A 144,179-nucleotide genomic window follows, 5' to 3' on the forward strand; every position below is an offset into this window, starting at 1 on the left:
GCAACTGTAGACTTGGGGTATTATGTTTCTGGTATTATGTTTATCTTAGTTTAGTATTTAGAGTTTATTATCATTGGTAGATTTGTTTATTCATTTGGTTGCTCTCTTCCTCCTTTTTTTTATATATAGATATATATATTTTTTTCCTATTTCTCTTTTTGTGAGTGTGTATGTGTATGCTTCTTTGTGTGATTTTGTCAGTATAGCTTTGCTTTTACCATTTGTCCTAGGGTTCTGTCTGTCTGTTTTTTGTTTGTTTTTTTTTGTTTGTTTTGTTTTTAGTATAGTTTTTAGCGCTTGTTATCATTGGTGGATTTGTCTTTTGGTTTGGTTGCTCTCTTCTTTCTTTTCTTTTTTTTATTACTTTTAAAATTTTTAAAAATTTTTAAAAATTATTTTTATTTTAATAACTTTATTATATGTTTTTCTTTCTTTCCTCCTTTTTTTCTCCCTTTTCTTCTGAGCCATGTGGCTGACAGGGTCTTGGTGCTCTGGCCAGGTGTCAGGCCTGCGCCTCTGTGGTGGGAGATTTGAGTTCAGGACATTGGTCCACCAGGGACCTCCCGGCTCCATGTAATATCAAACGGTGAAAGCACTCCCATATATCTCCATCTCAACGCTAAGACCCAGCTCCACTCAACGATCAGCAAGCTACAGTGCTGGACACCCTATGCCAAACAACCAGCAAGACAGGAACACAAACCCATCCATTAACAGAGAGGCTGCCTAAAATCATAATAAGGTTGCAGGCACCCCCAAAACACACCACCGGACGCAGTCCTGCCCACCAGAAAGACAAGATCCAGCCTCATCCACCAGAACACAGGCACCAGTCCCCTGCACCAGGAAGCCTACACAACCCACCGAACCAACTTTAGCCACTAGGGGCAGACACCAAAAACAATGGGAACTATGAACCTGCAGCCTGCGAAAAGCAGACCCCAAACACGGTAAGTTAAGCAAAATGAGAAGACAGATAAACACAGAGCAGATGAAGGAGCAAGGTAAAAACCCACCAGACCAAACAAATGGAGAAGAAATAGGCAGTCTACCTGAAAAAGAATTCAGAGTAACGATAGTAAAGATGATCCAAAATCTGGGATATAGAATGGAGAAAATACAAGAAACGTTTAACAAGGACCTAGAAAAACGAAAGAGCAAACAAACAATGATGAACAACACTATAAAAGAAATAAAAAATTGTCTAGAAGGAATCAATAGCAGAATAACTGAGGCAGAAGAACGGATAAGTGACCTGGAAGGTAAAATAGTGGGAATAATGACTGCAGAGCAGAATAAAGAATAGAATTGAGGACAGTCTTAGAGACTTCTGGGACAACATTAAATGCACCAACGTTCAAATTATAGGGGCCCCAGAGGAAGAAGAGAAAAAGAAAGGGACTAAGAAAATATTTGAAGAGATTACAGTTGAAAACGTCCCTAATATGGGACAGGAAATAGTCAATCAAGTCCAGGAAGCTCAGAGAGTCCCATACAGCACAGGAGAAATCCAAGGAGAAACACACCAAGACACATATTAATGAAACTATAAAAAATTAAATACAAAGAAAAAATTATTAAAAACAGCAAGGGAAAACAACAAATAACACAGAAGGGAATCCCCATAAAGTTAACAGCTGATCTTTCAGCAGAAACTCTGCAAGCCAGAAGGGAGTGGCAGGACATATTTAAAGTGATGAAAGGGAAAAATCGACAACCAAGATTACTCTACCCAGCAAGGATCTCATTCAGCTTCAACGGAGAAATTAAAACCTTTACAGACAAGCAAAAGCTAAGAGAATTCAGCACCACAAAACCAGCTTTACAACAAATGCTAAAGGAACTTATCTAGGCGGAAACACAAGAGAAGGAAAAGACCTTCACTAAGAAACCCAAAACAATGGAGAAAATGGTAATAGGAACATACATATCGATAATTACCTTAAATGTAAATGGATTAAATGCTAAAACCAAAAGACATAGACTGGCTGAACAGATACAAAAACAGGACTCATATATATGCTGTCTCCAAGAGACCTACTTCAGGCCTAGGAACACATACAGACTGAAAGTGAGGGGATGGAAAAAGATATTCCATGCAAATGGAAATCAAAAGAAAGCTGGAGTAACAATTCTCATATCAGACAAAATAGACTTTAAAATAAAGACTATTACAAGAGACAAAGAAGGACACTACATAATGATCAAGGGATCGATCCAAGAAGAAGAAATAACAATTGTAAATATTTTTGCACCCAACATAGGAGCACCTCAATACATAAGGCAAATGTTAACAGCCATAAAAGGGGAAATCAACAGTAACACAATCGTAGTAGGGGACTTCAACACCCTACTTGCACCAATGGACAGATCATCCAAAATGAAAATAAATAAGGAAACACAAGCTTTAAATGATACATTAAACAAGATGGACTTAATTGATATTTATAGGACATTCCATCCAAAAACAACAGAATACACTTTCTTCTCAAGTGCTCACGGAGCATTTTCCAGGATAGATCATATCTTGGGTCATAAAATCAAGCCTTGGTAAATTTAAGAAAATTGAAATCGTGTCAAGTATCTTTTCCGACTACAACGCTATGAGACTAGATATCAATTACAGGAAAAAAAATCTGTAAACAATACAAACACATGGAGGCTAAACAATACACTACTAAATAACCAAGAGATCACTGAAGAAATCAAAGAGGAAATCAAAAAATACCTACACACACATGACAATGGAAACACGACGACCCAAAACCTATGGGATGCAGCAAAAGCACTTCTAAGAGGGAAGTTTATAGCAATACAATCCTACCTCAAGAAACAAGAAACATCGCAAATAAACAACCTAACCTTACACCTAAATCAATTAGAGAAAGAAGAACAAAAAAGCCCCAAACTTAGCAGAAGAAAGAAGTCATAAAGATCAGATCAGAAATAAATGAAAAATAAATGGATACAATAGCAAAGATCAATAAAGCTAAAAGCTGGTTCTTTGAGAAGATAAAAAAAAATGATAAACCATTAGCCAGACTCATCAAGAAAAAATGGGAGAAGACTCAAATCAATAGAATTAGAAATGAAAAAGGAGAAGTAACAACTGACACTGCAGAAATACAACGGATCATGAGAGATTACTACAAGCAACTCTATGCCAATAAAATGGACAACCTGGAAGAAATGGACAAATTCTTAGAAAAGCACAGCCTTCCCAGACTGAATCAGGAAGAAATAGAAAATATAAACAGACCAATGAGAAGCACTGAAATTGAGACTGTGATTACAAATCTTCCAACAAACAAAAGCCCAGGACCAGATGGCTTCACAGGCAAATTCTATCAAACATTTAGTGAAGAGCTAACACCTATCCTTCTCAAACTCTTCCAAAACATAGCAGAGGGAGGAACACTCTCAAACTCATTCTACAAGACCACCATCACCCTGATACCAAGACCAGACAAAGATGTCACAAAGAAAGAACACTACAGACCAATATCACTGATGAACATAGATGCAAAAATCCTCAACAAAATACTAGCAAACAGAATCCAACAGCACATTAAAAGGTTCATACACCATGATCAAGTGGGGTTTATCCCAGGAATGCAAGGATTCTTCAATATACGCAAATCAGTCAACGTGATAAACCGTATTAACAAATTGAAGGAGAAAAACCATATGATCATCTCAATAGATGCAGAAAAAGCTTTTGATAAAATTCAAAACCCATTTATGATAAAAAGCCTCCAGAAAGTAGGCATAGAGGGAACTTACCTCAACATAATAAAGGCCATATATGACAAACCCAGAGCCAACATCATTCTCAATGGTGAAAAACTGAAACCATTTCCACTAAGTTCAGGAACAAGACAAGGTTGTCCACTCTCACCACTATTATTCAACATAGTTTTGGAAGTTTTAGCCACAGCAATCAGAGAAGAAAAAGAAATAAAAGGAATCCAAATCAGAAAAAAAGAAGTAAAGCTGTCACTGTTTGCAGATGACATGATACTATACATAGAGAATCCTAAAGATGCTACCAGAGTTAATCAGTGAATTTGGTAAAGTAGCAGGATACAAAATTAATACACAGAAATCTCTTGCATTCCTATACACTAATGATGAAAAATCTGGAAGTGAAATTAAGGAAACACTCCCATTTACCACTGCAAAAAAAAGAATAAAATACCTAGGAATAAACCTACCTAAGGAGACAAAAGACCTGTATGCAGAAAACTATAAGACACTGATGAAAGAAATTAAAGATGATACCAACAGATGGAGGGATATACCATGTTCGTGGATTGCAAGAATCAACATTGTGAAAATGACTATACTACCCAAAGCAATCTACAGATTCAATGCAATCCCTATCAGTGGCATTGCAATTGGCATCAATGGCTTCCCTGGTGGCATAGTGGTAAAAATCCGCCTGCCAATGCAGGGAACATGGGTTCGAGCCCTGGTCTGGGAAGATGCCACATGCTGCAGAGCAACTAAGCCTGTGCACCACAACTACTAAGCCTGCTCTCTAGACCCTGTGAGCCAGAACTACTGAGCCCGTGTGCCACAACTACTGAAGCCCGCATGCCTAGAGTCCATGCTCTGCAACAAGAGAAGCCACCACAATGAGAAGCCCGTGGACTGCAACGAAGAGTAGCCCCCGCTCTCCACAGCTAGAGAAAGCCCACACACAGCAACGAACACCGAGCGCAGCCAAAAATAAATAAATAAATAAATTTATAAAAAAGAAACAAAAACTGCCAATGGCATTTTTCACAGAACTAGAACAAAAAATTTCACAATTTGTATGGAAACACAAAAGACCCCAAATAGCCAAAGCAATCTTGAGAAAGGAAAACGGAGCTGGAGGAATCAGACTCCCGGACTTCACACTATACTACAAAGCTACAGTAATCAAGACAGTGTGGTACTGGCACAAAAACAGAAATATAGATCAATGGAACAGGATAGAAAGCCCAGAGATAAACCCACTCACATATGGTCACCTTATTTTTGATAAAGGGGGCAAGAATATACAATGGAGAAAAGATGGCCTCTTCAATAAGTGGTGTTGGGAAAATTGGACAGCTACATGTAAAAGAATGAAATTAGAACACTCCCTAATACCATACACAAAAATAAACTCAAAATCGATCAAATACCTAAATGTAAGGCCAGACACTATAAAACTGTTAGAGGAGAACATAGGCAGCACACTCTATGACATAAATCACAGCAAGATCCTTTTTGACCCACCTCCTAGAGAAATGGAAATAAAAACAAAAATAAACAAATGGGACCTAATGAAACTTAAAGGCTTTTGCACAGCAAAGGAAAACCTAAACAAGACAAAAAGACAACCCTCAGAATGGGAGAAAATATTTGCAAATGAAACAACTGGCGAAGGATTAATCTCCAAAATTTACAAGAAGCTCATGCAGCTCAATAACAAAAAAACAAACAACCCAAAACAAAAATGGGCAGAAGACCTAAACAGACATTTCTCCACAGAAGATATACAGATTGCCAACAAACACATGAAAGGATGCTCAACATCACTAACCGTTGGAGAAATGCAAATGAAAACTGCAATGAAGAATCACCTCACACCAGTCAGAGTGGCCATCATCAAAAAATCTACAAACAATAAATGCTGGAGAGGGTGTGGAGAAAAGGGAACCCTCTTGCACTGTTGGTGGGAATGTAAATTGATACAGCCACTATGGAGAACAGTATGGAGGTTCCTTAGAAATCTAAAAACAGAACTACCATATGACCCAGCAATCCCACTACTGGGCATATACCCTGAGAAAACCATAACTCAAAAAGAGTCTTCTACCACAATGTTCATTGCAGCTCTATTTACAATAGCCAGGACATGGAAGCAACCTAAGTGTCCATTGATAGATGAATGGATAAAGAAGATGTGGCACATATATACAACGCAATATTATTCAGCCATAAAAAGAAATGAAACTGAGTTATTTGTAGTGAGGTGGATGGACCTAGAGTCTGTCATACAGAGTGAAGTAAGTCAGAAAGAGAAAATCAAATACCGTATGCTAACACATATATATGGAATCTAAAAGAAAAAAAAAAAGGGTTCTGAAGAACCTAGGGACAGGACAGGAATAAAGATGCAGACGTAGAGAATGGACTTGAGGACATGGGGAGGGGTTAGGGTAAGCTGGGATGAAGTGAGAGAGTGGCATGCACTTATGTATACTACCAAGTGTCAAATAGATAGCTAGTGGGAAGCAGCCGCATAGCACAGGGAGATCAGCTTGGTGCTTTGTGACCACCTAGAGGGGTGGGATAGGGAGGGTGGGAGGGAGACGCAAGAGGGAGGAGATACGGGGATATATGTATATGTATAGCTTATTCACTTTGTTATAAAGCGGAAACTAACACACCATTGTAAAGCAATTATACTCCAATAAAGATGTTAAAAAAATGATACTTTGTATAAAATAGATAACTAACAAGGACCTACTATGTAGCACAGGGAACTAGACGTGATACTTTGTAATAACTTATAAGGGAAAAGAATCTGAAAAAAATAGATATACATGTATGTCAAACTGAATCACTTTGCTTACACCTACAACTAATGCAACATGGTAAAGCAACTATACTTCAATGAAAAAGAGATTTGAAAAAGAAAAGCAGACAATGAAAAAAAAGGATTTTTTATCTTTGGTTTTCAGGAATTTTAGTATAATGTACTGTGTGATTTTCTTTTTCTTTATCCCGCTTGGGGTTGAGCTTCTTGAAACTGTGGGTTTATATTGTTTAACAGTTTTGGAAAATTCTTGGCCAATATACCTTATTATATGGCTTTTCTGTCATCTCTCTTTCTTTCTGGGACTGTGATGATACGTATGTTAGACATTGTAAGCATGTACCAGAAGTCTCTTTCACTTTATTATATGTATGTTCTTCCTATTCTTTGTTCTCTTTGTGCTTCCTTTTGAGTATTTTCTATTAATCTCTCTTCAGGTTTTTCAGTCCTGTGTTCTGCTGTGTCTAATTTTCTGTCAACTCCATTCACTGAGTTCATATTTTAAGATATTAATATTTTTTTAGTATTAGAATAAACTTTTGATTCTTTTTTTAAAAATATTTACTTTATATTGAAATATAGTTGATTTACAATGTTGTGTTAGTTTCAGGTGTACAGCAAAGTGATTTAGTTATATATATACGTATATCTATTCTTTTTCAGATTCTTTGCCCATGTAGGTTATTACAGTGTATTGAGTAGAGTTCCCTGTGCTATACAGTAGGTTCTTGTTGATTATCTATTTTATGTATAGTAGTATATATATTTTAATCCCAACCTCCTAATTTATCCCTCCCCCCAAACTTTTCCCTTTGGTAACCATAGTTTATTTATTTTTTAGAACATTTTAATTTTTTATTTATTTATTTTTTGGGCCGTGCTGTGCAGCATGCAGGATCTTAGTTCCCCTACCAGGGATCGAACCCATGCCCCCTGCAGTGGAAGCGCAGAGCCCTAACCACTGGACAGCCAGGGAATTCCTGGTAAGCATAAATTTAAAAAAATAGATTCTAGTACTTTGGTGAAATTCTCCATCCTTTCATTTATTTTGTTCACTTTTCCTATATTTTATTTAACATATTGATCATAGTCATTTGTTTGCTAACTCAAAAATCTGGATCAATAGAAGGTCAATTTCTATTGTCTTTTATTCTATTGGTTATAAAGCATATGGCGCTGTATTCTTCTCAAGCCTAGGAATTTTTGACTGAATGCACTGTTTTGTGTATTAAATAATGTACTGTAGTGACTGGATATAATTTTATCTTCCATTAGAGCAGGTTTCCTCTTTTTCTGTTATGCAGATAGAATGCGGAGGTGACTATTTCAATTCAATATGGACCGAGCTTGGCTGGGGTCCGTCTTCCTAGGGCAGGCCTTCCTAGGCTTTTAGCTGAGACTCTGCTCTTTGTCTCCTCGGCCCTGAAGTCCAAAGAAAATTCAGCTTTTCCCTTTAGCAGTTTTCAACTTAACTCTTTATCCTCCCCACTCATACAATTTTAAAATTTGCAAACGTCTGAAGGGGGTGGGCAGTCATGTATTTGAAGCAGTTCTCTTCACCTGGCAAGTCTTGAATTCCTAAGCGCTGTGAGATTGTGGGAACTATTTCCTGTTTTCTAGAAGTTTTGACCTAGTCCCCCATCCTCCTGTACAACACCAGAACTCCAGAAATTTCCCTCCAGGGAAAGTTGGCTGTGTGTTTAGGGCTCCTCAAATTTTCATTGTATCACCCCAGGTCTTTGTGACAGCTAAAGTTAGCTGGCTTCTCTTTCCCACGGGATTGGTCCTCTGCCTGGGCCAAGGTTGATCAACGCGTGGCCAGGACTTGAAAATGTCCCCAGAGAAAAAAAATACTGGCCATCATCAGCTCACCTTAGAACGCTGCTTCCTTCTCTAGATCTTTAGTTCACCTAGTCCTAATTGCTTTTATAGCTCTCTAACACCTTGAAAAATATGGAAGTCTTGGCCTGCGGTGGATTAAGTCATTCTCTGTAAACATATAAAGTCCTTGCCCTCACACTTTTTCATTTTCTTCATCAATTATACCACCATTCAATACACTAATCTAGAGATGATTATAAAATCTTTTATCTAGTAGTTTTCCATATGAAATTGGCTTAGTTGTTATTTACTGCATTTTCAAGGATTATCTTACAAACATTAATTGAAAAAAAAATCCATTTATTTTCTACTTATTCTTCAGGACTGACTTTATGCACTTCCTCTGCCGCAGTCTGACTCCCTGATTCCCCTAGTTGGACATAAATTCTTCCTTTCTGGAGTTCCCACATCACCTTATTTGTATGTCATTATTGTACTTCTACCTTGCATTATAGTTACTTGCATATATCTATATTCTTCACAGGGAACATCATAGAGCTTTGTCCACAGTGGAAGGAATAAATGAACAAAAAACTGATAGTGTAAAACGTAATAACGCTCTGGGGATACCAAGAGAGTTCTTACATACTCATCCTTGTTGCTTGTGAAGAGATCACCCAGGAAGCAATATTTGTGTATGTTTTCTGAGCTGGGGGCCAGAATTACACCAGTACTATCCCATTTGTGTAATGGGGCAAAGAATTTCATAATAGTGAGGTCTTTATACAAAGAAACAAGGGTTTCTGCATACAAATTCTTGCTTTCACAGTCATTAAATAGGGGAAACATGGTTAACATGACAAAGACAACTAGCTTGCACACACAGTCAAAGGTTATTTGCAGGGTTTGTCATATTGGCAGCGGTCAGAGTAGTCTTTGAGAAAATCCATGTGCAGCTTACATTTTCAAGATTATGAGCATAAAATTCCTGAGTCAGAAATGACTCTGCTACTCCAGGGGTTCTAATACTTCTAAAATCAACCACTACTCATTTACTGAGCTCCACAGTGGGCAAACCATTGTGGGGAAACATCCCATTTCAGGCATGGTCTATTCTATACCAAGGGGATTATTTAAAACTATCCATAAATATATTATAAAACATCATCAATATAATAAAATATGTGATAGGTGCTATGTGAACAGTATAGATAGTAAAAATTCTAAGGATTTAGAAAAGATGATCACCCTAGGGATAGTCTAGGGAGACTTGGATTACATTTACTTATCAGACACATAGCCTCAAGGGCCTTTGGCTTTAAAGTTCTTTCTTTCCTTTTCTTTCTTTCCTAAGAGTTGGTTTAACGTGGCCAATCATGTTGGAAAATAAATGAATAAATTTAATATGGCGTCCAACCCCAGCTGGTTTTAATAGTCTGAATTGCTTTTAAGACAAACTTGTAAGAACAAGTAAAGAACTTCCTGCCAAACTATATGAATGCCATCTGGCCTGAAGTGAGATCTTGGTGGTGGTCTAAGTCCTTTCACAAGGAGAGTACAATGTACCACAACTATTCTGGCAGAGCTTGGAGGTCGGTGGGGGGGGGAGTTGCAGAAATCTCACTAGAAATGTTAAATGAGGAAAAGGACCAGAGATGACTGAATAAACAATATCTCTGGAGAGCCAGGAGCTTTCATGTATTTCAAAGAGTTTGCTATGGTGAAACCATATTAATAGTTGAGTAGAACACGAACTATGGAGTGAAATTAGTGGGAGGGAATCAGAAAGAAAACAGAAGAATGCTATCTGAGGATTGTATGTGACACCAGTACATAAATCAAAATTTGCCAATCTTTGAATGTTTGTTTAGCATACTATGAAGTTATTAAAATTAACCATAGAGACTACCTAGTCACATGGAAATATGTTCATGAAATGCTAAAAATTTAAGAGATAAAGATATAAGTTCAGCTGTACAGAATGCAAAAGTGCAAGTGAAAAAGACTGGGAAGAGTTTGGACCCCAAAAGACAAGTTATTGTGTTGCATGATGGAGTAAAGGTAATTTTCTTTCATCCCCTTGTATTTCCTAAAATGTCCATAACTTGATTATATTATTTCCGTAATTTAAAAACATAGTACCTTTATTCAAGAAATATTTCATGACTTCATGGTTTTTTCAAAGACATATTGTTTATTATCTCTACCCTCAAGGAATGCTGAATCTAGTAAGGGGGTAAGACATAAAATCTTACCAGTAGTGTGGAATACATAAAATAGGAGAGCCATAGGAAGTCAGAAGAAAAACATCACGTAGGACTGTCGTGATCATGAAGGCTTAATGAAGGCAGTGAAGTTTGAACGTGACCTTGAAGGACAGGATTTTAATAGATTGTGTTGAGCATGAAATGGCATTCTCTGTGGAGAAATTGTGCAAGCAAGAGGGCAAAGATGGAAAAGCATAGCTGTTTTTGTGGAAAAGCAAAGATTCACATTGCTCAATGAACAGAGTAGCAAAGAAAAATGTGACTTGAAAGTGAGGCTGAGGCCAGATTTTAATGTATCTTTGCCAGGCTAGATGTTGGATTTACTCATTTCATCATAATAGCTGAATGTGTATTTTACTTCAGGGTTTACAAGGTGCAAAGTGTTTCCACATTCTATTTTTTTTTAAACATCTTTATTCTAGTATAATTGCTTTACAATGGTGTGTTATTTTCTGCTTTATAACAAAGTGAATCAGCTATACATATACATATATCCCCATATCTCCTCCCTCTTGCGTCTCCCTCCCACCCTCCTTATCCCACCCCTCTAGGTGGTCACAAAGCACCAAGCTGATCTCCCTGTGCTATGCAGCTGCTTCCCACTAGCTATCTACTTTACACGTGGTAGTATACATAAGTGCATGCCACTCTCTCACTTCATCCCAGCTTACCCTTCCCCCTCCCCATGTCCTCAAGTCCATTCTCTACGTCTGCATCTTTATTCCTGTCCTGCCCCTAGGTTCTTCAGAACCCCCCCTTTTTTTTTTTTAAGAATCCATATATATGTGTTAGCATACTGTATTTGTTTTTCTCTTTCTGACTTACTTCACTCTGTATGAGAGACTCTAGGTCCATCCACCTCACTACAAATAACTCAATTTCGTTTCTTTTTATGGCTGAATAATATTGCATTGTATATATGTGCCACATCTTATTTATCTGTTCATCTATCGATGGACACTTAGGTTGCTTCCATGTCCTGGCTATTGTAAATAGAGCTGCAATGAACATTGTGGTACAAGACTCTTTTTGAATTATGGTTTTCTCAGGGTATATGCCCAGTAGTACGATTGCTGGGTCGTATGGTAGTTCTATTTTTAGTTTTTTAAGGAACCTCCATACTGTTCTCCATAGTGGCTGTATCAATTTACACTCCCACCAACAGTGCAAGAGGGTTCCCTTTTCTCCACACCCTCTCCAGCATTTATTATTTGTAGATTTTTTCATGATGGCCATTCTGACTGGTGTGAGGTGATACCTCATTGTAGTTTTGATTTGCATTTCTACAATGATTAGTGATGTTGAGCAACCTTTGATGTGTTTGTTGGCAATCTGTATATCTTCTGTGGAGAAATGTCTGTTTAGGTCTTCTGCCCATTTTTGGATTGGGTTGTTTGTTTTTTTGATATTGAGCTGCATGAGCTTCATGTAAATTTTGGAGATTAATCCTTCGCCAGTTGTTTCATTTGCAAATATTTTCTCCCATTCTGAGGGTTGTCTTTTTGTCTTGTTTAGGTTTTCCTTTGCTGTGCAAAAGCCTTTAAGTTTCATTAGGTCCCATTTGTTTATTTTTGTTTTTATTTCCATTTCTCTAGGAGGTGGGTCAAAAAGGATCTTGCTGTGATTTATGTCATAGAGTGTGCTGCCTATGTTCTCCTCTAAGAGTTTTATAGTGTCTGGCCTTACATTTAGGTCTTTGATGGATTTTGAGTTTATTTTTGTGTATGGTATTAGGGAGTGTTCTAATTTCATTCTTTTACATGTAGCTGTCCAGTTTTCCCAGCACCACTTATTGAAGAGGCTGTCTTTTCTCCATTGTATATTCTTGCCTCCTTTATCAAAAATAAGGTGACCATATGTGCGTGGGTTTATCTCTGGGCTTTCTATCCTGTTCCATTGATCTATATTTCTGTTTTTGTGCCAGTACCACACTGTCTTGATTACTGTAGCTTTGTAGTATAGTCTGAAGTCTGGGAGCCTGATTCCTCCACCTCTGTTTTCCTTTCTCAAGATTGCCTTGGCTATTTGGGGTGTTTTGTGTTTCCATACAAATTGTGAAATTTTTTTCTAATTCTGTGAAAAATGCCATTGGCAGTTTTTTTTTCTTTTTTATAAATTTATTTATTTATTTATTTTTGGCTGCGCTGGGTCTTCGTTGCTGTGTGCGGGCTTTCTCTAGCTGTGGAGAGCGGGGGCTACTCTTCGTTGCAGTCCACGGGCTTCTCATTGTGGTGGCTTCTCTTGTTGCAGAGCATGGACTCCAGGAATCCTGGCTTCAGTAGTTGTGGCACATGGGCTCAGTAGTTCTGGCTCGCAGGCTCTAGAGAGCAGGCTTAGTATTTGTGGTGCACAGGCTTAGTTGCTCTGCAGCATGTGGCATCTTCCCAGACCAGGGCTCGAACACGTGTTCCCTGCATTGGCAGGCAGATTTTTACCACTATACCACCAGGGAAGCCATTGATGCCAATTGCAATGCTACTGATAGGGACTGCATTGAATCTGTAGATTGCTTTGGGTAGTATAGTCATTTTCACAATGTTGATTCTTGCAATCCACGAACATGGTATATCTCTCCAACTGTTGGTATCATCTTTAATTTCTTTCATCAGTATCTTATAGTTTTCTGCATACAGGTCTTTTGTCTCCTTAGGTAGGTTTATTCCTAGGTATTTTATTCTTTTTTTTGCAGTGGTAAATGGGAGTGTTTCCTTAATTTCTCTTTCAGATTTTTCATCATTAGTGTAAAGGAATGCAAGAGATTTCTGTGCATTAATTTTGTATCCTGCTACTTTACCAAATTCGTTGATTAGCTCTGGTAACATCTTTAGGATTCTCTATGTATAGTATCATGTCATCTGCAAACAGTGACAGCTTTACTTCTTCTTTTTCGGATTTGGATTCCTTTTATTTCTTTTTCTTCTCTGATTGCTGTGGCTAAAACTTCCAAAACTATGTTGAATAATAGTGGTGAGAGTGGACAGCCTTGTCTTGTTCCTGAACTTAGTGGAAATGGTTTCAGTTTTTCACCATTGAGAATGATGTTGGCTCTGGGTTTGTCATATATGGCCTTTATTATGTTGAGGTAAGTTCCCTCTATGCCTACTTTCTGGAGGCTTTTTATCATTAATCGGTGTTGAATTTTGTCAAACGCTTTTTCTGCATCTATTGAGATGATCATATGGTTTTTCTCCTTCAATTTGTTAATATGGTTTATCACGTTGACTGATTTGCGTATATTGAAGAATCCTTGCATTCCTGGGATAAACCCCACTTGATCATGGTGTATGATCCTTTTAATGTGCTGTTGGATTCTGTTTGCTAGTATTTTGTTGAGGATTATTTGCATCTATGTTCATCAGTGATATTGGTCTGTAGTGTTCTTTCTTTGTGACATCTTTGTCTGGTCTTGGTATCAGGGTGATGGTGGTCTTGTAGAATGAGTTTGAGAGTGTTCCTCCCTCTGCTATGTTTTGGAAGAGTTTGAGAAGGATAGGTGTTAGCTCTTCTCTAAATGTTTGATAGAATTTGCCTGTGAAGCCATCTGGTCCTGGGCTTTTGTTTGTTGGAAGATTTGTAATCACAGTCTCAATTTCAGTGCTTCTCATTGGTCTGTTTATATTTTCTATTTCTTCCTGATTCAGTCTGGGAAGGCTGTGCTTTTCTAAGAATTTGTCCATTTCTTCCAGGTTGTCCATTTTATTGGCATAGAGTTGTTTGTAGTAATCTCTCATGATCCTTTGTATTTCTGCGGTGTCAGTTGTTACTTCTTTTTCATTTCTAGTTCTATTGATTTGAGTCTTCTCCCATTTTTTCTTGATGAGTCTGGCTAATGGCTTATCAATTTTGTTTATCTTCTCAAAGAACTTTTAGTTTTATTGATCTTTGCTATTGTTTCCTTCATTTCTTTTTCATTTATTTCTGATCTGATCTTTATGATATCTTTCCTTATGCTAACTTTGGGGCTTTTTTGTTCTTCTTTCTCTAATTGCTTTAGGTGTAAGGTTAGGTTGTTTATTTGTGATGTTTCTTGTTTCTTGAGGCAGGCTTGTATTGCTATAAACTTCCCTCTTAGAACTGCTTTTGCTGCATCCCATAGGTTTTGGGTCGTCGTGTTTCCATTGTCATGTGTGTGTAGGTATTTTTTGATTTCCTCTTTGATTTCTTCAGTGATCTCTTGGTTATTTAGTAGTGTATTCTTTAGCCTCCGTTTGATTGTATTGTTTACAGATTTTTTCCTGTAGCTGATATCTAGTCTCATAGCGTTGTGGTCGGAAAAGATATTTGATACGATTTCAATTTTCTTAAATTTACCAAGGCTTGATTTTATGACCCAAGATATGATCTATCCTGGAAAATGCTCCGTGAGCACTTGAGAAGAAAGTGTATTCTGTTGTTTTTGGATGGAATGTCCTATAAATATCAATTAAGTCCATCTTGTTTAATGTATCATTTAAAGCTTGTGTTTCCTTATTTATTTTCATTTTGGCTGATCTGTCCATTGGTGCAAGTAGGGTGTTAAAGTCCCCTACTATGATTGTGTTACTGTCGATTTCCCCTTTTATGGCTGTTAGCATTTACCTTATATATTGAGGTGCTCCTATGTTGGGTGCATAAATATTTACAAGTGTTATATCTTCTTCATGGATTGATCCCTTGATCATTATGTAGTGTCCTTCTTTGTCTCTTGTAATAGTCTTTATTTTAAAATCTATTTTGTCTGATATGAGAAGTGCTACTCCAGCTTTCTTTTGATTTCCATTTGCATGGAATATCTTTTCCCATGCCCTCACTTTCAGTCTGTATGTGTCCCTAGGTCTGAAGTGGGTCTCTTGGAGAGAGCATATATATGCGTCTTGTTTTTGTATCCATTCAGCCAGTCTATGTCTTTTGGTTTTAGCATTTAATCCATTTACATTTAAGGTAATTATTGATATGTATGTTCCTATTACCATTTTCTTCATTGTTTTGCATTTGTTACTGTAGGTCTTTTCCTTCTCTTGTATTTCTTGCCTAGAGAAGTTCCTTTAGCATTTGTTGTAAAGCTGGTTTTGTGGTGCTGAATTCTCTTAGCTTTTGCTTGTCTGCAAAGGTTTTAATTTCTCTGCTGAATCTGAATGAGATCCTTGCTGGGTAGAGTAATCTAGGTTGTAGATTTTTCCCTTTCATCACTTTCAATATGTCCTGCCACTCCCTTCTGTCTTGCAGGGTTTCTGCTGAAAGATCAGCTGTTAACCTTATGGGGATTCCCTTGTGTGTTATTTGTTGTTTTCCCTTGCTGCTTTTAATAATTTTTTCTCTGTATTTACTTTCTGATAGTTTCATTAATATGCGTCTTGGCATGCTTCTCCTTGGAGTTCGCCTGTGCTGTATGGGACTCTCTGCACTTCCCAGACTTGATTGACTATTTCCTGTCCCAGATTATGGAAGTTTTCAACTATAATCTCTTCAAATATTTTCTCAGTCCCTTTCTTTTTCTCTTCTTCTTGTGGGGCCCCTATAATTCGAATGTTGGTGCATTTAATGTTGTCCCAGAGGTCTCTAAGACTGTCCTCAATTCTTTTCATTCTTTTTTCTTTATTCTTCTCTGCAGTCATTATTCCCACTATTTTATCTTCCAGGTCACTTATCCGTTCTTCTGCCTCAGTTATTCTGCTATTGATTCCTTCTGGACAATTTTTTTTTCATTTATAGTGTTGTTCATCATTGTTTGTTTGCTCTTTAGTTTTTCTAGGTCCTTGTTAAACGTTTCTTGTATTTTCTCCGTTCTATTTCCAAGATTTTGGATCATCTTTACTATCGTTACTCTGAATTCTTTTTCAGGTAGACTGTCTATTTCCTCTCCATTTGTTTGGTCTGGTGGGTTTTTACCTTGCTCCTTCATCTGCTCTGTGTTTCTCTGTCTTCTCATTTTGCTTAACTTACTGTGTTTGGGGTCTCCTTTTTGCAGGCTGCAGGTTCATAGTTCCCATTGTTTTTGGTGTCTGCCCCCAGTGGCTAAAGTTGGTTCGGTGGGTTGTGTAGGCTTCCTGGTGCAGGGGACTGGTGCCTGTGTTCTGGTGGATGAGGCTGGATCTTGTCTTTCTGGTGGGCAGGACTACGTCCGGTGTGTGTTTTGGGGGTGTCTGCGACCTTATTATGATTTTAGGCAGCCTCTCTGTTAATGGATGGGTTTGTGTTCCTGTCTTGCTAGTTGTTTGGCATAGGGTGTCCAGCACTGTAGCTTGCTGGTCGTTGAGTGGAGCTGGGTCTTAGCATTGAGATGGAGATCTCTGGGAGAGCTTTCACCATTTGTTATGATGTGGAGCCAGGAGATCTCTGGTGGACCAATGTCCTGAACTCGGATCTCCCATGTCAGAGGCACAGGCCTGACACCCAGCCAGAGCGCGAATACCCTGTCAGCCACACGGCTCAGTAGAAAAGGGAGAAAAATAGAAAGAAAGAAAGAAAAAAATAAAATAAAGTTATTGAAATAAAATATAATTATTAAAAATTTTTAAAAATTTAAAAAGTAATAAAAAAAGAAAAGGAAGAAGAGAGCAACCAAACCAAAAAACAAATCCACCAATGATAACAAGTGCTAAAAACTATACTAAAAACAAAACAAACAAACAAAAACCAGACAGACAGAACCCTAGGACAAATGGTAAAAGCAAAGCTATACAGACAAAATCACACAAAGAAGCATACACATACACACTCACAAAAAGAGAAAAAGGAAAAAAATATATATATCTATATATAAAGAAAAGGAGGAAGAGAGCAACCAAATGAATAAACAAATCTACCAATGATAATAAACTCTAAATACTAAACTACGGTAAACATAACACCAGAAACAAATTAGATGCAGAAAGCAAACCCCAAGTCTACAGTTGCTCTCAAAGTCCACTACCTCAATTTTGGGATGATTCGTTGTGTATTCAGGTACTCCACAGATTCAGGGTACATCAATTTGATTGTGGGGATTTAATCTGCTGCTCCTGATGCTGCTGGGAGAGATTTCTCTTTCTCTTCTTTGTTGGCACAGCTCCTGGGGTTCAGCTTTGGATTTGGCCCTGCCTTTGCGTGTAGCTTGCCTGAGGGTGTCTTTTCCCCACCCAGACAGGATGGGGTTAAATTGGCAGCTGATTAGGGGGCTCTGGTTCACTGAGGCAGGGGGAGGGAGGAGTACAGAATGCAGGGTGAGCCTGTGGGCAGCAGAGGCTGGCATGACGTTGCACCAGCCTGAGGCATGCTGTGTGTTCTCCCGGGGAACCCTGGAAGTGGCATCCTGGGACCCTGGATCCCGAGACTCTGGAAGTGGTGGGCTGCATAGGCTCCCGGGAGGGGAGGTGTGGATAGTGACCTGTGCTTGCACACAGGCTTCATGGTGGCTGCAGCAGTAGCCTTAGCATCTCATGACCGTCTCTGGTGTCCACGCTGATAGCCGTGGCTTGCTCCCGTCTCTGGAGCTCGTTTAGGCGGTGCTCTGAATCCCCTCTCCTCATGCACCCCGAAACAATGGTCTTTTGCCTCTTCAGCAGTTCCAGACTTTTTCCCGGACTCTCTCCCGGCTAGCTGTGGCACGCTTGCCCCCATCAGGCTGTCTTCACGCAGCCAACCCCAGTCCTCTCCCTGGGATCTGACCTCCAAAGCCCGAGACTCAGCTCCCAGCCCCCGCCCGCCCCGGCAGGTGAGCAGACAAGCCTCTCAGCCTGGTGAGTCCTGGTTGGCACCGATCCTCTGTGCGGGAATCTCTCCCCTTTGCCCTCTGCACCCCTCTGGCTGCACTCTCCTCCATGGCTCTGAAGCTTCCCCCTCCGCCACCCGCAGTCTCTGCCCGCGAAGGGGCTTCGTAGTGTGTGGGAACTTTTCCTCCTTCACAGCTCCCTCCCAGAGGTGCAGGTCCCATCCCTATTCTTTTGTCTCTGATTTTTCTTATTTCTTTTGCCCTACCCAGGTACGTGGGGAGTTTCTTGCCTTTTGGAAAGTCTGAGGTCTTCTGCCATCATTCAGTAGGTGTTCTGTAGGAGTTGTTCCACATGTAGATGTATTTCTGATGTATTTGTGGGGAGGAAGGTGATCTCCACGTCTTACTCCTCCGCCATCTTGAAGGTCTTGTCTCCACATTCTTTACATGATTTTCCCAGTAATGTTTTGAAGATGAGATTATCACTCCATATACAGATGACAAAACTGAAGTTGGAGAGACTAACTGATTCCCCAACGTCACAGAGTAAGTTCCTTCCCCTGCTTACTCTTCCCAGTGGTTCATTCAGAACAACAATATAGCATTTGCCATAATGCACCATCATTAATTGTTCACTTTCCCCTCCAACACATCCTATTTGCATTTGGAAAAAGCAGTCAATCCACCAGGAATTCCTATGAGACTTCAAATGATTAAGAAATTTATTTTGTGAGCAGGAGAGTATGGTGGTTTGAGGTGGCCTAAGATTAAAGTCTTAGTTTGAATCCTTGCTCTGCTACCTATGAGCTGTGTAACTTTATCAAATAGTTTACCCTTTCTGAGCATGTGTCCTTACCTTTCACATACAACTAACATTTACTTTATAGAGCTGTTTAGAGGAGAAAATAAGAAAACATGTATAAAATGCCTAGTAGAGTGCCTGGCCCATAACAAACGTGCAGTTAGTGGAAGTGTTATGTTGTTTGTTATAATATTGCTGATATAACTTTGAATTCATAACTAAACCCTATTCCTTTTCCCTAATTTAGTTCATTCAGTTCCCAAATGGCCCAGATTTGAGGGACTTGATGGGAAGCCAGGAGCCTGCCTTCTCTGTAAGTGTAGGATGCCTTGGTCCTGCAGCCAAATGTTCACCTTCCCTCCTGCCTAGTCCCATATGTCATTTTTTTGTACGTAGGGGATTTGGAAGGTCACAGAGGAAGAGTCCACTTAATAAGTGAAAAAAATGGAAGGAGAGGTCACAATCAAGGATCACTTTGCCTGAAGTGATATAATTCCCCTGTGCCTGAATAGACAGTCTTAAATGTCAACTCACTCCAGCCATCTTGTTTTGTACATCTTCAGTGAGCTGAAAACACTAAGGTAATGCTGCTACTCCTGCTAGTGTTAAGAACTGACATTTACCAAGTCCTTAATATATGCTAGGCAACAGCCTGGAATAGAATGGAATAAGCCACTCAAGCTTCAATTTGTAGAAGACTTTTTCCTTAGTCCTATCCCATTGTGCTGCATTCTTGAAGCACATTATTAGGACCTATCTCTAGAACTGAACTGTGTTTTTGCACCAAACCTATAGAGCCAGCCAATAACGCCATTAAGAAACCCCACCCAATATGTGACCCATATTTAATGCTTGATGCAGAGCAGCACTTTACAGCTGTACAAATCAAACAGACTAACTATTTGGATATTTTCTTCTTTTTTTTTAATGAATTTATTTATTTATTTTTGGCTGCATTGGGTCTTCGTTGCTGCGTATGGGCTTTTCTCTAGTTGTGGTGAGCGGGGGCTACTCTGTTGCGGTGCACGGGCTTCTCATTGCGGTGGCTTCTCTTGTTGTGGAGCATAGGCTCTAGGTGCGTGGGCTTCAGTAGTTGTGGCACGCAGGCTCAGTAGTTGTGGCTTGAGGGCTCTAGAGCGCAGGATCAGTAGTTGTGGTGCACAGGCTTAGTTGCTCCACGGCATGTGGGATCTTCCCTGACCAGGGCTCGAACCCGTGTCCCCTTCATTGGCAGGTGGATTCTTAACCACTGTGCCACCAGGGAAGTCCTATTTTCTTCTTATATTGACCTTTCTGCTGCTTCTTATTGCCATTTTATTTTCCACCAAAGTTCCAACATCCTCTAGGTCTGGCGCTTCTAGAAAGTCAGGCTTGATCAGTCATGGTCTTCCTCCTACCTCATCTACGGGAACTCAGTCTGTTAAGATACCCAGCAGTGTGTATTAATTGGCTTTGGTATGCTTTACCAATCTTATTTTGGCTGGTTTGCTTGCTCATTTTAAAATATTTTAACCTAGGGAACCAGGTTTAATCAGAAGCCTGGCATTTACAGTGATGCCTTTTGGGATATGTTCAATAAATACTTGGTATTACAATGTTGATAATGATGAGTTTGTCAAGTGATGTAAGTGTCAAGCAGCTGGGAAAATAGAAATTTGGTCCTCACAGGGGAGAACAAACACAGGTACTAATTTTAAGACCACAGACACAGCCTAAGTAATTAAAAAATCTGGTCCTATACTCACTCCTCCAGGTTTAGCCAGTTTTAGTTTAGTTATGGACTTAAAATAGGTGGTCCCTTGGGATTAGGAAAAAAGCCAAGTATATTTGCTTAACTGATCATGATAACTGGTCAGCACTAGAGCTTTTGGGGCTTCAGAGTATATGAAAGAAGTTCTGCAACAACTAGCCATTGGCTCAGGATAAGAAGCTACTATAGAGAAGGGCCTTTTCTGCTATGCTACACTAGCATGGAGAACTGAAGATTCAGTGGGCAAAAGAAACTCTATTTCTCTTGCTTCTGTAGAATACCACAGAGGGTCAAATGACCCTCTAATTATCAGTTTAATCATTAATAATGGAATATTTGGCTGGGAAGCGTTAAATTCTTTCTAGCTTGCAGCCTCTTTACCTGGAAGCTTGCCCAAACCTGCAGCCACGTGCCTCAGTTACTCCTACTGTCTTCCATAGCCCAGTCCTTCCCTTGCCCTGCACAGCTTCTTTTTCAGATTTCTAAAAAGAAAATAAAATGGAACACTATATATTTATATAATTGCCCTAATTAAATATGTGATTCATTTATCCTAAGTGTGCAAGTATTGTTTAATGAGTATGGTGCTTCTAACAATTTCTATAAATACTTGGTTATCAGATCTTGGATAAGTATGCCTTATTGCAACACTCTTACAGCGGAAAAACCAGATTCAATTCATGATTTTTAACTCACAACACTTTTCTCTGAAACATTCCGTAATTTTTAACATTGTTCGTACTACATACATACTACATGTTGCCAGGAAGCTAAATAAACTTGTAAAGTATATCTGCAGAATAAACATATTTATGCATTTACCTATTACAAACCTTCAAACAATTTAATGTGTAGATTTATACATATGCTTTATAAGTCAGAATAGGAGAGACAGTTGAATTAGTACATAAAGTTTTTATTTAAAGTTTTCCCCTTCCAAGCAAGCTTCATTTACACATTCTAATACTGTACAAAATTTACATTCTCTGTGACTTATTTATTCACTTTTAACTTTCTAATAGTTTGTGCCTTTCTGAAATACAGAAAGCTTTACTTATAGTTCTCGTAAATGCTTTTATTTATTTTGGCTAGAAATAAAAAATAAATGAACAACAAGTCCAAGGAAAGCAAATACCCTTGTAGAAATGGTGACTTTCAGAAGAAATGGGGACAGTTGACGATAAAAGGTTTTGAAGGAGACCTTGTATTCTTCATGACGTCAGATGGGATTTTCTCACAAAGTACTGTAACTTTTCTTTTTTTCTATATACTCATATGCGATCAAGGAAAAAAGAAATGAAAGTTGATTGCACTGGATATATATATATTTATATATATATTTTTACAACGGATCCTTTGGATCTGAACATACAAATAAATACAAAAACAACAAAGATTGCACTTTACTGTAGAAACGGCATTGGATTCTAGTACACCCATCCATCTGGACATGCTCCGCAGTGAAAACTTATCACCAAGGCATTTTTAATCTGTGGCTTCCCTGTGCGGTTGTTTTTGAAAGACACACTTGTTGAGGGATTCAACAACATCTCTGGGTGATTCACAAAATATTTTAGGCTTTGATTTATTCCTAACTATTGTTGTGCCAGCTCTGAAGGGCTTGAAAAGCAAATCCGCGTTCCTGCTAGCTTTTCTCTTTTGATGGGCCGCATTGACACTGTCTCATGCTCTCCTGACCTTCTGCTTCTAAATTCCTCATGCTTCTCAAGACAGCTAGCTATTGCTCACTTAACTGAGCCCAGGCATCTCTGGTGACAACAAAGAAATGTGATGAGTTGGGGGGAAGAAGGAGGGTCCGTCATGGGCTTTTCTAGAGCCACATCTAGAGCTTTTTTTAGAGCCGAAGGTGAGGAAGAGGGGGAGGTATTTTGTGGACAGAGAGAAAAGGGGACAGTTCTTAAGAGAAATCTGTCTTTTCGTCCCTGAATTTCCGAAAGCAATCTCTCAGTTTTCATTAGGGGTTAAGTTTGGGTCAGATGTGCTATTTACAGAATATTCAATATTGCATGACTGTCTTTGTCAGTCTTATATGTTTGAAGCAAAGACCAGGTGTATTCACGACTTATATGCTGCTCCAAATGAGAAAGCGTGAGCCTCTATAAACTGAATAGTGACACAGCGTGTTTTGTCTTAATCTTTCAGATAAAACTGAGGACACAGAAATTATGACTCTGGCTAGCCTGGAACGTACAGGGCAGAAAGCAATTGCTACAAGAGCCAATATCTTTCTCTTCTACATTCCCACGAGGGGCAGAAGGTATATGAAATGAAGTTATACGGAAACAAAAATGTTCCTCTTTAATCTTATATGATTTTCTATAACTGTGTTGCCTACGGAATCTGTGAAGTAGCCACAGGTTAGGAATATAGAATCAAGTGGCAATTTCTGTAATGTGGTGTGAGTATTTTGATGGGTCAAATATTGAATCATTCATGAACACAATATCCCCAAAACTTCAACATAGATCACATGCAGGTAGACTACAATGCACAATACTGATCTTAGGTCTCTCTGGGGGGCACTCTCCTGTATTTTATCTTTCTCCTTTTGAAAGTTGAGATCCATGTGAGGAGTTTTTGTAAAGCTGGGACAAGTTAAAACCAGTCTGAAATGGAAGAGTCTGTCACCACAGGAAGTTCGGTGTAATCCGAGTTACAGACAGCGTACCTGTTCAAGAACAGGTCTTTTCCTTTTGTAGCTTCTTGTAAATCATCAGAAACCAAGAATGGGGTTTCGGCAGTTGTACCATTAGGATGTATTGTTCCTATTGTAATAGGGATGTCACCTGTCATTGCTTCCTAGAATGTGATACTGTTCATTCCAGGGTTTCCTGGTGTTATTTGTTGTAAGGTACACAGGCAGGCAGGATAACTGTTGCACAGGCTGGGCCCGCCAGGGGTTCTGCTACGTCTCCTTCAAGTTCTGTCCAGCTGCCTTTTTCTGGACAATAGCATATTGTAGATGACTTGTAGGCTCCCTGGAATGGCAGAGCAGAGAGCCTTTAGAGAATTGCCACAGCAAGCTTATTTATCACATTTACATTAGGAAGACAATATTTTTTCTCTGCTCTTGCTAAAAAAATTCCAAATGAAAGCAATGGATTTTAAACCATTGTACTCTAAGGGAAAATTTGGGATTGGCAAGATTTCAAAATCTGGGTTTTTGTATGTGTGTGTGACTAATAATAAAAGTCAAGCACCTACAACACCTTAGATGATTTATAAATCCCTTATGATAACTTACCTCAAGTTGGAAATTATCCCTCTGGTTTAAGTTTAACAAAAAGAGAAATTTATCTTAAATATTCAAATAAAAGAAGTAAATTGGATCTTAGATTGTCACCTCACTTTTCCATTTTTATCTTACTACTATAGAGAATCAGAGATGGGGTTCAAAACCAGTTTAAAATAAACTGGAAATGAAGACGTGTCAACTTCTTCACACACTGACTTATTTATTTTGAAAAGGCCACATGAGAAATAAAAAATGTCTTTAATCTTGTTTCCTTTGTCAACCTCTGAGGCTAGTGCTTGTATAATATTTCCCTTCCTAAACCAAAGCAGCTTTGTTTTTACCATAGGCAAGAAACAAACAAAAATCCCAACCAACATAATCGTTTTCTGAAAGTGTATTCCTGGTGTCTGATTCCAAACATACATACTCTTGCAGCTATCAATTTCCACTAGCGAAAGAGCACATGTACCAATATCTAGTGATATATGTCAATACACATTCACTTCCATATAACTAATAGCTTTTTAATGCTCCTCCAAACTTTATATAACAACCTTGTTGGATGCAAAAGAAATAAAACTAATTAATATTATTAAAATCCCAAATTAATCTTATAAAACCAACACATATAAATAGGAAAATATAGGAACGGTCATCATTTTAAAAGTGACTGTGTAGACCATTAGACCCGATGTGTCTTCTGATGTGATGTTATTTGAATTACACAGCCACCTCCTTACGTGTTTTCGCTAAAATAAATAAATAAATAAATAGATAGACAAATAAATAAATAGATAAATAAATAAATGGTACATAAATAACAAAAAAATTTAAAACAGAGAAAAGCTGAACTTAAGTCCTTATCTCTAGCTTCCAGTCTATAGGAAATAGGGAGACAGAGGACTATTTTTAAATGACAACATAGGAAATCATTAGGCAATTCGAGAGTATCAGATATTCTATAAGATAACTGACCTTGCTTTTTCAACATGACAATGGCATGGGACAGGAAGAGGGGCAGTAGTAATTCTCCAGATTGTAAGAGATGTATGAGATATAATAACCAAATACAAGTGAGACTTTTTGGATCCTGATTTGAACATACCAATTTGAAAAATACACTTTTATTCAAGTCAATGGGATAAACTTGAAAATGGATTGCATATAAAGGAATTATTGTTAATTTTATTGAGTGTGATAATGATAGTGTGTTTACATAAGCAAGTGATTTTTTTTTAGAGGAATACTGGAGCATTTAGGGTGAAATAACATGTCTAGAATTTGCTTCAAATTGCTTCAACCAGAATTTTTTAAAGGGAGGATAGATGCAGTTAAGTACTGCAAAGCACTGATGGATGTCAAAGTTGGATGGTGCATTAACAAGGGCCCATTGAACCCTCAGTTTTTGTGTATGTTTAGAAATTCTCATTGTAAAGAGAGGGGAAAGTGGAAAGCAATGGCAAATTACATAATCCTAAATAGAATTTGTGGGTAAGTAAACAATTAATTTCCATTTTTTATGCTTAGCTGGTCAGAAACTTTTCAGACTCTCCCAAACAGTTTTAATAGAACATTTGTAAAAACCACTTCTGTCTGACTTTTAGTTGGAAAGCATGGGGGTGGGAGGGAAGCAGAGACCTACCGCATTTTGCGATACAATTGACCAGATAGCAAGACAGCTCTACAGCGACCACACTGATTCTATTTTATGGCTTAAAGCAATTTACTGCATGCACATAAACATGTTACTCTTAAAAGGTACTTGTGTGGGTGGTAACACATTTGGAGAGAAGCAAAAAGGAAGCACAAATAAAAAGGAGGAGGAGGTAAATGTGGACACATACCATACTCCAGCTGTAACCTCCCACAAGGTAGATGCTGTCATCTAGCACTGCACAGCCAGGACCACTGCGACCCTCCAAAATGGGAGTCTGGAGAATATTCCACTGGTCACCTTTTGGGTCATAGCATTCCACGAGCATCACATCAAGGTGGGAGAAACCTAAGTGACATAGCAAAATGGAATCACCAAAGAATAAACTCTCAGGGTCCCAGTTTAAGGCTGAGGCTTCTTTCTGCAAAAGGACTAGGGCCAAGAAGTAGATGATTGTGTCTTTGAAGACACATGGATAAGCTGACTGGTGAAATTGGGAGACATGTCAGAAAGACCTAAGAAACAAACAGACAAACAAACAACCCTCCCCCACCTCCACCTCGCCACCGAAACTCCAACCCTGGATGCTTTGGATTACTTTAAAGCAAAAATGCCTGGCTAGATGTCATTGGTAAAAGCTGATTTACCTTGGAGTATCAGTAAAGGTTTACTTAAACCTTATTAAAACAGGTTTAAAATAGTAATAGCTAAAGCAAGCATTTTATAGACTGCTTACAATAAGCTGGTTGTTTTCTAAGTGCTTTGTATAAAGGAGCTCATTTAACCCCCTCAAGCATCCTATAGATACCATTATGTTCATTTTATAGAGGAGAAACTGAGGAACAGAGGGAGTTAATGACCTGAGTTAGTCATACAGCCATTAGATAGGCTGAGATTTGAATCTGGGTGAACAGGCTTCAAAGGTCACACTTTCACAGACTAAGCTTTATTGCTTTTCTTAAGTGAATATTCACTTAAGTGAATATTCAAATATTCATTTGAGTTCTCTCAAAATCTTTTACTTTTTTCTTTTTTTTTTTTACAGTCTGACTATATGTATAAACAGCTGTGATGATGTGAATGGTTTCCAGTATCTACTAAGGATCAAGGTTTAGAGCAGGGGGCTATCTTCCGCTGAAACACTTTTCCCACTTTTGATAAAATTTCTCAGTGGCTGGAGCAGTTACTAGGTTGTAGAGAACAACTCATTTCCCCAGACTCCACCGAAGCCCTGTCTTTCATTTAGAGAGTGAAAAATCCTTAATGGGAGCTTCAGGGTCACCAGGCAGACCAAACCTTCAAGGATTTTTTTTTTTTTTAACGGTTAAACACATGCTATGGATGTTTGCTAGCTGACAGTCACAACACATATGGTAAATTAGTCAACATACTGGTGTCTTCAAAGTAATTAAAGAGGTAGACCAAAAATCAGAAAAATTTTCACTCTTGAAGTGGTGGACAGACTATTTCAGGCCACTGACTTTTTACATAAAATAAATCACATAAGGGAGGAACACATTTGGGATAAATCACATTTGGCAGCAAGAGAGCAATGTGCTTACTGCGACCCTATGATGCAATCCTTTCCTTTAACATTAAGAGTTTGATGATAATTGTTGAAGCGTTTATATGAAATGGGGATTTGGGCAAGTTTCCCTATCTATCTATGAGGATATGTGTGCCTTCTCTGTACTGAGTACATACGTTGACTATAACCCTCACAATTACCAAGGAAAGGGTAATTACCCCTTTCTTACAGACATGAGGTAAATGTCTAGAGTAAGATCACACAACTCTAAGTACATAACTGGGATTCAGACCCAGGCTTAGATGCAAAATCCATACTCTTTCCTCCTTTCACAATGTCTTCCTGAGCTAACCTAATTCTGATGTGCATGTGCTATTTTTCATTTAGGTTGTCATTACCCAAGCCTTTTCTGTTCAAGTATAACCTTAAATACTGAAAGTTCCTAAAATATTAAGCATTCTTGTGCAAAAGAAATTAGTAGGAGTCATGTTTTAATGCAGAAAGCTACAAAGTTAATATAAAATACGTTGATGTAAAGGAATGAATGGTGTATGGATTGAAATGAAAGAGCACCAGTGAAAGCAAAAAAGAATGAAAAGGGAAGAGTTTGAAGCAGTAAAGATAAATTCCCTTCCACTGAGGAGATCTCTAAGGTGAGAAGCAGATCTAGCCCAGAATATTGACATTTCTGATTGAATATGAACTTGGAAATACTCACTTAAAAATTACACTTGTCCAGTATTTATTACATTTAGGGATAATATATATTATGAAAAATAGAAAAAATGTCTATATCTAACTCATGGTTTAAGATGGGTGTATGATTGGAAAATAAATGCACAGAATCGCCTTATGTGCCATACCCAGATGGCCTGTTTCTCATTTTGTTCAATTTCAAAGATCATGGATGGTCAGAGCTGGAAGAGATTTTAGAGAACAACTTGACCACCTTCTTCATTTTCAGATGAGAAAACTGAAGCTCAAAGCAGTTCAATAATGTTCTCAATATCACAGGTCTCTCCGCTTTCCTGTCAAATTCAGTGTTATACACATGCACACAAACTACAAAAAAGTTGCAGTCACATACATACACGAGGAGGGAAACAAGCCAAAATATGGCTCTAAAAAGACTATGCTTTAAATGTCACTGATTAAAAAAGCAAATGGAAAGAATTTGAGAATCATAGATGGTTCGATATTCAACTATTCAAAGAAATAATTCTAAATTTAGACATGAAATTCTACTGTTTTCTTTAAGAAAAATCACATACACGCTTCTTTGTGCTTCTCTGACTAAAGTTCTTTATGATTATTACAAAAACAATTTTCTGGAAAAAATCCATTACTATAATTTTGGTGATAAGGAATCATTTATTTTACTGAATGCATTGTTACAACAAATTGTTTGTGCTTTTCAGTTATTAATGTTCTAGTTTTTAAATTTTTCTGTAGACATCATTATTCATTTCTTTAATGTATGTGGTAACTTCAAAATAATCCTATCTGCAGGAGAGCCAAAATAAGTGCTTGCCCAAGCCAAGGGTACTGCTAATTTGCAAAGAGTAGATTTTATTTGGTCAACCTGTTTTTTTAGTTGGTTAACTATGATTATCTAACAAGAAACCCCCTTAGCAAGAAACATGAGATGCAAATGTTATTGTGATTAAAAAAAAAAGACCTTTCAAATGATTTCCTCCAATTGCATACAAGCGATCATTCATTACAGCCAAAGTGTGGATGGCGCGTTTTGTGTTCATATCTTGTTTTCGAGCCCAGACATCCATGACGGGGTCATAGCAATACAGCCATGGGACATATTCTCCATTGTGTACACCCCCTGTGAATTAAGCATAGACACACAAGTCAAGAAAATGCCTTGAAACTGCACTTAGTAACACAAAGTGGACGAATGACTTGCCTGAAATGTATATTTTCCCATTGTGCACTGCTCCCGCATGAGCTGCCAGAGGCTGTGGCAAAGGGGACACATAACGCCATTCATTTGTTTCTAGGTTATAGCACTCCACGCTGGACAAGTAGCCAGTTTCATTCCGTCCACCAATAACGTATAAATGTTTGTCCAACCGACACGCATAGAAACTGGCTCTTCTACAATGAAAAAAACCAAAAAACAAAACAACCCAATGTAAATCACAAAAGGAGTCCAGTTAGTCACGGGAAGGGGGGACATCCTGCTTCAGAAAGGGGTGCAGACCTTTGGAAATTACACATATAGCTCCCTTCTAAATCTGAGACCTTGTACAGCAACCATCTGCAGTGCCCATGTTGGTTAAGATTATCGATACTAAAGTCACAGTAGAGGAGAAATTCACAAACTCTTTGTTTCAGCTCTTTTTATCTTGCTTTTTATACACTGTTAAAGTGTGCACTAATGTTTGGGATATTTGGTACCTTGTAAGGATATCACAGCTCAGTAAGACAAAGTGAAAAATGAGGTAGATAATGCAACAATAATAAATTATCTTGACATTCACTCTCTTTATGGTCCTTCAAGGGTCATTGTTCCCAATTTATAAGAGAACTACATCATCAAAATTTTTCTTCAATTATCATTTTTTTCTTTTTTCCTCCCAGGACGACTGCAAATAGAGAAACTTTTTCAACTGAATATAGTGTTGAAATCTTGCTCTTATATAACCCATATTAGGAATTTCATCTATGTAGCTTTTGGTGTTGATTCTTACGAACCTGTAAGGATATTTTAAAGTCTCTTTTCAAGAGAGACTATTTATTAAATTATCCCACCTGCCATCAAAGGCAAAAGACATGCAAGCTGTGTTGAAAGGACTGGAGACAGGGAGGCCAGTTCTGAGGGAGAATATAATCTAGGAGTGAGAGATTGAGGACCTGAATTAGAGTTTTAGTAGAAGACATGAAAAGAGGTGATGCAAGATATTTTAAAGGAGGATGTAAGGCTTAGTTACTAATAATATATGAGAGCTGAGGGAGAAAAGAGGTTGGAAGAGGACTCAAAGATTTGGAGTTAGGATGACTAGGTTGAAATCTTAAGCAAGTCCTTGACCTTTTGCTTCTTTTTTTCTCATTCATGCTACAGGAATAATATACTTCATAAGGATAACGTATGGTTCAATACTGAAAAAGTACAATCGTGAAGTGCCAAGCCCCTCAGAGAACATAATTTATGTTTGTTGAATTAATGGTCTTTATAAAAATTGATGCCAAGACTTTTGGGCAATGTCAACCGCAAAATGAGGAGCCCTAGAGCTTTTAAATCAGGTAAACCTATATTGTTTGGAGATTCTCCAAGTTGTGTTTACTAAGTGTCAAAACCTCTGGGAAGCAGTATATAGCATCTTGATGAACAGTTTGTTCTCTGGAATCAGATTGCCTGGCTATATGACTTATTGGGTGTGTGGGCTTTGACATGTTACTTAACCCCCTCAGCCTCAGATTGCTCATCTGTAACATAGAGATTATGATGGTACCTTCCTCATGGGGTTGTTTGTGAACACATGCGTAAAGTGCTTGTCATAGTGTCCAACATTTTGTTCATGCTCAGGAACTATCAGTTGATATTATTTGGATAAAAAGGTTTTAAAAATCAGCTATCAAGATGTTTGCATATAAAATTTTCTGAATAGTATTTTAAGTGATGACTAAATTCTTTAGTGTTTTTATATAATTTATACCATAAATGTATGGCATATGTTATGGATGGTGATATATGCAGTTTTATTTTATTTTTTCCAGCTTTATTGAGGTATAATTGACAAAACTGTAATACACGTAAAGGGTACAATGGGATGATTTGATATGTGCATCCACTGTAAAATGATTTTCACAATCAAATTAATTAACACATCCACCAGCTCATGTAGTAACTTTTTTTCGTGTGAGAACACTTAAGATCTACTCTCTCAGCAAATTTAAAGTAAACAATACAGTATTATTAACTATAGTTACCATGCTGTACATTAGATCCTCAGAATTTACTTATCTTATAATTGAAAGTTTGTACCCTTTGACCAATCTCTCCCCATTTTCCCCACCCTTATCCCCTGGCAACCACCATTCTAATCTGTTTCTTTAAGTTTGACTTTTAAAATAAGATTCCACATATAAGTGATATCATACAGTATTTGTCTTTCTCAGTCTGGCATTTCACTTAGCATAATCACCTTCAGTTTCATCCATGTTTGTCATGCAAATGGCAGGGTTTCCTTCTTTTCTATGGCAGAATAATATTCCATTATATATATTCACCACATTTTCTTATCTATGTATCTGTCAACAGACACTTAGGTTGTTTCCATATCTTGGCTCTTGTGAATAATGCTTCAGTGAACATGGGAGTGCAGATATCTCTTCAAGATACTGATTTTGGTTCCTTTGGATACAGTGTATGCGAAAGTGGGATTGCTAGATCGTAAGGTTCAGATAGTCCTGAAGTCTGAAGTCCTGAAGTCTGAAGTTCAGATAGAACCTTTTCTGGATAGTCCTAGAATTGTTCACACCATTGATAATTTGAGAGTAATATTTTGGCTATGATTTTTTTCCCTATATTTTCTTGATGGTTTTGAAAGAAATATGTGCTGTGTAAAACACAGAAAGATGATGAAAGGAAAAAGAGAGAAGGATAAGAATAGGAAGGAGGATAAAGAGCAAGTGAGATAGATTTCATTAAATAAGGGTTGTTGTTATCTTGGGCCCGTGTCTTCTGAGGCATATATGAAGCTCCGAAATTGTTAAAAGAATTTTTTAATAAAATGTCATGTATTTTATATATATTTATGTATATAGGTGCATTTTTTGGAATATGTTTGGAGAAAGATTTTGGGGAGAAGTTTTTAATCAGATTATCAAGGGGATTAATAACCTAAAAAATTTGGGATTTCCTGGTATAAAGAAGTAAAAACTCATCTAAATATAAAATTAGGTTTAAAAACAATAGCAAAATTAAGTGCACACAGATGGACCACTGGTTCCTTCCATTTCTCTAACCAGATTTCAATTGCTCTCTTATTGAATATGATAGGTCAAGGTTATTTTACTAGCGCTTTTACCTTCCCAAGTTAAAATATTTGATTGAAAAGACCGACTCACGTCTACAAAAATCTGTACTAAAGTAACACAGATATTTCTTTGCATCGTTGACACCAGGGTAGGTCATTGTCCCTCTTTCATATGATTCTATGACAGGTTTTGGGGCGTCTGAAATCATTAATTTACTAATTTTACTAATAGGCCATCTTTAGTGGGCCAATCCCATCGTTTGGACCATGTGGGTAATGTACTATATTCTGAGTTCTTCTGTGTATTATGTACTATATTCTGGTTTAGAAAAATGTTAGTCATGACAAGTACTAAAATCTTCTATTTAATGAAGTTTAGATAGTGGAGAATAAGAGAAAGATCTTCTTTTGGCAGTGTGAACTCCTTTTATCTTGTCTAAAGTTCAGTTTTCTCACTCTTTCTGTTCTGGCTCCTTCGTTCCTCTCTTAACCCGAGGGAGCCTGTCGGAACTCTCTATTCTTAGCCCAGGCGTTCCTAATCTGAGGCTCCGTGTACTCCTAGCTTTATCCACACAGTGTCACTGTTAGGTTCTGAACGGGAAAAAAAAAAAAAAAAAAAAATCAGTAGGTTTCACTTCCTGACTAAAAGTGCATTTTTATGCAGAAATTTTAATAGCGAAGGTTCTGAGTCTCTGACTTATTCCCTTGCATGCCCAAAGTGAGAATTCACGAAATGCATTATAGAAACACTGGACAGTTAATGGTCTATCAGCAACTGTGAACATTTGCTCGAGGCTAAAATTTTACCGTACCAGGTCTCTCCTGGGAATGCTCCCTGCCCCACCTACCCACATGAAGAGCACACCTGATTAGGCTGTTTTATTTTGGGGAAAAAGGAAGCTCAAGATTATTGAAGATTTTTTAATGGAATTACACTATTTGTATTTCAAATTGTTCTTCTCTCTCTCCTCCTCCCCTCCATCCCCTGTCCCAATGCCAGAGAGGATATTCAATGAATTGAGATAAGTTTAAAAAGACTACCAATGACGTCGACAAATATACTTTGAACCTGTGTATTGTACAGATCTTTACAAGTTCTTTCTGACCCTTAGGTCAGAAAACTGAGATTGTATCTCAGTTTCAACTTTTGACTTTTACCATCAGGTTAAAAACAACAGATTTTTTAAACACAATATTGTCTCCCATTGTTTCTTGTAAGGCTGCTAGAAACATAGTATTTAAATTTGGAAACATCTTTGTTGTATTTGCTTCCAGCTTTTCACTTAGTCTGTGAAACTTAAACTTTGTTACTGGTGCTCTCCAAATGGCTTTCTCTCTCCCTCCCTCCCTTCTTTTTCTTTTCTGTTTCCAAGACTACCTAGGGGGTAATATCTCCACAAGAATAATACCTAAAATGTCTACTTTTTTGGAAAACAATATTAAAGTCACCAAAGCATTTTTATTGATCCAAGCGTTCATTTTTGCCCTCTTCTTACTGAAGAATCAAATCCTAAATCTGAGACCAAAACAACTCAACAGCTTTACACTTATCTTTGTACTTTTGTCTAATTACTTCTGTCCGTAACCTCATAGGCAGCAGGCATACAATTCATGAGTTGACCTATGGTTGAGTAAGCCTGGAGGTCACGTGCCCATTTCTCTGCCAAACTGCGAGGGTGTTCTGCACTTTTTATAAATTTATTTATTTATTTTTATTTTTGGCTGTGTTGGGTCTTCGTTTCTGTGTGAGGGCTTTCTCTAGTTGCGGCGAGCAGGGGCCACTCTTCATCGCGGTGCGCGGGCCTCTCACTGTCGCGGCCTCTCTTGTTGCGGAGCACAGGCTCCAGACGCACAGGCTCAGTAGTTGTGGCTCACGGGCCCGGTTGCTCCGCGGCATGTGGGATCTTCCCAGACCAGGGCTCGAACCCATGTCCCTTGCATTGGCAGGCAGATTCTCAACCACTGCACCACCAGGGAAGCCCCTGCACTTTTATTATATTCTTTTGGACGCTCTGATTAGGTAAGATAATCCTAGGAATTTGCCCAGCCCGCTCTGTAAGAGTGGGTGACCCCAGAGGTGGCTTTCAATGTGTTTCTATTATTCTCAATCAGTTTGGTAACTTCTCAGCATAATAACAACTCCTCAGCAGTTAGGCAGCAGCTAATGGAAGGAGGGAGGTGGGGAACTTCTGGTGAGTTATAGTCTCATGATCTATACAATGCAAAATTAACTCAAATGTCTCAAGAAACCTCTTTTCTGATCTGAAGAGTATCTCATATATTTTAGATTTTCTTCCCTTCTTTGTTTAATCACCAATTAAACCATGCTGGTAGCTGACTGTACTTGCTATGTTGAACGGAAGCTCGGCAATGACAGAGAAATTTCATTTTAAGTTATGGATTGCTGCCTGGGTCAACCAACCCATAGGAGCTATGGAGCTAGAAGATTGACTGGGCATTTGTGAGATCTGCCTTTTCCCATTCAGCTCTGGAAGGAGCTCTTTATTTGGTCTATCGAGTTGATTGTTCTAAATCTAAAAAAAAACTTCTTTTACTAGGGACCTGACATGATATACCATAATGACTTCGAAAGAAACGTTAAACAGTCCATCCTGTCAACGGTGGCTGCCGGGTGCCGACAGACCATGGCAGGTCTTTTTATCAGGTCAATGAGCTGCTAAAAATTGTCTAAGTAGGACCCTGCCATGATAGGCCATAGCGCCTCAGAGGAAGTCATTATAGAATATCAAGTAAACAATACACATTTAAAAAAATTACTAATTAGGTTTTGCAGCAATACTTCTCATCCTTAGGGGCTCTACAGTGAGATAATTGACCGCGACGTGAGTTATGCCTCCCAAACCCAAGGCGTGAAGGTTAATTATCGTGGTGAACAGCCCCCAGCAAAGGCGACCATAGTGATGAGATGCTGACATTTCAAACATGTTATTGATGTGTATTTTTAAAATGTTTTTTTTAATAAAATTTTTTGGAATGGTTTTGATTAAAGGGTAAAGTGATGCAGCTACAATAACAGCAACCAGAAAATAACCCCAAAAGAAGAGAAACAAGGTACTTTGGAGAAAGACATCAGGAGAGGCTTTTATATATACATGTATACACAACAGGAGGATTGAGAAGTTTGTCAGGATATTAACTGACTCAGAATAATTTCTTGAGGTACCTTACAACTAGACATTCCCTACCAGTGTCTGTGGTCCTTAGACTATATTGTGCCTCATCATTTTCAATGTATAGCTTTTAGTCTCCTGAAAGAGAGTTTTAATATGCTTATATGGAATGGGAAGTTAGATATTGTTTCTTTATAGCAGAGATTCATACTCTCTTTCTGTAGTAATGTACCTTTTTGAGGAATGGTATGATCTGAAAATTTCTTTTTAACTTTGAATTTATGATTAAGGATTTAACTTGATCTCAGTGCAATCTGATTGAATGTTTAAAGAAGGAGATGTTAAGGTTATGAAGGAAATAAGAAAGAAAATTATTTCTTAGTCCAATCGAGAAGAGGATATAGGTTGCAGCTTATCGTTACTATTATATTGGAAAATTTGCTCAAGAGGATGTTGAGCTATTATTTGAAAAGAACCAAGTGTTCAAACTTTAGTGTGTGAATTTACATGTGCATATTAAGACATGGTGTCCTGCCTAAGTAACAGTCAGGAGAACTGAATATGTATAAACATAGTTGCCTTATTGTCCTCTGATGCTAGGAGAACGGGGTGAGATAAACACTGCATACATTAAAAATGAGAGGACACTTTGCAAAACTGTTTTCTTTGTAAGCTAACAAATCACCTGTTTTTGAATGTACGATGGGGAGATATCTGAGGAGGTAAATGTAATGAATTTGAGACTGTGAGACCTGAAAACTTCAATATTAAAATTTCTGCATCAAAGTATATACATATCATTGTGAGAATGGTGTTTTATATTTCAATGGTAAGATTTAAATATATTATAACTAAGAAGAGTGGAACAGCCAGTGAAATTGTAGCTCTGCTTGTCAAAAAAAAAAAAAAAAAACCAATTCAATGTGGAAAAGGAAGACAAGTCATGGAGGGCATTATGCTAAGTGAAATAAGTCAGACGGAGAAAGACAAATACTGTATGCTATCACGTGTATGTGGAATCCAAAAAAATATAACAAACTATTGAATATAACAAACAAGCAGCAGACTCACAGATATAGAGAACAAACTAGTGGTTACCAATTGGGAGAGGGAAGTGGGGAGGGGCAAGATAGGGGTAGGGGATTAAGAGGTACAAACTATTAGGTATAAAATAAGTTACAAGAATATATTGTACAACACGGGGAATATAGCCAATATTTTATAACTATAAATGGAGTATAACCTTTAAAAATTGTGAATCATTATATTGTACACTTATATTGTATAGCAACCATACTTCAATAAAAAAGTGAACTTTAGTAACAAAAAAAAGAAGACAAGTCATACAAATTTTTTCTTCCTCCATTGGGACAAATAATTGACTTATTTGATTATTTTTTCCATTGAGTTAATAAGGCAGTTAGTCTAAGTTGGCCAGGCCAGGTTTTGTATTTGACTCCCGTGTCTTTCATTGGCTCTGTTTAGCGTACCTTATCATGGAAAACCATTCAGCATCCTTGCTTCCAGTAAAGCAGCCACAAATGTCTCAGACCTAAGAAATAGACACTTACCTTTCTTGCATGGGCGGAAGTTGTATCCAGCTATTAAATCGGGGATCATATCTGCTGACAAAATTTGTACTGTGTTTTCCTGTAAAAATATATTTGAGACACTTAAAACTTAAATTCCTTTGTTGTTTTGCACATTTAAAAGTATTTTGTAAGATGCCTCTGTTCTCAGGTTTAACAAACAGATGAATTAAGTAGAGGGACTATCTAACACAGTATGAGAAGTGATAAGTCAAAAGAAAAACTTATGTGCCCCTTCGAACGTTTTTCCTTTTTTTCTTCTTTTCTCCTACACTTTTTCTGGGGGGAGGATGAGTTGGAATAAAAATAAATCAACCATAATAATAAAAGCAAGTATGTTTACCAGACTAGTTTTATCCCAAAGTTAGGGTAAAATTTCTGTATTTTGGTGTTTATAGGTTTTAAAAACATGAAGTTATTGTCTATACATAATCAGTTCCAGAGACTAACTTGTGTGATATCTCTGGATAGAACCTTTTTCTAAATGATCCAAGAATTCTAGCAGTGGAAGAGTCCACTCTGTCTCCAGGAAAACAATAGCAATCACTACAATAAGAGTTTGCATTAGGAAATCAGTTGTAGGCTATGACTGTCATGCAAGTTCTGTTTGTGCATTTGGGGAAAGCACAGTTGCTGGGATGTATCACAGGTACATTTACGGAAATGGGAAACATGAGTCCTCAGAGCTGGTTAACAAGCTTATCTCCTCTGTTGAGCCTAAGAAACACAGTAATGCCTCCAAGGTATTAAAATGAATCCTGTTTTACATACAGATTGACACCAAAGCAAGAAATAGATGCAAAAGAGTGTATTCCATTTTCTGTGTAGCAACTGAGATGACAATCATCTAAAGCACCTGAAGTCTTAGCTCTAAAAGTCTGTTTTTCAGTAACGTATGTGTAACTAACCATTGAAATATAGGTACCAAACTTCACCACAGGAATAAACAGATAGGATTGTGTGTGTGTGTGTGTACACGCACTCACACGGGCATGTATACACAACACAATTATTAATTGCAAGAGTATATATTGAGCGCTCACTATGTGTCTTATGCGTTCTAGGTTCTGGGAATATGTTGGTAAATGAGAAAGACAAAGTCCTCGTTCTTGCAAATAAATAAACACAGACTTGTAAATAAATACATATATAATAATGCTATATTTTCTTTACCAAATGCCGGAAAGAAAAATAAAGCAGGGATTGATAGAGGGGAAGCCAATTTCAGTAGGATGGTCACCTGCTCACAGATATCTTCTGCAAGCCATGCAAATATCTACAGAATTAGCATCTCAGGCAGTGGGGAAGGTGAGTATAAAGTCCCTGGGCTGGCCATGCATTCAAAACCAGCAAGAATTCTGGGGTGACTTGGACAGAAGTCGGAGTATATCAAGGTCCAGACACGGTGTGTCTTATGGACTGGTGTCAAGTTTCGTCTTTTGTCATAAGAACATCAGGAAGTCACTGGAAGGTTCTGAGCAAATGAGAAACATGGCCTAATTTACCTCTTATCATGATCACTCTGGCTGTTGTGTAAAAAACTAGACCGTACAAGGGCTGCTCTGGAAGTGGGGGACCTGTCATGAGGCCATCGCAACGGTCAAGGCAAGAGCTGGCTTGAGTGGAGGTGGAGGCAATATATGGTCAAGTTTGGGATCTATTCTATGGGCGCAGCCAATAAAATTTTATGATAGATTGAGCATTGGTATAAGAAAAAGTGAGTAATTAAAGACGACTGCTAGGTTTTTAGCCAGCAGAACTGGATGGAAGGTCATGCAATTTGCCAAGGTGGGGAAGACCAGGCAGGGGTAGTTGGGGGGTTAGGGAGAGAAGCCATGAGTTCTGTTTTGGACTTAACCTTGAGAGGCCTATCGGATCTCAAAGCATAATTGGCTGGTAGGCCACTGGCTAAATGAGGCTGCAGGTGCAAATTTTGGAGTCATTAGTCAAGAGATATTGTTTAAAATCAAAGAACAAGATGAAACTCTTTAGGGAAAGGGTATGGAAATGGAAGATAATGAGTGCTGGAAATGAGCCCTGGGGGGGAAGAAGAAAAACTAGCAAAGAAAAGGAATTGTCAGAAGCAGGAGGAAAAGTATGGTGGTATTTTAGAAGCCACGTCAAATAGTGTTTCAAAAAGAGGAGTGAGCAACGGAGAACTGACCATAGGATTTGGAAACATGGGGGTTGGTGGTGACCATGACACGCATTGTTTCAGTGGATAGGAGGGCATGAAAGCCTGAGTGGGGACTCCTCAGGGGAGATGAAGATGTAAGAAAGCAGAGGCAAGAGGATAAGCAATGCTTCTTAGGACTTTTGACACAAAAAGAAGATTATAGCAGGAAGATGCAGCATCGAGAGAAAATTTTATTTAGTTCTTGGTTGTGTTTTTCAATTCAGAAGTACTCCAAAGTCCTTGAATAGGCAAAAGGGAATGAGGAATAGGCTTTAAGTTGGAGCAGAAACAGTAATAAGAGAGATATGTTTTATCTAAAATATACGGGTAGCAATGGATTTGGTGGTAGCAAGATGCAGATTTTATCTTTTGATTGCTTCTGTCCTCATTGGACAAAGAAGCAAGGCTATCAGCTGAGAGTGAGGAGGGAGGTTTTGGAGAAAGGTATTTGAGGAGAGAGAAGGTGTGAAATAATTAACTCAGAGGGTGGAAGAGTGCCATTGACCAGGGAAACTTAGTGGAGTTGGCTAGTAGCCAGCATGGTTCATTAGTAGCCAGCATGGCCGTATGGTTTTCTATGTCCACATTTAGTTGCTCAGGGGGAGGGGAGAGGTGGAAGAGAGTTGGGTTTAACCAGCACCAGGGCTTTACCAGGCAAGTATAATAGGAGAGAAGGACACAAGGGCTGCAGGTGTATGCACTAATGTGATTATAAAGATGAGCAATAGAATATAAGCTCAGTAAGGAGGGAAGTAAGGGCATGAGGGGATGATGGACAATGAAAAAGTGGTAGGGTAGAGTGAAGGAGGTGGCATTTCCAGGAAAACAGTGGGTAGCTGCCATATAAAGGGGCAGCAGGTGGTAAAATCTGAAGACATCCTTTAAAGTGGTGAGTTTTAAGGATGTGGGAGTGGCAATGAAGAAGAAGTAGAAAAGCTATCGGCCTCCAATAATGTGAAATATAAGGGCAGGGGTGGGGAACAGAACATAGTCCCCATTGAAGAGGGTGGCTGGGAAAACAGTCCTCTCAGAGAATAGCCAGGCTTTGATTAGAAAAGAAGCTGAAGGGACCATTTAGGGAAGAGCTTAAGGATTATAGGGATCTTGTTGATGTGAGATCATGAGTTCCAAGGATTGCATGGGAGGGTTTGGATGGCCTGGTTGGGTGGTAAGTCAAGTTTTATTTGGGGATCACAGAAAGAGTTGGGGATTGCAGAAAGAGTTAAGAGTGCCAGGAGTGAGTATGACCCAAAAGACTTGGATCCCACAAAGGGAGGCTCCAACCCAAGGAAGGATTATGTCTAGAGCTGGTTTATAAGAAAGTTTTTGTAGAATTTGCAATCATCTCCCTGTAGAAAAAAAGCCATTCTTGATAGTCAGGTTTCAAGATTAATTCCCAAATGTATCTGAAGATCAGGGTTGTTAAGAGGAATGTAGAATGTACACACCATGTATAAGAGTGTTTCTCTGTGAAGTTTGGTTTAGAATTTCCATTTGGAGGAAGACATCTGCCTCCTTTCAGCAATGGGACAGATGCCTTCACATGCTGAGCACTGGTGGTGGAAATCAGCTATTTGCTTTGCTTATTGGTGGTAATGGCAGTGGCCTTCACTCAGAGAAAAGGCTAAGCAGGGACTGGTGTGATTTCAATGGAAGATGAAGAAAGAGTCTCCAGAGGCAGAGTCGATGGTGTGAAAAAAGGGCAAGGATGTTGGATGGGAAGATAAAAAGAAGAAAGATGTTCTAAAGTTGGCAAAGGATGTGCAGAGGGGATAATAAATCTCAGAAGGAATGAGTGTGGTAGAGTGAGGCAAGTGAGATAAAATGGGGACATTCATCTCTTCCTTGTGGCTTTCATTGACACTGCTTAGAAGCTTGAGAGGGGTAGCCACATGCAATGGAATTTTGGAATACTCTTCACTCCTTTAGTTTCTTCTCATCTTTTCCATTTTCTTCTAACCCTTCCTCCACTTCTTCCCTCTTTTGATGATATCCTGTCACCAGACCCTGTTGTTGACTATCCTTTGGGAGATAGGTAAAATGGGACAGGGGCGGCAGTTTTCAGCCAGTGGTGGAGGGGAAGGAAGCAGGAAGACAAGGAAATCCCCCGCGGGCAGTTTTTTTGGGAGTCAATCATCAGTAAGTGACAAATGTAAATTGGTTCTCTGTTAGTTGGGGCACTGAAGGAATATATGCATGTATATTAGCATATTACAATGCAGTCTATCACTAATGACATGAAGGGAGTTAATAGGAGTTAATATGTATAGCTGAGTAGAGAAAAAATGTATGTATCCTGCTTATATTTCCAGTAACTCATATGTTTTATGATTTCAAATTTTGGTTCTGTAATCAAGGTAATCAGTAAATAAAATTATATTTGTATTTTATGTGTACCTATTTGTGTTTTATGAGCATGTATTGAAATGTACTTTTTTGTATTTCATTCAAAGACATGCATCTCAGGCACCATTTTCATAAGGACTAAAGTTTAACTTAGATTTCATCTTTGGAACTGATGTATACATAACATTTAAACTCATGGATTTTTAATTTTTCCTCCCTGTCAGTAGTGAAATTAAAGCATGTTGTATATTATTATAGCATTGCTGTTCTTTATAAGTTTGGGTATTAACTGCTTCCTTTTTAGTTGTATGAGGTATTATAAAATGAAAATCCTATATCTTTGAGATGATGGTGTCCCTTCATGGTTTTCTAAATGGGGAATAATGAAGAGCTCTTTGGGAGCCAGTAAGAGCCGCTGTCCATGGTGATACAATACTGATTTAATTTCACAAGATCAAAGGCAAATGCACAATTGTTGTTTAATATCTAATTAAATACATATGTTAATGTGAGGTGGGGAGTGTGATACACTGGTTAAAGGCTGAGGCTCTGGAGTCAGACAGACCTACGTTGGAATCACTCATCTTCTTGCAAGCTGTGTGTCCTGGCAAGTTGTTTAAACTCTTAGGGCTTAGACTCCTCATAGTAAAACTAGAGCAATCATGCAACAGGCCTCATGGGATGGTCGTGAGGATTAAGTGAAATGATGCAGATGAGTGCTTAGCAAAGTTCCTGGGAAATAATGAGTACTCAATAAATACTACGACTAATACCAAAACGGTCAGCTGTGGTTGACCAGATGGATGGAATATGAAGCTCCATGGAAACCATTTAAGGGATGGTGGTGGATGTGTGTTTTGGTACCTAGCTGAGATACTTTTACCAGATTGGTACACCTGTTCCCTAGCTGCTGGTTGTTGGTTGTTCATGGTCACAGCTGCTCCCTCTCTAGAGAACTGCCCTCAGCTGAACAGGCCACTTCACTGCCCACCCTCACCCCCACCTGGGGGAAGGCCTCAGCCAATGACTGATTGGTTGACATGAGGTACAAAAGACTGGCCTGCTTGCCTCACAGTGTGACCAATTATCCTCTGCTTAGGAGATGCTAATCAGTGGCTCATCAGCATTTACCCAGATCTGTACTAAATGACCTCAAAGGCGAAACAAGTCAGGAACAGAATGACTCAGATTTGCAGGTGGAACTCCCAAAGTTCTAAATAAGGGTCTTACAGAAAGAGAGTTGTGAGCTGCTAGGCCCATATGGAGACTAAAAGTAAGCAAAATATAGTAATTAAAGTTTTACTGAAGTTCAATTTTGAGCCTCCTGGCGGCTAAAGCAAAAGAGACACATTAAATCATATGATTGGCGTTAGAAGTAATTGTTCAAAGCACACCATGCCTCAGTACTTTGGTTTGACAAGGACTTGTCACGCAGGTCTTCACATAGAGCACGCTGAGTGGTGGCAGTGAAAGGTGCCCCCACAGGAAATGCAATGCTGTGCTTTCTGTAGTCTTTTCTCACAGCATATTTGTTGAGGGCTTTAAACTGAATCACGGTTCCTCTCAGGGGTCGGGGGGAGGCAAATCAGTGAGGTCCAATGGCATAGTTTTATGGGAATCTGAATTAGCTCAACGATAAAATCTCGATTCTCTAGACTAGAGGAAGGAATATGTCCCTTATACTCGCCCCTAAACCCCCCACCCATCCTCTCAGTTGTGTGTCTGATAGAAGTTGAACGGTAAGCAGCGGCAGGTTATTTTGGGCCGGGGGGTCAGGGGTAAACCCAGGGAGCGGGTTTTCTGTGTTGCTGATTAAGGTCTGTCTCACAGGAATGGGAGGTTCATAGTGATTTGTGAAAACTGAGTTGTCGCCCCAAGACTGGTCTTTTAGCAGAGGCTTATCCCACGTGGGAACGGAGGTGGGCTGAGAAAGCACCATCATTAGAAACAGGACTTTCCATGGGACTTCCCTGGCGGTCCAGTGGTTAAGACTCTGCGCTTCCACTGCAAGGGGTGTGGGTTCTATCCCTGGACGGGGAACTAAAATCCCATATGCCGCGCGGTGCGACCAAAAAGAAAAAAACGGGGGAAAGAAACAGGACTTTCCAGCCTTCTCTTGTTATGTGTTAGTTTTCATCTGGCCTTCAAGAAAACAAACAAAAAAAACCCCCAAAAATGAAGTTCTGCAGATTCTTTTTTAGATAAACCTGCTGGCTGTGTACTGTTTCCTTACAAATGCTCCATTCTGTTCAAATCACTTCCTCGGAAGAAGAGGTTAAACAGGAAATGGAGAGTTTACAGTGGATTGTATATTGGCCAGGGTTTTTGTTTTGTTTTGTTTTAACATATCAAATCAGTCATTGCAAAGATAAGTTAGAGGAGAGATATTAAATATTTTTGTTCCTGATCCAAATCTGTTTCTCCCAAAGCCCTGGAACCATCTTTCCCAAACTGAAAGATATGAACCAACAAAGCTGATCTTGAGAAAGAATGTCCCCTTCTCGTCAAAGAAATGTTCTTGGAGGGTGGCCTGGGTTGTTTTCCTTTAAGATTTTCTAGAGTGAACAGATGTAACAATTTTCTATAATTTGCCTTTGTGCAGATGCTGAAAGAGAACATTCATCATAAAATATATGCAGTATATGTAATTTCACCTGGCTGTTCTGGGGTTTTAAAGCAAAAATGTGTACCTGTAAGCTGTTTTATGGTTTCTCACTCATAATGATCTCTGTTACACAGAAGGCTACAACTGCAACCCCTCCTTCACGTGCAACATTTCCAAAAATATCTTGATAATTTTGCGTGTTTTGCAAGGCGCAGTGTTCTCCCTACATTAGGCTTGGGAAGTGTATTCAAATGTTTACTTTCTCTTTGTGATACAATTATGAAGTAATCGCATCAACAGGGAAGATGGTGGATAATCTGTGGACGAAGCCCTTGCAGAAGATGCAGCAGCCGGAACAGGTGTCAAGTAATGAACGCTGCAAAGGAACTTCAGCTCAGGTCATGTACAGTGCGACAGCAGATAACGCTTATTTATTGAAACTGCATATTATTATCCTGATAAAATGGGAGAAAAGTGGTGGAGAAGGTGGTGAGAATTCTTAATAGTTGCCGCTTGCTACCTCCCTTGAGGGAGTCTGGGCTTACGCTGGTGGCATTCCTCAGGGGATGGATCAGGAGAGGGGCTGGGCATCACGGTGAAGCCAAATCCCCAGACAGTCCATGAGTGAATGCACTGCTGCGTGTGTCCTCTGCCAGCTCAACGGTGGACCCTCCCTCCAATTGTCAGCCCAATTCACCGACTACTTCGTTTGTCCCTGCTGCACAGAAATATGTTTTCCACGGTAATTACAAAATGGACTGCCGCTGGCACCTCTCATCACACACAGGCTTGTTGAGCACCTACTGTTAAGTGGTTCAATAGTTACCGTTAGGGTTCCATTGGTCCTCTCCGCCCAACACAAACAGGAAGTTTTCCACCTCCACAACGCAGTGATGGGCACTGTTGTATGGCATAACTGGAATTGAGAAAAAAAAAAAAAGACGTATAAAATTTTCCATCTTAGGACTTGATACCTTGGCTCACTAGTTCTGTGCTTTCACCAAAATGTACAAAACGTGAGACTAAGTCAGAAGGAAGAAAAGCACATAGACAAGCAGAGTGGGGCACCCACCAATCCACAGTGGCTCAGCGGTGTGTTCCCAGCAATTGCCAACCCCACCCCTTTTGATTAATTTTACATAATGTTATTCTGCAAATTAGTCAAGAACAACCTGTCGGGCTGCTTTCAATACTTAAGTCCTCCTCACCTGCCTGATGATGGGGATCGTGCAGTCTACAACCATGACTGACACTCCCAAATGGTCAGGGCTGGGGCTTACTTCTTGGAAGAAATAACCCAGCATCCACTTGGAGCCATTAAGCTGCTCTGCCCAAACTTGGCTTGCTGGCAATCTTTCCATAAACAGACTCAGGGTGCTTGGTTGCTTTCTATTCCACAGCAATGAGCAAGCTGAATTTCCATACAGTTTTAAGTTTTTAAATTAAGGTCCTGCTGATTTAATGCCTTCTCCAAATGTATACGCTTAATTTCCTGTACAATGTCATTAGCAGCACAATCACACATTTTCTATCTATCTGCTTAAGAGCTCTTCTGGAACAAAGATAAAAACCGTCAGGAACATCATAAATATCCATTCCCCTCGTCTTGCCCTGCTCTGCCCCAAATGTGGTGGCTGTGAGGAGGGAAGAGTGATTCAGAAACCCACCAAAGGTTTCGCTGGATCTGTTCTCATTTACATTTTCTTTGGGGAGACACACACAACAAGAATAGGACGCCCCTGTCACCCCATGTGCAGTGCAGTGTTAGTCTCTGCTATTATTATGTCATATGGTGAATGTAAACTTAACACAGCATTAGTTATCATATCACAGGCAGTGGTTTGGGCCCAGTGACACCAGTAGGAAAAATGATGTCCTTGTTCAGCTCATCATATGGGCACCTTAAATCTAGGTGAGGACAAATGGGGAGGTGATATGCATGTTCAGGCAGGGAACTTATTGCTTGACACGGATCAGCAGAGCACTTAAGAAACCAGTGCAGTGGGAAATCAATATGAGTCAGGGCCAGCTCGTACTCTGTACTCTTTTGCCAATGGAGAGAGAGAGAGAGAGAGAGAGAGAGAGAGAGAGAGAACAAGCCTATCTTATACCCAATTTACTTTGGATGATATATATCTCATTTCACTTTGTTTTTATTATCTTTTTTCTCAGAATGCACTTATGCTGGCTAAGATATGTAAACAAAAATAAGGAGAAACAGGCATAGCTTTGAAACCTGTAACACAGCCTCTGAAAGAGCAAATCAGATCATTTACGCTTCATATGAAAAGATTTAAGGAATTTTCATTATTCTATTATGTATTCACTTTTACTGTGAATATTCACTATTTTCGAACTTATAGCCACAAGGGAGAAGACATTGGTATGGAAACCCTGGATTTCTGGGATCATGAAGAAATTGGGTGTGCCAGGGATTTGTGTGGCCCATGAATTAGGTCAATTGATTTAGGGAGTCACTTCAGCAATGTCCTTCTGCCCCTCAACCCTTAGTTCTGTCTTTGGAAAATGCTTTTAACCATATAGCTTCTGCAGGCTTCACTTCTCAGAGCCCATTGGGGCAGAGTATATGTTGAGTTCATGCAGCAACTAAAATTGGGTGACTGGATACGTTTTGAACATCTTTTTTTCTTTTTTTTTAATTAACTCATCATTGTTTGGATTATGATGCTGGTTGCAAAATACCAAACACAAAACTATGCTACCCATATATTATGTATATTGTGTATTTTGTGAACAGCCTGGTGCTACTCTGGTTTATCACAATGCCATCTGGGCAGTAAACTTACAGCATTGTCACCTGTAAGCATATACTCATTTGAGACATGCGTGTAAGAACAGCGGCAACTGATACAACCAACTTACTGTATGACTACCAGTCTTCCAATATTTATTTAAAATTTTTGGTCAGTTCAATGCCCACATTTTATAAGTACTAAAAAATCGTATTATCTTCTTTTTAACCGGAAGTCCAGCTTTATAATAAAGCACAGACTCTGAAAATAGAACAACAGTTGTGTTTTGTTCTTGCCATTTACTTGCTCCCATTCAGGCAGAAATTAAGTGAAGGAAAGAATACATGATTTATTCTTAAGCCTCTTTCTCATTTGATTACCCCTATTGTTATGCTTTATGCAAACAAATGAAACTATTGCACTAAACTAACTATTGAAACCTTCAAAATACGAGAAGGTCTTTGAAATGCTAATATAAAGGTTGCTTGAAGATATTCTCATTTACCTACCCATTTTTACTCTTGTTTTAAAACCTTGTATGCTATATTTCTTGGCTCTTTCAGCATTTTCATTCCTGAATTGTTGTCTTTGCTGATTTATTACTGTGAATTGAGAGGCTATAAATACACACAAATAACTCTTTGGGATTATTCTGAATGTAAAACGCTCCAAATCTATTAGAAAAAAATCGATATGAAATCAATGTTTGAGTTTTGCAAAAGACCTCATTTCTTTGACTTCTGATTAAACCTGAACGAAAGCAAAATAAAGAGGGCAGTGATCAAGAGAAAACATCTGCTTAAAATGGCACTGGGTACCGCAATTATTGATTATCTTTTAAATAACAAGGAAGACATGCCCTCTCCCTTCCAGATTTCTCTAGGGATGCACGCCAGACTCGCCCTCACAAGCAGGTACCGGAGGAGGAGTTTGTACTCCCTGTTCATATACAGCCCGGTGTGAGTTTTTAGCGTGTCAGTCAGTGAGTTAGAGGGAAAGGGTAAAGAGAAGCTAATCAGGATGAAATGAGATTAAAGGCTGTCTAATTTTACAGCAATTGTGATCCATCAGCCACTGTGAAAGTGACAGTGGAAATGAATGATGGAGGCAGACAGGTGGGGCTGTACATTTCACTGATTTATCCTCAAATGCACTGGGCCTTATTTTATTGAGTGAACGTGACCGCATTTATCATGACTGTCATCTAAACCCACTTCCCTCCGTTTAAAAAGGTCACTTTACTCACAGGGAGTAGGAGAGAGGCACTTTCAAATCAGATTTAAAATCTAATAACACGTGTTCATAAGGCCCTTTGTGAAAATTCTCAACTTTATTAAACAAACTCGAAGTGCTAGAAGGAAAGGGGAAAAAAAGCCAGAAAACTGAAAAGGAAGAAACCTTTGGTCATCCGAGGGAGCACATTCATTTAGTCTCTAAGTTTGAAGCAATTTGTACCATTTTTGCCTTTCCCACTCCAAATACCTGCTATTCTATTCTAGTCTGGGAAATTCAATAAAACATTTACATTTAATATTTTTAATTAAGAAAGTAGGAAGCAGGCCATCCTTGGAGAGGCTATTAAGTCACAGTATTTACTCTGCAGGATGACTAATCACCATGCACTCAATAGACGTTAGCCATTGTTACAAGTTGAATCTCTGCCACAATTCACTTACATACCTGTTAATTGTTTTCCCATAATTTTAAGGCCACAAAAATCTCAGTGACACAAATTCTTTTACCCCTCCCTGTACAGTGAAATGAAATGTACTGGCATGTTGTGCACAAAATTGGTCTTTGTGGATATGAAAATGAAGAGTCAAACTCTCAAGAGTATTTTGTGTTACTTTTCACAATAGGAACCACCCTTTACCAAACATTTACTCTGTGCCAGGCATTGTGCAGGTGCTATATACATATGCGTATATGTAATTATATTTATATATAGTTACCTATATTATATCTCTGAAAATATAACAGCACTTATGATGCATTCTTACTTGCTCCTAATCAGGCAGAAATTACATGAAGGAAGTAATATATGATAAAATATAATACATGATAAAATATATCTATATTTTATTTGCCTATATCTTTCATTTAATATAACTAACTATTAGGGAGGCACTGGTCATTCATTTTATTTCTGTAAGAAACACTGAGGCCTTGAGAGGTTAAGTCACTTGTTGAAGGTCAGACTCAGCTAATGAATGGCAGAGATAGAATCCAAACACAGGGATATCTGGATCCCAACCCATGCTCTCATCCATTTCACTCTACTGATTTTCAATAGGTATGTTCATCCAACCAGCAAGTAATTACCAAGTACCTGTGTGTTCAATGATGGTGTTCCTGAAATTTCTGTATAATTTTTTGGTATTGAATCACATTTTAAATGTTTCTTATTTTCATATTTAAAAGAATCCGTGATTAAAGCAAGTGGACATTCCTTTACATTTTTTTCTATAAATCCACATATTCAAATAGTGGATTTTCTTAAAGTGAGACACATTTACATGTATTTGATGGAGCCAGAAAAACACTGACCAAATCAGCTAGTTAAGGATGGGTAGAGTCTATTGGCAGAGGGTTTTTATTTATTTTTCAAACAGCGAGGGCATATTTCAACCTCGCGAGCAGATTCAAAGTATCTTGGGCACAGAGGCCCTTTTCCTGGCATATAAAATGTGCAGGGGTCTTGCTGCATTTACGAAGGCCTTGTTCTACTTAAGATCCACATTCCTGTTTCCTCCCATATTTTATAGCTAAGGAATATATATACCTCTTCCAACAGAAAGTATAGGTATCCTTTGCAACCACAGATTTGCATGAACATCCAAACAAGATTGCATAGGGCTATGACAAGTTTATAGGATTGCTAAATACATGGCTGTTGAATGTTTATCATCTCAAGTAACATTTATGAGGGTCTTGATTTCCTTTTGGCTTCAAATACATAAACTTGCAAAACTGTCAAATATGACATAATTTTTTGGAAAAAGTAATTAATGCCCATGTTTTGTAAAAATACAGTCTTATAAAAAATAATGATATACAGGAACAATAAGTTTTCCTCTTATGCCTCTCAGGCTTTCAGTTCCCTACTGCAGAAGCCATCCCTGTTATTGTGTTCTTGGATTTTTCTTCCAGAGAGATTATATATACGGGTCATTTTTTTTTAATACAATTGACACAGCATTCTATGGGCACACTGTTTAGTACCTTGCTTTTTTGCACTCAAGAATACATTCATTTATTCATTCCTCACCAATCAAAGACCTGTTCAGCTGCTACTGTATGCCAGGCAAGGTTCTACCTGCTGGGGAGGTCATGACAGCATCAAGGAACGTTCGAGTCAGGGGAAGCATGTAATAAACATGGACACAAATAAATAGGCACTTTTGTTTCAAATGATAAGTGCAATGAAGAAAAGTAAAGCTGGGTCCAAGGAGGGGAAGGGACAGGGTGAGGAATTTTGGGAGTAGTCAGGGAGGGCTTTCTGAACAGATGACTTTTGAGCAGAGAATTGACAGAAGTGAGCAAGGGAGCCATGCAGGGGTAGAGGTAGGCGTAGATGCAGGAATAGCAAGTGCCAAGGCCCTGGGGCACAGGTGTGGAGTGTAGCAAGAACAGCAAGAAGACCAAGAACAGAAGGATCTGAGAGGAGGCCTGGGAGGGAGACCGAGGCCAGATCTGTGCGACGGTGCAGTCTTGGTCGGAGGACGACACTTGGATTGCCTACCAGCCCATTCTTTTCAACAGCCATACTGTGTTTCATCTGATGGGTGTCCTATAACGTGTCCTATCCCCTTCTGATGGCCATTTATTAATTCACTCAGCAAACATTTACTAAACAATCATTATGTGCAGATACTTTTCTGGTTGCTGGTAATAAAGCAACGAATGAAACTGACAGCATCCCTGCTCTCCGAGACCTAAATGACAGGGAAAAGAAGAACGTAAACAAATACACAGTGGAATGCACAGGAACACAGCCAGGCGACGACAGACAGTAAAAAGGGAAAAACAAGACAGTGTGTTAGAGAGTGAGTGCCTGGCTAGCTGAGGTGGTCAGGGAAGGCCTCTCTGGGGACTGGCGTTGAAGGTAAATTTTGAAGGGTGAGAAAGGGCCATTGCGAGAAAATAAGGGGAAGGGATCCTTGCAGAGACCCTGGAGCACGAATGAGCTGGACGTGCCTGAGCAGCCCAGAGAAAGCCTCTGTGTCTAGAGCACCGAGGGTGAGGGCTAGAGAGGCATGAGAGAAGTCAGGAGGCAGGCAGAGGTTGGGTAGATGGGTCTTTAGAAGCCAGGATAAGTGGTGTCGATTTTATTCTTAGCATGACGGAAAGGCATTGGAGGGGTTTTAGCAGCAGCAGGACATGATCTGATTTATGTTTTAAAAATATCACTCTGGCTCCTAGGGATGTTGTAGGAGTGAAAGAGGGAAAAGAGGAAGATCAAGCAGGGCGCCCCTCCTGTGGTCCAGATAAGGGATGATGGAGGCTGGATGAGGTAGGGGCGCTGGGGCTGGAGGGAAGGGGATGTGTTGGAGGTTGCTGCTATTACAAACAGTGCTCTGCCGAGTGTCCTCGTGGGTCCACAACATGCATACACGAGCATTTATCTGTAGGATTAATTCCTCCAAGTGAAATTTCTGGGCCAAAGAATGGGTGCGTTTTACATTTTAATGGATACCATCACATCATACCCCCTTTTATATCTGTACCTTTGCCAACACGGTAGGTGAACAATTGGTGTCTAGTTAAACTTTAAATCTCCATTCATTTGTGATAGAGGTTGAGCATCTTTCCATATGTTTCAAATCCATTTGTATGGTATACATTTTTCTGTTGGTTTTTGACTTCTTGATATCGTAAGTTGCCTATGGTTACGTGATTTCTGTTCTTTAAGTGTTCTTTTCTATGGAATTATCTATACTGGCAAAATAAATGATATTTTGGAAGCATGGTACTGCTAGAATATGTATTTGTGCAATATTTACTCATTAAAGCAAATTCAAATAGTAATTACATGCTGTTGAAAACAAATATAACCTGAAAGAAAGGTGCCTCAGTCTAATGACATTGAAAGAGTATTTCTTGCCATAGGATTGTAGAGAAATTTTTTTCTTACATTTTCTTCAATTTTATAGTAAGTATAATTGAGAAACATAAATGTTTAAAAATTTACTAGTTTAATCCTACCATCCTGTCTTTCTGCAAAGATCTAGAAATTTGGCCAGTGCTTCTCTGGAGGTAGAAACAGACACATAGTCAAACATCTTACATGACGCACGTGCTTGATACATATTATTGAATAAATAATGCACAGAAAAGGTTCTGTTACTTTTTTTTCTGTTGTATATGGATGGTTACTATCCCTGTAAGCTGCAAATAAGTGGAAATGTTTTGTGTATTTGAGGATGACTTGATCATTATAGATAGTGAGTCTGGAAAATTTAATCCCGTAAGAAATTCACATGGTCTGAATCCAGTGATGAGTTGGTGAAGGTTCTGAATTAACCCAAAGATGGCCAACACGTTCTCCTCACTCCCAACTTATTCTGCACACACAGAGCTGGGATCCCACAGTCCCACTGGAGACAAAGTTGTTGAAGTGCGTTCGAAATGTATAAATCTGAAAAAGAGTGCCCATGAGTTAGGTTTTGGAGGCTATGCAAGAACAAGAGAGTTTGCTTCTCTTTCATAATTCAAAATTGTATCCAAGGGAGAGTTTTCCTGACAATGAGTATTGCTTTGTGACTCTCTCCTCTGTGCCACTATTGTAGTAAATGCATGCCTTTACCCTATACTTGCCAAGTCATGATACAGTGTATTAAAATCATCTGTCTTTTGTGTGTCACCCCCCAAAGGATCTGTAAGCTCCTTGAGGCCAGACTGTGTCATTTCTACAGCTTTATGCCCACCACAATGCCCAGTACATAGGATAGTACAGCCTTAGGCATCGCTACAGCTTTTATACCTAATACAGTAATTAGAAATATTAGTGAATCAATAAATGTTAGTAGCATGAATGAGTGAATGCTAACTAAGAGAGACTGTGGCATTTACTTCTTTGGAAGGTGTAAAAAATGTATGGGTACCAGAAGATGCGAAGGAGGGAAGAAGTGAAAGAAAGGGAAGAAAGGGAAGAAAGGAAGAAAGATATATGCCTTAGATCAGGATTCTATGGCATCTAGGATGGATGTCACCCTATATGCAATAACATGTGTTAAACAAAGGAGGTCTGTAAGTTCTTCAAAGACTGTGACGTATTTCTTTAGGATCTATCATAGGCCTAATTGTGCCAAGGTCAAAGGTTTTCAATAAATCCTTGTTGATTTACAGTTTTAGCTCTGAGCACTTAAATGGAGGGAAATGCTAACAACCAGAGGAGGCTGAGGGGACTTAAAATAAGACTTCTATTAGCTATTCAAGCAAAACTCACTTTTCAGATTACGACTCTATTATTACCATGCGGTGTACCAACTATTTTGTATTGTTTAGTTCTTGATATGTTAGTTAGAATTTTAAAATAGTTTTATTTTCACTTTTGGAAAGTAAAACATCTTTGGGAATGAACACTGCAATTTCTTCCAAATGCTAGGGTTTTGTTTTGTTTTTTTCCTGTTTTAAAGTGTGTTTTCAGAGACACATTGATGAAACATGCTAGTGCTTTGATGTTTGTCCTTTCCTAAGTGCCAATACAGTGTCTTCCTGATCATGTGTTTCTGGGGGAGTGAGAAGTTGCACTTTTCATGGTTCTACACCTAAAAAGCCTCAGTAAAAAAAAACAGTCAACTCTGTAAATGAATTAAAGTAGTAGAGCAACTCATATTATTTAAACGTGTGAAAATAAGATCCTTGACAAAGGTCAAAGGAGCCAGGGCTATTTATACTGTGAATGATGTGGCAACAGGATAGCAAAAATGATTGTGAAACAGCTTAAATTCTCTTAGGTGATGGCCCCATCGTTACTGCTGGCGGGAAGAAGGAAATGGGTATGGTTCATAGAATGAGGATTTGTAAAGAAGCATTTTCTGATGTAGATCACACATACTCAGTATTGGAAAGTGAACTCCATTGGTTCACTTTAAAATCCAGGAGACAGCAAAAGAATCTATCAACCTCTTCATTCATTTTTTCATTCAAAAATTCGTACTGAGGAATTAGTTATTGTGCTAAACTCTGGGACACCATTCCTGTATTTCAGAGCTCACAGTGCAGAGAGAAAGAGAATGTGTAAACAGAGAAATAGAATACACAGTGTTCTAGAAGAAGAACAATGGAAGCCCCAGGGAGGAAGTGCCCGTAACTTCAGGGAGGAAGCGACCGTAACTTCAGGGAGAAAGTGAGACTTAAGATAAATCATAAAACCAAGACGGGATTTTCCAGGTTGTCACAGCAGCAAAAGTCATTATCAGTAACCAGAAGGATTTGTTGTATACTCCTCCATGGTCATTTCATGGTGTGTGCGTGTGTGCCTTCCCATGAGCCCATGTGTATGTGTTGGATCTGGGAAGCACGAGGGCAGGCGGGCTGGGCAATGAAGACTGTACTGAGTCAGTAGCTTATAACACACAGGGGAAATGAAAGTGCCATCCATGATCTTAGGAGATGAGCCCCTGGTCTTGGCCATGACAAGGCACCTAGAGCCATCTCTTGAGAAAGTTCTGAAATCTGTATTGCTGGAAAAAGTAGACAACTTTTTGGAGCTGTGCAGATCCAAACAGGGAAACGTGTAGGCAATATGATGAATAGTGAAGTTCCATTTTCTCCTTTTTTGGCACCATTTTTTACTGGTAAAGCTAGAGAGTCATTGAATGTTAAGTGATATTTACTTAGGAATATATTTATGAACGTGCATGACTATTTGTCACTTTTCTTGTCTTAGAATTTAGGTTGAGACCCTAAGGCTGAAGCTAATCTAAAGAGTTGTGTCGGGCCTTTTGGCGGGTAAGTGCTGCATGAACCAGCCTCTGGGAGACTTGACCATCTAAGTTCTTGTTACTCAAAGTATGTTGCACGGACCTGCAGCAACCTCAACCGGGGGATAATGAGCAATGCAGAATCTCCAGGACCCCCCTGGACATCCTGACTCAGACTGCATGTTACAGACCCCACAGTACTCTAGAGTCTGAGCATTCCTGAGCTACGACAGGCTGGTCCAGACCACCTGCACTGGAATCACCCGGGCCCCATCCCAGACTCCTGGGTCCTAGGCCTGACCTTCTGAATCTGAATTTCTAAGGTTAGGTCCAGGAACCTGAAATTTCAGTATGCTTCTGAGATTGTTCTTAGGCACATCGACAGTCACACTAATCCCGAAAAGACTTGGTCCAAACAGTCATGTTTAAATTGGGTCAGAAAAACTGAACTCAAACTGTTTTGGTAAATTACTTCCTTCCGCTTCTATGGAAAGCAGCACTTTGTAAGTCAATGTCTGGCAGATAGTTGGTGCTCAATAAATGTAGCTTTGTTTAAAAAAAAAAAAAAAAGGTCTGTGCCAGGCCATTGATGCCAGACTTTCTAAAAGTGGTTCCTAATCTGTGTCTCACTGGTCATGTAATTGTGCACACACACACGCACGCACACACACACACATTTTGCCTACATATACAATGATGTGGAAGACTATTAGTGGGTAGGGATTTTTTTTTTTTTTTTTAAGAGAGTGGTTGTGGGAGACTGTGGAATCACTGGGCATTTTCCATCCACGGGGGAACAGAATTCTCCTCCCATCCTCCACCCCAAAAACAAAAGCAAAGGCTGGTGGAAGAATCTTGGGCCAGATGTTTCCGTGCTGCCTGGGGCTTGGCCAGCAAAAGGAGAAGTCTGAAGACAAGAGGCTGGTGGGAGCCGTCTGTGATGGGAGTGTGCAGGGAGAGAGCGGGGGCAGACGTGGCCTGCATTTCTGGGTTTGGTGGAACAATAGCACCCAGTACCTCCCTGTGGGCTGAGCTGTGGGTCCGTTTGGTTAGAACTGCCATGAAAGGACCCCCCCCCATCCAAGAAGATTAATTGCTAGTTCAAGATGACCTTAACAGAAGCTATGTGGTAGACAGTGGGAAGTCTTCAGAAAAAGGTTCACAGCAGAGCCCATAAAGACAGCTCATGAGAAAACCAAGTCAGCTTTATCGCATTTACCTCCTGCAAGCCAGGTTCTAAAAACACCAGGCAAATAAGAGCTTTTCTCCCTTTGCCTTCCCCTCCTCCAGCTCTATCTCTGGTTGAACCAGACTACTTGCATGGCTGATTTCCATCCAAGGGTGGGTCAGCCTTTCTCACCCTCATGTCAACCTCAGTGTGCAGGAAAGATTTAACACAGCAGGCCTGAAACCGTTATCCTTAGAAAGGCCTGGCCTTTCCTAGAAAGGTTGGACTTTGGCTGATGTTAGGGAACTTAGATTTCAAGAGTGTTGCCACAACCTTAACTAAGAGTGGCTGTCTGTGCCCAAGTTGTACAAAAAATGGGATTTATGCTGAGCGCCTGCTTTTCTTCTGGGAGTATGGAGTTTTGGTATGTGCTAGGCAGATGTCTACCTAACCAGCCCTCAATAAAATCTTTGGGTACTCAGCCTCGGATGATCTTCTCTGGTAGACAACATTTCACAGGTGTTGTCACAATCGGACACTGGAGGAAATAAATGCATCCTGCGTGACGCCACTGGGAGAAGACCCTTGGAAGCTTGAGCCTGGTTTCCTCTGGACTTTGCCCCATGCACCCTTTCCCTTTGCTGATTTGCCTTATACTTCCCCCCTGTAATAACTCATAGCTGTGAGTATGACTACATGCTGGTCCTGTCGGTTCTCCTAGTAAATCACTGAACTTGGGGGTCAATAGGAGACAGAGAAACTTCAAGTGTATTTAGAGAACAAGGTTTCTATTGAACATCCCAAGACACCTGGGGCTGCTTTAAGAACTTCCTGAGGTGTAGCCACAGGGAGAGACGAGACATCCAATAGAGAGGTTTTGGAAAATCTGAAAAAAATGAAGTTGTTTTCGGTTGGCCCCATACGTGAAGTTCTTTCAATAAACCGGTTGATTGTGGATATACGTATGTAAGACATGACTGCTTCTGGACTCTGCGTAAGCATGGGCTCCACATTTCCTCTGGTTGGAATCAATGTGCAAATCACCTGAGAATCCGCTAGCGCTCAACACTGTCTCATCATAGGTACTAGAGGCTTTATTGGATTATTTGACACTATGGCCCTTTTTATTTTCTTGGGAAATGTGCAGTCACTATATTAGTTGAAACACTAATACAGACACATAGGACACCATCTGTCAGGAGTATACAGTGGTCCAGGAGCTTTGTGGCAGAGAAATTCAGAGAAAGGAGCAGTCACTGGGCCTTGGCTCCGTCAGGTATCGATGCACAATCTTCAATCTCTCCCCAGCCATTACATCCTTCTGCTGTCTTCACAGGGTGCTTTGTTGTATCTCTTTTTTTTTTTAAAAAAAAAAAGACCCCAAACACAGAAAATGCAAACTTCTTTATCCCGCTGTTCCTTCCAGGTATCCTTAGAGCACCCCATCCCCTGGACCATAAATCTGGGCTCAAAATCACAGTGCTGGACACAGTGAGCGATTGGTCTTGAGATGGTCCCATGACCCAGCCAGGCCCTTCAGAGGGGGTTGCACCCTGGCGCTGACAAGAGGAAACCTTTCCTTTCTGACCACAGATCCTGGAGCTGCTTGGGGCAATGGAGAAGCAGGTCTGAGCAAGGAGAAATGAGGAGAAATAAAAGGAGAGGAGGAGTGAGGAGAAATGAGACCACAGTTCTGAAATTTTGTTTCTGCATCGTCCATAAGGCTGGTCCCTGCCCTCCTGGTTATGTGGCCCATGGATCCGTTTCCCCACTGGACTTTTATGAAAGCCTCCAAACAGTCTCCTTGCTTTCATTCTTGTCCCCTTTTGGATCAATCTTCACAGAGCTCTCAGATGATCCTTTAAAAACCAAATCAGATGAGGACATTCACTTCTTGTCAGTCCTTTCCTTACTTGCCATCTACCTTAAATAAACGTTAAAGTTTTCAGAATGGCCTACGAGGACCATATGGCATGGCTGCTGGCCACCTTTCCAACCGCCTTTCCTACCACTGTCCCCTCCCCAATGGTGCTTCGGCCATATTAGCTTCCTTGGGAATCTCCCCAACGTCCCAAACACATCCCTGGTTGAGGGACTTTGCACTTGCTATCCTCTGCCTCATGTGTTCTTCCTTTGTGTATTCCTATGGCTCACTCCTTCACTTTACTCAGTGTCTGCTAGAAAGGGAGATCTTCTCTGACAATCCCATTTAAAAAGCATCCCTTGTACAGCAAAGTAAATCAGGTATACGTATACATATATCCACTCTTTTTTAGATTTCCTTCCCACTTAGGTCACCACAGATCATGGAGTAGAGTTCGCTGTGCTATACAGTAGGTTCTCATTAGTTATCTATTTTATACATAGTAGTGCACATATGTCAATCCCAATCTCCCACTTCATCCAACCGTCCCTTCCCCCCTTGGTAACCGTAAGTTTGTTCTTTACATCTGTGACTCTATTTCTGCTTTACCAGTAAGTTCATCTGTACCATTTTTTTCTAGATTCCACATATAAGCGAAATAGTTAAGCAAGTATACTCCAATAAAAATTAATAAAAAAGAAAAATAAATAAATAAATAACCCCCTAACTCAAAGACCAAGTTGGAGTGGATCTGAGATTTGTCTCCCACTCCCTTGCTTGGTGACCTGCAAATAAATTCTGACTTTGCCACAAAAAAATAAAAAAATAAAAAAATAAAAGCCTGCCCTTTCATTCACCATTCCTTCACCCTGCTGTACTGTTCTTAACAGGTCTTAACTGTTCGACAGATCTTTTGTTTATAAAATATTTTCATACTAATATATTAGCTGCATAGGTAGGCAATATACTAATATATTAGCCATGTGGCTGCATGATTGTCTTGCTCACCACTGAATCCCTAGTGCCTAGAAAAATGTATTGCACACAGAAAGCTCCTGATAAATATTTGTTAAGTTGATGACAAAATAGTTAAGTTATATTGAATTGGATTTCTGTAACTTGCAACCAATACTTTTAAATTTCAGATGGAGAAAGTAAAGCAATTTAGTTAAGGTAGACTAACAATGTAATAAGCATGTGGCTTTAGCTCCTAGGTTCAATATTGGAGACATATGTGCAATTTGCCTTTTAAAATGGAAGACAGTAGAGTGTCATACAGATCTAGGTTTGATATCATTTAACTGTGTGAATTTAGAAGTCATGGTTTTCTTCATCAGTAAGATGTGGATAATAATATCTACCTCATAGGGCTATTGGAAGAATTCAATTAAATTGGATAACTCACGGAACGCACCAGGCTCATTACAGACAAACTATAAAAGTTAGTTCTTTAATTGTCCCCTTTCCTTCGTTCCTCCTTCAAATATTCTTACATCGCTTTATTTTACAAAGGACAAAAACAATCTGCAAACAAGCAAAATTCCTACACTTGCAATATTAACTAGTTGACAAAAGCATGAAATTGGTAAAGCATGGATTTGATATGGAATGGACTTTAAAACATAGTTTTGGCTTATTGGGATAGAAATGTATGGTCCCCAAAAGATTCACATTTGGATTGTGGCTGGGATGAAGTGACACAGGTCCCCATATTATCAAGAGGTATGTTGATGATCCTTATGTGGTTTAAACTAACTTCCTAACAACACATGTTTTGTGAAGATAAGAGATTTCATTTAGTTTTTACTTAATATATATCAGACACCTACTGTGTGCTGTGTATAAAACAGAGAAGAATCCAGGAGCTCATGTCCAATGGAGGAAAAATTTATGTGCACGTGAAAATATAATGCAAAGCAGACTGTAGTTAATGACGTAAGTCCAAAGTACAGAGAAGGATGAGGCAAATGAAGAGTAATATTTTTAGTTGTCTTGGAAAATAAGAGCTAAAAGGAGATTTGTGATGGGTCCTTGAAGGAAGGATGGGAGATGGACTGATGGAGAGGGGCTTGGGGAATTCCAGTCAATGCCATCTGTGTGCACAGAGGCATGGTGCCTGGGGAACTGTTAGGGAGCTTTGTGGGGCTGGAGTGTAAAGTAAGATTTGAAAAGCAATGGGATGTAAAGTTGGGAAAGTAGTGCAAGACAAGGTCAGGGAGGTCCTTGAATACCAAAGAGTCAACGACTCTCAGTAGAGAGGCTGTGAAGGTTTCAGGAGAGCAGTAAAGCCTTAACCAAGTGAACAGGGGATAGATCCTGTGATTAGATCATGCTAACATTCTTTCATCACCTGTGTATGTTTCTACTAAAATAAAAAAAAGCCATCATCTTAAAGATCATAAACACAACAAAAAAGATAAAGGTCTAGAGGGAGAAAAAAGCAGAGTATAAGCACCTTTAAGTGTCGACCCAGAAAAGGTAAAACATAACCACATGTAAAGGCTAAGAGGTGAAGACAAGGAAAGAGGGAGACATCGAGAGGGGAAAAAAAGACCGTTAACTAAAACATGACAATGGATATATGGATTATTTGTGGAGAAGGACTAAGCAAGAACATTTTTATTATAACATAGGGGAAGAAGAGAGTCCTAATAACTAAAAAATTAGATATTATTGTAAACAAGACTGTCCTTCAAACACAGCGTCCATGTCGATGTGGAGTCTCCTTCCCTTCCAGTTGATAAAATGGGGAGTAGCGTTATGTCTACCCCACAGAATGATAACTATTCTAAGCATTGTTACTCTATAATGTATGAACCACTGTTTAGCTCTTACTCTCCAATAAAATAGCCAATAAATTGTTGTCTTCCCTCAGGAAAAGCATCTGAGCATCAAAGGCTAGTAGTGAGGCCTAAATCCATTACCTTCCTCTTTTCCACTGTCCCTCATACCCCATGGCCCTCATGTCCTTACTTTGCTCCTAACTCAGCTTAGATTTCAATGTTCACCTTGTAATAATTTCCTGGCACACACACTCAACTCTCTTGCTCCGTTCTCCGTTCTTCACACTTGGGTAGAAAAACCAAATCTTGGTTATATGCAGCCCCACACAACTGCATGTGGCTGGTGATATTTATACCATCATTTAAAATTCATGTTATTGTTGCCTGAAATTCCTACTGTGTTCCCCTACACCATTTATTATCCCATCAAGGGTTAACAAACTACTGTCTAAGGGCCAAACTGGGCCCGCCACATGTTTTTGTAAATAAAGTTTTATTGAAACATAGCCATGGCCATCAGTTTACATTTTATCTACTGCTGTTTCTTTGCTGCAATGGCAGATTTAAATAGTTGCGACAGAGACCTAATGGCCTGCAAAGGATGAAATATTTACCACCTTGCCCATTAAAGAAAAAGTTTTCTGACCTTTGTCCTAAATGACTACTCCATACCTTGTTCTCTCTCCTCAGCTCTCTAACATCTGCTCCCTGATTTACTTTTAGCTGATAACCTTGTTTTCTATTTCACTGAGAATATAGAACATTTAGAAAAGAACTCTCGCAGGCTCTCAGCATTGTACCTACCAAATTACCTGCATCAGTATTATCTATACTCACCTTTCCTTTTGCTTCCTTTTGTTATTAAGGATGGATGGGCCATCCACGCTCATTTCTAAAGTCAAGTCCTCCGTTCGTGTCCCATTCCCTCTTGACTATCCAAGGATATTTTTCTGAACAATTTTATCATGTCTTGTGTCTTTAATTTTTTCCCTCTTTATCAGATCTCTCCTATCAGCAGAGAAACATGCTGATATGTTGCCACCTTAAAAAAAAACTCTTGAATCAATATCCTTGTTTTCCTCCCTATCCCATTTCTCTGTTTTCCCTTACATAAATAATTCTCAGAAGAGTTGTCTTTACTCAAGGTTTCCAATTATTCCCCTCCCATTTTCACTTAAGCTTTTTCAATTACGCTTTTAGCTTCATCATTTCATGGAAACAGCTGTTGTTAACGTCCATGTTGCTCAAACCAATGTCATTTCCCAGCGCTCAACTCATGGGATGTCTTTGCAGCATTTAGCACAGATCACTCTCTACCTGTGTCCTTTGAGGAGACCACTTTCTCTGGATCCTCCTCTACCTGACTGCTGTTCTCTAGTTTGACTCGTGGCTGGCTGCTTCTCATCAACTCAATCTGTAAACGTTGGCATGCCCCCAGAGCTTGGCCTTGAAATCTCGTCTCACCTCCATCACTCACTGTCTCGGAGATCTTTCAGCCACATGACTTTAAACACCTCAATACAGCTCCACTTGGGTACCAAATGGACTCTCCAACTCAACATGCCTCCAAACAAACCCCTGGCTTCCCCATCCAAACATTTCCACCTAAGTCAGTGTCAACTCTAACCTTCCACTTGCTCAGGACAAAAACTTCAGTAGAAGAATCCTTGACTCTTTTCTTTCTCTTATATTATGCTTGATAAAAATAAATTATTCATTTTTCATGGGATAAAAGATATCCTTTTACACTTTTTCTTTGCCTACTCACAAATACATAAAAATGGTATGCATATGATATATATGCTTTCCTAATCTGCTCTTTTCACCTGTAAATGTATGGTATTTTCATTTTCAAAACAGTATAGATTTTCATTGGTCGTTTTTAATAGTGGTATGCTATATTTTTTGGTATGGATAAACTAAAACTTACTCAGCAACCCCTAATTGTCGAACACCTGAGTTTGGTTCTTATTAATTGTTCTTATAAACAATACTGATGTGACTATCTTTGAACATGTGAATGATTATTTCCTTAGAACAAATCTTAGAAGTAGCACTGCTGAAGTCAGGACCATTTTGTTTCTTAAAAGTCTATCTTTTATGTAATTTACATATAACTGTATAAAAATAAATAAATGCATTTTCTGGATTCCTAGATGAGCATGATATACTAATCTATATAGATGAAAATCACATAACAAATAAACTACTGATAATTTAGTAATGTTCTTTTACCAATTACATTTGAATTGCAGTTGTGAATCCAGTGTATGTAAAAGACATTGTACCTTTGATTTATAGAAAATGTGCCTTGTGACTGTGGATTCAAGGTTCTTGTGGTAGTTGCATGGCTCCCCAGGAGTTCATAGACTGGCAACCACAGCTTTGGTTGATGATTTAGAGAAGCAATTCACTTAGCATATGATCATAAATGGAACCTATTTCCTCTCCCATCCAAGTTGCTCACTTCTTGACATAACAGTGTTACAGTAGGCGTATTAATTCTGGTACTAAACAGGCAAGCAAAAAGTTCTCATTAAAGCAGAGTGATTACAGATATGTAGTCAGAATAGAGTAGGATTTTAACAGTGGGCTATTTAAATTAACTTCCTTGATCGAATCTTTTTATGCGCTGTGAGGGCTTCCCTCTGGAATTCATGGCAACCCCTTCTGCGTTCCTCAGGCCCTTGGAGAAATGTGGAAGAAGTCAGTCTGCTGATTGTCATGGCTGCACTCTGCTCAAAAGCCTTTCTTGCACTGCTGCAATATTGAACTAAGCCACTAGATGGTGTACACTGTTCTTTGCTTGCCCCCCAGAAAAAGCATCAAGAACTATGCTCAGATATGGCTCTAAGTAAGGCCAACGAAAACAAAGAGGAAAACTACGACGGTAAGACAAGATTTGGGGGATCTCTTTAAAACTCTGGTGTCCATTTTTTTTTTCCTGATGCAGACCATGCTGATTTAGAGAATAATATAAACGTTATTTTCTTTACTCCATTTCTCCTAAGTAATTCCAAATATCTGAGCTGGACAAAATCTCTCTCTCATTCTCTAGCTATTCATGGTAACCTACTTTTGAACTTCATACTTCAGTGCTGAAAGCAATCTAAATAGTTTATTTTCTCTTTTAGAGACTCATATGGACAAATACTTAGCAGAGACATCCTATGCTGATATTGTTAAAGACAGATTTTTTAAATAGACCAGATTTTCCAATAACTTAAAAGATCTGCAGGTAAGTCCTTTAATACAGTAAGTTGCTTTCAGTTAAGAAGCAAACATTTTAGTGAAGAAGTTGAAAGAATAAAAAAGTCATCTTCTGGCGTCCCTGGTGGCGCAGTGGTTGAGAATCTGCCTACCAATGCAGGGGACACGGGTTCGAGCCCTGGTCTGGGAGGATCCCACATACCACGGAGCAGCTGGGCCCGTGAGCCACAACTACTGAGCCTGCGCGTCTGGAGCCTGTGCTCCGCAACAAGAGAGGCCGCGATAGTGAGAGGCCCGCGCACCGCGATGAAGAGTGGCCCCCGCTTGCCACAACTAGAGAAAGCCCTCGCACAGAAACGAAGACCCAACACAGCCAAAAAAAAAAGTCATCTCCCTTACCTTAAAGTAATCCCCTAGATTTTACAAATAACACGTGCATTTAAACCATGGATGATCCTTTTTGGATTAAGTAGTTTCACCACATTTTCTACCCTTTCTTGTCATATTAACCTAAGGTCTTACGTGAATCACAGCTCCTCATCTCAAGTGGTAGTTAACTTTCTGAGTCCTTAATAGTCAAAGATGACTGTAGCAAATCAATATGATCATCCTTTGTGGGGAAATATCATTCAAACCAACTGGGGTCTTTGAGCTGACAAAAACAGTTCCAAGTTCATTTCCACTACACAATAATGAGATGCAAAAATGTCTATAGGTGCATCGTCAGTTGGAAAATCGAAAAAGTCAGTGAAATTACAAAAAGGCTTTAATGGTGCTTCTCAAAACAGATATAATTTTATGTTCTCATTTTTTGAATTACATTTCACTTGACATTTAGAAGTAATTTTAATGGAAAATTTTTTATTAACTGGGAAACAAGAATTCTTGGACTCTAGTGATAAATGATGACTCTATTTTAAAAATAGAGTCAACTCATGATTATTCAATGACCAGTGGTCTGGTTCCTATACTATTCTAATATTATTATTTCTTCTGTTACCACCTTTCAGCCTGCTCTTTGGTTATTTAATTCTTCAGAGAGTAGGTAAAGCCAAAGGACAGTGGTAAATACAAATAATCATGTATCAGCTATGAAAAAACTTTGATTTTGTGTGTGTGTGAGTGTGTGTGGTGAGGAAAGGGGATGATAAGGTTAACGTTTTACAAATTGTGAGATTTGTAGTTTGCTTGAATTCTAACAATCAATTTTATCCCTTTACTGATACAATTAATATTTAGAAATTGGTTTTTTTACATGATGTTTTGTATCTAGTTTATATATTTAGTATTTTTCAGATACTGCTTTTGTAGATATACACCTTTTTCATTAGGACTCCTAAAAGCTTTAGGTTTAATTTCTTATTATTTACATATTCTTATTCACCCTGCTGTCCTCATCTGCTAGTCTAGACTGGGCCTGTAAGAGTAAGGCCAACTCTGATTGAGACTGAAGTGCCCTCTCTCTCCAAACCGGCTTTCCTAACTAACGATGGTCAAGGTATTAGACCAATAGCTCCAAAACGTCTCATGCAACATGTTGTATATATGGGTCACAGTAAACGAATGCACTGAGTATTTTGGTTCTATTTGGCCCATTTTTAATACATGAAAAAGTGTTATCAGTTCCTGTCATTGTTGTATTATGGGCAGTCTTAAGGAAAGAATAATTGTTACAACTGCAGTTTGATGATAGATTTAAGTAAATACATTGAACTGGAAAGAAAACGTGTGGAAGTGAGAAGGACTAGGAGAAGAAATTCCTCATGGTTGCCTGAAATTTAGGCTACAGAATTCACATTTCCTCATGGGAGCCAGATGATGAACTGTAGAATTAGCCTACAATTCAGACGAAACACTTCAGGCAAAACAAAGGGCTACTACAAGACTCCCAGCTGTTCTCCCTTTATCTGCTCCTGAAAAGTTGGTATTCATTCATTCCTTCATTCATGTACTCAACAAATATTTATTTATTGAACTCTATGCTATGCCAGGCATTGGACATACATAATCCTATTTTCTTAGAGTCATCAGTTCTTTTTTTTACCCCATCTCTTCTTCCTTTCAGATCTCAATTTGCTTACATGCTGACTTCAGAATTTGTATTTCCAGCCTTTTCTCCTCTGTCATATAGACCAATATTTTCCAGTCCTTCCTGGATAACTTCCCTTAAATCTCTCTCAGTCTTTAATTCTTCCTTCCTTCATTGATACATTCACCAAATATTTATTGAACAAAATTACAACGTGCCAGGCGCAAAGCTGAATATGATGGATAGAGACACCACAACTCAGTGTTTAAGACTAAACTTATTCCATCCTTCTCTAAACTTGAATCTTCTTGGTTTCCTCTTTTGAGCAAAGGCATCAACTCAATTTAGCCCATCAAGCCAGACTGTCTCTTACCTCCTAGTGTCCAGCATTACCAAATGAAGTTTAACTCGACTATGAAATGAGTTTTAATTTTGCCATTCTTTCATTGTTTTCATAGCCATTGCTGTAAATCAGGCCCTAATTATCCCTTGCCTGGGTTATGTAATAAATGGTTACCCTGTCCCCAACCTCTCCTTTTCTAATTTACCCTAAATTAACTTTTAAAACACAGATTTAATTATGTTATTACCCTGCTCAAAGATTTTTGGTGACTCCCCACTGACTATAGAATAAGATCTGAATGGTTTTCACCTGACCCGTTATACCTGCTCTCAACCCACTTTTCAGCAGTTCCCAACTCTTTGCAATTTCCTAAGTTTAAAATGCAATGTCACACTCTGCTTTTGTTTACGTTGTTCTCTCTCTGCCTGGAATAACAAGAACTCATCATATTTGTATGTCACTTTCCAGTTTATAAGGATTTTTCCCATGTACCTTCCATGAGGTAGGCAGGGATCATTTCCCAGAATTTAAAACCAAAAGAGCCAGGGCTCTGAACATGTAAATAATTTACTGAGGGTCTTATGATTAGCAAGGGAGCCCAGATACTAAACATCAATGGGCCCTAGCACCAAAAAACAGACTAGATTGAGGTGTAGCATTCTTACTGAATAAAATGAATTTGAGGCATAGGTTTCCCTCTGTATTTGGTGTCATATATTTTATCTAAGAGCAACTTTTACACAGACAGCCAATTCTTAAATTCCGTATATCTTTGGACTTATTATACTTATCAGAGTTTAAAAAATAATTTCAACATTTTATAGTCACTATGGTAAGCGCCATCCTATATTCAATCTTTGTGTATTTTTACAGTGATATAAAATATACTCACAATATTGGTACAGCCTAGCTTCCATGAACATTTTGTAAAAATAGCACCTGCAAGTTTCATCAAAATGTGCTACAATTTGGTGGAAACACACTATTTCAACAGATATTTAGCAGTACCTGTTTTAATACACAGTTCATAAGAAAGAATACGTTTTCAAAGCTTGCCCACAATGTTTGAACTTGAACTATAAATAAGATATGTGTATAACCCATAAGTCCACTCTTTGAAGACCAGAATGAATTGGAATTTCTCTCATCATTAACAACTATAAGCACCTTGGGGCCTCACTGTATAACATATTATGTATATCTCAAATAATTTGATGTAACTCTCATCCAAATTGATCACTGGAGGAATAAGAGGTGAAGGTAAACTGGCTTTGATGTCTGTCAGTTTATTGATTTCCAGGGATGCTTAAGCTGCTATTGTAATTTAGGTACCACTCAGTCATTTCTTCAATGATTATTACATATACTTGACACAATGGCTATAAAGAAACATAAAGCACAGTAATTCTTGCTTTCAGCCTAGGAAGGTAGACATTTATTTTATTTATGTATTTTTGTTTCATATTTAGACCTTTTAATATTGTGTCAAATATATTAACACAAATATTTCAAAAAAAGTCTAATGTATTTTACATCCCCCACTTTTATAGATATTGTTGACTTAACTTTTTTGCTTTTAGAAGAAACTTCATATTAACATAAATATATTTGGAAGATAAGAAAACATGAAGCATATATATATACACCCTTTGTCTATATATATACCTTTGTGTATATATATATACCATGAGCTGTGTCTCATGACTGGGTTTTCTCTTTTTTTTTTAATTTAATTTTATTTTATATTGGTGTATAGTTGATTTACAATGTTGTGTTAGTTTCAAGTGTACAGCAAAGTGATTCATTTATACATATACATATATATGTTCTTTTTCAAATTCCTTTCCCATTTAGGTTATTACAGAATATTGAGTAGAGTTCCCTGTGCTATACAGTAGGTCCTTGTTGATTATCTATTTTATATATGGCAGTGTGTATATGTTCATCCCGAACTCCTAATTTATCTCCCCCTCCCCAAGAAGGTAGACATTTAAACAAGTACAACACAAACAAACAACAAGCTTTCTAAGGTAGGTCTGGGCAGGGAACTGTGAAAACACAGAGGAGAAATCAATTATTTATTAGAGATGGGTCAGAAAGCGCCTGCTCAGAAGGACATTTACGGCCAGGTTGGTGTACTGCCATGTGCTCCCTTAGCAATCTTTACCTACTTTTATCTTGACCTAGCACATTATATAGAACTGAGTCATGCATGTTTCCTGGGAAAACTGTGGCGACCTTAATAATATGGGCCATGTCCTATTTGTATCCCAAGTTCCAAGCACAAAGCTTGAAACAGAGCAAGAGCTGCACAATCGTATGTGCAATTAGAATGGAAGAGCATTCCGTGCAGAAGAAAAGGCATGAGCAATGGCCTAGGTGTCAGAAAGGCTACATCTCAGGGATCTGCATGTAGTTTGGAAAAGCTGGAGGAAAGGTGTGGGATGGGATAATGAGTATAAAGTGAATCCAGGGAGGCAGGCTTTAGAAACCCTGCTGAGGAGCTGGAGCTCATCTTTTGGGAATCTACTTTTGGGAATTTGCGAAAGATTTTATGTCAGGGATCGACAAGGTGAATTGAGATGAAGAAATAGATTCAAGTGGATACAGAAGATAAAAATCACAACACTTGTTGACAAGATGAAGAAAGGACTGGAGGAGAGCGGCAAGTCAGGGATGACACCTGGGTTTTCAGGTTGGGGAGATGAAGATGCCATTCACCGCAATGGAGACCAACAAAAGACAATGGGTTCGAAGGCAAGATAACGATTTTAAGGCCAAGTGGAGATGTTCAGGAGGCAGTTGGAAATATAGCAGTTGGTTTCAAGAGAGAGCTCTGGGAAGAAAATACAGATTAGGGTTAGGGTTAGTGTTAGGATGAATGGCCCATCATGAACTGTTACAGATGCCATGCTGCAGGAAGGGTGTTCAGGGTGAGAAGAGGGCCCAGGATGATGTTCTGCCAAACACTAGTACTTACAGAGTAACTAAAAAAAGAAGCATCCAGGATTACTGAGAAAACACATTTTTCACAAAGTTACATTTTCGGAGTAAGAAGATGACTTAACCAGACAGACACAATTTTCATCGAGATGAAGGGCATATTAGAAGTACTAGAAGTACAGAATAGATGATCTCCGGGCCAGAAGTCATTGCCAAATAAACACTCCATGATTTCAAGACCAGGCCCAGCAAGCTTCCTCATGTAAGAACAGTGTTAATAATTGTCATGACTCTCCTCTTCCTCAAGTTCTTCCTCTTCCCCTCCTTTGGAAGCACATGTGTTTAAAGATCATCCCCTTCACATTAGTCTTATTCACTGGAAATATGGGAGAATGGTGATATGGCACAGTGGCAAGAGGAAAAGTACAGTTGTTGAGAACAAAGCATGTTCTCTAGAGAGAAGGCTCTTTACTCCCGTGTGGGCCAGGAGTGTGCTTGTGCTCTGAGGCTGGTGATTTCCAAGCCACTCGAAAAACTATACCCTCTGTTCCATGACTCTGGACACTTAGATGACATGAGGAGGCAGGGGACAACCAAAGTGGCAAAGTCACACTTAAAACCCTGCCGAGAGGAAAGCTGGGCATTTCTTAGTACAACTGACCCTTGAACAACGCAGAGCATTCATCCAAGTGTAATTTATAGTTGGCCCTTTGTATCCGCCATTCCTCCGCATCTGGGAATTCAACCAAACACTATGGTGTAGTACTGTAATATTTACTACTGAAAAATATCCGCATATAAGTGGATCCACGCAGTTCAAATCCATGTTGTTCAAGGGTCAACTGTAGTCTGCAGAGTGACGCACCCCTTGGGCTTTTAGAGAGGCACAGGGATGCCCCAGTTGTCTGCCAGCCCTGAAGCCCTGGTACCATAAATCATAAGAAACTGTATAAGTAAGAGGTAAACCATATATTTAAGGGATAAAAGAGAGGGGAAAAAATGGCTTTCAAACTAGATTTATATTGAAATTAATAATACTCACTAAAAATGATGTGAAAAAAAAATTTTTAAAAAGAAGAAAAAAGAGAAAAAAAAGAAAAAAAGAAAAAAAAAGAAAAAAATTGATGCGTTATTGACATCTACATTCCCTGAGCATTTGTTCAGGCTTGATGCCTTTGAAATTTACATTTTTACCTGTTTTCTATTCACTTCAGGGAAGGGTTCTTCTCCCCCAACCCTGACACATTTGTTTTAAATGGATTTTTAATCAAACTCTTCTTTTTCGCATGGCTGATCTTCCTCAGTTGCCGACCTGAAAATCTTTGTGTGATGAAAGTGTCAGAACACTTCGTGCTCCAGTGGACACAAGTTTGGGGACACCTTCTCCAGAAGTCTCCTTCTGCTTTCAGATCTCAAGCACAGTGAACCCACTTGCCTGATTCACCCATTTTAAATCCACAAATACCCATCTGACCTTGAAAAACACTGTGACTCTCCCACAGGCCCCTCCCGACAATGGCTTTTCTTTCAGCATTTAGTGCCAATCGGAGGCCCCAGCTCAAACCTATGCCATCCCTCAGATATGTTGGGCCTTTTTTAGATCAGAAACAAGGCTCAAGTCTAACGCAATATGACCAACAATGACAAAAAAGAGAGAGAAATGTAACCAAAAGGAACATGGGACCATGAAGAGAAGCAGTATAGTAGCAGGGCAGCGCTCTGTACACAAGGAACTCACAGAGCTCAACAGGGATCTATGCTATTGAAGACAGTGGTCTGAGTTCTCACCTCAAACACACTTGTGCTTTCTGCTAAAGGTGAGTCAAACCACGAATTTTCACTTCATCACATTAATGTGTGCAAAGCATAACGCTGTACCATGGAGACTGTCTTCAACATGGCAAAGAGAATCACAAGAAAGAAGAAAAGTCATCCATCTTTGAAAAGTCAAACAAATATTCACGGTCATTCTTACTATGGGGGATGGACTTAGGATAATACAGGTTACAGGCTTGACCTGTAACTGGTGTGCAGGCTTGGTGGTACCATGTCACTATCTCCTTGCTACCTGCCTCCACTCCAATTTGTTTACTTGGTAGTGGACCAGTTTGACCCAGAAGAAAATATAATACAGCTCAGGTTTTAAGGAACTCTGGTAAGCCGCACTAAGTATTACAGTTTCAAAGAACTGAAAATATCTGTATTTTGACATTGTCAATCGAAGGGTTTGGTGTCTAATAAAAGGTGGTTTATGAATAGTGAATGCTGAGCATCTTCTGATTGCCCTGCAGATCCACTCTCCACCCCAATGAGCCTGCTTGGTTCTTCTGGGTGCTGATGTTACTGACCACATCTCGGGGCTCCCTTTTCTCTGGCTTCTGGCTGGATTTGGTCTCAGAAGACTGAGGGAAGGAGAAGAGAAAGGTCAGGGTATTTCCTTCCCTAGCTTTCTTCTTCTGGGTCAGTGTGGGCTGCCTTCCTTGTTTGAATAAAGTGTCTATTAGATGGTCATCTCAATACAGCTCTCTGTCTCTTGTTCTGGAAACTTTTCCCTCCCCTAGCCTTTCAGCCCTAAGAGTGGTGAAAGTACCCCACTGTGTTAGCACTGAGGGACGGGGAAGGAGGTAAACTACTCCTTGAGGTGTTCTTAACCATTGCCCACATCTCTCTAAGTAACTCACTCATAATTAAACATCTTCTGTTTCCTGTGTTATTCACCAAATATGCTTTAGCTTTAATATGGCACCTGTGAGTTCTCACCGCTGCGTTATTTGCAATCAAGGAATTAATTATTTTTCCATTCAAAATGGTTTGAGTGAATTAAAAGCTTCTGATATAGACTTTTCTAAATAATCCAGTCGGAAAAAAAATACCATGTTAAAAAGAGTTCAAATAATGTCAGTTACAGGTCAAAGAACTCCTAATAAGGTTTCATGGAACATGGCTTAATAGAAAGAACACCAAACTAAATTAGGTCAGAACCCACGGGTTTGAGTCACAGATTCATCAATTATTACATGACCTTGACAGGTCACTTAACTGCTCTGAACTTTAGTTTTCTCATATGTCAAACAGTGATAATAATGCCTGTCCTGTTTATCTCACACTGTTATTGTGGGGGACCCAGTGAATGATAGACTTGAAAGTGCTTTCCAGTTGTGAGGACTAGATAGGGATATAACCCAGAGTGGTTATGAGGATATAATTTAGCCAATAAATAAGCACATAAAGTTCCATTATCCTAGAAAGCCCTCAACCCATGTCCATTCTTATCCTTAAAATCACAGCGACAAGATAAAAGCAGTGCAATGTCGAGTTTAAGAGGCAGGCTCTGAAGCCAACTGTTTGGGTTCATTAATTTGGCTCCACCACGAACAAGCTTGGACATGCTCCTTGACTTGGTTGCCTCAACAAGAAAATGGGGATAATAATGATCTCAACCTTACGTTGTTACTGTGAGTATTAAATGAGATAATCCGTGTAAAGCAGCGGTCCCCAACCTTTTTGGCACCAGGGACCAGTTTCGTGGAAGACAGTTTTTCCACAGACTGGGGTGCGGGGTGGTTTCGGGATGATTCAAGCACATCACATTTATTGTGCACTTTATTTCTATTATTATTACACCGTACTATATAATGAAATAATTATACAACTCACCATAATGCTGACTGGAGGCGGAGCTCAGGCAGTAATGGGAGCGATGGGGAGCGGCTGTAAATACAGATAAAGCTTTGCTCCCTCACCTGCCACTCACCTCCTGCTGTGCAGCCCGGTTCCTAACAGGCACAGACCAGTGCTGGTCTGTGGCCCGGGAGTTGGGGACCCCTGGTGTAAAGCATGAAGCACAATGTCTCACACATAGAAGTTCTCCATCTACATTAACCTCAGCCACGAGATGGAGAGACAGCCCCTCAATGGAGACAGGGTCAGAGAGGGTACAGCATCCAGCTTTTGGAGTCAAAATGTCATACCTTGGAATATTAACTCAGATATTTACTAACTGTAAGTTTGATCAAGTTATTTAGTCTTTCTAAGCTTTAGTTTTTTAAAATATTCATCAGGATAATTATATCTGCCTTAAAATGGAATCTTGTGAGCACCAAATAAGAGGTATGTAATGTGCTTAACACAATGCTGGATACATACCTCTTAACACAAAGAGGTATGTAATGTGCTTAACACCAAATGGAATCTTGTGAGCACCAAATAAGAGGTACGTAACGTGCTTAACACAAGTGCTCAATTAAAACGGTCATTATCATTTTGGTGCTGCTAAAATCAAAACTCCCCTTCCTTGTCTTTTTATCCCTTACTTCTTTTGCATGAAGAGTCCACAAAGAGGCTGGTTTACGTAACAAGTATGTGCAAGTTCAAAGACAGGTAAGCAGAAAAACCCAACTATACATATTTAAGGGCTGGACATACCTTCGAAAGGCTGACGTCTCAGTGCAAGCAGTGTATGACCTCCTGGAGGACCCCATAGCTAATGAGCCAAAGTTTAGCTACTTTTGGTACTTGCCTGTGGCCCTGGAAAGTGTGAGGTAATCTCCTGATTTAGCATTTGTCCCGTGTTTGTGGGGCATGTCCTGTGAAATAGGCAGGGGAATGGAGGTAATTAACAAAGTAAATATAATGTCTGCCCCCATGTTGCTGGCTGAGAAAGTGCTTCATTTATGTTCAGAACAGACTCTGTCTCAAAGTTAAATATAAAGGTCACAAAATATTCCCTGAGGGTCAGTATGGCTTGTGATTTAAGGGCGTGATCTCTGGAGGGAAACTACCTGAGTTCGAATCTTGGCTTTGCTTTTTACTCCCGGTGTTAGACAAGTTATCTTACCTGTTTATGCCATGGTTCCTCCTCTATAAAATGGGAATCATAGTAGAACTTGCATCATTGGATTGATTGTTGTGAGGATTAAATGAGCTAATATATATACATGGCTTAGTCAGGACAATAAATATTAGTCATGCTTACGATGATAAGTATTGTTTTATTACAAAGTGGTGTGATTTGTGAATAAAATAGATATGTCCTTAGATTAGAGGGCAAGTATTGGCAAACTATGCATGCAGGTCATATCCAGCTCTCCACCTATTTTTATAAATAAAGCTTTATTGGAACACAGCTTCGCTTATTCATTTACTTATTGTCTATGGCTGCTTTCATGCTACATTGGTAGTTGAGTAGTTGCGGTGGACATCTTACGGCTACAAAGCCCTGAATATTTTCTATCTGGCTCTTTATGAAAAAAGTTTGCTGATTCCTGGATAGAAAACTACTACTAACATATTTTTCTCAGAAGGAAAATTTGGCATAGAAAACATTTTTTCTGGGGAAATATGTTTATAGCGTTTGCACTCTGTCAAGTGACATATTATACACCGCAAACAAGAGTAACTCAGAAGAGCTCGGAAGGTACTGCTTTGTGCTCTCCCTGCCCCCATCAGTTCTGCTTAAGGAAGCAACGTGCATCAGGATGATGCTACTAACCTACTTTCAGCAGAATAAATGTCCTGTTATTTTCCAGTAATGTTAATGGATTTGCGCCCTTCCAGCCTCTCTTTTCAGTGGGCTTCCATTATCAATAGTCATATATGCTTATACAGAGCTGACTGGGGTGCAGCCTGTGGTTTGGGAAAAAAAAATTCCCTCTATACGAACCCAGGTGAACTGTAAAGGGAATTCAACTCTCACCCCTGGCTTTTCTCAGACCTCATAGAATCAGGCATTGGCTATCATATTTGTAAATGACTGAACTTTATTTGGTAAAAGGAACAAAAGCTGCTTCTTAAAAAGACAAGTATTTTCTGTTTCTGTTTCTTAAAAAAAAAAAAAAAACACAACAGAATATGTCTACAAATAATAAATGCTAGAGAGGATGTGGAGAAAAAGAAACCCCCTACACTGTTGGTGGGAATGTAAATTGGTGCAGCCACTATGGAGAACAGTATGGAGGTTCCTTAAAAAACTAAAAATAGAACTACCATATGATCCAGCAATCCTACTCCTAGGCATATATCCGGAGAAAACTCTAATTCAAAAAGATACATGCACCCTTATGTTCATAGCAGCACTATTTACAATAGCTAAGACATGGAAGCAACCTAAATGTCCATCGACAGATGAATGGATAAAGAAGATGTGGTACATATATACAAGGGAATATTACTCAGCCACAAAAAAAGAATGAAATAATTTCATTTGCAGCAACATGGATGGACCTAAAGAGTATCATTCTAAGTGAAGTAAGTCAGACAGAGAAAGACAAATATCATATGATATCGCTTATATGTGGAATCTAAAAAAATGATACAAATGTACTTATTTACAAATCAGAAATAGACTCACAGACATAAAAAACAAACTTATGGTTACCGAAGGGGGCAATGGGGGAGAGAGGGGTAAATTAGGAGTTTGGGATTAAAATATACAGACTACTATATATAAAATTGATAACCAACAAGGACCTACTGTATAGCACAGGGAACTATACTCAATAACTTGTAATAACCTATAATGGAAAAGAAACGAAAAAAGAATATATATAAATGTATATATATAACTGAACCACTTTGCTGTATACCTGAAACTAACACAACATTGTAAATCAACTATATTTCAATAAAAATTAAACAAACAAACAAACAAAATTTCTGTTGGGGAACAGAAATTATTAACAAATGTTTCATGTTCAAAAGGATGTTGATCTCAGAAGAGGTAATGTGGTTAATTCTGTGAAAAAAATCCAAAATAAAAACTTTTAGTTATAAAATAAAATAAAAATAAAACAGAAAATGGAAAATTTAAAAATTTTCCAAAGGTCAAGAAAGGTTATTCCCTCCAATGAAAGTGTTGGGTAGTGCCACGCTTCTGGCTTCATCTTGTACCCACGTCCACTCAAGCTTTTCAGTTCGTGGCTGAAACCAGCTGGAGCAAGACATGGAAGACGAATCCCCAATGCTGAGATTAGCAAATGAACTGGACGTTAGAGATACATATAAATTATGAGAAACATTGTGGATTATTTTCCGAATTAGATCAGGAAACCTATTTACATGTATATGTGACAAACGCAATACAGGATATCCAACCTTGCAAATTTAATAATAAGATTGAAAACAAGTAACCATTACACTTCTCCTTAATTCATCTGCACATACATCTTTTGATTATCACTCAGGTGGGGAAAATGATTTGGGTTTTTGACAAGAATAAAGACAAAAAAAGGATGCCTTATCATTTGTTTTAAAAAATGAAAGCTCTAACGTGGAACAAGTAATTTAATCCTAGGAAATTTTATGCACATACAAAAGCAGCTACTGATATTTGGTAAAGTTAATGATTTCGGTAATGAAAAACTTCAAGCAAATTTATGAATGAACAGGAAACGAAGATCTGAGATTTACCAACATATCCAGACTGAGGAATACCTCGTCATCATTAGTACGAGATAAATCAGACAACCAACCCAAAAGAGCAAAATGCACGGCTTTTCCCTCTTTAGGAAACTGTATTTTGCCACACAGCCCTTACAATTGTAATTTTTGCAAGTGAGAAGGTATACACACAAAGCAGTGGAAGGAACTGCAAGGCCCCGGGAAGTGAAAATCACCTCTTTCTAAAATAATTTTCACCTAGAAATACCCCAGTATGTACCATATTCTTTCTTCAATCTTCAATTAACAACAAAGGGGTAGTGGAAGTTTCAACAAAGAAACATGCATATTTTGGATATTAATATATTCCATTTGTGCAGAGAATATTCCATTTTATCCTGCATAAAATGCTGAAGTCTAGTCTTGCTTCACCTTTAACTATTTTTACGATTTGCTCTCTGTCATTACTATAATAATGAGAAACAAAAAACGGTGCAGGCTCTGGAGCTCTATTTGGGTACACATTTTGGCTCTGCCATTTACCATCTGTGTGACCTTGAGCAAATGACTTAATGGTTCTGTGCCTCCATTTCTGCATCTGAAGTAGAAACAATCATAGCGCCTAATACCACAGAGTGTAAATGCGAGTGAAGTGCCTAGAATGTGTGCCTTGCACATAGCAAGTGTTTAATAGCTCTTTGCTTTGTTATATTTTTTCCTGATGTGTGTCATTTGCCAACTATAGTGAGTTGAACTGTGTCCCCCAAAAAGATATGCTTAAATTATAACCACCAGTAGCAACCTGTGAATGTAACTTATTTGGAAATAGGGTCTTGGCAGATATAATCAAGTTAAGATGAGGTCATCCTGGATTAGGGTGGACCCTAAAAGACAGATGTCTTTATAAGAGAAAGGAGAGGAAGATTTAGACACAGAGACAAGAGGAGTGACACAGGGAAAAAGCCCAGGTGAAGACAGGGCAGAGATTGCAGTGATGAAACTACAAACCAAAGAAGACCATAGATTGCCAGGAGCCACCAGAAGCTAAGAAGAAGCAAGGAAGCATTATTCCCCTAGAGTCTTTGGAAGGATCATGGCCCTGCTGACACTTAGATTTTGGAATTCTAGCCTCCAGACCTGTGAGAGAATAAATTTTTATTGTTTTAAGCCATCCAGTTTTTGGTACTTTGTTATGGCAGCCCCAGGAAATGAATATAGCAGGTAACCTCGATGAAAAAGTGGGACTTCCCTGGTGGTCCAGTGGTTAAGAATCCACCTTCCAATGCAGAGGATGCAGGTTCGATCCCTGGTTGGGGAACTAAGATCTCCTATGCCTCGGGGCAACTATGCCCACACACTGCAACTACTGAGCCCCCGCACTCTGGAGCCCACACACCACAACATAGAGAGCCTGGGCACCACAACCAGAGAGCCTGCGTGCCGCAGTGAAAGATCCCGCGTGCTGCAACTAAGACCTGACACAGCCAAATAAATAAAATAAATAAATTTAAAAAAAAAAACCATAACTCCTCAAGGAAAGCCTTGAACAATTAAAAAACAAAAAGTGGGGATTTCTAGGAAAGAATGAGGTGAAATCCCAGCACCTAGAAAAGAGCTCACAGGTGGTTCATTGGGTGTTCTTTGAATTTAGTTATTTCATGGAGTCACCGATTTTTTAACCTTGCTTAAAGGGGAATAGGTTTGGGCCAGCAGACAGCTCTCCTAAGTGACTGTGACCACATCACACAACTTTATCTAGAGCTGTGCTGTTGATACAAAAGCCACTTGTCACAAAGAGTTATCTAAATTTAAATTCATCAACATGAAGTAAAATTAGAAATTCAGTTTCTCAGTTGTATGAGCCATATTTAAAGTGCTCTATAGCCACATGGGGCTAGTGGCTACCATATTGTATTGTGAAGATACAGAACATTTCCATCATTGCATAAAGTTCCATTAGACAGCATTAGATGATATTTGTATTGTAATAGGATTTATTCAGCAGGCAAGTAAAACAAGCAGACAGTTCGTGTAGAAAAAAGAAAGTGTCATATTCTTTTAATACGGGTAAGCAACTCCATTTTTAAGGAAAAAAGAAAAAGTGAATATGGAATAATTGATACTTGGACAGCTGCTCACAGGAAGTCTCACTTGTTGAATGGCCTATTGTTTTCTTCTTAAGGTCACCTACACCACTGCTTTTCCGTAATTTGGACAAAGGGTATTGTATTCAATTTTTGTAGACTGAAAATTAGTACCACAGAAAACTCGCCTATATCCGATGCCAGGCATCACTATGGAAAATATGGCTTACTTTACCTGCATCTGGTTGAGATACACCTCGTGTAGAATCGGTTAATTTTTTGGTCCCTTAATACTGTGAAGGAGGTAAATGCTACAAAGTGACAAATGAGATCAAGAAATCTGTGAGCTACAATCTCTCTCCTCTTCAGATCTAATCATATAGATGAATAAATTGCTATAAAAAATACCAAAAATGAAACTAAAAACAATGACTGAATCATTTTTTTTAATCTCATGTACTCTGTGTTCAGGTAGCAAGAAATTTAATTCCAGTCTAACCAGTCTCCTGTGATTTTTTTTCCCCCTTTCATCTAAGATATTTTTAATGCTCAGAGGTGTTATAATAGAAAAGCATGTATTTTTGCCTGGTTTATACCCATCATCCTTACCATTACAACAAGACAAAAGCATTAAAGTAAAATTAATCATGTCAAAAGATTTTAGCAAAAACAAGTGAGACCATGCATAAAGCATCGCTTTGTCTGGTGTGAAGTCACGCTCTGATTAAAAACATATAATGAAAGTGAAAGGGATACATCATTGCCTTGGCAGTAGGATTTTCTGAAAGTGCTTTGTGGCTCTCAACATAAAAATGTGGCAAGATTTTCGTCTTTGAAACTCACAATGATTATTGTTCTAGCTAGATAACTGGAACTCAATCTTAAAATCTTTTCTTTAAAGAAATTAAGACTTAATGACCAAATAAGGCATGTCAGTAGGATTAATAATTAGCACACCCTGTAAGGAGCAGTAGTTTGCCTTGACATCCAGACACAGAGATGAGAAAGTATCTGCTCAACACTCCCCTTTTACAAAACCATCTTTAGTGCCAGCTAAATACAGACAGGCCCTTCAGGTATCTTCTATGAAGCATAACTGTTTGCTTCATCGAAAGCAATATCATTAATAAATACTAAGGTATGGTCATAGTATGATCCATTCCCCAGTAATGGAGTCATTTTTTATATGATACACAAAACCAAAAATTCTAACTGGCCAGATAGTCACAAAATATAGATTTAGTTCCTTGACGCCACCATAGAGTCATGTTGTGAGTCTGAAAAGGAACAGTTTGCTTATTTGCACTCTGCCTTAATTACTCCTTTATTTTGATGGAATTATTTGCATATAATAATCACTGCCCTAGGTTTTCATTCTTTTGTTGTTGTAATTTTGAAAGTCATTTCAATTCCTTTTTTATCATCTCTCTCAATGATAAAAACCATTCTGTTCTATGGGAATTATGTGTATCTATATGATTTATATCTATATTTGTTTTTGTATAACTATATTATAGATGCATACTAGTTGACATATAATAAACAGTAGAAATAGTAAAAGTCACATAAACTAGGACATATTTAAACTATTTGAGAGGAGTCCGAATTAGAAAACTACCCTCTCAAATGCATTATAATAATATTTGGAGTGTACTTTAAAATTTTCCTTTAACGTAGAGTCATCTAATCTTCTGTGAATAAAGATCAGTCCCAACAATAAAGTCACATTGATGCAGGAAGAGATAGAAAGATGCATGGAGCAGCTATGACTTCTGACTGATAACTGCTCATAGGAGGAGTGAGAATACTTTGCATGAAGAAGAGTGAACCACATATTTGTTGAACGTAAGGGTGCACTGTTGTAATCATTAGGGCTATTGAACAAATATTTTGATTATCCTTCTGAGAGCTTGGGAAGGTTGCATTTCTCCACCTACTTTGAAGTTAGGTGTGGCCATGTGATTTGTTTTTGCCAATAGAATCTGTTAATTCAGGCCAGAAGCTTAAAGAGTCAGTGTGAAATTTTTCTCTGCTCTGCCTTGGCAACCGGAATAAGGCAAATAGTGGAATTTCCATCAATCGGAGTACCAGAGGAGGAGAAATGGAATAGAGACCTAGATAACTTACCATAGACATGTGACATGAAAAGAAATAAATCTTTACTTATATAAGCCACTAAGATTTGGGGATTGTTATTATGACTGCCTAACCTAGCCTAGCCTCTAAAAGATATAGGCATTGGTTCTAAGAGGGCCCAGTGGCTGATGACAAGGAAACTGATGCTGGAATGTGGAAAGATGGAAATGCACATTATGGTATGGAAAACCACTAGGTAAAAACTGTTGTTTGCTTTTACTTGGATGGTTAATCAGTTATTTAATAAACTTCCCCCTCCAAGGGAAGAGGTTGGAAAACAGAATGTTGATAGTGTGTATTGGTTGCTGTTGGCTGTGCTTGGCAAGATCTGCAAAGAAGAGATGATCTCACAAAAAACATCGGCCTATTTATAAGCAGGAGTGAAAGAAACAGTCCCAAAATCTAGGAGTGTGCAGCATTGGAAGAAGCAATGTTTTTCAGTCTCATCTGGTAAAAGATGAAATTGAAAAGAATTTTGAGCAAAAAAGGTAAATTAAAACTCAGCTTCTGGGGGGTGGGATGAATTGGGAGATTGGGATTGACATATTCACACTATTAATGTTATGTATAAAATAGATAACTAATGAGAACTTACTGTATTGCACAGGGAACTCTAGTCAGTGCTCTGTGGTGACCTAAATGGGAAGGAAATCCAAAAAAGAGGGGATATATGTATACGTATAGCTGATTCACTTTGCTGTACAGTAGAAACTAACACAACATTGTAAAGCAACTATACTCTAATAAAAATTAAAAAAAACAGCTCAGCTTCTGTCCATCAACAGAGGAATGGATAAAGAAGATGTGGTACATATATACAATGGAATATTACTCAGCCATCAAAAAGAACAAAATAATGCCATTTGCAGCAACATGGATGGACCTAGAGATTGTCATACTGAGTGAAGTAAGTCAGACAGAGAAAGACAAATATCATATGCTATTGCTTATAGTGGAATCTAAAAAAGGGGTACAAATGAACTTACCTACAAAACAGAAACAGAGTTATAGATGTAGAAAACAAACTTATGGTTACCAGAGGGTAAGGGTGGGGAGGGACAAATTGGGAGATTGGGATTGACATATACATACTACTATATATTAAATAGATAACTAATAAGCACCTACTGTATAGCACAGGGAACTCTACTCAATACTCTGTAATGGCCTACATGGGAAAAGAATCTAAAAAAGAGTGGATATATGTATATGTATAACTGATTCACTTTGCTGTACACCTGAAACTAACACAACATTGTAAATCAACTATACTCCAATAAAAATTTAAGAAAAAACTCGGCTTACTGACAAAGAAAATTAAAAGTACGGCTTTTGGAGTTCAGAGTTTTTGAGCACGAGTCACTGGTTCTCCTTGCTTGGCCCTCCAATAAACCTTTCTCTGCTCCGAACTCCAAAAAAAAAAGAAAAAGTATTGCTTTCACAGTAATTTTACCACCTTAGAGTATCTTAGAAGAAAGTTTCAATGAAAGGAGAGACACCAAGGAAACTCTTCTAACTCAGGGAAAAGAGTAAAAAGGGAGCTTTCCCAGCAGAGCCAGGTAGATAGACATATATAGAGAGTATTAGGGAGCGAGAGAAAAGAGAGAGAGAGAGAAGAGAAAAATGGCTATAAGAAAACAAAGGAAAAAGCAATATAAGAAGTATATCAGAAAAGTGCATATAGTCACTGGCCATGGAGTAGATGGAAATATAAATATAAGAAGACAGCTAAGTTTTTTAGAGGATGAATTACCAAAAGATTCACCAGTCTGGACTACAAGAGCCTCTGACAATTAGAAACTTAAAATAACCATTGTCCCCTAAATGTCTTAGATATGAAATGTACTTAGAAAACCCTTCCACTCCTAGGAAGAGTACAATCCTCAGGTTCACTTCAGATAAGGAAGATAATGAAAAAGAAGAATCTTCCAAACAGTGGATCCATGGCGATGGAGAACAAAGGCTGATGGGCAGAGTTAGGGAGGACTCTCATCAAGGAACACAACTTTGGATAGGCACCCTTCCAAATGCCTATTTGGTGGGATTGCTAAATTGCTATGCTCTTTCTAAATTAAAGAGTTTGTTGTGTTCATACTGCCCCTAATCTATCACTGTGCATTTTGTGTTAGGGAGCCAGATAATTTGTCTCTTTATTTGGTTTCCAGATCAAGGGGAGTCTCAAATGAACCCTGTGATTGAGCAGAAATGACAAATGTCATTTTTAGTTGCCAGTGCAAGATGCTTGCAGCTCATTCTTCCCCCTGCTGTGCTGATGGTAGAAATGCCTGTTAAGGTAGAGCCTCATATGCCTGGATCCCTGAATGACTCAGACATCCTCTGCCAACCTGTGCTGGCACTTAGCATGAGTTACAACTAAGTTTTTTGTTGGTTTAAGATTTTGGAGTTGTTTGTTACCACAGCATAATCTAGCCCATCCCAACTGATACACATAGCTTCATGCTAGAAATAGAAATTTCATTCTGAGTCAAAAGTGTGTCTTGTTCAGATGGCCAAGAGGCACGTGAAAAGATGCTCAATATTGCTAATTATTAGAGAAATGCAAATAAAAACTACAATGAGGTACCACCTCACAGTGGTCAGGATGGCCATCATTAAACGTCTACAAATAATAAATATTGAAGACGGTGTGGAGAAAAGGGGACCCTCCTACACTGTTGGTAGGAATGTAGGTTGTTGCAGCCACTATGGAAAACAGTACGGAGATTCCTAAAAAAGTAAAAATGGAGTTGCCATATGACCCAGCAATCCCACTCCTGGGCATATACCTAGAAAAAACTATAATTAAAAAATATACATGCACCCCTATGTTCATAGCAGCACTATTTACAATAGCCAAGACATGAAAACAACTTAAATGTCCATCGACAGATGAATGAATAAAGAAGATGTGGTATATATATACAATGGAATACTACTCAGCCATAAAAAGAATGAAATAATGCTATTTGCAGCAACATAGATGGACCTAGAGATTATCATACTAAATGAAGTAAGTCAGAAAGAGAAAGACAAATACTGTATGATATCACTTACATGTGAAATCTAAAATACAACACAAATGAACATATTTATGAAACAGAAACAGACTCACAGACATAGAGAATTGACTTGTGGTTGCCAAAAAGGAGGTGGGTGAGGAGGGAAAGTTGGGAGTTTGGGATTAGCAGGTGTGAACTGTTATATATAGGATGGATAAACATCAAGGTCTTATTGTATAGCACAGGGAACTATATTCAATATCCTGTAATAAACCATAATGGAAAAGAATATGAAAAAGAATATATATAACTGGGTCACTTTGCTGTACAGCAGAAATTAACACAACAGTGTAAATCAACTATACTTCAATAAAATTTAAAAATATATATGTAATTAGATGTAAAAATAAAATGTATAACTGTTACAAAAAGAAAAAAAAAAGTGTGTCTCCTTTCTCAAACCTTTTATGATAAGAGCAGAAGACAAGATTCACTTCTTTTTGGTTATAAAACAATACAAAATGGAGTCAAGTAGAATAAAAATATATCAAGGGGCTTCCCTGGTGGCACAGTGGTTAAGAATCTGCCTGCCAATGCAGGGGACACGGGTTTGAGCCCTGGTCCAGGAAGATCCCACATGCCACGTACCGATTAAGCCCGTGCGCCACAACTACTGAGCCTGTGCTCTAGAGCCCGAGCCACAACTACTGAAGCCCGCATACCTAGAGCCTGTGCTCCGCAACAAGAGAAGCTGCTGAAGTGAGAAGCCTGCGTACCGCGACGAAGAGTAGCCCCCGCTGGCTGCAACTAGAGAAAAGCCCATATGCAGCAACGAAGACCCAACATAGCCAAAAATAAAATAAATTAAATAAATAAATTTTAAAAAAATGTATAAGGGAACAACTATATTACAGATGCTGAGCCCAGAACTTTATTGTATTATTTTATTTAATTTTCACAATAAATCTAAGAGGTGAGTATAATTATATTCACAGTGCAGATGAGAAGGATCAGAGAGGAAGCGGCATGACCAAAGGCTCACGGTCAACAATGTCTGGGGGTATATTTCCATTTAGATCTGTCTGTCCTGAGAGATGTTGCTCTGTGTCTGTGCGTGTGTGTGTCTGTGTGTGTGTGTGTGTCTGTGTATAGTTTCATTTTTGACACTGCTTCCGAGACAGATTTAAAATGTCAAGAAATCTTCATTGAATTATGGCTTGTCAGTAAATCTTACATGCAAATTTCATCACTTAGACATCTTAATTTGCAGTTTAGTTCATAAACCAATATTATATTCTTGACCTCTAGGAGTAGGATATTTATTCAATTAACCTGTACTAGTTCTGCTCTCTGAATGGGGAACTAATCCAAGTGCATTGGATCCATTTAGATTTTCATGGGTGCAATGGGTCGGCACAGATTAAATCCCATTCATCTGCTTGGAGTCTTGACTAACAGCACTTGTTGGTGAGACAGACTGGTGTGGTACGTGAGGCAGCACTGTTTGAGAGAAACACAGAGACCGGTGTTCTATTCCTCATCCTGTCACTAAATCATCATGGGACTCTGGGTACGACACCTCTGCCCTTTCAGTCATTTAAAGTAAAAACCAAAATTGTGAATGTGCCATAGAAGTGCTTCCATGGTCTGGTTTCTGCTAAGGCCTTTAGCCATACGTCATATCTTTCTCCCCCTCACTCTTTGATTTCAGCCGTGCACCTTCTTCCTACAGGGTCTTAGGACTTACTTTTAACTAACCTGAAGCAATCGTCTCTCATATCTTTACCTGGGCATCTGGCTACCTCTGTCTCATCCTTCAGTTCTCAGCTCAAGTGTCACTTCTTTGGTGATATCATCCATGACTCCTACACTAGATCTGGTCTCTCCATTATACGACTTTATATATTTTATACCCTTCCTTCAGAGCACTATCACATTTTGCTATTATATATTGCTATCTGGAATTATTTACTAATGCTGATTCCCCCACTAAACTCTAAGCTTGGTGAACACATGATGCTATTTGCTTTGACTCAGCATTGTTTTTTCTGTATCTAGGACAATGCCTGCTACATAGAAGGTATCGCTTATATTTGTTAAATGAATGAAATTAATGTGTAAAATGAGAGGGTTGGGTAAGAAGATCATTTAATCTTTCAGTGCTCACATGTAACGGTTTGCTGGACTTCGCCTGCAATTTACCTAGGATTGACACAGAGCAAATCCAAGCAACCCGTATCACTCATACCTCCTTCACGCCAGATTCAGTAGCAAATACCACAGCTGGTGTGTAAAGAAGGCATCAGAATTATTGGTACCCATGCTGTTCTCTGGAGAAAAAGCAATTGCCATATTCAAGGGAGGTATATATAAACCAGAAATAAGTCAACTGGTTTTTCTAGTCACCCAACTTACTTGAAATACAGTATATAGAGTGACCACCACACATATTTTTTTTTTTTTTAAATCTATGAAAAATCCACTAATGCACTGGTGCATGAATACACAGCAGCAAATAATTCAAAATATATAGCAGTGTGCAGCCATGGATTCCAAATTAGAATCGAGCTCATTGAAGGTAAAATTAGATGCTAACATATTTTAAAAGTCCAAACACAATTCTCTCTTCTTCTTCTTTGTCCAATGTCCTGGAAGCAATTACTCCATGAACTGAAATTCAAAGTTCCAAGCTAAGAGAGAAGAACTGCCATGCTATTTTTTAAAACCTTTAGACCACTGTGTTTTCACTAACGCCAAAAATAAAAATGAGCGGGGTATGTCTACTCTCAATTCTTAATTCTTGAACCTATCTTAGGAATTCCTTGAAGCGGTCCCATACAATAGGGCTCTTGGTTAACTCTTCAGCCCCACCACATACCTCCCCAACCTCAGGCTCTCCTATAGATACACAAATTCATTTCAGTTTCCAGAAGGCACCAAGTCTCTCTTGCCTTTTGGCACTCCCAGTACTGGACCCTTTTATTAAAATACTTTATCACCCACCTCTTTGCATCAATAATTCCTACCCGTTTTTTCCAGCTTTACAGAAGGTCACTTTTAGGAAAGCCTCCCTAACCTCCCTCGTTTAGATGAAGGGCCCCTTTTGTGCTCCCATAGCAGCCCAGCTTCCCCTGTCTATCCCTCAGCACACTCTTATTGTAACTGCTTCCTCTGGTTCTTGGAAGGAGAGATGATCACATTCTACTTTACCACCCAACACAGAGTGGGTGTGCAATAATTGCTTGCTACATAAAGGAATAAGGTCTGTAGTTAAGTCTAAATTCTTCCCAGGCATTTTGAGTCATTCTGGAAGCACATAGTTGTTTTCTGAGGTTCTCCTGCAACGAGAAGTGTGCTATCTACAGACCCTACCTACCTGTCTAGAAATTAAATTAAATTAAACAATTTGTGGGCTTTGGTTCTTGGTAATAAAGATCATAAGAATAGAGGAAACCTACAGGTATAAAACCCTCAATTAAGCTTACTTTTTATTTCTTTCAAAACAAATGATAAGAAATGATTGTTTTTGACTAACTTGTCGTTCCTCTCAATATATCCTCAAAGAACAGAAATGAACTGAAATCAAGAAACAGAGGACCAAGAAAAAAGTCTGATCAAAACTGTCAATGTGCAGGTTTATTATTCCCTGAATAACCAGCAATTAAACCATTCTCCATTGCTCAAATATCGGATAAACATCAAATCTATATTTATCTTTTGGAACTGAAGTTCAATGCCTTAGATAAGATGTGTTTTCTCAGTAGTCTTTCTTCAACATTTATGGAAAGTATATTTTTTTAAAATAATGATGAGTCCACCAGCCTCTGATGTTTGTTACTCTCCTAAGAGAAATCGATGACGCCCAGCCCCAGGACCGTTCCTGCGTGGTGGATGGGATCAAGTTCACGGTCCTCCATGATCCATAGCAGACAACCCAGGAAACCTCTGCACAATGGTTTCTTTTTTTTCTACGAATGAAAAAATACAAGTCCCCAAATCCTTGCACTACCAAGCAAAGAACAGAATTGTAAATTGAAAGGAAGAGGAAAAAAGGCATTTCCCCCTTCCTCTAATGAAGGGAACTGAAAGCGGCCAAAAGAAGGAACACACCTTTCTAACCTAGCTCTTCTAGTTTTTATTCTAACCTTATTCAAGGGAACTCCTCAGCAGCACACGGAGAGATAAATCTATATTTCGAAATCCTTTTTCCTGGCATTGCTCACAGAAAACAATAAGAAGCAACTAATAAGTAGACTCTCTTATCTGAAATGTAGCAAAAAGAAAAGTCAATTTCCAGGAAACACTTTACTGACCAGTAAAGAATGTGGTCAGTGGGGAACCCAAATAGAACAGACAGCCCCTCTGTACTGTCTCCTGGGAAGGAAGGTAAGCTGCTTCCACACGAGGACTTCATAAAAACTTTGATGTGTCAGTCATATGCTATGAAAGTACATAGTAGCCATGGGAACTGTTTTGTTTGATCTTTAAACGAAGGATTTAGGACCTGCAAAGTGCAAGAGGCATGCTTTTTGCATTGGCCATTTTAGTATTCATGTCTCCTGTACTGCTTCCTAATAGGTTAAGAATGAAACGGCAGACTGCGTGCAGGAGTGAGAAATGCAAGAAAAGCAGTACTGTAAAATAAAAATGAACAAAAGTGCATTTCAACTTCCCTTTCATTATTAACAGTCAAGAGAACAACAATGCCAATACTTAACATTTCACATTTACAAAAGGACCTACCGTCATTTTTACAGGGTATTTCTCAGTACTTTGCTGATAAAGGCTGGGGAACGCTGTTACTATTCTTAATATTAATTCTATAAGGTTAAATAAGTGATTTTTTTTCCAAAGAGGAGGATAAAAATGAAGGTTGTGTTAGCATGTTACTAAATCTTTTCTGTGAGAATAATCATTCCCTTTGCTGTTTGGGTAGACCAAGCCACTGGTTAGCTGACTGTTGAATTTTGTTTTCTTTATGTTAGGTAGAACCACTTTTTCACTTCCACTCACCTCCACTCTATTCAATTTCTTGTTATTTGTGGACCCCTTATATAGTGTTTCTAAAACATAAATAACATAACAGAATAAGAGCTAAAGAAAATTATGACTGACTTTCCTTTTAATTCTTCTTGGTTTTATTACATGTGTAAGTGGTGTGGCACTTCTAAGTGGGCATCTGAGCTCCTGCCCGTGGATGGCATCCTTCTAAAAGAAGCACGTCTGTGAGACAGGCTGGAAAATGTTTGCTCAAGCCAAGTGGGTAAAGGATTCTGAGATTCAGAGGCTCTAGCTAATCTCAGGTTTTAGGTTTTTGCTAGTTAGCTTATTTGTTAGTTTTTATGGAGAGAGTCATTCAGTAAATGAGCAGACACCACACCAGGAACTGTCTCCTAGCATTAATTGTCATCCTCAACTCCCTGCCAATTAGCTTGGCAGTTCTTCGGGGTCAAAAAAAAAAAAAAAAAAAAAATGACCGTGGGAAGCTCTGCAATTCCTAATGTTTCATTGGATTTGGAGAGAACTTGGATACTTTCTTATTCCAGTAAGAAACATTTCTTCATTTATTATTAGATGGGCCAAGGAGTGTGGAAATTGATCAGTTACCTGACTTATTTATTCAGTTTAGCCAAATAAGGCGCCTTAATTAAAAAATACAAACCAGCAGCAGAAATCATCCAAATAAACTGTCTATATTTCTCCAATAAACCTAAAAAATATGCTTTCACTTGGGACCATGTAGTCACAGCCCAGCAAGTAATAAACTCTATTTTTTAAAGTACAAGCCAAGTGAAATGAAGAGTACAAGTAGAGTAGACATTTATTTCAAAGCTGTGAGCTGCCTGAGTATAGGAAAAAAAGATTCAAGATCTTTGAAAATGTTCCCATTATTCGAACTTTTCTATACATTAATGTCTTTATTTCCTTCAATTTCAAATCTGATGAATGGAGTCAACAGAAACCCATCTATCTTTACTTCTTAGTCTGCAGATTACTACATTCAACATATAAAAACTAGAGAAAATGGTCTCCCTACTGAAGCAGTGGGTCTTTGTGTTGCATCTGTTACAATGTAATTTGTTTCCCCTCTTCCTGGAGAGCTTGAGTTGACTGAGGCCTCCAAGGTATAAAGGTACATACAGTTCTCATGCTAATATTGGTAACAGTGTTACAACAATAGCAATAGTTATCTGCAATTTATTGAGTTCCTGCTATGTGCTAGATGATTTACAAACACAATTTTATTTTAAAAGTACTCAAATGATGCTGCAGAATGAAGAAACCATGACTCAGGACATGTATATGACTTGCTCAAGGTCACGGATGTGGGTTCGAACCCAGGTCTGACTGACTCAAGTTCGTGCTTTCTTACTACATCTTGCTAAGTAAAGAGTTAAATCAGGCAATATGAAAAATTGAAGTAGGGTGAGCCTATGTTCCAGTCTATACCCGTTGCCCCAGCATAATTAACAGATCCCCATTTCATGCTCTAAAGTCTCCTAGGTTGAACAATAAATTGGATGATCACCCTGTCTCTGAATAAGGCTTGAAATGAGCCTAAGATTTTTCTTAGGTATTGTTCATAATGTTTTAATTAATCTTTTTGCCTTTAACGTAGGGCTTCAAACCACTAGAAAATTGGACCTTGCCTGATGTATTTGGGAGAAGAGATGGATTTGTGAGCGAATATCACTTATCGCTTGGGTGTAATATCTCCCTGTCCCTTGGCCTCTGTTTCTCTGTCATCTCACATCAAGAATCTCTTGTCCTTCCTCTTTCCTCTCTCCTCCTCCCGGTATCCATGTCTACTTCTGTGTAGGCTTTCTCTATTGATCAAGTGTCAGAAAATTGATTCCTTGGTTTTACTTTAGCTTGAGTTTCTGACGAATCTTGAAAATACAGCTTGCTCAAGTCATTCAGATGTTTAAATCACTATGAACGGTATTTTTGTCAAAAAGAGAATGAAAATCATTTGAAGGTATCTCTAACTTATTTTTCTTTCTTCCTTCCTAATCTGGCTTCTACTCTCCATCACTTCGTTACTACAACCAGAGTGTATAGGTGTCCAGGGAGCTTTCTCACTGCAGTTCCTGGACGACGCTACTGCAGGCTTCGCTGGGGTAAGCCAGCTCCAAAATGTATTATTTCAAGCACCACCTCACATGTCTTTGCTCCTCTCCTGCATTTATGGGCAAACTGTTGTCCTGTTTCTGTTATTTTAAAGGGCTTTCAGTAAGAGGAGAGGCAATGACTTTTTTAAAAATCTGCTAAAATATATAACTGCTTAAAAGACACATGCAATAAGAAAATCTAACTTTCACTTTTGTTGGTTTTAAATGTATGGCTTTGATTTATGGATGAAAATTGCTCATTTATTATTTTATCTATACAGCTCTGGGCAATTTTGACAGTTAAAATTTAGTTTTATTGACCAGTGCAGCCACGGTGCCCACAAGGGGACCGGTGCACACAGCCTGCTGCATTCAAGAAACGATGATTTTTGATTCCATGACCGAGTCAGATTGGGAATCATAACCGATGTAACAATAAGTTCCAAATCTCAGTGCCCAAGGCAAGAGGTTTGCTGTAAAACACAATCACCCTTTAAGGAGGGGAGGAGAAGAATCTTGGGTGGAAGTTTGCAAGCACAATTTAATGCAGCAGGGAGAGGTCCTGGGTATATCTGTGCATCTGAACAGTGGAGCAATGGAAGGGGATGGTTCTCTAAAGACCCAGGGCCACAGATTAAAGGTTAATGAGCAAAGATACCTAAAAAGCAAAATGAACATTAGTTACAGAGACAATGAACTAAACAATCATTTTGACATGAGAAAATTTACTCGTGCTATTAACCAAGCTTTCCCCTTTCCAAGAGCAAAACCATAATGGAAGAATTTCTTTTGGAAGATCTCGGTCTTCCCTCCCCCTCTGTGGCAACACACACAGAAACACCAACTTAAGTGCACTGATTTTAGGCCAGTTTTAATTTAGGCCTCTTCCACTACCAAATCGGCCACTCTGCAATGTTAATTTAGTCTTTTACTTTAAATCCCCTGTGATACATAAACACACCTCCAAAGGGTAACAAATCAATAAAATGTCTAATTTGATTAACCATGTTTTCAAATTCATCAAGATAGCTCTAACCTGAAATAAATAGGTGGGTAAATAAAGACAGAAAGGCACTCACTTGTGAGGATTTTCCATGTCTTCTTTTCATCATCATAGTACTGAACCAAATTGCTGGGGAGCCGGTCTGGCCCAGGAGGCAATCCACCAACCAACAACAGCATTTTCTTGTTAGAGCGAATTCTTCACCCAAAACAAAAGAGGAGATGAATAACCACATTATTGTAGAGCCTCTTTAGTGGCAACAAAATCATAACCATCAAAAGAATGTTCCCTGCTTGCAGATTTCTATTTCATTTTTTTCCTCTTTCTTCTCCCATTCATGTCTCAACAATTTTTTTGAACCAAGCAGAAAAATGATCAGAGAAGCACGGCAAATCCCCATACTCAAGGAATAATAAGCTCCTTTTATGCAATTTGTTAGAGGTTCATTCTAGAACGACCTTTTTCTTATATTATCCCTTTAAATCATCACTCTTTACAGCTGAGTACACATGAAATGCTCTGGAGTTGTGCTAAGGTTAAGCATTGAAGTTGCATGTCAAAAATCGTATTAGTCAAAATCATTATTATAAACCATTCTCCACTCAAAGAACCTTGAAAAAATTAAGGTTATGCAGAGACTTTGTGAGCCAACTCTTTAATCACCCAGCGAACTGCAAATACCAGTTTGGTACAATTAGTAGCCCAGGGCTAACTGGGGTGGGTTCACCAGCGCGAACAGGACTTTTTGTTTAATTTAGCTGAGACTTCTGCCTTCATCCTCTTCCCAGCTCCTCCTCCCCCTCCCCCCATCCCAGGGCACCAGTGGCGACACAGCAGCACCAATTGGTAAAAATGAGACTGTGAGGTTGTTTTGAGCCTCCCCAGAGTGGAGCCCTGCCAACGCTTGCCACTGATCCAGCGGCATGAACTTGCTCAGCTGTGCAAAGTCACTCTAATTCCCTCCCTCTGTTTTTCTACCTTCTCCCCCCAGGGGGCAACCACTGAAAGGAGTGACTACCCACCCATCAAGAGCTGGCAATTCGCTGCTATTAACCGTGACTGTGATTCCCAGCCTGCCTGGCAGCTCCTGAGAACAGGCCTGCAATGTCTCATATGCAGTAAAAGCTATAAGATGCACCCTGGCCGGCGCCCTCGACCTGATGGATGTATGATCCTCGGGAACAGTAATGGATTGAGCTCACTTGCGATTGGACGGAGGAGGAGAGACCCAGCCCCCCACAAGGGCCCTGCTGATTTAACGGTCGCTTTACATATAATTGAACCTTTCGTTCACCTGAAAGGCCGAAGGTGGTGGTGGAAGAAACGAAACAACCATGATTGAAGGAAAAAGTCAATAAATGTAAAAGGGTTCCTCTTAAATATGATCACCACCCACAGCGTGGCTCAGAATCTATTATTACATATTCAGCCTGGTCGTTCTGATTCAAGGACGCTTGGCGAAGTACGCCCTTGTGGAGAAGCACTGTTTGTTGGTTAAGAACCTAACATTCGGAGAGTTAACTGAATACAGTTAATGACATTTCCATGGAAAGGAAGGGAACAAGAGAATTCCTTTAATGAAACTCTGGTGCCATAGAATGCCTCCTATATGCCTCAGCAGAAAAAAATACCTTCTGGAAAACCTCCTATCAGGGACTCATGCATAGGGGGAGCTGTACTTGTAGAAGAATGTTCAATGTGATATCAGCTTGCAATATTAATTTTGCCACAAACAAAAAAACTCGACTTCTTTGAAGCTGAAGTACTTTGGAACTGTACCCATATGCCTTATAGATCAGTAGTTGGGAAACAAAAGCAATAGCAAAGAGCTCCATATTTTGAGGATGTCAGCGATTGGGGTGGTTTGTTGACAGGGGTTAAGAAAATTCAGTGCAGTAAGTACCTCTCTTTTATTTGCAAACAATACATAATTCATGTGCCATATAATCTCCTAAATGCCTGGTTACAGAACTAATATAAGACAATTTTTTCCTGTAGGTTTAGCGCAAATAAACAACCACTCTGTGAGTATAAGTTAAGATGAGAGCCTCTATATTTTTAGATGGCTGTCAGTTTCCACGTGTAGACAGACCTGTTCAACGGGAAGTCACGATTCTGTGGCTGTCGTGATCTGACACATGTATGTGCTCTAGACTGAAGGTGGGGACAGATGGACCGGTATCTACCGGTTAGACATAGAGGCAAGGACTCATTGGAATGGTGGTATGACCAAAGCAATGTAATTAAATCTTTGTTTTAATATTTAAATAAATGTACTGCTTTTAAAACGTGTTTCATGAGTGACAAAGGGAGATAAACGCATGGCTCAAATATGTTTGTAAGGGCGTTTCATTCATTGATAAGGCCAGTCTCCCTGGACCAATCCCATTGGTGATTTTCACCACCTCCTTAGATGGGCCATCTCTGCAGATGAGGAGCAGATTGAGAGTCTTTGTCCTTTGTGCCCAAAGAGCCAGTCATTGCCATCTGTCCCCTAAGAACTGGACTGAGATTACCGATAAATAAACCACTGATCAACTGGCAAATGGTAACAACTTCCACCCTGCCAGCAAAGACACTGTTTAAAGGCTAGCTGGCATAGCAGCTGTGAGAGACTTCACATCAACTAGGACAAGTCTCTAAACCACCCATGAAGAATTACATGGAAGTAAAGGAAATCCCAGCTCCCCTCATTGGCTGTGTGTTTTCTGTAAAGGAGCAGTTCCCCTAGTTCATTACATTTGGCCTTCTTAGTGAGTGAAGACACATTCTAAAGCTTTTGCACTATTATATTTATATCATCATCCATTCAATGTATAGCTTTCTTACTTGCGGTGTTTTGTTTCTAAAGTTTAGTGTTACTCAATGTTCCAACCCGGTATTAATATTATTTAATTCTAAATAAAGCTTAAAACTCTACCTTGTGAAGGTGACGCACATAGAAAGCAAAAACAGGATAAAGCATGTGAGAAGTAGCATAGTACAGAAGAAAGAACACATAAAATAACAAAACACATTTAAGTGGTTTTCTCACCATTTTCTCCATTGACTCTCAAAACAGCCCTACGTCATAGGTATAGTTCCATTTTACAGGAAAGTGAGAAAGTTCTTATAGTCAAATAAAGTGGCAGAAACAGTGTTCAGACTTAGCCCTTCTAACTCTACCAGGTCCATGATCTTTTTAAAATTCAAATTTATTTAAAAATTTTTTATTTTACCATAAATTCTGGTTAAGACCCAGGTGACCTGGATTCTAGGGCTGATTTTGCTATTCAGCAGAGTGACTTTGTATAAATTACTTGGCTTCTTGGAGCCTATGTTTTCTCATCTTTAAATAGAGCAGTAATATCTGATCTGCATCTTCAAAGGATTGTCATGAGGATTATGTAAAACAATGAAGTGAAAAGTTCTATGTAAACTCTAAGGTAAATTATTATTAATTTATCTTTAGTATTAATACGATGTGGGCTTTATTTCATTATGCCAAACCTGATTAGTTAAAAAAGAAAAGTAGTATTTTTCACAGAGATACTTGTTGAATTCATATATATAAATACAAGTTAATTAAGAAGGTTTCACTACCTAGCTGTTATCTTATAATTGTATGTTCTTAGAAAATTATCATTTTAATTATATTGGCTATCTTGAGCCTTGTTATAAGAAAATATACATCGGACATTACGTAAAACTGTGAACATTTCTGGATCCAAATAAAGAGAACTAATAGAGATTACTCTACATTTCTTATTTCTTAAGAATAAAACAAATGAGAAAACCCAGCACATATTTTACTTTGATATAAATGCAATGTCAGCTATTCAATTACTCCTAGAAACTAATACACGTGAATAATTCCTGTGGAAAAGCTTCCATTCTTTTTACAGTGTGCAATTATAATAGTGACAATGACAATAATGACAGATAATAATGAATGCATATTGGATATTGAAACCTCTGATTATCATGCCATTTATTTGATGTGTGTGAACTTCAATTTGAAAACACCGTGAAAAAAGATACCTTGTGAACTAGAAAAGTAAAATTAGAAGAATCTGAATTAACTTGCTGAAGGGGGTTTCAATTATTCTCTTCTAAACAATTCCAGTGGAGCCTTATAGGTTCAATTTTAGATTAGGCAAAATCTACAATATTGCAATAATTAGAGTTCCTTCATATGGCAACATAGTATACTTTTTAGAAGCTCTTTACACAGGAAGCCAATTTAGCCAAAATTAATCTGTTCCTTTTAAGTCTGTTAATATTTTAAAAATACTCCTTTTTACTCCTCATCTTAGCACCACTTAGACCAAAGTAATATACTTAAGAGTTAAATAATTAGAGAAACTTAAAGAGCTGAGTATGTCTTGATTAGTAATATTATTTAGATGTCTTTGGGTCCCTAGATTCTTGCAAAGAAAAATATAAGGTTAAAAAGGCGATGGAATTTGAAGGTCTCCTTTGTTCCAGCTCAGTAATTGCCCAACATTTACCATGTGTCACATTTGTGCGTGTGTGTGCGTGTGTATGTGTGTGCGCTCGCGCGCATAGGTACTTTGGTTCCAGGGATGAATGATTGAAGGATAACCTAAAACCTCCTGGTGTAAACAAATTTTTCATCATACTGGTGTTCTAAGTATGGTAAAGTCTCATTTATTTACATTTCAGTGATTTGGAACTTTAATAATTGGGAAACAGGCCAGATAAAGTTTTCCTTCCCAGGATACATATAAACATTTTTTATTAACTAGATTGCAAGAAGTGTTTTAACCAGTTTAAGAAATCAGCTGGTCTGCTGGCACTTTAGAGCCACCCATGTACATTTAGGCTAAGTTCATTTTGCAGATAACTAATCATTATTTATTTATTAAAGAAAATGTTCTGCAATATTCTTAAGAATCATTAAGTCAGAGAGTTAGAAGAGAACTTTGAGGTCATCTGGTTCAGGAATTTCCAAGTCTGGAAAGTCATCAAGATCATCTGAGGGGATTAAAAAATTAAGATTCTTGAGATAGATTCTTAGGTCCCAATTCCCGGAGATTATGATTCAGCGGGATGAGGCCTTAAAAATCAATAATGTTTCACAGTTTTCTGGTTGATTCTGACACACAGCCAGACTTGAGGTCACTGATTTGGTCCAGTTCTCTACATAATGTAGAAATCCTTTCAATAGTTTTTTTTTTATAAGTATTCTTATTAATTTGGAAATTTGTAATGAAATGGACCTTAGGTTTTCAAACGCACTCTATTGTGGAAAGTTGTTGGACAGTTGTGTTAGATTGATTTTTTTTCTCCTTATGCTGAGCTGAGAATCTGCCAAAGTCTTTCAGAGAAAAAGAGCAAGGTGCTGTCATGGCAGCACCTCCGATAATGGCAGATAGTTGCTATATGTCTTCTCTTTAGCATGTTGAAAATTTCCATTTCTTTCTGAAAAAATTTCCATTTTCCTTATTAAAAATGTACTCAATGTACCTTATTAGAACTGTACACAATATAACAAATATGATATTGATATGTGATGTGATGTATTTTTTTAAGGCTTTTTAAAAATCACAATGGTCTTTCAGCTGCCACAATGCAGTGCTGGTTCCTATACAGCTTCCAGCTGACTACAAATACAGATTGTCTTTAAAAAACCAACCCAGGTTGTCAAGTCAGGCTTTTCCCTATCCTATATTTCTCCTAGTTAAGTATTTTAAATATCAATGCATTACCCTTTTTAAATGCTTTTCTATCCTCTACTGATTGAGACACTTTGTTTCAATTAATTTATCATTTAGCAATTATTAATTGAGTTTCTACTATGTTCCAGTTTCTACTGCGTTCTAAACACTAAAGATCACGGTGCGAACAAGAGGAATAAATTCCCTGTTCTTCATGGCAGTTACTTCCATTCTAGTGGGGACATCTATTGGAAATATCACGATTCTCCAAGCAGGACAGCCTGGTTGTTAAGAGTGTAGGTCTCACAATTGGGGTGAGACTTTTGGCTTCAGCTCTTCTGAGATGAGTGACCTCAGGCTAGCTTCTTTGCCCTCTTGAATCTCGTTTGTGAAACTGGGATAAGAACAGACCTAAGGCATAGGTTTGTTTAATCCTCAGGATTAAAAAAAATATATGCAAAGCATTTATAGCAGTGCTAATTAAATGCTGTCTATCACCATCCTCCTCCTCCTCATCGCCATCATCCTCAGTATAGCCATGCCTTTGTGTAATCTGCAGGTTTGATAAGCGAGTAGCCCATGTCCCCATCCAAATTTTATTACTTAGAAGTAATAGCATCACATTTCCATGGTTTAGACATTTTAGTCATCCCAACTCATTCTCTCTGAAATGATACATAAATACCGGGATTTTTACTCTGTAATTCCCCATATATGGTCTTCAGAGGTGTATTGCCATTTTTTTTTAAAAACAAAGATGTAATGGAAAAACTAAGCAGTTTTGAAGGGGCAATGTAAATGGGGGTAGATAATAATTATTCCATCTTTCAAAGGCTAAGTTAATTTTAATTTAAAAATCAGCCAGACCTGGACTGAAGTTCTCTTTTTACCACTTCATATGTTTATATGGGCTGGTATTCAACCTCCTGAAGCCTCAGTTGCCTCATCTGTAAAGTGGGAATGTTGTGAGGGTTAAATGAAGTCATTTAAGCATAATTTGGAAAAGAAATGGCTGCAACTCATAAACAAAATCACCTCCTAGAGCTAGTCTCTTCAACCAACGAAAGGCACTTCATGCTGCTGTTGCCTTTAAAGATGAATGTCTCTGCACCGTGAGGGGAGACAAAAACTGATGCTCCCGGGACTTCCCTGGTGGTGCAGTGGTTAAGAATCCATCTGCCAATGCAGGGGACACGGGTTCAAGCCCTGGTCCGGGAAGATCCCACAAGCCGCGGAGCAACTAAGCCCGTGCACCACAACTACTGAGCCTTCGCTCTGGAACCCTCTAGCCACAACTACTGAAGCCCGCACGCCTAGAGCCCGTGCTCTGCAACAAGAGAAGCCACCACAATGAGAAGCCCGCTCACCGCAACAAAGAGTAGCCCCCGCGCGCCGCAACTAGAGAAAGTCCGCGCACAGCAATGAAGACCCAACGCAGCCAAAAATAAATAAATAAAAAATAAATAAATTTATAAAACAAAACAAACAAACAAAAAAACTGGTGCTCCCAACATGAGCCAGTAGGGAGAGGCTGGAGCAGACTGGAAGAAGTTATGCCTCTTTCCCACGACTTTCCAACTTCAGTGAACTTTGCTAACCCTGTGATGGCTTAGCATTTTATACAAGCGGTGAGTGAATGTGCAATTTCACATCTGGTGGTACAGCAGTGGTGTTTGGTAGTGATCCGGAGGCAGGGAAATTCGGGAAGATGTAAAGCCCTAGGGATTCACAGAGACAAAGACAGATTTTGGATTTCCACAGGCCTTTGGGTTGAAAGGGTTTGCAACAATTTTACCAGATCTTTACCAGAACTGAAAAGCCACCAGCTGACATCTGAGTTGCATATGGAAAATATGTATGTAGTTCCCATAGTAATCAATCGATAAATGACAATGATTATTATTATGCATAATTATTAAACTTACAAAGCACTCATTTGAAAATCCATCTTTGGAATTTTGACATTTTCTTTTATTGTTTAGAAGCCTTTTCAGGTACCATAGGTTCACTGTTTATAAACAGTCAGAATATTTACTGCACAAGCAAGTTTAGCAAAAATATAAAACCACTGGGCTTCCTACAATGGCATTGGTCTAGATCTCATTCATAAATTCAACCCACTCACTCTTGGCTGCCATCTCTCTCTGTTAAGGAAGTCCCCAAACCTTATGATATCCAACTCTCCAAATTTTATGGTAGTCTTGACTCTTCTCTCATTTTCCTGCTATAGTCAATGTTGTACCAAATCCTATGGATTCTAGAGCTGTAACATGTACACACTGCTATATTTAAAATAGATAATCAACAAGGACCTACTGTATAGCACAGGGAACTCTGCTCAGTATTCTGTAACAACCTAATTGGGAAAAGAATTTGAAAAAGAATAGATACATGTATATGTATAACTGAGTCACTCTGCTGTACACCTGAACCTAACACAACATTGTTAATCAACTATACTCCAATATAAAAAAAATATATCTCTTCATTTCAACCAAACTGCCAGTAGCCTGATTCAGCTGGGTTGCCTTTCTCTTGAGCTGTTGTAATAGTGATGTCCTTGTTTTGTGAGCTTCTGCTCCCATCTAATTTACCCTACATGCTTTGTCAAATGAATTTCAGCAAAGCCTGACATTAACGATCAATTACTTCGGTCCTCTTTTTATAAACTATCAAAGAATTCCCCATTACTTATCCTCGATAAAATGCACATATCCTCTACATTATAGCCTCCCTTTTCTCTCTTTGTCTCTCTGTCTGTCTCTCTCTCTCTTTGTCTCTCTCTAACACTCTCTCTCTGTTTCTCTGTCATAGGTTAAGTGCCTTGCTTGAGATTCTTTTCACGGATAAAACAGTTTCTGAGTTAAGATCTGAAAAACTTGAAAGACGAATTTCAGATGGAAACTACTTAGACCGTGGGGAAAAAGTAAACAGAGAAAGATCCCAAATCAGTAGCCAGGAGGAGACTTTCCAGATCAGCTAGCCTTCCCTAAACTTCCAGCTAGAAGGGTACCCAAAAGTCCCCAGAGGAGAGCTGCTACCCCTTTCTTAAATTTTTCCAGAGAAGTAAACTCCCTGGAGAACTTGTTCCAGCTGATTTGCTGTTGTATTTAGGTTTTTTTTTTTATCATAGCTGTTCTTGGTAATTACACAGAAGAGCCTTTAAATAGACCTGGTAATGCCTCTCTGAGGTAGGTAAAAATAAAGTATCATTATCCCCATTTAACAGATGAAAGAATAGAGGAAAAAGGGTTTGGGCACCTTTTCCAGTGCCTCAGGATGGGTTTTATTTCTTCCATTTCACAGAGGAAATGTCTCTAGGGCTTTCGCATACAACCCTTCTGTGATTCTCAGGAATGGCTGAAAATTTCTTTGCTTCCACCTTCTGACACTTTTTCTCCCGCCAGGAGTCTGGCTGCGTGGTGAGTGGAGAATGGTCAGTCATATACAGTATTTAGTTTTCCTAAAATGGAAGTAACTTTAAGATTCGTTTGATCATAAAGACAACACAGGCTCATTGAGAAAAATTCTAAGTATAGTTAAACACAAAAAGGACTTAGTACTACATAGGTACTCAGTAAATGCTTGTTGTGGGAATGAAGAAATGATGAATAAAAGAACGAACTGGTGAAAAGAGTCAAAGTCATTTGCAATCCCACTAATCCAGATATATGTCATTACAGATTCTTATCATCCTTTTTTTTCCTCGTCTGTTTTAAGGTCCAGTCAGTGGGTGTGGTGATGGGGGTGTCAAAAGGCAAAAAGGAAAGAGGAAAAGCCATGTTTCTGAACCAAAATGTGGAAGAGTCAGAGGGTGACATAGTGGAGAACAGACAGTCTTGTTGATTAACCCCCAGATCTAACCTGCTACCTAGGATCAGTGTTGTCCCCCAGAATGGGAGCTACCCACGATAGAGGGAAGTTTACCAAATTTCAGTTATTAGCACAGTACAGGACCTTAATGATCTTTGCCAGATCCGTATATTATTTACTTAATATTTTATTTAAAACTCATCACTTTAAAATGCTTCATCCCGGTCTGTTCTAGTCTTTCCCAATGGTGGCCGCTCTTTAGAACCACCTGGGAGAGCTTTTATAAAATATTTAGGGTCGGGGCGCCTCTCAGAGATTCTGATTTCATGATCTACTGTGGGACCCAGCATCGGTGTTTTTTAAAAATCTTTTTAAGCTTTCTGTGTGATTCTAATATACAACCGGTATTGAGAATCATTGTTCTAGCAATTATATTTATGAATCATGGGCTTCATGGGTTAACTGTGTTTTATCTCTAATACATGTTAAAATATAGTAATACCTAACGATTAAAATAAATTTAAAAATGGTTTCTCGTGTACCATCTGAAATGGTCTCACATTCTACCAGTGGCAGGTAAACCATAGTTGAGGACACGCTATAGTAAATGGAAGAAACCAGGACTTTAAAATCTTGAACCCTAGTCACATTCCAACTTGGCCCCTTCTTATAGGTTTGACCATGAGAAGCTCAACATGTTGAATGACTGGAGCTTTGCATGTTACAATTGTAATGAACCATCTTCCCACTCCTTCACTTCTCACCCGAGCCCCTGTAGCACACTAGTACATTCTTCCACAATTCTTCACTGACACATACTGAACTCAGAATGTCACCGGGTCCCCCAGCATGCAGGTGGGGTAGTTTGCCGATGTTTGTGCCACATTTCTCTGAACACCAAAGCTGTAGACGGGTTCATGATGGCAGAGGCAGATATGACAAAAGTGTCTTAAGGTCCTCATCTGAATCCATGAAATGTAAGCCTCCCCAAGGCTTAGTTCATAAGCCAGAATGGGTCTATCTTCATATTGTACATAGCATTTCACACTTCACTCCTGGTCCTTTGCTTCATGAGGAAAAATGGCTTCCAGCCAACTTTATACTCACTGCATTTCCACACCCCCCCTCTTCCCAACCTCCTAGATTAAAGCTTCCTTTGGTAACTAGAAGTAGTTGAGTATCTTCTTTGCTTGATTACCTATATAATCTCTAATTCTAATACCTAGTACATGGTGACTTACTGAGGAGCATGAATTGCAATGGGAATAGCATCTCATTAATCCTCCCTATTCCTGGGAGGAAGTTGTGTGGCAAGTATGACCTCTTCGACTAATCCTCCTGCCTCCAAGTAGGACTCGGGGTCTCCCTACTCACTAGCACAGATGCCACCCAACACGCTGGCAGGGACACCAGTGTTTGTGTAATAGGAAAAAACTCTTCTTCTTGCTCAAGAGAGAAGTGGTTCTGTGCAGCCTGTCACCAAGGAGCTATTCAAGCTCTGTGTAGCCTAGTGACGAAAAGCGATAAAGCATCACTCTCATGCCAGTGATGGACTCCTAAGTAATGCCTGCGTTTAAACCCCTAATAAAGGCCAATTATTAGACTACGCTGCCTCTTGAGAACCAATCTCATTATTGAGACTTCTCTCTCTCTCCCTCCCATCTGGCCGCCTTTCTGAAGAGAAAAGACTGACTTCCTGACCTGGGGAAATGTTGGTACCTGCTGCCCAAGACAAAGTGCAGAAAGACACAAGATCACATGATGACGCTGAAAATCCAAGTTCAGGATGTCACATACCTCCCACTGAAATTACTTGTATCTGACAGTCCAAGACCTAACAGTAAAAATGAATCTTTAACAAAATCACGTTCCCCAAACAGAAGTTCAGCCATTCAGGATGAGGGGACAATGGCCTGACTGACACCTCATGGGTCTAGAGACTGATTTTACCCATTCCTCTAACTCCAGGGAAAGATTTCTCGTGGGGAAAGTAGGAAGCTCGTTCTGAGTAACAGGAGCCAGCCTCCTGCCAGGCAGGCTGTTGCCAGTTGGAGCGTCACTGCAGGAGTGGTCATGCAGAGAGATAGGGAGAAAAGTTAGTTAGTAACTGAATGTATTACCCCATGCTTCTCTTGGAATATTCATGGCAATAAATAGGTATCCATCTTCAAGAAAAGGGAGTTGTAGCTGATACCCTCTACATGGGCCCAGAATTTATTTTTAGGGGAAGAATAATGTTATGAAATCATCCTGGGATTAAGATAAATGAAAGTTATCCTCATTTTGGGGTAGAGAAGCCGCGAGGGACTGAGGCAGGCCTGGGGTGTGTGCTGTGGAGACGATGAGGTGTGGCTTGTGGGATCCAGCTCAGGGACACCCCGTTGCGGTGGGTGAAATAGGAATTTCTTATCCTCCTCTTCTTTTCCTCTCCCTCCCTGAGGGGAGCCAGTTCTTTCTGTTCTTTGCTGCTTCACCAACCCTGGAGGGGCTAAGTGATAAAGGAAACCCTGGCTCAAGGGATCTGCAGGATCTAGGAGGCCCTCCAACGTCTCCCCAGGAAGGGGAATTTGCAGAAGCCTCTCAGACTCACCGATCAGCCAATCCCTGACACTGTCCTTTTCAATCATCAGATCTCTGACAGGCAGAAACAAATTATTCTGGGAAAATTCACCACATTCTCTGAAGCTGAATTGTGGACTCTATACTGTGTGGCTTGAATTATCCTGAAAATTCTCTAGCGCAGTAGGTACCCAAATTTCATCATCAGGAAGCAAATCCCCTAGAGTCCGGTAATTCCAATAACTTTCCCTAAGACTCATTTCCCTTTTTCTCATGTCAGTGAATCTGATTTCTTTTAGTTTTGCAATAAATTTTCCTTAAACTTATCTTCCAGTAAATTGCAATCAGTATTTTCTTCCATCGTCCATAGATATGTAGCAAATTGGAAAACAGAAGCATCTGTTTAGTCTCGTGATTTTCACAATGTGGTCCCAAAATCACCCAGGAAGTTGCTAAATATGCAGGTTCCTGGGTCCATGTTCCAGATCAATCTATTTAGAATCTCTGGGTAGGACTAGGGAAGATATGTTTCAGTAAAAATGCTCTATGGTTGATTCTTCAAAGAACTACTGATTTAGGCAAGATTTTATGGGGCTGAGGAAAGCAGATCTGTACTTTTTTTTTCTCTTCTAGGTTTGTATTATTGGAGGATCTATCAACACATTGCTGACTTGGATAATTGCTCATCTGCCTAGATAATTTTGCCTGTATAGATCTAGTTGAAAAGTAACATTTCAGTTAGTGCCTCGAACCTGTTTTATAATTCCTTGTGTTCTATTCTTGGCCCTTGTTTTGGACTGAATGGTGTTGCCTCCAAATTCTTATGTTGAAGCCCTAACTCCCAATGTGACTGTGTTTGGAGATAGGGCTTTTAGGAGGTAGTTAAGGTGAAATGAGGTCATAAGGGTGGGGCCCACATCTAATAGAACTTGTGTCCTTATAAGAAGAGGAAGAGACACCAGAGATTCCCTTCTTCTTCTCCCCACCCCACCCCCCAGCTCTGCATACAGAGGAAAGGTCATGTGAGCACACAGTGAGAAGGCAGCTGTCTGAAAACCAGGAAGAGAGACCTCACCAGAAACCAGCCCTGCTGGATCTTGATCTTGGACTTCCAGCCTCTAGAATAGAACTGTGAGAAAACAAATTTCAGTTGTTTAAGTTACCTGGTCCATATTTATTCTGTTATGGCAGCTTGAGCAGACTAATACAGTCCTTAACAGAACTATCCAGCCAACACAGGGCAGAACGATGCCAATGACTCTCACACTCATTTTTGGGGATTGACACTTGAGAAGGAGGCTTCAATGGTCAAAACCTGCACAACTGCTTTAAGAAAGGATCATCTTAATTTCACCACACAACAGCTGTATTTTATAGCAGTCAACCGACCACTCACCGTATGGAGAATTTGGAACATGGGAGGCAGACTTCTTATCTCCTCCTCTGCTTGGTGCTCGGCTACTTACATATGCAGTAAATGTTAATGGTTAACAATGTTCCAATGAAGGGAGGGCAACCAGGAGGGATAAGAACAGATACGGATAAAGGAGAGAAGTGATTCCATAAGCTTTTGTGGCAGACTCTAATTAGTGTCTGTAAAGCTATAGACATACATTTCTTTGTGCTTTCAGACATGTTGAATGTTTCTCATGCTCTGAGATTCTAAAGTTTCCTTGCCATAAAAAATGGGAAGCACTCTCCAGAAAAATCTTTCTGAGGTGAGACTATTCTTTCTAGGTCAAAAAGACTATTGTGTTCTGGAACCTGGGCTCTCAGTTTGACTAGGCTGATGCAAGACTTGAGGGGCTTCTTCCTGTACAGGGGGTGCCCCTTCCTTGGAATGGATGTTTGCTTGCTGCTGGTTTTGTTTGCTGCTTCCTAACTCTGGAGCAAGCACAGATCTTGAGTTTGAGTGCAACAAAGTGGTGTTTCACTATTTCAGTTTTGCTTTGTCTGCTTTCTCTTTCCAAATTTTGAATATAAGACTGTCTGAGTGACAGTTGAAGTTTATTGGGCTTCTCAGGGTTCTGAACTGACTACCTTGAATTAGGTATCTTCTCTATAATTCTGCCGAGGGAAGAAGGTGCCTGCCTTCTACACACACAAAGTGACTAATTTAGGCAATTATCTGCTTACCTGGGATCTGGTGGTAGTGCTACTAAAACCTACGAAGTTATCACATGCTTTTAATAACACTTTGTCCCTTTGAATAGCCAGATAAGAAATCCACGTTAAAATTTCTACTGCTTTGCACTCAGATCTATGATGGTGGCCTGAAGTCTTCTTTGTCGTGTAATAGACATGTAAATCTTTTAACAGAAAGCAAGAATTTGATTGTTCAAAGAGATTCATAATCAAAATAGAAATTGTTCCGTCCAGAAGCATAAACATTAAACTTAGGAAATGATTTGCTGAACATTCTGCCACATCCATACACTCAAAGCAAGAGTTAGCGAAGTAACCTATGGGAATTCCCTGGCGGTCCAGTGGTTAGGGTTCCACACTTCCACTGCTGTGGGCCTGGGTTCGATCCCTGGTCAGGGAACTAAGATCCCACATGCTGCACGGTGCAGCCAAAAATAAATAAATGAATAAATTAAAAACTTTAAAAAAAAAAGAGTCAGTGAAGTAACCTAACCTAACCTACTAAGAGTAGTAAAAGTAATTTCTTACTTTTCAAGAGAAAAGTCAAGAGTCAAGAGTAGTAAAAGTAATTTCTTACTTTTCAAGAGAAAAGTCAAGAGTCAAGAGAAGTAGATATTTTTTGTCCCTAAGGAAAATTGCAAGGACACTGTAGCAAAGGAAGATGAAACCGGACAAGTTATTCTCATGATGAATTTAGCTTTTCCATGTCAAAAACTGCCTTGGTGATACATATAGGGAAGCCCTCAGTTGAATGTCAGCCGTGACTGAAAATTCTGGGCTGTGCTGTTTCTTGCTGATCCCCACAAGGAACACTTTTGCACCCCTTTCAAATAAGAGCATCTGTTTTTCAGGTTTTATTAAAAAATTTCTTCTTCTTCTTCAGTGGTTCTTATGAGGCATCACTGTCTTGGCAGTCAAAGAATTTTACCTCATTTCCCTAAAATAATTATTGTATAAACATAGTTTGAATAAAAATTTCTGATGTGCCTTTAAGACAATGTAAATAAATAACTTGAGTAATAAATATATTTTCTTTGAATAAAAGATTTGCTACACCAAGTGCAGACTACCACTTGAGGAATATAATGCCTAAATCAACATAGAGCCAAAATAATCACATGAAGAAGAAAACGAACAACATGAAAATCAACCACAGATAGTTTCCTCTGCCCCACTAAAAACCAAGAATTTTAATAAGACATATGTGCCTTATAAAAGTATCTAGAGAATTTTCCACTGTACATGTGCATGCATTTGATTTTCATTTTTGTCAAATGGAACACCCAATTCCTGCAGAAGGTGGCCCCAGCTGTGATCTAGGAACCATAGGAAGCCCTCCTAAAAATGCCAAAAAGACTCTTACGACTCAATAAGAAAAAGAAAATAACCAAACTAAAAAAATGGCCAAAGGATTTGAAAAAAACTTTTTTCCAAAAAATATACAAGTGGCTAATAAACACACGAAAAGATGCTCAGCATTATTAGCCATTAGGGAAATGCAAATCACAGTGAGATAGCACTTCGCATCCATTAGGATGGCTACAGTCAAAAAGGCAGGTATTAAGTGTGGGCGAGGATGTGGAGAAATTGGAGCCTTTATACACTGCTAGTGAGAATGCAGTGCAGATGCTTTGGAAAACATTCTGACGGTTCCTCAAAAAGTTAAACATTTGTTCAGTGTTAACTGTGATACCATAAGACCCGGCAATTCCACTCCTAGGTATGTATCTAAGAGAAATGAAAACATATGTTCACACAAAAACTTGTACATAAATGCTCATAGCAGCATTATTCATAATAGCAAAAAGTGCAAACAAACCAAATGTCCATCCACTAATGGATAAAGTGTGGTTTATCCATACAATGGAATATTATTTAGCCATAAAAAGGAATTAAGTACTGTTACATGCTACAACATAGATGAACTTTGAAAACTTATGCTACATGAAAGGAGCCAGCTCCAAAGACCATATATTGCATGATGCCATATTCCATATGAAATGTCCAGAATAAGAAAATCTATGGATTTATGGAGACAGAAAGTAGATTAGTGGTTGCCTACACCTGCAAGGGGCAGGGGCAGATGGGGGCTGATTGCTAATAGGTATGGGGTCTTTTTGGAGAGGGTGGTAAAAATGTTCTAAAATTAATTGTGGTGATGGTAGCAAACACTGTGAATATACTAAAGCTCCTTGTACTGTACACTTGAAATGGGTGAATAGTGTTGGGTGTAAATTACACCTCAAAAAAACTGTTCAACCTGAATCCACAAAGGCTTTTCTAACTTTTCCAATTGCTGACATGGATAGAACAAGGGAATGGGCCAGACTCAGGACTGGTCTCAGCTCTGTAGTTTACTCAAAGGTGGATAAAATGGACACTGTCAGCTAAACCTTATCACTATCAGAGCAGCACTTGGAACTCAGACTGTGAGAATCCGGCTCTAGAATGAACATCCTGTATGGAATTAGGAGTCCTAACAAGTGAACAGAAAGGTAAATTGGATATAAACAGAACTATTCCTATAAAAATAAAAGCTATCAATGATTAAGTATTTACCGTCACGTACTGTGTTAAGTGTAGTACATACATTCTTCCAACATTCAGAATTGCCCTGATGAGGTGGGTATCATTATCTACATTTCAGAGGTAAGCAATCTGAAAACAGATTAAGTAAATTCCCCAAAGAGAGCCAGCTTTTAAGTGGTCAAGGTGGGATTTGACCTGCATCTGTCTGAATTTTAGGTCTTAATTACTCTGCAATAGAACTGTTTAAGATATTTGCACTATAACATAACATTTTTATCTGTACCTCCTATTATGTCGTATTCTCTTTCTCTCCATACCTATATCTCCTAGCTTTACTCTGTAGTCTGTACCTACAGATGTTATTCTGGAGTGAATCCTTGCAAAAACCTTAAGACAGGGAGTTTACAGGAATTGCCACTGACAGTAGTGGTACAGTTGTCATAGTAACCAATCCACCAAATTGGTCCCTGCTAGGAGGCTCACGCTTCTGCCTCTATAACACACCAGTATTGGCTGGGAATCCCTCACAGTATCCATGGCCCCCTGTTAATGCATATGGGGTAGGAAGTGCTGAGGTCCTGGTGTGCATCCTAAAGCAGTAAAGTTCTTCCTTCGAAGTTTCCCTCTCTGACTCACAGATTTTCCATTCCCTCCTCTAATCCTTTCCATTTGCCCAGGATGTTCCGGTGTGCTTGGTTCTGAGGGGTGCTAAAAATCAGGGCCAGACAGAGTCTGCTGCTTTGTTCTAAGCAGGATTTACAAAATACGACTATTTTCTTTTTGGCGAAAAATTGACCCTCCCAACCCAGTAACTCCTCACTCAGTGCCAGACTGTGAAATCTTTGACTGTCCCGGCCCCACCCACACGCAAAATAGACCCTTAGCTGATAAAAACACCTCTCAGAAGCCACCGTACAGAAAATTTCAAGCTGGCAGCCCACAGTACGCAGTGTCGGGGGCTACGCACGCAGACACGCAAACACATCCGTCCCTCCGCATCTTTCAGCGATGCCTCTACATTTTCAAGGACTCTTTTCTTCTCTAACCTAGGTCTTTCTCTCTTCGTCCTCCTCTCCATTTCACTGGCCTCGTCTGTCTTCAGAGGCACCTGAAGGCACATAAGGCAGGGAAGTGAAACCGACTGTAATTCTTCAGTTCACTTCTCTGCAGCCTCCAGTGAGCCAGTCTCCATACGGTGGCCCAGCTGAGCTCGGAGGAAGCTCGGGTCCCAGCGCAGGTGTAACTCACCAACCCGCTCGCAGGCGCTGTGGGAGCAGAGAGCCAGACACGAACGCCAGAGGCTCTGCGATCGGCAGCAAACGGAGTCCTACATCGAATGTATGAGATTAAAAAGAGGAGGGGCTCTCCTCTGTGAAAGGAAGAAATGGAGACTCTTATACCTAAAGAGGCCATCATTTTCAGGAATGAAATATAAATTGCTGAGAGCAATCAAAAATTCTGATTTTCCCACTTCCTTCTGATGACCTTGTGTTCACCTTCGGGTCCCTCCAACTTCACTCTTAGGTCCTTAGAAGTCTGACTATTTCTGTGCTGTCAGTGAAATCACAAATTATGTTCAAGAGTTTTCTAGATGGGCAAAAACGTATTCAGGTAACTTTGCTTAGTGTATCTTTTAAAATTAAAAAGAAATCAATTACAACTAGCACTTTCTGTTTGTAGTTTTTTCACGTTCTGAGCTGATCCTTACCAAAACCCCAGGAAGGTGAACAATAATTCTTAACCCATTTTACTGATGTGGGACTCAGCTAAAGTAGAGCTAAGATACACATTTAGGTTTACGAATTCAAAGGTGGCAGTGTTTCCAATACAGTATTGATCATTTACTCAGTTCAAGTATAAAAGCATGCTGATTTTTCCATATGGAATTCATCCATGCAGTGGATAATCCTTAGCAGAGCCCACAACTTCTTCTATGATTTGGACAACCCTCCCTGCACAGTCTCTGGCCACACACACCTTCTTTCAGCCCCTGGAAGGTACCAGAGAAAGAACTCTTTGGCCACTCCGACAAGGTTACAGCACTGTGTTATACCGTTTCCCAGCAAATGGCACTTTTCCAATCTATAGCATGTATTACCAGTGTGATTAATCTGTGTACTTATTTACTTTTTCCTTATACGGTAAACCACATGAAGTCACGAATGTGTCTGTCTTCTTCACTCTGTATCTCAGACCATAGCACAGAGTTTGGTGTGTTATACATGTTCAACACAAGTTTGGGGGATATTCCGTGGCAGAACTTCTTGTTAGTGGTAAATTCGACGCAACACCCCAAATTCCCACCGTGGGAGTGGCACGGCCATGGGCATGGGTTTAGAAAATCTGCCCAAGGTCATGAAGGTCCCCTTGTTTCTCAGGTCTGCTGCCAGCTCTAATTATACTGAGAATCAAGATTTACGAAGAATACAGTTACATTTTCATCTCCTCTTGTTGGCATAACAGACTGCCCCTTTAAACCCTGATGCTTCTGAAGCTACTGCATTATCTAGCACAAGAACACAAAGTTATTTATAAAACATCTTAACTCAGATTACAAATATATAATTATTGAACTGAATCAAATTATAGGAGTGAAGGGTCCATGGCTGACCATTTTTTTCTTGTTGAAAAATTTTTTCTTTTGAGGAAAAGAGTTTTTTTTTTCCTTTTAGTGGAACTTTGTCTATAACTCTGCAAATTATATGTTCACTATGTAGTGACTTAAATGCTTCTTAATTTGTGCTTATTAGTCCAACAAATATTGAGCGTCTACTCTCCAAGCTCTAGAATTTTCTTCCCCATCCTCCTTTACTACTAGTTCTCTTTTTCTTTCTTTTTCAGATGGTTTCTATCTTAATAATTTTTTGATTTCCCATATTTCCTTGCATTTTTGTTACTGCTGTTTTTTCTTTTTTTTTTTTTTACTTCCCTTTGATTTATTTTCTCTCTTTCTATCACAAATATTTGCTATTTTCATTTCCCAACTACAGTAAGCTTTCTCTAGTGCCTTTCTGCTTTACGTCTTATGTTGCAAATAGTTCTAACCTGATTGTCATTAATATTTGTGAGTAAATAAGCCCTTTTGATATTTACAGTAAAATAGACATATTCACTATATGTTACAACCAAGAGTCCTTCCCCTGGTTAACTCACTGTCCTGCCCATATCATAACAGTGCTTATTTGTTTGGTTTTTTTTTTTAAGAGAAATCATCATTAGTAATTCATGCATCAAGAATTATCTTGGATGTTAATGGAAATGACATAGCACTGAATATATTTTCTGAAATTCCAAACGAATGACAGAAGGCATAAACACTACAGTGTAGCAAATGTTAAAATGATTTTCTTGAAACAAAAGATAAGCAGAATAAATTTTCAATTAGAGTAATCTTATTTTCTGTTATTAAAACATACGAGTATTTTTATAATTCTGACTTCTACCTGTTGTATTTATCACTTGTAAGTATCACCAATGTGAAGAGTTTTCTCTTGTCTTCACAGAAACAAAGCTGATAGCTTCTCTAGGACTCCAGTGCACAGAAATCTAGGGGGCTGGGGGGAATCTCTTGGTTCCAATACAAGCTCCAAGGCTTTGTTTTGGTTTGTTTTATTTTCACAATGATTTTTCAAAGTTAAGCTGAAAAGTTCTTATTTTTATTGATTTATTGAAAATATATTGGCTCATCTTATTTTTAGTAAGTCAGTATCATAGTGATAAATCTCAGCAATCTCATTATTTAGCCCCTTAATCTCAGAACTAATAATTGAGTAGGTTGACCAGTAGGAAAAAATCTGGGCTTTCTACTCTCTTCCTCTCACTCTTCTTCATTGGTTGGGTGGTTTGAAGATGTGTTAGAGGGTTGGAACTGTTAATCACTACTGTGCTGTGGTAAAACAAAGATATGGGAGGTGTAGATTGGAGTTTGCTTTTCATAGAGGCCATATTTACAATATGCACTCATAATAAGAGACTATTCTTCAGATGATGACAATTGACTCCCAACTCAACATTATTCAGATAATTGGACAACTTACTTATTTTCTCTGAGCCTCAACTGTCTAATATTTAAAAAGATTGAAAGGACTAGAAAGAATGTAAGTAATATGTCAAGCTCACTCATGGTAGGTGCTCAATCAGTGATAGGTACCATTATTACTGGCAAACAGCAGTTGTGTGCGTGTATGTGTGTGTGTATGTAATCATCTTTAAAATTACCTCCATTTTTATCTTTCATTGGCTTTGTCAATTCACGTGAAACTGAAACAAATCCTAAGTGTCCACCACAATTATATTTAAGACCAATACTCATTCATACTGAACTCACACTTTGGGGTCAAGTCCAGGCACCTGATCTAGTCGGGGAGATAGACACATAAGCCAAACCCACAGCAGCACTCACGCTCCTCCAGAGGTTACCCACTTTGGAGAAGGCAGGGAGGTTCTATAGACATACTCAATCCAGCTGATTCACTTAGAAGTCAGGAATCCTGCCAAGAATGCCCTTTGATCACAGCAGCTGGAGATACAGGTTGGCATTTAGAAAAATAATTGTTCACATGTTCATTCATATGCCTAGATTCGTTTATTCGATATGTACATGTCAATCTCAGAAAGCAGCGTGTTAAATGTACCTGGCTCCTCTACTTTCCTCCTGGAAATCATTAAAATACCATATCAATGATATTAAAGCCTATTCTGAATAATGACCAATCTATGTTAGTTGGTTCTATATTCAGTATGTTGGAAAAAAATGAGCAACGCATTCACTGTTTTAATTAATCACCATTTACCTTCCTGGGGTTGCTATTCAAATTCTTAAGTCTTACTATAGAAAGCTGAAATTTTAACTTGGCATGGTAGAATTATTTAGATTTGAATTCCTTCCAAACAGAAGCAAGAAGACCAGAGGGATTCTTTCCACTAGAATAAGGGCAAAATTTTGTGTCCATTTTGTTCACTGATGTATCCCAAGTGCCTAAAATGGGTTTTGGCAAACTATGACTCACAGAACAAATCCAGCTTGCCTCCTGTTTTTATACAGCACCCCCCTAACACAAAATGGTTTTTAGATTTTCAAATGGTGGAAAAGAATAAAAAGAAGAATAGTATTTCATAACATGTGAAAATCACATGAAATTTCAATGCTCACAAATGAAGTTTTATTGTAATGCAGCCATGCTCATTCATTTACATATTGTCCATGGCTGTGTTTGTGCTACCAAGGAAGAGTGAAGTAGCTGCAACAGAGTTAGTGTGACCCTGAAGCCAAGTATAATTACTATTTGACCTTTTACCGAAACAAAAAAGCTGACCTTTGGTCCAGAATAATACATCTCCTTAACTTCTTTTAAAGTCAGATACATTAAAATTTAACCCTCATAAATGTCTTTCCAAAAGGGAAGTCTGAAACCTACATATAACTCTAGGGTCAATCACCAGATTATATGATAGAATAGAGAGGCTCATAGTAAGAAGCAGAACACCATGGATGAGAACACGGACTCAAGAGCCACAACTGCTTGGGCTCAGACTTTGGCTCTACCACTTACCAGCTGTGCAACCATGGGCAAAATGCTTAACTTCTCTGTGCATCAGTTTTTCCTTGCATAAAATGAAGCAAATGATGGTACCCATCCCTTAGGGCTATTATGAGCATTAAGTAACTTAATATTTGTAAAAGGCTTAGACTATCACCTGGTATGAAGTAACTGTTGTAAGTAAAGTAACACTTTTCACTGTATTTTTAAGATAAGAAAGTTGAGATACTTAGAAAGTAGCTAAGGTAATGAGTGAGCCTCAATGTGTTCATAAGTATGGGGAAAAAAAACAAAGATGAGTTAAAATTTGAACATGTCCACTATTGTCAGTAAGTCCTCTGAGCCAATGCAATGCACTAATATCTACTCTAATTGCTTTTTGATTGTAGGATATAAGTATCTGGCTCCCATATCTGTGCTATAATTTTGTAATCAATGGCCCTGTTTTAGATAATAAACAAATTGTATTCTGAATGGTTGAGTGACTTCTGATACAAAATCTAACTACCTAACAAGTTCTTATCTGAGGGTATCAAATTGACATAAAGGGAAATCACAATTTAGAGGATGCATGGACACCAGATTAGTTTGCTTTGTTAAGGTTGTTATTCAGGTCTTAGGAAGGGAATCAATAGAAAATATTGCCCTACACTTAAAGAAACATTTTCTAAGCACAAAAACCAGGAATCAAAACTGTGCCTTAAGGAATTCTAATGGCTTTTTAGTCATTGCAAGTCATTTTAGCAAATAGATAATTAGTATTTCTGATGTTTAAATAGATTTTTACATTAATTTATATGAACTCTTTAAATAGACTTTTGCAGAAAGTGAAATCTTTATAAGGTAGCCTTTTATCATCTATAAAATATAATCTCTTGAAAATTACACTTCAGTACAGGACTGTATACAGGACTGTAATAGCTGGTGATAAAATATTTTTTAAATATAATTATTTTTATGAATGCTTTTCTATTACAGGTGTTCTCCTGGAGGAGGTTCAATGGACTTTTGTTATGTGCAATAGTAACATAGGGTGGAGAACTTTTGGTAAAATGTAACACTGAGGCTTTCTTATTTTATAATTTTGTTCCTTCAACTTTCACTAAACGTTTATTTAATTGTTACATTGTGGGAGGTGCAATGAAAATGTAAAAGAGAAGTTAATTAATCCAGTCCAATTTGATTTACTTGGGACAATTACTAAATTATGCATAAAAATTTAAAAAATACAAATAAAAAAACTTTTTGGGTTACTTAAGCTAAACTTACACTACAAGTCTTTTGATATTTACTTTTTAATGCACTAAATGTTGCATGTCATGTCACTTTATTAAATTTTTTTGCTTTAGAAGCCTTTAATAATGACTTTCCCAGAAACTTTTTCAAAACTTATTTCTTAAATGTCCCATTTCTTGCAAAAAGCAATATGAAAATAAGAAATAAGACTTCAAAATATTTTAATTTTTGTCCATCTAAGTCCTGTGGTCTTAAATTAGTTATGTATATATTTTAATAAGATAATAAGTCTATTATTTTTAATATCCTTAATGCTTAGTTTGCTAAAATAAAATATGAATCTGAGTATAAATGTCATAATCAGAAAAACTAAACAACTAGGACAAAAATTAAATTAATTTGCATATTTATAAAGTCTCTATGCTTGGCTTGCTTTATTTTTCTAGACTTAATAAAAATTCAAAATTACTCAATAATTTAAAAAAATATTTAAAATATTGTTATTATATTAATAGCCCTACATTCTATAGATAACGTGTACTCTTAAACAAGTAAATTCCTTCTGAAGTTATTCTATGTGCGTGTATTTTGAACTTATTCCAACAGACGGGCCAATTTAAATTTTTCAACTCCTTCTCTGAATCTGAGGAACTCTTTCATATTTAGACTACAGGTGGATAAAAAGTAATAAATACAATGCCCTTCCACTCAACTGTCTTCAATAAAAAGTGATGCAATTTCAAAAACAATTGTTTAACACATTTATCCCTCTGTTAGACTACATGTAAGGCTGAGAGAACATTTTTGTATTGCTCTGATGCTGTAACAAATGGGCTGATATCATACTATTGGTTGCAACTTACAGCATTTTTGTCTACATTTAAGTTAAGATCTTGATGGGTATTCTTGCATTCTTTCTGTGAATTAAAATTAGAATAATGTAATTAGTCCCTAAAATTAAAATGCTTCCGTTACTAATAATGGAACAAAGTCTAAATTATATTACTTTGAGATCAACAATAGGTTCACGTGAACTATTTTCCGTATCTTCCACTTTTAAAGGAAAATACAGTTTTCTTCCTATTGCAGAAGTATCAGATTCTTGCAGCATCCATGACACTTGTAAGCATTCAGTGGTCAGACGCCACTACATATCCTTCAAATGATATGGCCCAGTGAAGCTGGACGGTGTCGTCACGGAGCCAGGCAGCCTGGTATCAGCCATCCACCAGGACAGAGCCAGCAGGCCCCAGCTGGCATGCTGGATCCAGACTAAGGTGGGGAATGGATTTTGCATTTTGAAAGTCAACTCTTCCAACACTGAAACCTAGGACATATTTATCAGGTAAAAGTGCATTGAGGACTTCAAGCTTATTTATTGGATCAAATTTATAATGCTTATTTCCCCAACTTACTCTTACAACAAGTTAAATCTTAATTTTATTATCCTTCTGGGTTTCTGAATTTATACTAGATTGTACATTTTAAAAATATGAATAAATGTATGTTCAGGACTATAACTTAATAGTATGATATATGCTAAGTTAAGTATATTTGTAAGTCATTTATAAGTCACAAAAGTTAAAATAACAGAATATTGATCACCAGTGTTCCTTGGTGTGATAACATTTGCCCGTCACGTTAAGCTTACCATCTTGATCTTTAGGCAAATTGGAACTCTTACAAAATAAAAATACATTCCATGTTCTTGTCGCTTGGACTCCTGTGTTCACTATTCAAGCACATGAGTTTGGATCCTCGTTTGTGTTATTGTCTTAACTGTCATGTTCTGACACTACAATTCATTTCTTGCAAATAGCAGAAAAATCAACTTACAAGATTTCTAAGTTCAAGATTTCCCATGCCTCCCGTGGGCCTCACCTGAATACAAGTGCTCCCTAAACAACTGTAGAGAATATCTTCCAGTTTCCTAAAACTTTCGTTACCTAGGTCTGGTAGAAACATCATGACGGAAAAAATAAACATTTAGTTCCATAAGGCTGCAGAAAGTGGACCCCATGTTTAAGACATCGTTCTGAGTGGGAAAAGGCCACGATGGATTCTTAAACCATGTACTTTCTAACATAGCACTTAGGTGGATTAGACTGGGATAGCCTGGCATCTGGAATCATGATGTTTTATCATGAGAAACTGAGAAGATACTGCTTCTCTTTTCTAAAAAGAGAAAGCAACCCTCTGCTAGGGCTTATTTAAAAAGGCATTTAAAATTGGAGCCAATAAAACATGATTGTCAATTCCAACAGTCTTTTTTTTTTTTTTTTTTTTTTTTTTAATCTCAGCAGCATTTTTCAAAGGCATTGTTTCTCTCTGCACTTTGACAAGAAATCCCACGTTCATTACACACAGGGGACACATTCCAAATAGCAACAACAACAGCAATAACAACTCTCCAACTTCTTTGTGACTTCAGAGCAGGCGCACAGACCTAACTGCAGCTAGATGACCTTCCCCTCCTCTCAGTTTTCAACTGTGCTTCCCTTTGACATGGGAACTACTAGGCAGGATTCACTCTGACACCCCGAATCCTCTTGCTTTGCTGTAAGGAAAGGTTTTGCTTTTTCATAAGACAGAAAAGTTTGCCTGGGTATGGGATGCCAGAATTTCTAACAGCGACCCTAAAAGACAAAGCCTTTCAGAGCTCTAAGCAAACCCCAGTCGCTGAAAAACAGAAAATAACTTGAGTGTCAGAATGAATGAAAGCTTTGCTCCTGGAGCGTCGCCTGGCACTTCCGCTTGCCCAAGGCAGGAAAGAGGGGGAGTGGGGTGGGGACTTCTCATCACAGAATCCTTTTTCTTAAGCAAGCATATTTTGAGATGTAGAGGGAAGCCTGGATAAAAAGGGCTCCAAAGCTGTACTTCTAACGGCCTGGCCTTTGACCCCACCTGCCTGTCAGTTTCAGCCCGCAAGTCCCACATCTCCGGCTCTGGGGATACTGAGAACGTGGGCTTTCTAGCGCTCGGGGAAGCTGTGAGGCCAGTTTCCTGTTGACCTTTCAGGGACTCTGAAATCAACTTTCCCCACACAGTCTGAATTGTTTGTTTTCAGCCTGCCTGAGCCTCCCGCCCGGGCCACCCCTATCCCCCTCCTGCCTGCCCCCTCCCCTCCCTCCGGCCTCTCGCCCCCCCCCCCACCCCCCCGCTTTGTTGTCTCATACCTGCTGGCCAGGCTCTGCCTGCAGTGCTGCCTGAAGGGCATCAGGTGGTAGTTCATGGCGTCCAGCAGCAGCTTCTGGCAGACCGGGTCGGTGCGCATGAAATCCACTGACTGGACCCGCTCCACCAGCTCGGGGGCCGGGATGAGCGCGAAGCGGAGGCGCTTCATGAGGTCGGGCGCGTACTGCATGCGGGTCTCGCGGTCGTGCTCCAGCCACAGCACGGACATCTGGAAGAGCGCCAGCTCCGACTCCACGGGGGGCGGCAGCGAGTCCAGCAGGGCGCGCATCTCCTCGGAGTTGAGCAGCAGCACGTCCTCCACCAGGTACTTGTTGGCCAGCTTCTTGGTCTCCTCCAGGCCGTGCAGGGCGGCGATCTTGCACACTTGCTTGTAGTTCTGCACCGAGATCTGGTCGTTGAGGAACTGCACGCAGAGCTTGGTGACCTGGGGGATGTGCAAGATCTTGCTGACCGACAGCACCTCCTCCACCGTGTCCAGGGAGAGGGTCACGTTGGCCGTGTAGAGGTACTCGAGCACCAGGCGCAGCCCGATGGCCGAGCAGCCCTGCAGCACCAGGTTGTTGATGGCCCGAGGACTGGTCAGCAGCTTGTCGTCGGGGGAGGAGGAAGGAGTCCCCGGCTCCTCCTGCGGCGGCGGCGGCGGCTGCTGCTGCTGCGGCGGCTGCTGGTCCTTGGGGGGCCCCAGACCGTCCTGGCCGCCGCCGACCCCTCCCCCGAGAGGGGGGTGACTGGAGAAAAGCGATCGGAAGTACTGCGAGCAGGAGGCCAACACGGCCTTGTGGCAGTGGAACTGCTGGCCCTGGGCCGTCAGGGTCACGTCGCAAAACAGCTGCTTCCTCCACAGCAGATTGAGGCCGTGCAGCAGGTTGTCGCTGTGGCTGGGGTCGAAGGTGGAGGTCCGGTCCCCGGATCTGGACATGGCGAGCTGACTCGGCGCACCTGGCTTTAAACCCTCCTCCGACCTGGCAGACAGGGGTGGGGGATGGGAGGGAGGGGAGAAGGGTAGTGGAGGGGGTGGGGTGTGGTCGGCGTGGGGACGGGTGTGGAGGGGAGGGGAGGGGAGGGCGAAGAACCACAATCAGTGCTCAGCTTGGCCTCCGGACCCCGACCCTAGGAGGAGGTCTGAAGGCGCTGGATCCGTGAGCGCCACCAGAAGGGCCCTGTCTGGGGTCCGGGCGCCCGTTCTGCTCCCTACTACGCCTCTCGCCACCGCCCACACACTTCGTCCCCCACTTTCCTAAAACCACCCGGGCTCGGCTCTTGGCAGCGACAGCGGTGGCAGCAGCGACGGCAAAGTGGCGGCTGAGGCCGAGACACCCCGTGGGCTCGTGTCCATGCCGGGCCGGGGCGGGGAGAGGCCGGGGAGTGGGGAGCCGGGGGGTGGCCCGTGAGCGCAGAGGCGACCGTCGGCGGAGCTTCCAGGTCAACTCGCGCCCGCAGCTTTGCTTTTCCCAGTTGGTCCAGTTTTGGGGGGTGGGAACGGGGACACGACAGGCGTGCGGGCGGGCGATTCTTCGCCCTCCAAAAGCTGGGGACCCCTTCGATTAGCCGTGCTGCCCCGAGAAACTCCTAGACTAATAGTCTGAGGGAGCAGATAAAGCCCTTTCTTCTCCCGGGAAAGTGCAGCGGAGCGCGGTGAGGACCAGCTCAGCGGACTCGGTAGAGGCGGGAGCTGTCCTTATCAATTCTAGCTCATTTCCCTCACCCCGGCCCTGCCTGCTTCCCTGCTTCGCAAACTGTTGGCTTCCCAGTCACCACTCAGTTTTGCTAATTTTCCAGAGACGCCTTTAAACCTGGCAGGAGAATCCCTCCAGCCCCAGACCCCCTCTCCCCCGCCTTCCCCCACCCCCTGCATTTCAAAGCGCGGAAGTTCGGGCGTGTATCTCCCCTTCCCCCGCGGGGCGGCACCGAGGAAGATGAGGAGGAAGGAAGTGGGGCTACTGGGGTGGATTTAGAGCAAGAGCCGGGAGGCCCGGTGGGATTCGTGTGGACGGTTCTCCCTCCCGGGCACTAGGCGCAGTGGCTTTAACTCCTGTAACTATGAGAAGTTCAAGTTAACTGGCAGGTGTTGGGGGAGGGGCTGGGGGCTATCCGATGGGGGGGGGGCGCAGTTAGGCGCGGGATCTCTGCAGCCAGCGTTGCCGCCGAAGCCGCAGCTTCCTTCAGAGCCCCTCGGTACAGCCCTCCCCGAGGCCCCCCACTCGGGCACCCCGACTCCCCCGGCCCTGGAACTACTTGTGTAAAAAGTCTGAGCCGCCCGCATCCAGGCGGAGGAGGGCAGGATGGGGGGAGGCGCGGCGAAATCGATGCGCCAGGTCCTTAACGTGTAATTGCACCTTCTAGGGCTGAGCAGAAAGGGACCCTTTGCCCACACCCCGCCCGCGCGCCCGCCAGCCCGCGAGAGCCGCCGCCGCCGCCGCCAGGCTCAGAGGGATCCCGCCGGACCTGCCCCTTCCACTGCGGCTCACTCTGCCCTGCCTGGCGCCAGCCCTGGATCGCCGGCTTCCTATTTCCACCGGACTGGGCTCCTCTCGACTCACTTTATCATCCCGTTCCAGGTGGACCCTAATCTCCCGCGAGCTCCGTCCCCCGGCAGCACACCACCCCCCCCCCCAAATCTCTGGCTCTCCTGAAACATCTCCCAGAGTCTCTCCCTTTAAGTGGACTCGGTCATACCTCCCTCTCGCTCTCCCCGCTTCGTTGTCTTCCCCCCCCCCACCCCATCTTTTCCTATTCCTCTTCCTTCTTGCTCTCCTCCTTTGCCTTCCCCCCTCATCTGCTTATTTCTTGCAATAGGAGTTTTATTCTTTATGAGCGTTTGCCACACAACCACCCCCTCCACCCCTCTGAAAGACGCCCTTCGCGTCCCTCCCCACCCGGCCAACAACCCAAAAGACAGAACAAAATACACACACAAGGCAGACACAAGGCCAGAAACTTACCTGCTTTCAACCAGCTGCAAAGTCAAGGCTCACTTAAGCTCCCCCCCAAAAATCAATTGTCCTTCCTTTTTAAAGGTTTGCTCTCTCCTTGGGAGGGGGAAAACACCTTCTGGTTCCCAACTCCAGGCAGTCACTCTTTACAATTTATTTTGTCGTACATCATTTGATCACCATGAATTAGCAACAGCAAGAAAATGTAGGAGAGAAAAGAGAGAAAGAGAGAGGGAGAGAGAGAGGGAGAGAGGGGAGAGAGAGAGAGAGGGAGCAGAGCTTTCTGCAAGAGAAGAAGAAGAAAAAATGTACGTGTGACAAATTATGCTACCAAGAAACAACACATCATTATCCTTGGGCCTGGGGCTCAGTGAGTCGTAACGAGAGTAATAGGAAATCCACGGTTGGGGAGAGAAACGGTCGTGCTTGGCCAGTAGAGAGAGACCATACAGGGGGATGGATGCTGGAGAGACTCGCAAAATTATGGCTCAAGGCTATTGTAAAAATTGTCGAGCGTAAATGACTGCGATTTCAAACATCTTTGGAAGAAAGAAGGGGAAAAAGCGAGCCCCCCCTCCCTCCCTCTCCCTCTCTCTCCCTCTCTCTTCTCTCTCTCTATAAAGAACCGTCAAGTTTTAGTGCGCATTGCTAATTAGTCAATTTCTCTCTGCCTTCACAGGCTGGCGACTTCGCTGCTGAGCTGAAACTGCTAATTTCTGTGACCAGCTTTTTTCTTAGCTGTGATCTGGATGAATGAGTAGCTGTCTCACAGAGATGACAAAAATAAACTCTAATCCCCCCCAAAATTTCCACTACGTCTTTCTCATGCATAGATTTATGATCTTCAAGCGCTCTGTGCAATATGCAAACTTTTTGTGTCTGTGTATGTGCTGTTGTTTCCAGATTTCACCACATTGGTATGCTGCTTTTCCCTTTCACCTCCCCCTCACCCCTCACACTATGAAATGCAGAAACCGTCTGATCTCAAAGTATGCCAAGATGCCACTTTATAGTGTCTTGGTATTTGGGGTTTGAGTCTGACTTGGAAGTCAGGAGCCCTTGCCTAAGAGGTGAGTGGCTAAGTGCACAACGGGGGGTGGGGGAAGTAGACAGAACAGAGGACAGCCCTTTGCTTTACATTTTTTTCCCTGCACCATTCAAGCTTTATGATCTTGTTGGAAAACATTTTCTCTGGTTACACAACTATCTCTGAACTTCTCTGTCAGCTTCAACAGTAAGGATTCAGAAGTCACAATTTTTTTTTTTTACTGGAAGATTAAGCTTATTGTCAGATGTGCCTTTCAATTAGGAGTCTTTGATTTGCAGGAGCTAGAATCAAGTGCTAGGAAAGCCAGCTGCAATTTCACAAATATAACCTTTAAACTTTGGAGCTCATCTGATATATAAGGTCGGCCACAGAGAGCTCACATTTTTGACCCTGCTTAGCATGCAAAACGAACCCCAGCATGACTCTGGAATTTTTGCTGTACCAGAGATTCATGTGCATTTTGGTAGAGGACATGTTCTCTAGACTTACCTCATGATGTATTGCACACTTACATTTATAGCCCTGCATTTTGGTTGTCAATGGGGGCTGGAGGTGTCCAAGAAAGAAGGAAAAAAAAAAAGCAGAGAAAAGAAGGTATGCCCTTGAATAAAATGAACATGGAAGAAAGCTGGACTTGAGTGAGATTGAGTTTTGTTTGCTATTAAATGTATGAACATGATTCATTCTAATTGATATGTGCTCTGATTAGTAAACTTATTAAAATACACATCAGGGCACCATTGAAAGCCTGCCTTTTTACCTTCCCCTTTGATTGGTGAGAGGTGGAAAGACACCTGCTTAAGGGAGGGGGAAACCTGAAAATTCTTTGGTTCAGAAATCAGGAATTCCCCATTTAAAATGATCAATATGTTGGACATGCATATGGATATTTACTCTTGAATAGATGAGGAAAGATCATACCGAAGCCTCTTTATCCTTCAGTCTCAAAGGTCCAGATTCTATATGCAGGGTCTAGATATCTGAGGTAAGCTCTTTATTCAGAGTATTGCTGAACGATTCATGATACTCATATTTATAATAAAAAAACCTAATACATGATAAAATAATAGAAAAGGACTTTTTGATTAGAGCAGGGGAAGGAAAGAGAACAGATCATCCAAATCTTCTGGCCCTCCTATTTTTTTTTTTTTTTAATTTCTCTTATTTAGGTCTTGAACAGGAAGACTGTGTGACTGTAATATAACACCTTTTGGGGGTTCTGTTTCATTAGCAAGCAAAGCTATCAAGTGTGTGAAGTGTCACCAAACTCTCTGACACGCAAAGTATAATTTTATGGTACACTTTTGCTGTTGATCTTTTATGAGCTTCCAATGAAGTATTTGGAACTAAACCCAAAGGCGAATAAGAGTATTGATCACTTAAATTATTGCCATCTTTCCATTTTATCATAAAGGAATTAGGAATGAAGGTTGTTTTGTAGACCTCGCAGTATCTTAGTTTTGAATTTATATATATATGTATATATATTTACTGATAAGATATATTGATATTGATATATAATTATGATTACTAGGACCTTTGCTGTTTTCAAACAATATAAAAGCCACATTTCAAAAATTTTAACTACCTATAATTGTAATGCTTATTTAACAACTTGGACGGAAGGGAAGGGGGACCCGTTGGGGGTTGCAATTCTAAAACAGCTGATAAAATGAAGAGGTTAGGCTGTTTTCTTCTGGATTTTAAAGTTACACTATTTGAGAATGTTTACCATTCAGAGAAAAATTACAGTTATGGCTATTTTGTAAGCAATTAAAAAAAAGAATATTGATAATAAAAAAATCCGTTCTTAATCTGTGTGTAAACCAGTGTTTATATCATATAAATTACATACCTCCAATATCTTGCCCTGGCTTTGACTGAAATTATCGCAGAACTCACAAATGATATGACACTATTTACAATAAATCCCGTTATGAAAGATTCAATTTTTGCAGCAATCGGATGCTAGCTACTAAGCGTTCGTAAGTATTTGAATTTTATCTTACTTCACTGTTCAACGTACAGAAATTGCATCTGTGTGTTTGATCTGTCCTGCTGAGCACTCACCAGCAGCTTGCATCTCTGCCACTATTGTTTTTAAAATGGCAGGAAGGACGTGACTAGTCAAGAGCCCTCAGCGGGATGGATTTCACATGGCGTAAGAGGAACCAGAACTGTCTTATAGAAAAAAATTAATTATGATCATGTCGTCATCTAATTCAAACAGTCTTCATACTTTGACAGAATTACCAGATTTATTCATCAGTGAATCTGCATTTAAACTATGTACAGTGGAAAGATGCTGAAAATGCTGGCACTGAGCAGTCTAACGAGAGCTGCCACCAGCTCTGGGCAGGCTGGTCAGCCTTCAGGGTGCCAGGGACCCAGGTGTATCTGTGGTTCAGGTTGCTCAGGACCATCTCACCGGACTGGGTGAACTTAATTTTATCTTCAGAGCAGTTCAAGAAGCGTTTTGCTGCCTAACAGGAAGGGACAGCCACATTGAAACTTTATTTCTCTGGTTCTTGACTTTTCTGCTTAAGATTGATGAATTATCCTCCAATTATATCAATATCAAAGCCTGGCCTCCCCGTGCGTCTTTCGGTTAGTAAATACTACTTCCCGTGGCCTGACCTTTCAGATTGCCACCATTGTAAAATGGGTGGACGAAGAGAGGTATTGTTCCATTTTACAATAGAATGGAGGAAGGAAGGACCTCTTGGCTCCCCAAAGCCAGGGAGTGGCAAAACCCAGACAAAACTTGCAAGTTTCTAGTGTTTTATTTTAAATCTTGGGGAGATGTGGCCTGAGATACCACAAACCATCAGCATCAAGAAGCTTACTGAAGAACAAAAAATCTGAAATAACAATAAAAGTCAAGAAATAGTGCTATGACTAGCACTTAGTCAAAAGCCAATGCTTTGCTATTGCCCCGGGGTCGAATCCAACCCCTTGGCCAGCATCCTGGGTTCCCAGGATCTAGTTCTAATGCTTCTGGGAAGTCTGTTGTTTGCTGTTTTCTGAACACAACCCGCTTTCACACCACAGTGCCAACGCTTAGGTTGTGTTCTTACCAGAGGCCTTGGTTCTCTACGTATAGAAACGGCATCTAGTTCTCAAGATTGAACTCAGGTTTCTTTCCAAGGTGAAACTTCCTGGCAACTTCAAGCAGACTAATAATAGCTAATACTTATTGAGCTTATTAACTTGTGTGGTGGACACTAGTCTAAATCATTTAGGTGTTTTATTTTCTTAATCCTCTTGCTAATCCTATGAGAATTTGGTAGACTGTAAGAATGGCCCCAGTCTCCATCCTTCCCCATATAAACACCCCATTATAATGTGGCTTGGTTGCTCTTTGCATCAAGAGTGGAGTCTATTTTACCACCCTTTGAATGTGAGCTGGACTTGTGACTTGCTTTGACCAATAGAATCTGCCAGAAATGACTTTGTGCCGGCTCCAAGTCTGAGCCTCAGGAGGCCTTGTATAATTCAACTCTCCCTCTCTGAACCCTGCCAGCTGCCATGTGCAAAAGCCCAGGTTAGCCTGTGGCAGATGAGATACCACATGGACCAAGCCATTGCCCAGCTGACCTGATAACTGAACTCAGCTGTGTGACTGAACTTAGCCGAGGCGGAAGAACTAACACACCCCGAATTACTGACCCAGAGAACACTGAGCTAAATAAATGGCTGCCGTTTCAAGCTATTCGTTTTGGGGGTGATATGTTCCATAGTAAAATTAGCTGATAAAGAAAGGTTCTATTACTATCATTTTACCGATGAACAAAAATGAGGTGCAGAGAAATCAAGTAAAACTTTCAGGGTCACACAACATTTCAAAGGTAGAGCTGAGATTCAGACCCCACAATCTGACTCCAGAGATGAACCAGTCGGCTATACCGGCCACAGAAGAAATGCCTGCCTCCTGTGACCTACATTCGTTCATTCATCAAGCATATGTCAAGTATTTATTATATACCAGACAATGTGGTAAACACTGAAGATACAATGATGAATAAAACTGCATTCTTGCCCTCGAGGGGCTCACATTCTAATGGAGGAGACAGGCAGGTAAATTACACACAGCAAGTGAGTAATTACAATGTGATAATTGCTCTAATAAGGGTATGTGTAATGAACTACTGGAGCAGAAAGGAGGAGGTTCCTAACTTTCTTATAGCACTTATTATCTGTAATATTCTTTTGACATTTATTATTTACTTCTTTGTATTATTAGTTGCTTATTTAGGAAAATATGTTTTATGATCTCAGCTAGATTATGTTTCTAGGGTAGAAAGAGCCTAGTGCCTGGTAAAATTTCCCATGGAGCCTGGCTCTGTATCTTGCCCATCGTAGTTATTCAATAAATATGTTGATAGACTATGAAAGGTAAATTTTCAAATTTATCAGGGTAACAGCAGAAAGAACAAGGAGGTATTTTATAATCAGAGACTGTGTTTGGCATTTGACTAAAGTGGTATTATTCAATTCTTTGATTATATTGACCTATTATGTAAAAATTAATAAAAGTCTTTATAATATTGTGAAGTAAACAATTTACTGTTCACAGCACACAGATAAGAGTTTGATGGGACCTCAGTGAGTGCTTCCCTCAAATCTCACCTATGGCAACCATCACTCAGCAAAGTGCTCTAAATCCTTGAAGAGAGCCGCGACTTGTATGGAAGTATTAAACTACTAAGCATACATAGCACAGAACCGTATTTCTAAGCCTGGACTCTGGAAGCAGATCACCTGCATTTGAATCCTAGCTCTACCTCTTTCCATCTGTGTGACCTTGGGCAAATAATCTCTCTCTGCCCAGTTTCCCTATCTTGAGGATCAGGATAGTTGTAGCACCGCCCTCCTAGGGTTTTATGATGCTTAAATTTTTGTAAATATTTGTAAAAGTGCTTAGAACACTTCCAGACACATTGTGAGTGTCATGTGAATGTTTGTTAAATAAAAAATAAACATATGAAGCTAAAGATTTTTTTCTTTTTCGGCTTCCTTTTTCTTTTCTGCACACTACGTCTAGCGCTCAACAAATATTGGATGGAGGAAGGAGTAAAGACATCTACTTTTCTCAAGGGTGCAATGATTCATGACGCTGTTCAAGAAGCAACTGGTCACTTTAACGAAAGAACCTCTAGTTTTGACTTTTCATTTCAGATATTTTATGTTACAGTTTGTTTACCTATAGTTTTAAAAGTCATCTTTCTTTTATCTTTGGGGACATTTGGCATTTCACATACATGTCTTGAGTAACTGAGATTCTAAAAAAGTAAGGATATTTATTATTAATGATAGTTTAATGATAGATGGCAGAATATATTCCTGATTCTGAAAAGCAGCTCTTTGGCGATAGTTCTTCATGCCAATGACTGAGGTGAGAGAGGATGTTGTGCACTTCAGCTTCTGTCTTTTTGTTTTTAATTGGAGTCTAGTTGATTTACAATGTTGTGTTACTTTCTGCTGTCCAGCAAAGTGAATAAGTCATGCATATACATATTTCCACTCTTTTTTAGATTCTTTTCCCATATAGATCATTACACAGTATTGAGTTTCCTGTGCTATACAGTAGATCCTTATTATAGCTTCTGTCTTTGATGTTACCTGTGACTCTGGACAAATCACTGTTCTTCTCCAGGTCTCAATTTCCCCATATATGGAGAGAGATAGCATTTGGAGAGAGGTAGCATTTCCTTCATTTAACTACTGTATAGGTTTGCGCTGAGGGAAAGTGGCTAGAGTGAATGGTCCCGAAGAACAATTGGGAACGTTCCTAGTGACTTGTGGAATAAGATGAAGATTTAGATAATAGAAGAAGAAAAATCTTCATCACTCCCTGAAAACTGCCCAGAGGCTTGGGGCCAGAGGTATTTACCCAGTCATCTTTGTGGAAGTAGTCAAAATGCAAACAAGAAATCCAAAATTGAAAGTATTTTGAGTGTATCAACAGAAATTATATTAGATACATTCACAAATAAATGCTTTTTTTTAAATTCAAACAGAAAGTCACAAAAATTATAATCATCCTCATCAGTTCACTCAGTCCCATGTAATTAATTTTTTTTTCATCTTGATCTTTTGTTAGCACTTTTATGAATTCATCAGTTTTCCATTAGAGTTCTGAAAATGCTTATTCATTCAGTTCAGCAGTATAGTCAGTTACCAGAAACCTGTACTTGTCAGAGTCTTTTCCATGAATTCCTTGAAGATGAAACCCTTTTATAGTAAATGCTTTTATATGCATCAAAATTTTCAAACAGTTGGAGTTTATGGGAAAGTATTTGTTTTACTGTAGAAATGCCCTATTCCGAATGTTCATTAAAGAAAGGCATGGAACTCTTTTCTTATAAGCAAGACAATGCACCTTTATCATAAAGAGTTATCATCCAGATTTGCAAATTATCCTAATCACCCTCTCCACCCTCAAATTTTTCTTTTATTTGTGGCAATATTTTTTCTTTCTCTTACTGATTCTTAAAAACGAAGGTAAGTATTGCTGTGTTGGAATATTCAACAGCCCGTTGAAATTTTTTTTTTTTTATAGTTAATAGAGAAAAATGACCTAAGTTTTTTAGTCAAATACTTATATGCCTAATCATTAATTATCATTGTATCATTACAAGGACATACTATCTTGACTGAGGTCCAGTTTTCCTTAGAGATGACCTGTTTATACCTTGAAATATCTGTTTATTTCTGCTCTCAGCTTCTTTGATTAGTGCAAATTTTCCCAATTTTTCAATTTTTAGAATAATATTTCTCTGTTGCTCTGCCTTATCCCTTTCTCCATATCCCCTTTACTCCTCTATGCCTTCTCAGTATACCCAATCCTATTTTTAATTATATTACGTTTTATAATACAATATTTCATAGTATTTCAGTAAAGTTTCAAATTGTTCAAATTCTATGAATTAATAGTTTTATTGTTGAAGAACTGTCTGACAGTTTGGATAAATTTTGGGAGTCGGCTTGCTTAGGTGACAAATAATTAAAGAATTCTGCTGGGTATTTCATTTTATTTTATTTTTTAAAGACAACTGACTACCTAATGGATATGTTTTCTCAAAATCTGATAGTAACAGGCAGCCACTGCTAATACAACCCGATAAATCTGAATTGGAATCTTTTCATTTTGTCTTTACATCTTATTGAGCTCACCAATAGGACTGATTTAAATTCTCTGTGGGGACTTAAATCCCATCTGCAAGAATACTTTGTCCAGTTTTATCTCGTTTTATGTGAATGAAGTCCATAGTTTATTCAGATTTCCTTAGTTTTTACCTAATGTCCTTTTTCTGTTCCAGGATCCCATCTAGGATAAACACATTACATGAAGTTGTCATATTTCCATAGGCCCCTTTTGGCTATATAGTTTCTCACACTTTCCTTGTTTTTGATGACCTTGAAAGTTTTTAGGGCTACTGATCAGATAATTTGTAGAATGCTTCTCAATTGGGAGTTGTCTGATGTTCTTCTCATGATAATACTGGGGTTGTGGGTTTTGGGAAGGAGGACCACAGAGGTAAAGCCCCATTTTAATCACAGAATATCTAGTTGATGTTAAACCTGATCACCTGGCTGAGGTGGTATTTGCAGTAAAGGTACTCTTTATTTTTTACTCCTCTTTCTATAAAGAGGATGTAAGTTTTATTCACAGCCCATACTTAAGGAGTGGAGAGTTTAGCTGCAGTTCCTTGAGGGTAGAGCATCTACACAAAAGATTTGAGATTTGTCTGCAAGGGAGATTTGTCCATTCTCCTGTATCTATTTATTTTTCTTTATTTAGTCATTTATTTATATCAGTATGGGCTCATGGATATTTATTTTGTACTTTGGGTTATAATCCAATACTACTTTATTTATTTTGCTGCTGGAACTGTTCAGCTTTGGCCATTGGCAAGTCTTTCTGTTGGCTTCTATATTCCTTGACATTCTCCCATTGTCACATTCCTCCCTCACTCCTCCCTCCCTTCCTTCTTTCCTTCCTTCCTTCCTGGCATGGCAAAATACTGCATGCTCATCTTGTTTATTTCATTCCCCAGTCCTAGAATCAACAATTTCTCCCAGGAACCCTGCTTGCCTTTTTGGAGACTGGTGTTAGGAACAAAGATCTGGACATTAGATTGCTAGGTGATACTGGGATGTTTCTTTTAGACATTCTCAGCTGACAGAGCAAGCTGTATGTACACATCTATACATGTTTCTATATGTAACCATCTGTATCTATATTAAGCTCAACATGAGTTCATACTCATGTCCCTAACTCTAATCCACTAACAGCCAACTTAATTTTAACTAAAATAGTTTATGTGGGAAAAACATGAGGAGAAGGAAGAACAGGCAAAACAGTGTCCCTGCTTTGGGGTAGATGAGACCAGAGACGACACTGAACTCCCAAAGGATGTAAACAAGGGCTCCAATGGAGGAAGAAACTATTAATACATCCTTTAGTAACAATTTTCAGATTTACTATTAATAGGGTTATACTTCAAACATTTTTAGGGTAACATGCAGCAAAGGAATACTTTGCAACAGAAGTCCAATATCTTTTCAGTTGGACTTTTCGAAGTCCAATATCTTTTCAATAGGAGAGATGTCAGGATTCTGTAGCCTGAGAGGGAGCCTTCAAACACGGCTCTATTGGGAGGAGGCTATAAGACAAAGCATCCCAGCCTAGTCTGATCTTGCTTCTCTAGGCCATTGATCCTGATGACCACTGGAAGTTCCTATAAGAGGGGTGGTGAGGGGTGGTTTTAGCCACAGTTCACCTAATAGTTCAATGTCCCGTAGGAATAGGAGGAAAGAACATGGGACTTGGAATAGAAAGAAATGGATTTGAGGGTCACCTCCACCATTTGTTAGTAATATAAATAATCCTAATATCTCTAAACCTTGGTTTTCTCATTTGTAAAATAAGATAATAATAATTCCTATAATATTTATTTTTTAGGGGCAGTGTAATGATCAAGAAAGCTAACATGTGAAAGTAATTTGTGAACTGAAAAGACAATGCAAAAAGTATTCTTATTTATATTCTTCGCAGGAGGAGATCACACATATGTAGGTAGTTGCCGGTGATACAGCATGGTGGTCAAGAAAGTGAATTCTGGAAAGAGATTGCTTAGGTTAAAATCCCAATGACACAGTTTACTAATTGTGTAAAATTGGTCAAGAAACAATTTCACTGAGATTCAGTTTTCTCCTAGATAAATGAGATTCATTTATCCCATAAACTCATTGTGAGAATTTGGTGGGAGAATGCCTCGTACATGGAAAACACTCAGTATCAGTTTGGTGAATCCCAAATAATTAATTCACAAGAGAACTGAGAAATAAAGCTATCCCCATGTTAACTTTCCGTGGATTTTAGTTTAATCATCTATGGAGTGGGGAGGGGGTCTGTACAGTTGCTAACTTCCTTTTTAGCTCTAAACCTCAAATTCTGAATCTCTATTTCCTTGAAATGCTGATTGAGGCATGGGAAATGCGCTCCCAGTTCATAATGCAGAACCTGGGTAAATTTCTTGAAGTAAGCTAGAGGGATTGGCCCCTCAATTTAGCTATGATGCATTCCCCCCCACTTCAGTGATCAGAGAAGGCTACAGTTGGAAAGGCCCTCACTTACACAGGCCCCTTCCAAATCTCTGGGAGGGACCTTTGCAATGTGTAAAATCTGCAAAAACAAGACATTTTAATTGCAATCAGTTGATCGCTATTTCCACTTCACTTCGACTTTCCCTCATGTCAGATGGTATTGGAGGGACCTTGAACATTTTTGAGAGATGGTGAAAGGGAAGGTGATCCAGGAATTTAGTGCAGATTGAGGTAGTAGGATGTATTTATGTGTTCACAATTACAGATGTTCCTCCACTTACAGTGGGGCTATGTCCCAATAAATCCATCATAAATTGAAAATACCATAAGTTGAAAATGCACTTAATACACTTAGCATACCAAATATCTCAACTTAGCCTGGCCTCATGCTCAGGACACTTACACAGTTGGGCAAAATCATCTAACACAAAGCCTACGTTATAATAAAAGTGTTGAATATCTCATGTAAGGTATTCACTACTGTGCTGAAAGTGAAAAACAGAGTGGGTGTCTGGGTACAGAATGGTTGTAAGTGTATTGGTTGTTTACCCTTGTGGTCACGTGGCCGACTGGGAGCTGCAGCTCACTGTCTCTGCCCAGCATCACAAGAGTGTATCTTACCAAATATCGCTAGTCTGGGAAAAGATGAAAATTCAAAATTTGAAGTAAGGTTTCTACTGAATGCATGTTGCTTTTGTATCACGGTAAGTTAGAAAAATTGTAAGTCATTGAAAAATTGTTAAGTCTAACCAACATAAGTCAGGGACTGTCTGCACTTCCAAGTGGTTGCTAGCCCCCTGCAGTGAAAGAATGACCAACAGAAATATTCTGACTTCCCACTGTGCTGACTCACACAAAATAGAGATAAGAAGGTGTAGGAATGGAAGTTATATTATCATATGAGTGTGTACTGTTGCAACAGTTCCTGAAGAACGTGGAGGTATTTAAGATGGTTCTCTGCACAAGAAAATTTGAAATCTTACAGCTCATATATGAAAGAACTTACAGAGCTTCTCTCAACTATGCATATTACCCACACATACAAGTTGGGAAGCTGAAAGAAATTTTCTAAGCTACAACAATAAAAAACCCAAATTTTGATCAATCATGTTAAAAGAAAGACTAGAAAGACTAATTGATTATGTATTTTTTTCTCTAGAAAATAGTATTACAAAAACTTTGCCATCATGCTATTTGAAGACTATGAAGCCAAAATTTCAGGGAAAAGAGTATTAGAGAGGTGCGTATTTGTCAGTTATTTAGTTAAAATTATGTGATTTTCATGGATTATTTATGTTTGTGGTATTGCTAGCTTTTTAATATTTGTAATTTTATGCACCAGAGAATGCGTATCTGCTCCTGTATGTACCCTACATTTGCTTCTTTGAGGATCCTGCCAAGTCTCTTAGAAGAGGCTGTGGGAGTAGATGGATTTCTCTGATGTACAAAGATGCAGGACTGAATTTAGATTTCCTTTTAGATCCTTTGTATTTCAGGAATCTTCTCCGTGAAACGAAGAGTTGAGCCTCTCAGAGCTTCCTTCTGTTTGTACGTCTCCTTCCCTACTGGCTTAGAGGAATCTGGTGGCTCCCAAGGGCTCAACTTGCTACCTGGAGCCACTCAGGTAATTGACTTGGACTTGTTTGTTCCAGTTGTGCTGATGGATTCCACTATGCATTCATCATTCATTCATTCATCAGCAAAATATTTACTGTTATGTGTAAGGTGACCTCTGCACTCATGTTTTTTCCTTAGAACAAATGCTTTGAGGTTTGTGCAACAGAAGAACTGGCACTGCATGAAAATTTGATTATTTGATTATTTAAGCACATTGTCACTTATCGATATGGATCTGAAATCTGCGGAAATTTAGAAACTCTTCTGGTATCTTACCTCTTAACCTGGCTTTTCTTGAAATCATACAGATTCATGATAGCAATTTAGCAATCTCCACCCCAAATATTATTCCAATGGCAGAATCTGAGGGTGTATTTGTGCTAAATGAATCTCCTAATAAAAATGCAATTTATTAAAGTGATTTAAAAACTGCCAAATTATTTTGGAAAATAATGTATTGTTGATCAAAACATCTGAATCACAATTTAAGTGGTCAGGTTCTCTATTCCAGGGTAGACATGGTGATTTTGTATGAATGTATGCATGCATGCACATATATATGTGCACACATATATGCATTCATGTGTACATGTGAATTTCATATTTACATACATACCATCTAAATACATAGATATACATATATAGTATGTCTGATTACTGTACATGTGCACTTTGTAAAACTTAAGAATTACTGTACCCATCCTTAGAGGGAATAATGTATTAAAATATGGTTTAGGACCAACTTAATAGCTTTAGTAGAGAAAGAAATATTACCTGTGTCCTATGACCTACGTGGATTTTACTATTTAGGAATACACACACTTGTTTGCTCAGTGGCTTTGTATATTTCCCAAGAGTAGGGTACCAGGTGGTAGGTGCCAACACTAAGCAAAACATTTGCTCTCCCCTATAAATATTTCAAAGGGGACAACATCAGTCTCCAGTATCCAAATTCTTGTCCAGCTCTGCCCCTAAGCAGGGAGTGAATGGAAGGCATATGCTTTAGGTGAGGGGCTATCAGAGCCCATCTCTGGCATCCAGGCAGCAAATAGTGGCAAATGAGTCTGAGCTGTGGATCAGCTGGAGGGTAATTGATCATTCTACCCTCTAACCACAGCAGGTGACATCAACCTGTTATCATGATAGCCTAGTCGAAAATGAACAGGAGGCTGTGCCTGTCTCCCAGAATCCCTTTCACGTCGGAGGTGCTCTCCTGTTCACTCTCCCATATACCCTACTGAGAAGATACGCAGCTCTACCGTGAGGGCCCAAGGGTAACAAATAATTTCTGAAGTTATAGCTTACTGGAAGCGTTCATGCACTTACTCTTCTGAAGAAAATGAATTTACTACATTGAATCACACGCCTCTTAAAATATCCCTGGCTCTCCACAACCTACAGATCTGTAACACGCCAAAAAGTACTGATGGACACTGATCTATTAAACCATTTCCCCAAAATACCTACAGTGTTTTCATATGAAACAGAAAAAAAATCACTAAAGCTATGGTTTGCCAGACAATTACTTTGTCAAATCTCAAGAAATTGCATAATAAATTGTATACATGCATCAAACATGAACAGCAGAGTATAACAAGCTATGTCTTTCCAGTCTACTTGCTCTCTCATCCAAACAGCAGCTTTTGTTTTCAAGAACAATTCTATATCCCTTTTGAAGGCTTTCATAAAATATGGCTATACATTTATCTATCAAACTAAGTAGAAATAATTGAAACACTTAATATGCACAGTAATAGGGAAACACATGAATAACTTCATTATTAATGTCTATCGATTATTTATGTTTTCAAATAGGCAAATGTAGCTGCTAGTATTTTGATCACGTAAATCTCTGCGGATTTTGGTTTTACCTGTTTATTGGCAAATTTACAATCCACATTATGGGCATTTTTATTGCTTTACACACTTACTTGACATGTACATAACTGAGGTCAGTTTACCAACTGACTAGTGTTTACTCAATTTGATTACTATGTTACATTTCTGAGCTTATTTTTCCAAAGGGAAAATTAACTGTACAAGGAAGCCCAGTAAATCTTTACTTAAAAATTCCAAACTTTAGATTGATTTCAACAGTGAGTTTGTATTGATCTCAAAAGCTTTGCGTTCCTAACTAAAAACTAATCTTTATTTCACCTTTTAGTGACTGCAGTCATAAATATGCTCACTCCTACCAATGTAGAGTGGATTAATGGTTATTGGAGATTGGGGCTTCCATCTGAGTCTGGGAAACCTTAACCTTTGGAGGACAACACGAAGGCACTTAGCCCCTGTCAGCTATAATCCGTAGGTCCATTTTTGACATTTACCTGAGTGTTAAAGAGGAAGCAGAGCAAGGACCGGGGAATAAAGCTCTAGAGATTCTGCTTGGCTATTAATCACTCACTGTTAGATTGACTGCTGTGTCTGATCTAGCTGCTTCCGGCCATCAGAGTCACCAGAAGGCATGGCCCTTCCACTCCACTTTGGAGCCCAGGTAAACTCCTCCTGGGGAAGACTTTTACCGCCTGCATTTGAGGAGGGGCTTATTGTGTTGCTAAAACCCGTCTGTTACTATCCTTCCAACTTTGCTGTACTGACGGAGCAAACATTTTGGAAAGTGTGTCCAAACCATTTGCAAGATCTAATTATAGAGAATAAAAGAGTTAAAAGGGAACAGAACATAATTTGTTATCAAGGGGTGATCAGTAACATTCCAGGCAGTGGCAGACAGATGGCTGACAAATGGTAAGGAAGCTGTAAAGCAGGGTTTCTCAAAGCATGGTCCTTGGTACCTCTTGAATCACAATAACCGAATTAGAGTGTGAACTTAGAATCTCCTGGGTGCCAGCATCGCAGACTTCAACAAGCACTCCAACAACATGTTCCCCAAGTGTGAGACCCACAGTTGTAATGTGGGTGTGTTTTACCCCTTCATCACTTTCTGTGGTGGAAAGTAAAAATTCTGATTTTCTTGGACCTGATGGCAGACATTACTATTAGGTAACCCAATATCCATATTTTTCTTTCTATTTAATAATGAAGCCTTAATTTTCATCTAAGCTCCTTGCTGCCCCAATTATCATTTCCCAGCCTTCCTCACAGCTAGGCGCAAGAGGGGCTTTTGCGTAGCACTTATAAAATGTCTCCTTTAAAAATGGGAGCATGCCCTTTTTCTTCCTTTTCTCCAATCTGCCCCCTAAAATGTGCCTATATTAGCTGGAGCCTCAACAGCACATCCTGGACCCTGATGACAAGGCTGATGGGATTGGTGGGTCAGAGAGCTTGCCAGGGTCTGGGTCCCTGATGGTTTCATGAAACCACCACACCGGTCCTCGAATGCCTATGACTGGATCTTTTTTACATGACAGAATAAAACCTGCATGTTTAATCCCTTACTGGGAAAGGGGAGCCACTGTAATTCATAGCTGAACGAGATTACTGACTGGTACAGACACCATTTAAGACTATGGGTTAACTTCAGGCAGAATCCTTCCCCTGCAGATGACCCCAACTTTCCCCCCGAAGTGTTATTTTTGACTGTGAGGGTGAAAGCTGTGTCTGAACAGAACAGTGACTGTTACGTTTTTGTGAGCTCTGGAGTCAGAGGGGTACTCCTTGTCCTGCTTTGAATTTCAGAAAGGTATGTGTGTTCCTGCCTCTTGTCCACAGAAAGGTGATAGGTTTGCAGTGGCTAGTTGGCCACAGGGGTTCTAAGGAGGGTGGCGGCCCTAAGGACAGACGTGTGTGCAAGAATCTAGATTGCCTGTTAAAGCAGTTGATTACTTAGTGGTGCCCTCCATGCTCCATGAAGTTAACCTTTATCAGACTTAAGGCTAGGACTATCACATGTGGATGAAATGCAGTGTCTTAAAGACCTTCGAAGCTTACTTAAAGTGTCCCTTTTACCTTGAGGAAGAAGAGATTGTATTTCTTTCCTCCCGTTAATGTTTTGATTTTTTGTTCCCAAATCTGATGCTATCAAGTCATTATCTTTGAGTAGTTAGAGCATTTCCAACACTTACTGTCAAGACTCTTTAAGATAATGTGCAAATACAGCAGGCAACGTAAGATTCTCTTTCCTTCATCGATGCTAGCTCAGTTATTGAAATCATTTATTAGAGGGTTTTTCCCGTTTCCCTTTTCTCTCTCATTCTGCTATAAATGCAGTTACAACTTTTAACATGCTTACCTTTATAGATACATTGATTACTGGGATGGCTATAGATCCACTTGCAGGATAATTTGTTATTAAATTTCACATCCAACATCCAGCGTGACCCTGGTTATGTTAGAACAGGGATTCTCAAAGTGTGGTCCCTGGGCCAGCAGCACCAACATCACCTGAGAACTTGTTAGAAATGCAAATTCTTGGACTCCATCCCAGACCCACTGAATCAGAAACCCTGGAGGTGGGGCTCAGCAATTGGTGTTTTTACAAGCCTTCTAGGTAATTCTGATGCTCATTCAAGTTTGAGAACGAGTGTTTCAGAGTAAGTCTAGTCATATCTTCAAATCCACACACCAAGAATGCTTAAGAGTTAATATTCCTTAATGTTTCCTCACAAGTGAAATCTTAGAGGGACGCCTACATGTTGGCTGGTAAAATAATATTATTTAATGAATGAACATCTAAATGAATAATATTTAAGTGTGATTTGCCAACGAATTAGGGGGAAAAATCTATGGCGTATTAGGCAAAACCCATTTGAATGGAGAGGAAACAATGAAAAATGTTCCCATTTTCTAATTATATATTAGACATTAAGACATTTGACAAAGGTTAATACTCACTGACTTACAGACACACTCGAGACTGACTTATTGTCTTCATTTTAATAGAAACACAAACTCAAGATAGTTATGGGTCATACTCATGAGGCCAATCTTCTTTCTGTGTTATTATTATTATTAGATGGGAGAGTATAATTTTTCAAGAACATAAATATAATATTTAGGAATTTGTTTAAGTGATCCTTAAATCCATTTTAAAACTATAATCTAAGTTAGGATATTATTCTCCATTAGTTTACTGAATATGGCTTAAATAGTATTTTTTTTTAAAAATTATATTAAAATTAAAAATTATCTTTAGAAAATGGGAGAAAATAATACAAAAAACCTCTTTAAAACAACCTAGCTCCTAGATAAGTGCTAAGTTTCTTAAAGGCATTAGCCAAATACTTTTACGAATATTCCAAGATTGTCATTCTAACCAAATATCTCAGGGTTTGATAATACTCCCTCTTAGCTCTGAGACTTTTAAAAAATAGTATCAATCCTAAGACTCTTAATCTTTTCGTAAGCTTTCCAAAAAGAGCAAATCCCAAACCACAGTGTTTTGAAGCAAACTTCTGGTAAAGAATTTGGAGCATTTTCAATAAGAATAACTTAAAATTAAATTTCCAGGAGTGTGCTTTAGTGGAAAAGATTCAAGCTTTGGAGTTAGAAAACTGGGCTTGAGATCCACCTCTGTAATTTACTAGCTATAAGGCCAAGTTATGTATCGCACTGAGCCTCAGTTTCCTCATCTGTAAGTTGGGAGTGATATTAATACCTGCCTCATAGAGTTTTTGTTAATATCAAACAGAACTATGTGTGTTGATTTTCCAGCCTAGAGACTGGCAAATAGAAAGTCCTTGATATAGACTCTCTCTCATTATTATGAAAGAAAATGCAAATGTACATGAAATAATTTGTAAAACATAAAAGAATGCATAAACGTTGGCTGATATATTAGTTTTTGCCAGAAACAAAGTAAAACAATTATAGTTAGAGGATCATTCCAAGCACACATTTGGGAAATTCAAACCAGTTTGACTACATGACTTTCTTCAGTTGGTGCACAAAAGACTCACACCAAATCTGAGGAAATACCAAGGTCCTCCACCAACTGATAGGAGAGAAAGCATTCATTACACAATTCCCTAGTAATTCAAAAGAAAGCTGTTCTTGAATTCTGGTATGCTAAAAGACAAGTAACTAAACAAACACATCCAGATAGCCTACAAGTCTTTCAGCAACATGACTGTGGCATTGAGTTTTTTAAGAGAAAAATAAAGATGACAAAGAAAGTGAGTGACAGTGTCCAAATATGATCTTGCCTTAGGTTCTTAGATAATTTCCATATCACCATTCTCTACTTCCCCTAAAGGAACAATAATAAAATAAGGGTAAACTGACATCACCCTGGAAGACAACTGCCCCGTTATCCTTCAACTCAACGAACCCTAGTCTTTCCTAAACACTTCCGAAGTGTAGTGTGCTGGGATTTTAAAGATGAAAAAAATACAGTATCTGCTCTGGAATTGTTCAGTAATCCAACTCTGCAGGACTTAAGAGAAGGATGGGTAATTGTTGAACTAATTGTTGAAAAAAATCAGGCGAGTGAAAATAGCAGACAAAGCACCAGCTGAAACACACTCACCTGGAGGAACTTTCATGACAAATTATACAGTTATGCACACCTTATAAATAATACCACAGGTAAACCAGTCAGAGAAGGCTTAAAGGCAAGGATGCAGAGCTTCTAACAGCTCCGAGGTCCTCAAGTTTTTTGTAGTTATAAACACAAGAGATTATTTGCATACAGCAGCAGTTCTTAAAATGTGATCCATAGACCCTCGGGGGTGCCGGAAATACTTTCAGAGAGTTCATGAGGTCAAAGCTATTTTTATAATAATACAAAGATGTTATCTTCATGTTTTTCTGTGTTAACATTTGTACTGATGGTGGAAAAGCAATGTGGGTAAAACTGCTGGTGTCTTGAATCAAGGCAGTGACATCAAACTGAACTAGTAGTTATTATATTCTTAAATGTTACGTACTTCCAGTTTTAAAATATTGCCAGTTTCACTTAAGAACATATTTGATAAAGCAATAAAAATATTAATTTTATTGCATCTTCACCTTTAATACATATTGTTTAAATAATATGTGTGACAAAATGGGAAGTTCTCCTGTATAGCAAAGTATAATGGTTGTCTTAAGGAAAAGTTCTTGTGCAACTGTTTGAGTTACAAGCTAAACTAGACATTTTTTTCATGGAATGTGACTCGACTTGAAAGAATGATTGACAGGTATTTTCAGACTTGGATATATGGCAGAAATTCTCTAGACAATGAACTTCGAGAAAAGCAACCGACAGTATTTATTGCCAAGGATGAAATTTGAGCTTTCCAGTGAAAAATAAAATTTTGGAAAACCTGTATTCACCACCATGAACTTGATTTAAACACTTATCTAATGCAATTGATTGTACTATTAATGGATAATATTTTTTAAAATATTGTATAATGATATATGTCAACATTTAGAAACTTTGTATAATTCAGTGAGGCAATATTTTCCCAATACTAACGTTTGATGATACAAAATCATACATGGGTAAAGGATTAATGAAAACTTTGAGACAGACCAATGGATTTTAATGTACCAGAATACAAAAGTTAATTAGTATGACTTCATACACTGCAACTGATTATAGGGAAATATCATTTGCTGAGTTTTGATGTAATATCAAAAAAGAATATCTAAAATAAAATGCCCTCTCTTTTCTAACTACATGTCTGTCTGGGTCTGGATTTTCATATGTTCCTATCAGAGCAACATATTACAACAAACTGAACGCAGAAGCAGGCATAAGAATCTGGTTGTCATCTATTAAGCCAGACATTAACATGATTTGCAAACATATACAAAAATGCCACAATTCTTACTAATTTTCATTTGTTTTGGATAATACAGTTACTTTTCCTACATTGTGATTTATTCTAACATGTAACAGGCTTATCGTTTTAAATGAATTAACAAATATATTTTTGAAGTGTCTGTTTTTTCATTTCTAGTTATCAATAGGTGTAAACCATGTAACTAAAAATCTCTTTGGAGTACTCAATATTTTTTAAAGAGTGTACAAGTTTCCTGAAGCAAAATATGTGAGAATCACTAATGTGGAGTATAAGAAAATGACTCTTGGTAAACATTTTCATTTCTCACTCATACTCTCTGAGGAAGATCTCACAATCATGGCCAAATGTCACATCTGAGCACGAAAGAAAAAGGTTAACATTGCTGTGTTGAATGTCATTGGGGGTCCCCGTGGATGATGGTGGGGATCCTTAATGGACTTCCTGAAGATCCACAAGAAGTGACTCTCCCTTTAAGCAAGTCCCTCTGGTAGAATTCTCAGGGCATTTATTCTCTGAAGGCCAAAATACTTCTAGCACTGGAGCATAAGGTACTTTGATTTTGTGATACCCCAGGATGTAAAAAAATGATCTCAGTGGATGATTATTTTTAAAAAAACTTTGCATCAAATAATCTTACTTTGCTTTAGTTTTTCAAAAGTTTATAAAGAGTGAGTTTATGATTTTTTTTTATAGATGTGTGTGTGTGTGTAAATATGGTGTCTAAAATTTACTAGCTGAGGGGTATGGACCTTTAAAACATTAAAAGGCATTCCATAGCTGTAGAGACAATGCTTATGATAAGAACAAATATAATCATACCTATAGCACACATGTTACACTTTCCCTTCGATTCTAGCCACTTTATTCTTTTGTTTTTCCTCTTCCTTCCCAGCGAGGTTCTAGCTCGGTACCCTTATTGTAATTGACTCCCCCACACTCTGTCCCTTTTTATTAAGCACCAAAATGTCATCTAGTTAGCCAAAAGATGTTGCTGAACTCTGCACGGAACATCGCACACACTCATATTTAAAGGTATCCATGAGCAAGGGAAGCCTCGTGCTGAGCCAGGAGTAGGTCACAAGGAGTCAGAAAGCCTCTCTTTTTGTCACTCCCTGCAGATGCCCGCATTTTGAGTGAAGATTCAGTGGGAGCAAGCGTGTGACATGCCTGGAACACAGTAGGTGTCCAATAAGTGCCAATTTTCTTTCCTTATTTTATCGGTTTTCATGCATGTTTTGAGATTTGTTACCTTTGAAACGGACAAATGGACCGATTTTTCAGGGACCAACCGGACATTTTCTAAACTCTTCCCCACGCCCCTAATGAGTTTACCTGTTTTAAGATGTTTCACAGTATCTAACAGAGACCACTATCAAAAGCTTTCTTTAAAAAAAAAAGGCAAAGAATAGAGTGTTCATTCTCTTCTCCTGTCTTCACGGTCAGTTGTGTCTTCCAGAAATTCCAAGAAGTTAGTGAGGCCTGACCTTCCTCCTTTTCTTCTTCCCTTTTTGTAAAGCATGCCAGCAATCTTTAATCATGCTGCGATTTCTAAATGCCACCCAGGTTTGCTTCTGAAGCAGTTTCAAACAAAGATTTAACCCACAGACACACAAATAGCTGATGTACTTTCCGGAGACTCAGAAGCATTTTGTTTTGCAAAAATTAGTATTTGTTAGTTTTCTCTTTTTATTTCCATATTTATCTCTAGAGAGAAGCATTTCCTTTTGTTATAGATTTTCATAAAAATTCAGTCCTAATTATAGGGAGATTTTGGTACTGACTTTTGTTGGGGTGATTAACACACAAAGCATTTTAGAACATTTTTTTCTTCTAAAAGAAAAAGAGTAGAGGGACTTCCCTGGTGGTGCAGTGGTTAAGAATCTGCCTGCTAATGCAGGGGACACAGGTTCGAGCCCTGGTCTGGGAAGATCCCACATGCCGTGGAGCAACTGGGCCCGTGAGCCACAACTACTGAGCCCATGTGCCACAACTACTGAAGCCTATGCTCCTAGAGCCTGTGTTCTGCAACAAGAGAAGCCACTGCAATGAGAAGCCCGTGCACTGCAACGAAGAATAGCCCCCATTTGCAGCAACTAGAGAAAGCCCATAGGCAGCGACAAAGACCCAACGCAGCCAAAAATAAATAAATTTATTTTTTTTTAAAAAAGAGTAGATATGTAAAGTGCACAGAGTTGACCTATTAGCTGCTTCCTAGGTCACCCAGTTTTCACCTGATTAAAACTAATTTGCTGGAAAAGTTCACTGTGAAATGAGAAGATTTGGAAAGGAAGATTAGTAAAGAGAAAATAAGCTGAAATATTGCTCTAAACACTATTGGAGATCGTGCTGTTGACCCACCTTCCTAAATGTTTAAAATTAGCCATCCAGTCACTCTGATGGAAGATGAGGGCAGTAAAGAGAGTTAGAGCCAGACAAGTGCACGTGGACACAGCCAAGACGAAAACATCCAACAACCAACCGCCAAAAAGTCTAGAGCACGGGCTTTCATCAGAAATGTGAGGAGACCTTAGAAAAGCAAGGTTCCCATCAGATTGTTTCTTTGCAGTGACATTTCTCTGCCCTACCTGCTTTGACGTGGTGATGATGATACCGGAAGTGATGGTGAAGAAAGACAACAGCGCAGTTCCCAGGGGCGGTCTTAGGATGAATAATATGGTAAATTGAGCTGCAAAATAAATGCAATAAT

At 39.2% G+C, this 144,179-nt stretch overlaps 1 protein-coding gene across 1 annotated transcript; it reads right to left on the minus strand.

Moving 5' to 3' along the window:
* Positions 1-22,195: 22,195 nt before the first annotated feature.
* Positions 22,196-119,490, minus strand: KLHL14 (kelch like family member 14). Its single transcript, XM_068563560.1, has 8 exons — positions 118,553-119,490; positions 91,971-92,092; positions 44,989-45,078; positions 37,018-37,096; positions 29,240-29,430; positions 29,000-29,158; positions 25,984-26,141; positions 22,196-23,882 (listed from the first exon to the last, which is right to left on the minus strand). Exons 1-8 carry the CDS (start codon positions 119,488-119,490, stop codon positions 23,742-23,744), a joined length of 1,878 nt encoding a protein of 625 aa, XP_068419661.1. The 3' UTR covers positions 22,196-23,741.
* Positions 119,491-144,179: the final 24,689 nt, after the last annotated feature.

This window comes from Eschrichtius robustus, chromosome 14 (assembly GCF_028021215.1).
Source record: "Eschrichtius robustus isolate mEscRob2 chromosome 14, mEscRob2.pri, whole genome shotgun sequence".
NCBI classification, from domain to species: domain Eukaryota; kingdom Metazoa; phylum Chordata; class Mammalia; order Artiodactyla; family Eschrichtiidae; genus Eschrichtius; species Eschrichtius robustus.

Bases quoted from the DNA above. Each gene is read 5' to 3' on its own strand.
- KLHL14 (XM_068563560.1), bottom strand. From the start codon at position 119,490: ATGTCCAGATCCGGGGACCGGACCTCCACCTTCGACCCCAGCCACAGC. The intron at 29,431-37,017 runs GTAAGTGTCTAT...TTTTCATTGTAG, and splicing joins CTTCCGCCCATGCAAGAAAG to AAGAGCCAGTTTCTATGCGT. The intron at 23,883-25,983 runs GTATGTGTCCAC...CTGCCATTCCAG, and splicing joins GAGGTTACAGCTGGAGTATG to GGAGCCTACAAGTCATCTAC.